This window comes from Lemur catta, chromosome 4, assembly GCF_020740605.2.
Source record: "Lemur catta isolate mLemCat1 chromosome 4, mLemCat1.pri, whole genome shotgun sequence".
Taxonomy (NCBI): Eukaryota; Metazoa; Chordata; class Mammalia; order Primates; family Lemuridae; genus Lemur; species Lemur catta.
The window spans coordinates 68,490,743-68,633,416 of record NC_059131.1 but is presented as its reverse complement, the minus strand read 5'-3'; the positions used below and the strand labels follow the sequence as shown (position 1 = coordinate 68,633,416).

General features: G+C 44.0%; 6 protein-coding genes, 1 long non-coding RNA gene and 1 pseudogene across 9 annotated transcripts; 7 read left to right on the top strand and 1 right to left on the bottom strand.

The window, feature by feature from the left end:
* The first annotated feature begins 16,058 nt into the window (after positions 1-16,058).
* IL37 (interleukin 37) lies at positions 16,059-21,849 on the top strand. Of its 3 annotated transcripts, none has more exons than XM_045548894.1 (4): positions 16,059-16,140; positions 20,091-20,210; positions 20,588-20,724; positions 21,510-21,849. In XM_045548894.1, exons 1-4 carry the CDS (start codon positions 16,059-16,061, stop codon positions 21,828-21,830), a joined length of 660 nt encoding a protein of 219 aa, XP_045404850.1. In that variant the 3' UTR covers positions 21,831-21,849. The 3 variants fall into 3 exon arrangements, with proteins under 3 accessions (XP_045404850.1, XP_045404851.1, XP_045404852.1); XM_045548895.1 differs by lacking the exon at positions 20,091-20,210 and adding an exon at positions 16,833-16,895; XM_045548896.1 differs by lacking the exon at positions 20,091-20,210.
* Positions 21,850-49,265: 27,416 nt separating this feature from the next.
* Positions 49,266-62,119, top strand: LOC123637455 (interleukin-36 gamma-like). Its single transcript, XM_045550632.1, has 5 exons — positions 49,266-49,342; positions 56,796-56,878; positions 57,370-57,477; positions 58,137-58,276; positions 61,910-62,119. The coding sequence occupies exons 1-5, from the start codon at positions 49,266-49,268 to the stop codon at positions 62,117-62,119; spliced, it is 618 nt and encodes a 205-aa protein (XP_045406588.1).
* A 10,741-nt stretch (positions 62,120-72,860) lies between these two features.
* LOC123636467 (interleukin-36 alpha-like) lies at positions 72,861-76,111 on the top strand. The gene is made up of 5 exons (XM_045548893.1): positions 72,861-73,150; positions 73,243-73,356; positions 73,854-73,993; positions 75,183-75,390; positions 75,901-76,111. The coding sequence occupies exons 1-4, from the start codon at positions 73,141-73,143 to the stop codon at positions 75,387-75,389; spliced, it is 471 nt and encodes a 156-aa protein (XP_045404849.1). The 5' UTR covers positions 72,861-73,140; the 3' UTR covers position 75,390; positions 75,901-76,111.
* A 16,753-nt stretch (positions 76,112-92,864) lies between these two features.
* Positions 92,865-97,443, bottom strand: IL36B (interleukin 36 beta). Its single transcript, XM_045550631.1, has 3 exons — positions 97,353-97,443; positions 93,900-94,039; positions 92,865-93,077 (listed from the first exon to the last, which is right to left on the bottom strand). Exons 1-3 carry the CDS (start codon positions 97,414-97,416, stop codon positions 92,865-92,867), a joined length of 417 nt encoding a protein of 138 aa, XP_045406587.1. The 5' UTR covers positions 97,417-97,443.
* LOC123636644 lies at positions 95,032-95,612 on the top strand (annotated as a pseudogene).
* Positions 97,444-110,097: 12,654 nt separating the features above from the next.
* Positions 110,098-115,956, top strand: LOC123636466. The gene is made up of 3 exons (XR_006734549.1): positions 110,098-110,314; positions 113,341-114,310; positions 115,834-115,956. It is a non-coding gene; the product is annotated as an uncharacterized LOC123636466 (long non-coding RNA).
* Positions 115,957-116,020: 64 nt separating this feature from the next.
* Positions 116,021-122,112, top strand: IL36RN (interleukin 36 receptor antagonist). Its single transcript, XM_045548892.1, has 5 exons — positions 116,021-116,190; positions 116,540-116,595; positions 117,973-118,058; positions 119,405-119,532; positions 119,741-122,112. The coding sequence occupies exons 2-5, from the start codon at positions 116,567-116,569 to the stop codon at positions 119,963-119,965; spliced, it is 468 nt and encodes a 155-aa protein (XP_045404848.1). The 5' UTR covers positions 116,021-116,190; positions 116,540-116,566; the 3' UTR covers positions 119,966-122,112.
* Positions 122,113-125,015: 2,903 nt separating this feature from the next.
* Positions 125,016-132,388, top strand: IL1F10 (interleukin 1 family member 10). Its single transcript, XM_045548891.1, has 5 exons — positions 125,016-125,047; positions 129,558-129,617; positions 131,205-131,290; positions 131,491-131,618; positions 131,919-132,388. The coding sequence occupies exons 2-5, from the start codon at positions 129,586-129,588 to the stop codon at positions 132,129-132,131; spliced, it is 459 nt and encodes a 152-aa protein (XP_045404847.1). The 5' UTR covers positions 125,016-125,047; positions 129,558-129,585; the 3' UTR covers positions 132,132-132,388.
* The last annotated feature ends 10,286 nt before the right edge of the window (positions 132,389-142,674 follow it).

Genomic DNA, 142,674 nt, shown 5'->3' with positions numbered 1-142,674 from the left:
ACTGAAACAGGATCCGCACATCTCACCTCTCACAAAAATCAACTCACGATGGATAATGGACTTAAACCTAAGGCATGAACCTGTAAGAATTCTAGAAGAAAATGTTGGAAAAATTCTTATGGACATCAGCCTAGGGATAGAATTTATGAAGAAGGCCCTAAGGCAATCAAGGAGCAATGACAGTACATACAATAGCATGAATGAACTACAAAAATGTTATGCTGAGAGAAAGAAGCCAGACACAGAATAAAGTTGCTTTAAGATTACATTCCATGGCTGGGTGCAGTGGCTCCCACCTGTAATCCTAGCACTCTGGGAGGCTGAGACAAGAGAATTGCTGGGGCCAGAAGTTCAAGACCAGCGTGAGTGAGAACAAGACCCCATTACTACTAAAAATAGAAAAATTAGTCGGCCATTGTGGTGAGCACCTGTAGTCCCTGCTACACAAGAGGCTGAAGCAGGAGGACCACTTTAGGCCAGGAGTTTGAGGTTACAGTGAGCTATGGGAGGGTGGTTCCAATGGAATATGTAACCCTGCTGCACTTTCCTGCTGGGCCTAGTGCAGGGGATACTTTACGTGTGAGTCAACTGCAAATGGCTACCATGCTGAGCCCTGTCTGGTGCTGAGTAGATGCAAAGATACTGAAGGTTTTCCCTCCCCCAGCACACACACAACACATACAACACACAAGAAATGCACAAAACCACACAAAACATATACCCACAACACACATAAATACAGAAAACATACCCATAAAAAACCGAAACACACCCCCCAAATATACACATACCACAAAAACATACACACAGATACATACACAAGAACTTAATAACCTGTCAAAGAGTCTGAAAGGTGATTGCCTCTATAATGAGTAGTCAGAAAAGTGAAAAAATTCTCTAATAAATTACAGCCCTTAAAGATCATGGGAAGATACAAAAATTTAAAAAGTATTTAAAATGAAATAGTTATGTCTGGTGACCTACAATTACATAGCTAGGAATTTATCCTAGAGAAATAATCAATGGTATGTGCAAAGATGGAAGTCTAAGCATATTAAGCACAGAATTTTATGTATATACATTACATATATATAAACCTACATCTAATAGTGTAAAAGTGAAAATACCCCATATGTTCAAAACTGAGGATTAGTTAAATCGTGATCTATCGCTATGTGACATACAAGTTAGCTATCTCTTGTCTCTTCTTCAACCTCCTACAAACAAATAGCATCCCTTGTGTATCAGTGTTGGTACAAAATATTAAACTTACTGAGGTCTTATATGGGGTAATAAAGGAGAGTTTATTATAAATTGAATACTCACCACACTACATAGCACCACCTATTGTAGACATATTTTTGTCTCTCATTTCCCTTCTTGTGGGAAACACTCGGCACAGTCTCTATAAGTCTATTTTGCACCCACCCCAACATGACACCCCCTACCAATCTCCATCTTCCCTGTCCTGATAGCAGTGAGGTTGCCCCCACACTCTCAGTCTCATTCATGCCAGAAGTCAGCATAGCAGAAGTGCCAGCAGTTACCCCAACCTGCCTTCTTAGAAGGCAAGTTAGTGGCTGTTTTGATTGGTTTTTATTTTTAATTCATCTTCTCCTTCACAATCTCATCTTATGCCAAGGGGTTTATCAAGAAGTTCTCCAAAGATATGTCTTTCCTTGTTAGAAGTTTAACAGACAAATTAGGAACTTTTATCCCAGCCATCAATGGAATAACATTTTTCCAGGTCTTTAGACAAATAATGAAATACCTTGCAGCAATTAAAAATAGTATTGTAGAAATGTATTGATGAAGTGGAATGATATTCAAGATGTGGTGCTGAGAAAAAATGGCAAGAGACATTAAGTATGAATGGCATACTATAAAATGACTTGTCGAACACATTCCTATTTAGTATGTTATATAAATGTGTGCATGGACAGGGCTAGATGAGACCACAGTCCTCAGTCATGTTTAAGAGATGGGGCTGCAACATGCTCAGGAAAGCCCAAGTTACAATCTTGTCCTTCCAGGATCTAGGAATATGATCTTGGGTCAATGGCTTTTCCTCGCTAAATGGCACTGCATTTGCCTGTAAAATAGGAAGGACCACTGTGGCTGTTGCTGCTGTTCCTTAGTCATTGCGGTGCTTGTAGCGGTAGTCCACAGCTATTACCTCAATCGGTTATGTGGCTTTTCCTCTGAATCGACCAGCCATGCTTGCCATTGGGAAACACAAGTGTACACAGTAACTGACAAAAGCAAATGCAATGCAAAATGCAAGAAAATGCATGCAAGTAAAGAGCCAATGGGCTGTGAGAGAAGCTTGTCCTTGGTGGGTTTGATCAGAGAAGGTCACTTGAGGGTGCTTTGCATGTTACCTTTTAAGAAGAGGGGACAGAGAAGAGTTGCAGGGCAGTGTCAGTGCATCCTGGAGGGTACCTGGAATGAGACACAAAAGGAGGACATTTTTCTCTGGGACGTGGGGACTCTACTTGCCTGAACTCTGGGATTGGGGCTAAGAACCACCATGTGAACAAGACCTTTCCTGAACCTCCCAGCTCAGTGGTTGACCCATATCTCTTTCCTTCACTCACATGTTTCCTACACCTTTGATGTCAGACTGGACTGGCAGCCACACTGTCCACCTCAAGTGCCTTGAAATGTGTTGAATGATGTGACACAGCCCTTGGCAGAGTGACACTGTCCTCCCCCACCCCTCCCCCCGGAATTTGTTTATACCCTTTTTGTGGAGGAAGTAGTATGCAACGAATGATGACCAATAACATAGAATGCTATTTATTATTGGCTAGAGGACTACTACATCGCATTGGCATGTCCACCCCCAAACTGATGAATCCTAATGAGTAACAGAGTTGGCTTCTTTAAATCAGAAGTATAAAGGCAGAAGACAAACAGAGCTCCAGGAGTCTAAGACAGAGCCACACACCACGGGGATCCCTGGCCCAGGTAGGTGGTCCTCACCCCTGGCTCTCAAGGCTAACTGACTTGGATGGGACGGTAGAGCATTGTCTAGCCACCTGCCTTGCCTTTCTTCCCCGCTAGAAGCGGATCCCTCTATGGATTTCCTGAATTTCTAACTATTATCTCTGAGACTTGCCCAGACCACCTTGCTCTCAGCCCCAACATTAGCCTGCTGTCTCCTAGAAGGGCTTCTGCCAACAATTAGGACATTGCTGGAGGCCCAAGCAGACACTGGTTTAGGAAACTGCCAAACTCATAATGCTAGCACATTCTCAGAAGGCTAACAAAACTGATTTTAGAGTCTAGAAAATTCTGGCTTCAGAATATTTTCAATGTTCTTAAGTAGAGAGAGATGAACTTTAAATGGCCAGATGCACTGCTTCTTTGGATGGTTCTGTGGAAGCCACATGTATTTGTCCTAATACAGGTGGGGGATTCCATAAGCAGCTCACAGATACATAATCAGGCCCTCTAGCCTGTGGACATCATTCCATCCAGCAGAACCACAGTATCTTCACATCTTTGGGTACCCAGATTTCTGCAGACATCTCCTGTTCCAATGTCCTGGCTGCCAAATTCTCTGTGTTTCTTGATTTAAAAAAAAATTTCCCTATCTGGGCTCTCAGTTCCATTCCATTGGTCTATGTTTCTGTTCTTGTGCCAATACCATGCTACTTTTGTTACTATAGCCTTATAGTACACCTTGAAGTCTGGTAAATTGATGCCTCCCAATTTGTTCTTTCTGCTTAAGATTGCTTTTGCTAAATCATGTCTCCTCTGATTCTATATGAAGCATAGAATTATTTTTACTAGATCTGCAAAAAATGATTTTGGTATTTTAATAGGGATTGCATTGAATCTGTACATCACTTTGCTTAGTAGAGACATTTTAACAATGTCGATTTTGCTGATCCATGAGCATGCTGTGGATCTGATCTTTGACAAATCAGGCAAAAACATACACTGGGGAAAAGAACCCTTATTCAATAAATGGTGCTGGAAAAGTTGGATAGCCACATGTAGAAGACTGAAACAGGATCCACGCATCTCACCTCTCACAAAAATCAACTCATGGTGGATCAACTTAAACTTAAGGCATGAACCTATAAGAATTCTAGAAGAAAATGTTGGAAAAATTCTTATGGACATTGGCCTAGGGAAAGAATTCATGAAGAAGGCCCCAAAGGCAATCACAGCAAGGACAAAAATAAATGAATGGGACCTGATCAAATTAAAAAGCTTTTGCATAGCCAAGGAAACTATCATGATAGCAAATAGACAACCTACAGAATAGGAGAAAATATTCACATGCTACACATCCCATAAAAACTACAATCTATAAAGAACTCAGGAAAATCAGCAAGAAAAAAATCAAACGACCCCGTTAAAAAGTGGGCAAAGTACATGCACAGAAATTTTGCAAAAGAAGACAGACTAATGGCTAACAAACATATGAGAAAATGCTCAACATCTCTAATCATCAAGGAAATGCAAATAAAAACCACAATGAGACAGCACCTAACTCCAGTGAGAATGGATCTTATCAAAAAGTCCCAAAGCAACAATGTTGGCATGGATGCAGAGAGATAGGAACACTCATAGACTGCTGGTGGGACTGCAAACTAGTACAATCTCTGTGGAAAGTAATATGGAGATACCTCAAAGAGCTACAAGTAGAATTACCATTTGATACAGCAATCCCATTACTGGGCATCTACCCAAAGGAAAAAAAGACATTCTATAAAAAAGACATGTACACAAAAAAGTTTATAGCAGCACAATTCACAATCACAGAGATGTAGAAAGAACCCAAGTGCCCATCAATATATATGTGGATTAATAAAATGTGGTATATGTATACCATGGAGTACTACTCAGTCACAAAAAACGACAGTGATCTAGCACCTCTTGCATTGTCCTGGATAGAGCTGGAGCCCATTCTAATAAGCGAAGTATCACAAAAAGGAAAAACAAGCAGCACATGTCCTCACCACCAAATTGGTATTAATTGATCAACACTTATGTGCACATATAGTAGTAATATTCACTGGGTGTCAGGGAGGTTGGAGGGGTGAAAGCAGATGGGTATATTCACACCTAATGGGTGTGGCACGCACCATCTGGGGGATCGACATGCTTGTAGCTCTGACTCGGGTGGGACAAAGGCAATGTAGGTAACCTAAATATTTGTGCTGCATAATATTCTGAAATAATTTTTTTTGTTTGTTTTGGTTAGAGACAGGGTCTCACTCTGTTGCCCAGGCTGGAGTGCAGTGGTATCTTCATAGCTCACTGTAAACTGGAACTCCTGGCCTCAAGTGATACTCCTGCCTAAGCCTCCTGAGTAGCTGAGACTATAGGTGCTCACCACCAGGCTCAGCTAATTTTTGTATTTTTAGTAGAGTTGGGGTCTTGTTCTCACTCAGGCTAGTCTCAAACTCCTGGCCTAAAGCAATCCTCTTGCCTTGGCCTCCCAGAGTGCTAGGATTACAGGTGTGAGTCAATGGGCCCAGCCATTTAAAACAACTATTTTGTGTCTGGCTTCTTTCTCTCAGCATAAGACTTTTGCAGTTCATTCATGCTATTGCATATACTGGTGCTTTATTCCTTTTCATTGCTGAGTTGCGTCCCATTGCATGGGTGTATGACATTTTGTTCATTCAGTTTTCAGACATTATGAATACATTTAATGTAATTGACAATGTGGTTGGATATAAGTTACCATTTTGCCATTTGCTTTCCTTTTGCCTCTTTCATTTTTTTTTTTATTCTTCTTTTGCTCTTATGTATCTTCTCTTAGGTGAATCAAATATTTTTTAGTGTTCTATTGTGTTTGCTGCATGGTCTTCTCTGCTATACTTCTTTTTATTATTTTTTAGCAGTTGCTCTGGGCTTATGCCCCTTTAAATTAAATGCTAATGCTCTTCTTGCTCTTGTATGAAAACACAGTCATATAACCTTACTGTTGCTCTTAGGAGATGCAAAATCTCACTCTACAAATCATGGTGTCTTTTCCCTCATCCTGCTTTGCCCCATACTCTTGCAGATGATGATGACAGGAGAGACAGAACAGCAGAAAATCCAACGGTGTTTAAGAGGTGGCCAAAACAAACAAACAAACAAACAAAAAACACTTCTAGCTCCTATTGGCCCAAATCCCAGAGAATTGTTTCTAACATAAAGAACAAACATGACAAATTTATAATTAAATGAAATGAAAGTAGAGTCATGGAACGTGCTAAACATAAGAATGGTACATACGTTGCAATTTTGCCTTAAATTTCCCTTTTTTCTCCATAAATAAAAAACTAGGAATTTCCTCCATGATTTCAAAGTTTCTGTGGATGACCTCTCTGTAACCAGCAAGTCATGTCACTTTTCTGAAATGCAATTTCTTTGTGTTTGGAACAGGAATAATGAAGGTATTTGTATCTCAGCATGGGTATGGGCATCATAAAAAGATAGTATGTGAAAAAATGTTGGAGCATAGTTAAATTGAAATTCAGAAGTGCCGCCCAGTTTGATGGGGCAGAGGCCCCCAGGCCACTGTTGGAGCAGCTCTGGCCATAGGCCCTCTGGGCCATGAGGCCTCAGGCTGAGACCCACATTCTTTGTCTCTGTCCTCTGGACATGACCCACATGCCCATCCACTCTCTCCCTCTCCTTACCCCGAGCCTGTGCTGCTCTGGAACTCTTGACAGACCCAGGACCTATCTCCATCTTCCCTCTGGGAAGGCCTGCACCCTCTTCTCCTCCCCTTCTGTCAATAAACCATAGCCGCAGAGGATGGGGAAACAGTGTGGGCTGCTGGCTCTTCCCCCCAAATCAACTCTGAGAAGCATGGATTCCAGAAACTTGCCTAGAGAGCAGAAACACTTTGCTTGGCAGCAGGAAAAATGCTATGGGCACAGGTGATGTATGGGCTCTGCGGTTTGGAGAGGGGGGCCAGAGGTGGAAGAGAGGGGATGGTAGATGGCAGGGGAGCTTTTGAGTTCTGGTCTTGCCATGATGCCACGTTGCTTTGGGATAATCACTGGCTGCCCCTTGACCCAGAAATGCCACCGAGACAGGAGGCATGGCTCAAACCACTGGAATAGGGTAATATTAGGGCAGCACAGAGTCCCTTGTACACATGAAGGCATTTAAAAATGGAATCCTAACCAGGAGAAGGAGGTGCTGTTGGGATTCCCAGGAAGAGAAATCCTGGCACATTCTCTTCAGTTTTCCCTCATCTCTGTTGAATACTCATATCCTACAGCAAAAATAATACACAACCCCCTCCCAAATAGGAATGAGTTCCTGAAACCAACTTGTGGATGAGGAAACAAGGCCTCCTAGAGCTGGGCAGAAGCTTAAGGTTGGTGGTCCCAAATGCCAAAGTGTCTGGTATCAGAAGGGATGGCCAGTGAACCACAGACACATGGCATCTTTCCTGTGTCACCTGAGGAGCAGCAGCCTCGGCCCCACACAGGGGCCGGGCACTGGCCTCTCAAAGCAGACAGGAGGTAGATGTATGATAAGGAGATTGCCCAGGGTGCATGCTGCCTGCTTACAGTTGTCGGGTTATGAGGGCATCACTGCCAAGTGGCCACTTGAATACCTTAAAGGTAGAATCATTCAGTGGGGTCTAATCTGTTCAGAAATATCAAAAGAATATCCATGAGAATGGCTGGAATTATAGTATGCCAGTAGCTGTACAGCAGGGGCATCTCGTAATTCTGTTAAATTGAGTCCTGGATGTTTCTCAGTTCATCTGCCATTCTGTACAGGGGAGGGTGGTTCCAATGGAGTATGTATCCGTGTTGCATTTTCCTACTAGGCATAAAGTAGGGGATACTTGAAGTATGAATCAACTGCAAATCGCTACCATGCTGAACCCTGTCTAGTGCTGGGCAGATGCAAAGAAACCAAAGGCTTTTCCCTCCCCCACCACTCACACAACACATACAACACGCAACAAATGCACAAAATCACAGAAAATATATACCAACAACACACATAATATACAGAGAACATACCCATAAAAACCCAAACAGAGCCCCCAAATATACACATAACACAAACACACAGACACAGGAAGTGAACAACCTGTCAAAAAGTCTGAAAGGTAATTGCCCCTATGGTGAACAGTCAGAAAAGTGAAAAAATTATCCAATAAATTAGAGCCCTTAAAGATCACTGTAAGACACAAAAATTTAAAAAGTATATAAAATAAAATGCCTATGTCCTTTGACCTATCAATTACATAGCTAGGAGTTTATTCTAGAGAAGTAATCAATGGTATATGCAAAGATCTAAGCCTAAGCATATTAAGCACAGAGTTTTATATTTATATATATAAACCTACATAGAATAGTATAAAAATGAAAATAACCCAAATGTTCAAAATTGAGGATTACTAAAATTATGATCTGTTGACGTGTGACAGACAAGTTAGCTGTCCCTTGTCCCTTCTTCAACCTCCTACAAACAAATAGCATCCCTTGTGTATCACTGTTGATATAGATTATCAAATTTACTGAGGTTTTATGTGGGGTAATAAAGGTGAGAGTTTATTATACATCGAATACTCACCACACTACATAGCACCGTCTATTGTAGACATATTTTTGTCTCTCATTTTCTTTCCTGTGGGAGCCACTCAGCACAATCTCTATAAGTCTATTTTGCACCCACCCCAACATGACACCCCCTACCAATCTCCATCTTCCCTGTCCTGATAGCAATGAGGTTGCCCCTGAACTCGAGGTCTCATTCATGCCAGAAGTCAGCACAGCAGAAGTGCCAGCAGTTACCCCAACCTGCCTTCTTAGAAGGCAAGTTAGTGGCTGTTTTGACTGTGTTTTATTTTTACTTCAGCTTTTCCTTTACAATCTCATCTTATGCCAAGGGGTTTATCAAGAAGTTCTCCAAAGATATGTCTTTCTTTTTTAGGAACTTAACAAACAAATTAGGAATTTTTATCCCAGTCATCAAGGGAATAGCATTTTTCCAGCTCTTTAGACAAATAATGCAATACTTGAAGCAATTAAAAACAATAGTGTAGAAATGTATTGATGAAGTGGAATGATATTCAAGATGTGGTGCTGAGTAAAAATGGCAAGAGACCTTATTAAGTAGGAAAGGCATATTACAAAATAATTTGTCAAACACATTCCTATTTAGTATGTTATATAAATGTGTGCATGGAGAAAGGCTAGAAGATGAGACCACAGTCTTCAGTCATGTTTAAGAGATGAGGCTGCAACATGCTCAGAGAAGCCCAAGTTACAATCCTGTCCTTCCAGGAACTAGGGATATGATCTTGGGTAAATGGCTTTTCCTCAATAAATGGCACTGCCTTTGTCTGTAGAATAGAAAGGACCACTGTGGCTGTTGCTGCTGTTCCTGTGTCGTTGTGGTGCTTGTAGCAGTAGTCCACAGTTATTACCTCAATTGGTTATGTGGCTTTTCCTCTGAATCGACCAGCCATGCTTGCCATTGGGAAACACAGCTGTATACAGTAACTGACAAAAGCAAATGCAATGCAAAATGCAAGAAAATGCACGCAAGGAAATAGCCAATGGAGTGAGAGAGAAGCTAATCCTTGGAGAGCTTGATCAGAGAAGGTCCCTTGAGGGTGCTTTGCATGTTACCTTTTAAGAAGAGGGGACAGAGAAGAGTTGCAGGGCAGTGTCAGTGCATCCTGGAGGGTACCTGGAAGGAGACACAAAAGGAGGACATTTTTCTCTGGGACGTGGGGACTCCACTTGCCTGAACTCTGGGATTGGGGCTAAGAACCACCACGCGAACAAGACCTTTCCTGAACCCTCCAGGCTCACTGGCTGACCCTGATCTCTTTCCTTCACTCACATGTTTCCTACACCTTTGATGTCAGACTGGACTGGCAGCCACACTGTCCACCTTGAAGTATGTTGAACGGATGGATATGACACAGCTGTTGTGACACAGCAGAGTGACACTACGCTGCCCCCCCTCGGAATTTGTTCATACCATTGATGTGGAAGAAGTCACAGGAACAAGTAATGACTGATAACATAGGATGCTATTTATTATTGGCTAGAGGAATACTACATTGAATTGGTATGTCCACTCCCAAACTGATGAATCCTAATGAGTAACAGAGTTGTCTTCTTTAAATCAGAAGTATAAAGGCAGAAGACAAACAGAGCTCCAGGAATCTAAGACAGAGCCACAGACCACGGGGATCCCTGGCCAGGTAGGTGGTCCTCACCCTTGGCTTTCAAGGTTAACTGACTTGGATAGGATGGTAGAGCATTGTCTAGCCGCCTGGCTTGCCTTTCTTCCCCACTAGTAGCAGATCTCTCTATGGATTTCCTGTATTTCTAACTATTATCTCCAAGACTGACCCAGACTACCTTGCTCTCAGCCCCAACAGTAGCCTGCTGTCTCCTAGAAGGGCTTCTGCCAATAAACAGGGCATTGCTGGAGGGCCAGGCAGACACTGGCTTAGGAAACTTGCCAACCTGATAATGCTGGCACCTTCTCAGAAAGCTAAGACTGATTTTATTGTTTTTTTAATTAATTAATTAATTAATTAATTTTATTTCAGCACCTTGTGGAGAGAACAAACAACAAATATTTAGGTTATATATATTGCCTTTGCCCAACTTGAGTCAGAGCTTCAAGCTTGTCCATTCCCCAGATTGTGCACACTATACCCATAGGTGTCAATATGCCCTTCCCCTCCTTCCCCCTCCTACCTGCCTGATACCCGATGAATGTTACTACTATGTGTGCACTTAAGTGTTGATCAGTTAATACCAATTTGATGGTGAATACTTGTGGTGGTTGTTTTTTAATTCCTGTGATACTTCACTTAATAGAATGGGCTCCAGGTCCATCTAAAATAATACAAGAGGTGCTCACTCTTTTCCAGTTCTTTGAGGCTATTCATTAGATTGTTGATTTGTGATCTTTCTGTCCTTTGGATGTAGGCATTTATGGATATAAATTTTCCTCTCAGGACTACTTTAGCTGTGTCCCATGGATTTTGATAACTTATGTCTCCTTTATCATATAGTTCGAGAGTCTTTTGATTTCCATATTAATTTTCTCCTTAACCCAATAATTGTTCAGCAGAAGGTTTAGTTTCCATGACTTTATATAGAGATGAGAATTTCTGTTGGAGTTGATTTATAATTTTATTCCACTGTGGTCTGAGAAGATGCATAGTATAATTTCTGTTTTTTAAAATTTGTTGAGACATGCTTTAAGACCTAGGATGTGGTCAATCCTAGAGAATGTTCCATGAGCTGATGAGAAAAATGTATATTCAGTGGTTTTTGGGTAGTATGTTCTGTAAATATCAGTCAGGCCCATTTCCTCTAGGGTTCTGTTTAAGTCCATTGCTTCTTTGTTTATTTTCTGTTTGGAGGATCTGTTCTGTTCTTTAAAAGGGGTGTTGAAGTCCCAGGCCATTATGATGCTGCAGTTTATCATTTTGTTTAGATCAAGTAGGATTTGCTTTTTGAATCTGGGTGCACCTGAGTTAGGTGCATAAATATTTAGAATTGTTATGTCGTCTTGTTGAATTGTACCCTTCATCATCATATAGTGATCATCTTTGTCTTTCATTACTTTTGTTGATTTGAAGACTAAGTTATCTGAAATCAGAACTGCTGTGCCAGCTTTCCTTTGGCTTTCATTTGCATGGAATATTGTTTTCCATCCCTTCACCTTGAGTGTGAATGTATCCTTGTGGGTTATATGTGTTTCCTGAAAATAGCAGATACTTGGCTTGTGTATATTTATCCATTCAGCCAGCCTATGTCTCTTTAGTGAGCAGTTCAAGCCATTCACATTTATTAAAAGAATGAATAAATCGGGCAGATTTCTGTTCATCTTGTTGAGTTGAACTTTGTTGCTTTGTTTTTTCTCTTGAGCCATTGTGGTATCCGGCCTTTGACCTTTAGCTTTTGGATAATTTTACACTGGTGAGTGTCGATTGTGCTGATCCATGTGTAATGCTGTTCTGAGCACTTTCTGGAGGGCAGGTTTTGTCTTGACCAATTCCCTCAGTCTTTTCTTGTCTGAGAAGGTTTTTATTTCTCCTTTGTATAAGAAACTTAGTTTTGCAGGATACAAGATTCTAGACTGGGTATTATTCTGTTTGAGAGGACTGAGAATGGGGCCCCAGTCTCTTCTAGCTTGTAAGGTCTCAGTTGAGACGTCTTCAGTTATTCTGATTGGTTTTCCCTTGTAGGTTACCTGCTTCTTTCACCTTACAGTTTGTAGGAGGGTCTCTTTTGTGTTTATTTTGGCCAGTCTGATGACTGTGTGTCGTGGTGTCTTCCTGTTTGCAATGAATCTCCCCGGAGTCCTTTGAGCTTCTTGTATCTGGATATCTAGATTTTTAGCAAGGCCAGGGAAATTTTCCTGTATTATATCCTCAAATAGTTTATCTAACCTTTGTGTATTTTATTCTTCACCCTCAGGGATGCCTATGATTCTCATGTTAGGTCTCATCACATAATCCCACATTACTTGTAGGCTTTGTCCTTTTCTCTTATTTTTCTGCTCTATCTCTGTGACTGACTTGTTTAATTAAAGGTATTATCTTCAATCCCTGAGATTCTTTCTTCTGTTTGATCTCCCCTATTCTTGAGGCTTTCCAAGAAGCCTTGTAATTCCTTGAATAAATTCTTCATTTCCTAAAGTTCTGTTTGATTTTTCTTTAATATTTCAATTTCTTTAGGGAATGTTTCTTCCAAGCCCTGGATTTTTTTGTGGTCCTTTGTGTTGGGCATCCATTTTCTCTTGCATATCATTGAGTTTTCTTACAATCCATGTTCAAAATGATTCTTCTGTCATTTTAGTGTTCTGAATTTGGTTGATATCCATTGCTAGAGAGCTGGTGTTCTCCTTTGGGGGTGTGCTTTCCATTTGATTCTTTGTACTTCCAGAGTTCTTTTGCTGATTCCTTCCCATCTGGATCAGCTGTTGCTTCTTACCTTTAGATTTTTGTTTGGATAATGACATGCCCAATTTAGTCTCTGAGCCAGTAGGTGGTGTTCATGGGTGAGATTCCCCCAGACTCTGTGTGATGAGGTCAGTAGATGCAGTAAAATGGTGTGCAAATTGACCTCCCTGTCAGTAGGTGGCGCTTCCTCGGAGGAGCAAGCTGCAGTGTTGTTTTGGGTCCTGTTGCCAGATCTTATTCCTCTGGAGAGGCACTCCAGGGCCTCAGGTGGGGGGTTGGGGCCCTGGGACTTTCAGGTGTGTCCTTATTCTCTACCTCAGCAGGGGTGGGATGTGGAATGAGTCTGGGCAGAGCTGGGTTGGGTGGGCCTACCCTCAAATTCCACAAATTCTCTTAGTGGGGTCAAAGATCTGTTATCTGCTTCTGGGCAAAGCTGCCAGGAAGCAGCTGAAGTGGCCCCACTCAGCTGAAAAGTCTGTGTCTAGGGGTGGGGCTGTCTGAGACCTGCAGTCTGGAGCAGGCCTCGCTCGTATACACCCTCCCCTATTCCATGGTTTCTCCCAGGCCTCTGCCAGCAGGCAGGACCTCAAGCCGGCAGAGCTCCCCTGACTGTGATGTGAGCCAGGGAGGTTCCCTGCCTAGGATCATGGCCTGAGCTAGGAGCACAGCCCTCCCATGGGAGGAGGGTTGACCTTCAAGCACATTACAGCTAGGACCCACTCTGCTCTGCCTCTGAAGGCACACACACCTCAGTAGACTAGATGCCCAGGCAATACAATCGAGACCCTGGTATATGGGATCTGGCCTGCAGGCCTGTTCCCCTGGGCCCCGGAGATCAATCCTCAACCCTGCCAGGGAAAAGAATGCTAGTCTCAAGTCACCCATGGGGTGCCCAAGCTGGATCAATGTCTCTGTGCCTCAGGGTTTGCCCTGGTTTGCTGGAGTCACCAGGCAAGCAGCTCCAGGTAGGGCTGGTGGGTAGGGAGCTCACAGTCCGAGAACCCCTCAGTCTGCTGCAGGGCCCCAAAAGGAAAGGTGCCGTTCCCTGTGGATGCCGCTGGGTGGTGGCTAAATTGTCTCTCTCCGCAGCTGTGGGTAGGGGAGAAGAAGGGGAGAATGAAGTAATATGGTGCCTGTCAATTGGCTCCAGTCTGTGGGGCGAGACATGTCCTGTGGGAGCTGGGAGCCCAGTGCCCTGTCTTCAAGAGGCTCTTTGCTCACTGGTGGCAGCTGTCTCTGGGCTGGTGTTAGCAGGTCTCTCCAGCAGCTCAGGAGCCCACCGGCAGTCCAAGATGCAATGGAGAGGAAATTTAACCACGCCACCTACCCTTGTCGCTGGTCTCCAAGCCCATTCTACTAGGTGAAATATCACAAGAATGGAAAAACAAGCACCACATGTACACATCATCAAATTGGTATTAACTGATCAACACTTATATGCACATATGGTAGTAACATTCACTGGGTGTCAGACAGGTGGGAATGGGGAGGAGAGGATGAGTATATTCACACCTAATGGGTGCGGTGCACACTGTATCGGGGATAGACACGCTTGTAGCTCTGACTGGGGCAGGGCAAAGGCAATATATATAACCTAAACATTTATACTCCCATAATATCCTGAAATAATTTTTCTTTCTTTTTTTTTGTTTAGAGACAGGGTCTCACTCTGTTGCCCAGGCTGCAGTGCAGTGGCATCATCATAGTTCACTGTAATCTCAAACTCCTGGCCTCAAGTGATCCTTCTGCTTCAGCCTCCTGAGTAGCTGGGAGTACAGGTCCATGCCACCAAGGCCAGATAATTTTTCTATGTTTTTGTAGAGATGGGCCTAGGCTGGTTTCAAACTCCTGGTCTTAGGTGATCCTCCCGCCTCAGCCTCCCAAAATGCTGGGATTATATCTGTGAGCCACCAGGCCCTGCCTTTGTTCCTTGATTTATCCTGAAACTACAAAGGTAGTTGTGCTTTGTAAATGCTCGGATACAGCCAAACAACAAACAATTTAAAACCAAAAAGTAGCTATCCCTGCCCTTAGAGACCTGCCCAGAGCCTCCTGGTGCAATCCTCTCCTCCTGCTCACTGTCTTCGCTGCTCAGCCCTGGAGCCCTTCCTTGTCATTTTGGTTTTTGCAAAAACAATTTAGTTTCCTTTGTCTCACTTCTAAGCCATTGTCAAAGGATTGGTTTTCCACACAAAATGTCCATCCTTGCAACCTTACAAGTGGTGTGACCCTAAAGAAGTCACTTACCTTCGGATTTTCCATCTGTAAAATGGGAATAATAATTCTTGCCCCACTTCCTTCACTGTGTTGACCTGGCCTCATGCTGGGAAAAGTTCTCTGTCTACTGAGCTTGGGTGTGCAAAGTTCATATATATATATAATTTAGATATTTAGATATAAAATATCTAAATAAATACCTCTTCTCCAGCCCCTCCTCATGAAGTAAATCATGTGAACAGCCTTACTCTAAGACATTAGAAATTGAGCCTCCTGGGACGTTTGGAGGCCCAGTTTTTCATGACAAGAGGTTGCAAAGAAACTCCTTTTTGTTAGGGAAAGACTAGGCTACTGCAGAGAGTCAGCAAACTTTTTACGGAAAGGTTCAGATGGTAGGTATTTTAGGCTTTGCTAGGCAGATGATCTCTTAACTATTCAACTCTGCTATTGTAGCCCCAAAGTAGATGTGGATAATATGTAAACAAGGGCATGGGTATGTTCCAATAAAATTTTATTAAAAAACAAAACAAAACAAAACAATAGGCAATGGGCCAGATTTGGCCGGGGAGCCATGGTTTGCCAGCTCCAGGACTAGAGCAATGCACTATGAACTTTTCTACCCTATTTCATTTTATAAAATGTCAAGATCCACAAAAATGATATGACCTGTGGGTTAGCTTGTGAGTCACAGCTTGGAAAACGCTGCTTTGGAGGAGTGACAGACAGAAGGGTCTGGCTCCACCAGGGGCCAATGGGCATTTCCAAGCAGAGAGCAAGGTTGGTGGCCTGTTCAGCATGAGGGACACCCAGCAAGGTGCCAGGGGTGAGAAGTTGCCCTAACTGGTCCCCTTTCTGTCCATGTAGGTCTTGCACTTCATCCTATCTCCTGTTGAGTAAAAACTCAACGTTGAAAATGTCCTTGTTGGAGGAGAACTCAGAAGTGAAAATGGACTCTGAAGACCGGGGAAAAGATGAACCCTGGTGCTGCTCAGAAGGTGACATTCTTGTAAAAATCCACAACAGGGCCAAAGTGTAATTCCTAAAGCAGGACCTTGCTAGGAGCTGTGCACAGACCAGCTCCTCCCTGCTGACCTGACGTGGCAAGTGAGCTTTAGAACTTCCCTGGGAAATGAATCAGACAAGAGAAATCTGGAAGGGCAAAGGAAGCTTTGCCACAGGTGCCAGAGGCATCAAGTGGCAGGTGAATGGGTCATCCCCACCTAAAGACAGGGGCTTTGAAGTCCTGCCCTTCAACTGGATGGTTCTATATCCTCCAAATGCATCTCTTCCCTCCCAACCTGCCCAGCCAGAAGAGAAGCCGCAGATGAGAAGGGACTCTCTGAGGCTGGGGTGGAAAATGCCCCACGTGCAGGGCTTCGGAGTGCTCCAGGGAGGAAGGCACTTGGGTGTTGTCGGCTCAAGGGGAACACTAAGAGCAGGTTTTTGACCCAAATGACTGTCTGTAACTGGGGAGACTTGTAACACACCGGAGGCCAAACCCCTGAGCTATTTCATCTCTATTTCCCAACATTTTTGACCAGGGAAGCTGAGTTTTAATGTCATTATTGTCTCTGCTCTAGTATTTCTCAGCACACAAACACACAAAAGAAGGAATTACATGATCCCTGACACCCTTAAATCCTTGGGAAATTGCAATCCCATGTGCTAACTCACTGTCTGACTGCAGGCCCGACCGGAAGCACCCTGGAGCCAGGCCTGAGTGACCCCTCCGTGAATTCTGCCCACTCGAGTAAGGCCTTGGTGAGGTGATGGGGGCTGAGGTAGGGGGTGGGAGAGGGTGCCATGGGGCCCTGGGAGAGGGCAGGAGGATTGTAGACTGGGGTCACCTCAGGGTGCTTGATGGGCTGAAGCTTTTCCTTTGTGGAAGCAAATCCTATCAGGAGAGAACACAAGAAAGATGAGCCCAGTGTGGGCCTCCCCAGGGGGGGTGGGTGTGTGGCAGGTAACACACCCGCTAAGAAGCACAGGAGAAGGAAGGTGGTGTGCCTGGGAACCTTCCAGGTGCTTCTTCTGACCACAGTCAAGAGGCTGGTGACTCTGACCTCCTCACAGCACTGACGACAAACAGGTGTGTGGCAGTGGGAGCCACCATCCCCCCTCCTCCCACCACAAGTGCTCAGGGCGGTTGCCCTGGGAGCCAGAACCTTCCTCACACACACCATGTGCACCTCACAACAACTTCAGGAGGAAATTGTTAACATCACCACTGTTCAGGTGTGGAGACTGAGGCAGAGAGGGGCAGTTGCCTGTCCCAGGTGACACAGGTAGCAAGCAGCAGATGCTGAAATTTAAAGGTCTGCCTTTAAATTTGGGCATCTGTCTGCCCAACTCAGGCTTAAGGTTGCCCATCACCTCCATCTGCACAGGACAGTCAGACTGAGTCCCAGCTCTGCCACAGGTTAATGTGTGAACTTTACTCACTTTCCTTACCAGTAAAATGGCAGTGAGGACCAAATAAGACCAGGTGTCTAAAGGTGTCCGGCAACTCCCTTGTCACAGTGAGGAGAGGCTGCCCCCACTGCTACTGCTGTTGCTGCTGCTGCTGCTGCTGAAATTGCTTTTGTGTCTCCAGGCTTGCTGTAGCTACAAGGCTGCTGGCTCCTGGTCTGCCCGGTGCCCCACCTAGGGGAACCAACCACATAAGCCCGTCCGGTGGGCCTATCCTGGCTTCTTTTCCGGGCTGTGATCTGAAATCTGGGAGAAGAAATTCTCAAAATGTGGACCTTGGATCAACAGCAGTCTCAGCTCCTAGAAATTTTTTAGGAATGCAAATTCTCATCCCGTCACAGACGTCTTGCAGCAGAAACTGTGGGTTGAGGCTCACGGGGCTGTATTTTAACACGGCTTCCAGGATATTGTGTGACACATGAAAGTTTGAGAACCATTCCTTACAGAAAGTACTTACCAGTGCCTTAGAACCACAGCAGCTCCACAGAGGCCTTGAGAAGTCTGAAGGTCAGATTAGGGGTCAGGGCTGATGAGTAAGAACCCCAGCCGAGAGGATACTGCACACACCTGAGTTTGAGATGATGTGGGCCCAAGTCAGGGTGAGAGAGGAGGGAAAGGGAAGTAAAAAAGGGAGAAGATTTAAGAAATATTTACTATTTAAGAAGTAAAAAAGTACAGTGCTGGTGCTAGAAGTACAACTTCTGAATTCTGATTCAGGACAACTGAGGCAGAATCTCCAGAGTGTGGGGCACAGGCATCCATGGTCTTAAGGTATCACCCAGCAGGTGATTCCCAGTATCCAACCACAGTTGAGAACCACCACCTTAGGCCATGCCACTCCAAGGGTGTCCTCAGACCAGGGGCATCAACAGCTCCTGGGGCTTATTAGATAGGCAGAGCCTTAGCACCACCCAGACCTCCTGAACCATACTCTGCACGTGGTTCATTGCACATCGAAGTGTGGGAAATTGAAAGACTTAATCTAGTTCAATGGCTCTAGATCAACCTGCACATGCACCTTGCACTCAGAATGTCTGGAGTAGGGCCCAGAAAAGCTCCTGACGAGATTCTGATATAAGCCAGAGTTGAAAACCACGCATCTCCTCTGTCCCTGTATCATTGTAGAGTTACTTAGGATCTCACCTGGGGCCATACACCCCTTCCATAGATACCAAATGTCCACAATGCTTGGGGCACTGTAGGGGTGGCTGTGGAGGGTCACAGGATTGTCAGGCAGGGAACCTGCTCCCGGGGAGCTCACAGTGTTGTAGGGTGATGAGACAAGGACTGCAGTAGCTGTGTGCAGGTGTGAGTGACAAGTAGAAAGTGCTGCGGCACCAGGGAGGAAGCCATCCTGCACAGAGGGCTGAGGAGGGTCTCGGGGAGGAGGTGGCAGGAGAGCTGGTGTTACAAGAGGAGCCCTCCCCCACTCTCTGGGCACAAGGAGGCCAGGAGGCCACTCCATGATGAGAAACCCAGCCTGAGGCCATGTGCTTATGGCATGGGAGGAGAATGACACTTTGGAATTACCCTTTACGTTATTATTGCCTATCACAGATGCCTATATTAGAACATACGCAGTGTTGTCATATTATCATATTTGCCATTTTACAGCCACCAGCCCTGACGGTCACTGGCCCAGCCTGGGGACTCCTGCCCTCCATCAAACAAATGTCTTGGTTCCTTGCTGAGTGCTGTGTGGCCTGCCCAATCAGAGGCCAGTAGGGAAGGTTTCCTATTAGGACCCCACTCTAGGCAGGCCTGGCCTGAATGAGTTCCTAGGCGCCCATGTCCTGGGAACCTCTGGCCACTGCCATGGCTGGTCCTGCCTGCTGGAAGAGCCTCTTCCAGGGCCAGGTGCAAGCCCTGTGGCCTTTTGAAGGAGCCCTGTAGTGCCAACTCAGCCTTGCACCGTGCTGAGCTCCTGGGGGCTTCCTGCCTCAACCCCTACCCTCTTCTATCATGTCTTCCTTGGCCCAGCCAGTGCAGGTGTCTGTCCCACCCCAGACATTGCTGATGGCATGATGCAGGAAGGAGGGTTAGAAGAATAATGACTTGCGTGTCCTGAATCTTTTCTACACCTTAGACACTTTGCTCAGGCTAATTGCTATTCACTGGAGTAAGCATTTTAATCCTCATAACTCCTCTGTCAGGTAGCTGCTATTATTTATTACTCCAGTTTCACGGATGAGGACACTGAGGTTCGGAGAGATTTAGTAACTTGTCCTAGGTCCTACAGCAGCGCTTGGATTGAAACCATCTGTCAAAATCTGGAACCCACTGCTTACACACAATGCTAAATTACTTGTCTCAGCAAGACAGGAAGCCTGGGAGCGTAAGAAATATTCAGTGGCTGTGATGTCTGAGCCCTGTGGTGGGATAGAGAGCTGGGGCTCAAACCTTCAGATGTGGGGTAGAAAGGGCTGAGTCTTTCATTCTCAATGTGAAGTGTTGATACCTGGTTATATTCACCTAGGTGCAAAACTGAATGCCAGAGCGCCAGAGAAATTCAGCATTCATGACCAGGATCACAAAGTGTTGGTCCTGTACCGTGAGACCCTCATGGCAGTTCCAAATAAAACGAACATAGTTCCAGGTGACTCTCAGTCTTGGCTGTGTTTCTGTCCTTCAGCCAGGGTAAGGCCTCCCTCTAAGTGGGCTCAGCTCTGTGCTATCCCATATCCTGCCCTCAGCAGATGGTGGCAGTGGGGAGAAGAAGCCCTAGGAACCCTTAGGAATTGGATGGAGGGTCTATAACGATGGCCAAATATGAGGGGAGTCTTTCTGAAAGAGCTGAAAGAAGGAGCCACATGCCAGGATGTGGAAAAAGAATAGCTTGGACCAGTGTGACGGAGGGGGACTCTGACTGCAGAGTCAAGGGGATAAGGGGTGTGTATCAGGCCTGAAACCCCAGTAGACAGGAGGGACTTTCTCCTTCTCTGAGAACCAACCCCTTTTCTGTCTTTTTTCCAGAGACCTTCTTTGTATTAGCCTCACATTTGAGCTCAAGCCATGAAGGAAGTCCAATTCTCTTGGCAGTCTCTAAAGGAGAGCTTTGTCTCTGCTGCAAAAAGGACAAAGGAAAAAGCAAGCCATCCCTTCAGCTGAAGGTGAGAGTTCCAGTCCAACTTCTGGTACCCATAGCTACTCCAGAGTAAAAGGCCAAGATCCTCAATGCCTCTCATTCTCCCTGCAAATTCTTATTGTGGCCAATATAACAGGAGCATCCACCTTTCAGGAAGCACCAGGCAGAAGAGTTTCCTGCCCTCTTCTCTGCTTCCTCGCCCCTTCTGGCAGAGGGGGAGGGATCCCCCACAGTGGGGGGACTTGGCAGAGGAGATGAGTACATGCAGGTGCCCCTGTCTCCACCCTGGTGCCTGCCCTGCATGGGCTGTGCTCCCTTCTGCCCCCGCTGTGGCAGGTGGTACACGTGGGTCAGGACCGTGATATGCCACTATAGGGTAGGAGGTTGTGAGGCAGCTGCTTGGAGGGCAGTGTGTCTGCTCTGAAAACTTCGTCTTAGATGGAGCATCCTTTCACTTGAGGGGAGAAACCTTAAGAAGCCCAATTTTGGATGCAGATATAAGCCATATTCTTTAATCTAACCTTTAAAATGATAGAGCTGATATTTTGATATCCATCTGACGCCTGCATCTCTCTCTCAATTTATTTGTAATTTGGGAGGAGAAGAGGGATGGGAGGGAAGTCATGATCACTTATCATTCCTTAAATAAGAGTACCAGTCCAGGGCTGACACCCCAAAGTCCCCAAGGCCCACCCTGCCTTCCATCTTTTCCTCCTGTCCTGTTTCCTCCTGTTCTGGAGCAAGAGCACACATGCTGGGTTTTTCTCCCTTCCAAAGCCTGTTATCTCATTAATCTCTTTTACCTCGTAGAAGAAGAAACTGACCAAACTTGCTACCCAGAAGGAAAAAGCACGTCGGCCCTTCATCTTTTATAGGGCTAAGGTGGGCTCCCGGTACACACTAGAGTCAGCTGCCCACCCTGGTTGGTTCGTCTACACTTCCTGCAATTCTGGTGAACCTGTTGAAGTGACAAATAGATGTGGAGAAGGGAAATTCATTGAGTTTTCATTTCACCAAGTTTCCAAAAGTGAAATGAGCCCTAGTGAAGTCAGTATTAGGAATGCCCCATTGGATGCCTTCTGTTTTCCCAATGTGAAGCAATCGCCTGAGGACATAAAACCTGCTCAATGAATAAAAGAACTATTGTTAGAGCCGGATTCCCTGGGCCCCTGGGAACAGAATGACAGAGTCACCGAGGCTGTAAAAGGCAAAAGAGTTTATTGACTAGTTCGAACTAGGGTCCAAGCCCTGAGCACCAACGCAGTGGTCTCTTTCCATGGGCAGGGACCCCCACAGCAGGGGCGCATGTCTTTTATATTTTTTAGCAGAGCACTGCCCCGGGACATGCCATCCCCCCTCCCTCCTTAATTCATTTGCTCCTTCAAAAGTGGCTGATTGTCTTGGTTCCACTTAAGCTAGGTCAGGAAACCATGTTTACAGAAGCAATTAGCATTTGTTAGAATCAAAGAGAGCACACTTTTTTTTTTTTTAAACAATTCCCGTTCTTCATTCCCCCCTTTTTCTTTTACCTACGAGCACTCTTGCTCGTACATGGGGGTCCTAATATAGTGGAAAGCAAAGTAGTCAGCCAAGGGGAACTATCGAACCATGACTCAAACCATCCTTCTCTTTGTTCACGCTCCCGCCAAAAATATATTCAAAACTGAAAATCCACACAGGTATTATATAGGGTAGATACAAGCTCCCGTTACATGCTAACAGGCAGTTTCCTTTAGGGTCAAAGTCTTCTAAAAGGCTACTACAGATCCTTTAACTAACTCTAACTAGGGGAACAATGAGTTATAAAATCTTCTTGGGGCAAACTTCTAAGTTTTCTGATAAGGCTATTACTTTAGAAAAAAAAAAACAGAGACATCTTGGCTCTGGTGATCGTGTTTTTGGAGACAGAGATGATTTCATAAGTCAACATGAGCTGTGCTTTGTGTTAATTACTTTAACCGCATGGCTCCTTTTGGGCCGGGCTTGGCCATTAGCATATCTCTCTGATCAGCTCTCATCTCCGGGGCCCTTATCAGCTCCCGGCAACCCATGGCTCTAGGAAGAGGCCTGTCTTGTCTTTCAAAACAGGTGAGAACCATAGGCCCAGTTTATAGCTGTCTCTTTGAAGTGCAGCTATTACTGACCAAGGAGACGCCCTCCTGAGACCAGGCAGCTTTTGAACTAACACATTTTTTGAGGATGGTTTGAGTCATGGTTCAATAGCTCCCCTTGGCTGACTACTTTGCTTTCCACTATATTAGGACCCCCATGTATGAGCAAGAGTGCTCGTAGGTAAAAGAAAAAGGGGGGAATGAAGAACGGGAATTGTTTAAAAAAAAAAAAGTGTGCTCTCTTTGATTCTAACAAATGCTAACTAACTATAAATATGCTAACTAACATAAGGCAAAGCGTTATGTGACTTTTGAAATCAAATCTTGTCTCCAGAAATCCAGGGGGCATATTTTTACTCTCTGTCATTGGTGGTCACACACTTCCAGGCTGCACAGTAGAGGGACTCGATCCCCCGACACGCGCGTCTTATTTTTCCTGTTCTAAATCCTGGACATGCATAAAACCCATACCTACTTAGCTCTATCCGGGCATTTATAGCCCAATCCCTGCTGTTTAGGGTCATAGTGCAGATTGTCCATGCCTGGCAATTGTTTTAAGTTAAAATACAGGTCCGGCCATCAAGTGTTTAGTGGGGCCATTCCTGAAGTCCTATTATAAACTTTATGGGTTATGAATATAGCAGTCACTACAAGCATTTTTAATCCATGTGTCTTTATCATTGTTTCTGTGGCGGTCTGGTTGTCACGCGAGTCAGTCTGGCCTTTAGTGGATTTTCTGGATCTGCCAAGGCTCTCCACTGAACTTGCTGCTGCTCTCGCTCGTCCTCGTTGGCAGGTCTCACGTGAGAGTGGTGTATCCAGGTCGCCACTCCATCAACCTTTAGGGCAGTGGGGGGTGACAAGAATAATCTGAAAAGGTCCCTTCCACCTGGGCTCTAGGGTTTTATTATTATGCCTTTTCACCCATACCCAATCGCCCGGCTGGTAGGGGTGCCCGGCAACCTCTTTTTCCTCCTGTCCGGCTGCCTGATAAAAGGCTTGGAGGGCAGGCCAGATCTGGCCCTGAACTCGTTGCAGGGCCTGTACAGCCTGCAGCATTCCTTTAGGGTTTTCAGGCAGAGCCCCAGAAGTCATTTTTGGTATTACAGGTGGAGGAGCGCCGTATACAATCTCAAAAGGAGTTAGGCCTAAATGATAGGGGGTGTTCCGGGCTCGGAACAGGGCGAAGGGAAGGAGGGTCACCCAGTCTCTGCCAGTCTCCAGGACCAATTTAGTCAAAGTCTCTTTTAGGGTTCTGTTCATTTTTTCTACCTGCCCCGAGCTCTGGGGATTATATGCACAATGTAATTTCCAATCTGTCCCTAGAGCCCGGGCTAGCCCCTGACTAACTTGACTTGTGAAGGCTGGCCCATTGTCAGACTCTATGCTCTCCGGCAGCCCATACCTGGGAACTATTTTCTCTAATATTTTCTTTGCCACTATTAAAGCAGTTTCTCCTTTAGTAGGAAAAGCCTCTACCCACCCTGAGAAGGTATTTACCATGACCAGTAAGTATTTGTACCCATATTTTCCTGGTCTTACCTCTGTAAAATCTATTTCCCAAGATAACCCTGGTTGCCTCCTCCATTCCCTGGTTACCTGTATGGGTCCCCCTGGTCCTCCCTGGCTGCATAACCTGGCAGACACGGCAGTTTTTGACAATGTTTTCTGCTGTCTTCTCTTGTGATTTGAATCTGAGTCGTGCCGTGGCCAACAGCTGTAACATCTTCTTCTTGCCAAGATGCATTGTCTGGTGCAAGTGCCCTAGTAGGTGATTCCCTAAGGTCTCAGGGACTATCAGGCAATGTCCTCCGTCTTGGAACCAGCCGTCCTTGTTCAGCGTCGTCTGCAGCTTCTCTGTAGCCCACCTTACGTTCGTGCTGGAATAGTCCGGTTGGGGGGGCATCTCCCCCATCCCAGGGGGCAGCAAGCTCGGATGTAGAACATCGGTTAGTACTGGCCCTTCCACAGCCCTTTTTGCCTCAATGTCCGCAGCCCTGTTGCCCCTGGCCTCACGGGAGTCCCCCCTCTGGTGCCCCGGGGTATGGACTACAGCCACTGCCTTGGGTAGCAGGATGGCTTCCAGTAATTGGAGTATCTCCGATTTGTGCTTAATCTCCTTGCCTTCAGCTGTTACGAAGCCCCTTTCTCTATAGAGGGCTCCGTGTATATGCACTGTCCCGAAGGCATAGCGGCTGTCAGTATACACCGTCAGCCTCTTCCCCTGGGCCCGGCGAAGGGCTTCTGTCAATGCGACCAGTTCAGCCTTCTGGGCCGAGGTCCCCTGTGGAAGGCGCGTGGCCCAGATAAGCCTGCCTTGCTCATCTACTATGGCCACCCCTGCATACCTGTGTCCGTCCCGGATGAAGCTGCTCTCATCCGTGAACTAGGTCAGGTCGCTGTTTGCGAGGGGGCGGTCTTGCAGGTCACTCCGGGCCATCTGGGTCTCGGCCAGGATCTCAAGGCAGCTATGTTCAGGCGTTGCTGGCACTGGATCTGGCAGAAGCGTGGCTGGGTTCAGGATGGCAGGAGTCTGGAACTCGATGCGAGGGGCGTCTAACAGAAGTCCCTGGTAGTGAGTCAGTCTTGCGTTTGTGATCCATCGTCCTGGCGGCTGCTTTAAGATCCCCTCTATGGCGTGAGGGGTGGTAATGTGCAAATGCTGACCCAGGGTGAGCTTGTCAGCGTCTTTGACCAGCAAAACGGTAGCTGCAATGATGCGCAGGCACGCCGGCCATCCTGCTGCTACCGGGTCTAGCTTTTTGGACAGGTATGCCACCGGCCACCTCCAAGGTCCTAGTGTCTGCATGAGCACCCCCTGTGTCTATCAGGAAATTGACTGGGCTCCCCTTTATTTCTAAGGTTATTCTGGGCTTGAGGAGGGGGTTTGAACCCCGTCTTCCCTATTCACTATCTTTTCCTTGCCCCGCTAGTAAGACTTTCTTAGGCGATGCTTTCCTCCTTGGGCCCCCCTTTTTCTTGGGACATTCTCTAGCCCAATGTCCATGCTCCTTGCAGTGGGCGCACTGATCCATGTCTAGTCTTTCCCTCCGGGGTCGTTCTCGGCCATTTGCCCTTAACTGACGCCCCCCCCATGGCTGCAGGTAGGATCTTTGCCATCTCCTTATTTGCCTTACGCACCTCGCCCGCCTGGAACTTTTTATCTTTTTGTTTTATTTTTTCTAACTTCTCCTCCTGCGTCTCCCTATTGTTGTAAACTTTTTCTGCCACTTTCAACAGGTCTTGCAGAGTTTTTTCACTTAACCTCTCTATTTTCTGCACCTTACGCCTAATGTCTGGGGCTGCCTGGTTAACAAAAGCCATCATTACTGCCGCCTTGCTCTCTTTTGCAGTAGGATCTATGGGAGTGTACTGTCTGAAAGCCTCCATAATCCTCTCTAGATATGCCGCCGGACTGTCCTCGGGCCCCTGCCGAACATCCCCTACCTTAGCCAAATTGGTCGGCTTTCATGCCGCTGCCTGGAGACCGGCCATTAGAGTCTGGTGGTAGACCCAGAAACGCTCCCTACCTTCAGCCTCATTGTAGTCCCAGGGCAGCCGTTCGAGTGGAAACGCTTGGTCTGTGATCCCTGGGTTAATGGTGGGTCTGCCATCATCTCCTGGAACCAGTTTTTGTGCTTCCCCCTCTATTCTTTTCCTCTCTTCAGTGGTGAAGAGAACTTTTAGTAGTTGCTGACAATCGTCCCAGGTGGGCTCTTTGGTAACTAGGGCTTTTGTCTTCTTCCTTGATGCTGGCAGGAGGGTCTTTAGCCAAAGTGGCGGACCCTGGACCAAGTCCTGCCAGACTATAATATAGGGGGCTTGGTCCGGATGGCCGTGATGACCAAAGACTATCCCTTTTATTTTTTCAATAAGCTCAGCATCAAATGTTCCTTCCTGTGGCCATCCTACCCCGAAGGTCGGCCAGTCTGCCTCACACAGGGTGATGAATTTTTTTTTTCTTTACTTTTAGGGAAAGACTGTGCACCCTTTCCCTAACATCCTTAAAATGGCCCACAAAAATGGACAGTGGAGTCAATGGTGTCTGTCCCATGTCCACACAGCACTCCTACAAGGAAACAGACACCGTTAGTTGGTCTGATTTGGTGCCACCAGCTGATCTGGCATCACCGGTGAGTTCCTGCTGCCCGCTCTTGTTGCCCACTGGTTTTTCTGGTTCCTTGCACAAAATGGGCAGCAGGTCTTGGCCTTGGTCAGACCCTGTTTTAGTTTTATTTCTTTCCACAGTGGGGCCTCAGAGGACGCCCCATCCTCCTGAGTCACGTGAGGAGAAAAAGGGTTATTAATCAAAAGGGGGCAATGAAAACGTTCAAAAGACACCGCATGACACAAAGCCACTAGAAAGGGAGGGGGCAGTTTGCAGCCACACAAGGAGTCCCACCAAGAGCCAGTAGAGAAGTGTGAAGGCAGCCCTCTTTAGAGGTCCCCAAGATTGAGGGGTCACAACATACAAGCCAATATCAAACAGTAGCGCCAACAGGGAAGGGAGCCCCCAAAGAACAATCTGTAACCAGGAGATTGTAAATCCAGAGATTGAGAGGGCCACAGAAAAAGGAGAAGCTGTTGGGCTCCACTCAGCAGCACCTCGGCTCAGCAGACTCACCCACAAATCTCATTTACCATTAGTTGCACTTACAGACACTCACACAGTAAGCATTAATTTCAATCACATGTCTGATCTAAGAGTCCGGACTTGTTTCTTGGTCTTTTTTTCACAAATTGGCCAATATCACTCAAGAGAAATCTACAAAGGCACAAATAGACAATACTAGACCGGTTCTGTGCTAACCATCTAAAACTCAAACAAATAGAAGCAGAATTTCCACCGAGCGGCCTCGGACTTAACCCCTTGGGGTGCCTCCCGCCCGTTGGAAAACAAAAGACAAACAAAGAAGCAACAAAAAACAGAGATTTTTGCCGGCTACCGCTTGGATTCCTCGTCAAACGGAAGCAACAAACAACAGAGACTTTAGCCGTCTACCGCTTGGATTCCTCGTCAAACGGATCTACTTGGTTTCGCTCTCCCAAATAAAATTTCCGCCGCGCAGGTTGTCTGAGTCTGTCCCATGCTCACAAAGGAAACGGGGAAGGGAGTTCTTTCAGGTGTCCGCCTGGCTGCGTCCCTCGAGGGAACTTAGGCGCGTCTTGGCTAAGGTGTACCCGTATAAAGCCCGGGCCGGTCACTCCTTTTTAGGGGAGTGAATCACCGTTATGCCGTACGACGCCGCCACAGAAACGCAGGTTAGGACCCACTCAGATTCCGTAGCCGCAGCCGTGGAACCTCATACAGTCACGCTTCACTCACTCAATCAGACAGACAGACTTTACCTCTCTCCTTTTTTTTTTTTTTTTACATCAGCTGCACCATTTCTGAATTTCCGCCCAGTGGCCCCCACTCGGGGTTGCGTCCCACTGCTTGGAAAAACCCTTTTCAGATGGACCTTACTGGCCCACACCAAAAACCTATCAGGGGGGCGAGGGATGTCTCCCTTCGCGGCTTTCCAAGAGCGCATCTGCCTAGGCCTTTTGCTGGTCACCGTACGGATTCCACGTTGTACGGAATTTCTTACTTCCTGAGACCCAGCTGGCTGCAGACTTCCGCCCAGCAGCCCCCTCTCGGGGTTGCATCCCGCTGGCTGGAACACAGAAGACAGACAAAGAAACAACAAACAACAGACAAGGGGGTGACGGACGTCTCCTGTCACTCCTGACCGGCAACCCACCAGTGCGTCCGCATCACTTCCCAGGGCCCAGTTACCTACACCGTACAGATTTTCAGCGTTTTAACTCCTCCTCAGATCCGGATTCTGTTCCGGGGGTTTTGGGGATCCCGGACGAGCCCCCAAAATGTTAGAGCCGGATTCCCTCGGCCCCAGGAACAGAATGACAGCGTCACTGAGGCTGTAAAAGGCAAAAGAGTTTATTGACTAGTTCGAACTAGGGTCCAAGCCCTGAGCACCAATGCAGTGGTCTCTTTCCATGGGCAGGGACCCCCCACAGCAGGGGCGCATGTCTTTTATATTTTTTAGCAGAGCACTGTCCCGGGGCATGCCATCCCCCCCTCCCTCCTTAATTCATTTGCTCCTTCAAAAGTGGCTGATTGTCTTGGCTCCACTTAAGCTAGGTCAGCAAACCATGTTTACAGAAGCAATTAGCATTTGTTAGAATCAAAGAGAGCACACTTTTTTTTTTTTTAAACAATTCCCATTCTTCACTATACAGAAGGTCAAAAAAACCAAAAGTTGTTTTTTTGGAAAGGTAAACAAAATTGATAGCCCTCTTGCTAGATGGACAAGAACTAGAAAGGAAAGGACTTTAATAAAATCAATCAGAAATGAAAAGGAGAGATCACTGCTGGGAGTTCCCCAGCCGACAGGGCCGCAGACAGGATGTTGAGCAGGAATAAGAAAAGAGACAAATTCATGAATGGATTAGTAAAATGTGGTATATGTATACCATGGAGTATTACTCAGCTATAAGAAATAACGGTGATATGGAATCCCTTTTGTTCTCCTGGAGAGAGCTGGAACCCATTCTATTAAGTGAAGTATCTCAAGAATGGAAAAATAAGCACCACATGTACTCACCAGCAAACTAGTTTCCCTGATCATCACCTAAGTGCACATTTGAGAATAACACCAATTGTGTTTCAGACTGAGGTGGGGGGTGGGGGATGGGTGTATACCTACGTGATGAGTGCGTTGCGCACCGTCTGGGGAATGGTCATGCTTGAATGTTCTGACTCGGGGGGATGGGGGTGGGGGGAGGGGATGGGGGGCATACCTACATGATGAGTGCGTTGTGCACTGTCTGGGGAATGGACACTCTTGAAGCTCTGACTTGGGGGGATGAGCAGGACATGGGCAATATATATAATCTGAACTTTTGTACCCCCATAATAAGCTGAAATAAAAATATAAAAATAAAATAAAAAAGAAATAAAAAAGACAATAGAAGAGAAAGAGTGGCGTCAGGGGACTCAAGGCTTTCCAGACCAAGAGCCCTGAGAAAAATTCCTCACTCCTGTTTATTCATCCCAAGAACAAAGGATCATCATAAATCATACAAACGAACATGTTCTAAAGACATCCCACAGGCAAACAATATTCTATACATTTCTCTTACATATCAAAGCTATTTGTAGCCTAAAGCTAAACAAGAACATCAGTCTGGGACTGGGGCCAGGCCAGTTTTCCAGCAGGTTGGGTGATCCTGATAGCAGTCCTGGAGCAGTTTTCCGCCCCAGGAGAGAAATTGTTTTTAGTTCCTCCTGCCCTTGGCATGTCCTTACCATTTGGAAAACAGGCACACCTATGCAGACTGTCACATCTGCAGAGGTTCTTATGCCAGCAACATCCCTAGGTCACCCTAACATTTCTAAACTACCCGAACAGTCACTACAGACATCACGGAAATACAAGACATCTTTGAATACTATTATTCAGTCCAGAGCCAAGAGAGAGGGACACACAAAGCCTCATGTGTAGCAAAATGTTCTTTATTTTGAGCATCTGGGTCCACACCGAGTGATGGGAAAGCCTTGGGTTTTATAAAGGGTTTCTCAGAGGGGAGGCAGTACTTGGGCCAGAACAGCTTTGGCAACAAAAAATTTTTTTTAAACAACCAATTTTTGGGATGCCTGTATCAGTCTCATCCTGTAGAGATAAGGGGGAGGGGGGTCCTTATCAGAGGAGACAGGGCTGCTGGCTGCAGTTGTCTGTTAGATTTCACAGTTTCCAGGGACTCTCCAGACACCTGTGGCTATTGTTTCACAAACCTGTTTTCCATTAACCAAATTCCATTCTATACATACTTTTCGGGTTCCCACTTGGAACAAACCCAACAACTATAAAAGTCTGTATGCCCCAAAACTACAAAATGTGGAGGAAATGGACAAATTCTTGGAAACATACAAACTCCCTGAGCTCAATCAGGAGGAAATAGAATTCCTGAACAGACCAATATCAAGCACAGAAATCAGAGCAGCAATTAAAAATTTTCCAAAAAACAAAAAAAGTGTCCCAGACCAGAAGGGTTCACACCTAAATTTTACCAAACCTACAAAGAAGAACTCATACCTACACTGCAGAAATTATTCCACAACATTGAGAAGGATGGTATCCTCCCCAACTCATTCTATGAAGCCAATATGACCTTCATACTGTGAACTAAAAATTTTAAGGCTCACCACCCATCCCCATGGGCTGACTAAATGGAACCCCTTGTGGCCAAAGAAATATCCTAAAACTAAATTGCCTGCTAGGAGGAAGGAGGTCAGATATGCCTTATCATGCCCCACTCCCTTCTTGGAGACATCTTTTGTAACCCATTAACAGGCCTGAGGGTATGCAAGACAAACCTGTAGGTCCTCAATTTACACAACAAATATATATCTGGTGGCCAGATGCAGTGGCTCATGCCTGTAATCCTAGCACTCTGGGAGGCCCAGGCAGGAGGATAGCTCAAAGTCAGGAGTTTGAGACCAGCCTGAGCAAGAGCGAGACCCTGTCTCTACTAAAAAATAGAAATAAATTAACTGGGCAACTGAAAATATATAGAAAAAAATTAGCTGGGCATGGTGGTGCATGCATGTAGTCCCAGCTACTTGGGAGGCTGAGGCAAGAGGATCACTTGAGCCCAAGAGTCTGAGGTTGCTGTGAGCTAGGCTGATGCCACGGCACTCTAGCCCCAGCAACAGAGTGAGACTTTGTCTCAGAAACAAAACAAAAAACATTCCAAGCCTTTAGACAAAGCTTCATGTCTTTAACCAATTACAAGCCAAAGAATCTTTAAACTCACCTATGACCTACAAGCCCCTGCTTTGAGACAGCCCACCTTTTTGAGCCAAACCAATGTATGCCTCCCACATGTTGATTTATGACTTTACCTGTAACCCTTGTCTCCCTAAGATGTATAAAACCAAACTATAACCCAATCAGAGCAAGTCCACTTGCTCAAGGCTCCAGGTCATGGTCCTCAAATTTGGCCCAGAGTAAATCTCTTTAAAATTATTTTACAGAGTTTGGCTTTTTTTTTTTTTCTATTGACAAGACCAAAGCCAGGAAAGGACACAACAAAAAAAGAAAACTACAGACCAATATCCCTCATAAATATAGATGCAAAAATACTCAACAAAATCTTAGCAGATCGAATCCAACAGTATATAAAAAAAAAAAAAAAAAAAAACTTCATCATGACCAGGTGGGCTTTATCCCAGAGATGAAAGGCTGGTTCAACACACGCAAATCTATAAATGCAATTCACCACATAAATAAAAGCAAGAACAAAGACCATATGATTCTCTCAATAGATGCAGAAAAAGCATTTGACAAAATCCTGCACATTTTTATGTTAAAAACTCTTAATAAAATAGGCATAGATGGGACATTCCTTAAAATTATTAAGGCCTTATATGATAAACCCACAGCCAATATCATACTGAATGGGGAAAAATTGAAAGCATTCCCACTTAGAACAGGAACCAGATAAGGTCACCCAATATCTCCACTTCTATTCAACATAGTGCTAGAAGTCCTTGCCAGAGCAATCAGAAAAGAGAGGGGAATTCAGTGTGTCCAGATGGGGGCAGAAGAGGTCAAATTCTCACTCTTTGCTGACAATATGCTATTATATCTAGAAAATTCCAAGGATTCAACCAAGAGACTCCTGGAATTGATAAATGAATTTAGTAAAGTCTCAGGATACAAAATTAATGCACATAAATCAGTGGCATTCATATATGCCAGTAACAGTCAAGCTGAAAATCAAATCAAAGATGCAACACCTTTCACAATAGCATCAAAGAAAATTAAATACTTAGGAATATATTTAATGAGGAAGTGAGAGACATATATAAGGAGAACTACGAAACACTGAGAAAAGACATTGTAGAAGATGTAAACAGGTGGAAATCCCTACCGTGCACGTGGATTGGTATAATCAATATTGTTAAAATGTCCATACTACCTAAAGTGATCTACAGAATTAATGCAATCCCTATAAAAATACCACCATCATTCTTTACAGATTTAGAAAAAATAATTTTACGCTTCATCTGGAACTAGGGAACACCTCGTAAAGACAAAACAATCTTAAGCAAAAAGAAAAAATTGAGAGGCATCAGTCTGCCAGACTTCAAACTTTACTACAAGTCTCTAGTAACCAAAACATCATAGTACTGGCACAAGAACAGAGATATAGACCTTAGGAATAGGATGGAGATCCCAGATATAAAACCGTCCTCATATTGTCATCTAATCTTAAACAAATCAGACAAAAATATACATTGGGGAAAAGATTCTCTATTCAATAAGTGGTGCCGGGAAAAGTGGATATTCACATGCAGAAGATTGAAACTGGATCCTCACCTCTCACCTCTCACAAAAATCAACTCACAATGGATAACAGACTTAAACCTAAGGCATGAAACCTTAGGAATTCTGGAAGAAAATGTTGGGAAGACTCTTTTAGACATCAGCCTAGGCAAAAAATTTATGAAGTAGACCCCCAAAGCAATCATAGCAGCAACAAAAATAAACATATAAGACCTGATAAAATTAAAAAGCTTCTGCACCGCCAAGGAAACTATCATTAGAGTGAACAGATGACCTACAGAATGGGAGAAAGTATTTGCTTTCCACACATCCAATAAAAGGCTGGTAACAAGAATCTATATAGAACTTAAAAAAATCAAGAACCCCATCAATAAATAGGCAAAGCACATGAACAGAAACTCTCCCAAAGAAGACAGACTAGTGGCCAGCAAACATATAAAAAAGTGCTCAACATCTCTAATCATTAGGGAAATGCAAATCAAAACCACAATGAGATATTACTTAATTCCCATGAGAATGGCCTTTATCAAAAAGTCCCAAAACAACAAATGCTGGCATGGATGTGGAGAGATTGGAACACTTTTACACTACTGGTGGGACTGCCAATTAGTACAGCCCTTGTGGAAAGTAATTTGGAGATAGCTCAAAGAGCTAAAAATAGAAATACCATTTGATTCAGCAATCTCACTACTAGGCATCTATCCAAAGGGGAAAAAAAAACATTCTTATAATAAAGATGTCTGCATTCGAATGTTTATAGCAGCACAATTCACAATTGCAAAGATGTGGAAACAACCCAAGTGCCCATTAACACATGAGTGGATTAATAAAATGTGGTATATGTATACCATGGAATACACTCAACTACAAAAAACAATGGTGAACTAGCACCTCTTATATTATCCTGGATAGAAATTGAGCTCATCCTTTGAAGTGAGGTATCACAAGGATGGAAAAACATGCACTGCGTGTTTTTGCCATCAAATTGGTACTAAGTGATCAACACTAAGGTGCTCACATGGTAGTAATACTCATTGGATGCCGGTCAGGTGGGCAGGTGAGGGGGGCGGTAAATGCACAACTAATAGAAGCCGAATGCACTGTATGGGGGGAAGGGCATACTTGTGGCCCTGGCTTGGGTGAGGCAAATGCATTACAGGTCACCAAAATATTTGTACCTCCATAATATTCTGAATTAAAACAAAACAAAACAAAACAAAACAACACCAAAAGACTGCTCATTAACCTTTATGTCTATGAGTGTCATTTCTTTTTTTTTTTTAATTGGGCTTTATAGGTTGGTTTATCTGTGGAATGATTTTTAAAATAGCTTTATTCTACTCAGCTATAAGAAATAACGGTGATACGACATCTCTTTGGTTCTCCTGGAGAGAGCTGGAACCCATTATACTAAGTGAAGTATCCAAAGAATGGAAAAACAAGCATCACATGTACTCACCAGAAAACTGGTTTCCCTGATCATCACCTAAATGTACATCGGGGAAGGATACCAATTGGATATCAGACTGGGATGGGGGGTGGGGGGAGGGGATGGGTGTATGCCTACATGACGAGTGCGTTGCGCACCCTCTGGGGAATGGTCATGCTTGAAGGTGCAGACCCGGGGAGGTGGGGGGGGGGGAGGGGATGGAGGTATGACTACATGATGAGTGCCAGGCGCACTGTCTGGAGAATGAGAACGGACGCGCTTGGGACTCTGACTCGGGGGGATGGGCAGGACATGGACAATGTATATGACCTGAACTTATGTACCCCCATGATGAGCTGAAATAAAAAAAAAATAAATAAATAAAATAGCTTTATTAAATATAATTCACATAGCATTAAATTCTCCCACTTCAAGTGTACAATTCTTTGTTTTAAAAAATATATCCAGAGTTTTGCAACTATCACCAAAGTCTGATTTTAGAGTATTTTCATCACCACAAAAAGGAATTGTGTACCCATTAGCAGGCACACCGCATTTCTCCCAGTTCTTCTCCCTAGCCCTAGGCAACCAATAATCTACTTTCCTGTCTATACATTTGCCATTCTGGATATCTCATATAAATGGAATCATGCAATATGTGGTCTTTGTGACTGGTTTCTCTCACTTAGCATAATGCTTTCAAGAGCCATCTATGTTATATAACAGATCAGTACTTCATTCCTAAACAATATTTCATTGTATGGATATGCTCTACTTATTAGTTGATGGACATTTGGGTTATTTCCACTTTTTGGCTGTTTTGTGCTGCTACAAATATCCATGTACAAGGTTTTTTATTTATTTATTTATTTTATTTATTTATTTTTGAGACAGTCTCGCTCTGTTCCCCTGGCTAGAGTGCCGTGGCGTCAGCCTAGCTCACAGCAACCTCAAACTCCTGGGCTCAGGTGATCCTTCTGCCTCAGCCTCCCGAATAGCTGGGACTACAGGCATACACCACCATGCCCGGCTAATTTTTTTGTATATATTTTAGTTGTTTGGCTAATTTCTTTCTATGTTTTTAGTAGAGACGGGGTCTCGCTCTTGCTCAGGCTGGTCTCGAACTCCTGAGCTCAAATGATCCGCCCGTCTCGGCCTCCCAGAGTGTGAGGATTATAGGCGTGAGCCACCGCACCTGGCCCATATACAAGTTTTTGTATGGACTAGGTTTTCTTTTCTCTTGGGTATATATCTAGACTGGAATTGCTAGGTCACATGGTAACTATGTTTCACCTTTTGAGGAATTGCCAGAGTATTTTTCAAAGCTGCTGCACTATTTTTACATTCTCACTAGCAGCATATGAGGGTTATGATTTCTTCACATCCTCATCAACTCTTATTATTGTCTGTTATTTTTATAAATTTTATTTCAAAATATTAGGGGTATAGTGTTCTTGTTAACATTGATTATATAATGCTGAAGTCAGAGCTTTTATAGTATGCCTATCACCAGAATAGTATACATCATACCCAATAAGTAAGTTTTTATCCTTCACCCCCTTCTTAGTTCCCAGTGTCCTTTACACCACTTTATGATCATGCATGCACATTGTTTAGATTCCACTGATTAGTAAGAACACGTGGTGTTTGGTTTTCTATTCCTAAGATACTTCATTTAGGATAATGTTCTCCAGTGCCATCCAAGTTGCTGCAAATGGAATTTCATTCCTTTTTATGGCTGAGTAGTACTCCATGGTATACATTATATCATATTTTCTTTATCCACTCATCAACTGACAGACACTTAGGTTGATTCCATTTCTTTGCAATCATGAATTGTGCTGTGATAAAGATTCTGGTACAGATGTCTTTTTGATATAGTGACTTCTTTTCCTATGGGGAGGTACCAGTAGTGGGATTGCTGGATTGAATGGTAGGTCTATTTTTATTACAGTTCTTTAAGGAATCTCCATACTGTTTTACATGCAGATTATACTAATTTACATTCTCACAAAATATGTGTGTTCCTTTTTCACTGCATCCACCCCAACATCCCACCACTCAGATAAGAGCAAATCATGTTTTTGTCACTTAACAAAAGATTCAGATTCTAAGGGTAGCATGTTACTGCCCTAGTTTGGGTCATGTGTCCACTCCTTGGTCAGTGAAGGGCAGTAAACTTTGATCAGCACCCCTTCTAAGACTGCGTCCAACAAGGCCAGTGAGATTCCTCAAAGTAGAACTGGAGTGCTAATCCCAGGAGAAAGTGTATGGACGGTGGGCAAGAAGACAAGCCTCAGTGTAAACTAGGAATAATGACAGCATCCTAGTCCAAGAGCCTCAAGTGAGGTGATACCCATGGAAGGGCTCTGACAAAGGAGCTGCTTCTGTTTCTGATTCTGATGATGATGGTGATCAACACCAGTCTAGTAGTAAAAAATTATATAGTATTTTTAGCAAATGTTACCAACACATAGAAATGATAAATACTCAAGATGATGGATACCTCAAATACCCTGACTTCATCATTACATATTATATGCATGTAAAAAATACTCACGTGTGCCCCATAAATATGTAAAATATATATGTATCAATAAAACAAAAAAATGTGCCCAGGTGATACTGACAATTTGGAGAGGAGGTTGTGTCTTCTTCATAACATCACAAACTAAGACACAACTATTTAGTCTCTAAGCCAAGACTGTCCCATAGTAGTGAGGACTCTGGCTCCCATACAGAGCAGCAGAGAAGAGATAGGCCTTGCTGACCATGGCCTTGATGAAGTCAACCACGTAGGCCAAATGGAGACATGGACAGCCTGGGCTTGGCTCCATCTCCTTCTGACCTGGTGACATATAGCAAGTCATTCTGGCGTTGGTCACAAAGTCTTCCTGTGAGGCTTTACTGAGAGCAAATGTACCAGCATCTTGCAGAAGCACAAGGCCCCCGTGCACTGCTGACTTCATTGTTGGAAGGTTCAGGATGCCATGGAAGGCATGATGTGCCTCTCCATTTATTGCTACAACCTGATTTCAACCCCAGCACTACTGATTCCCCTTTAAGTCTTATTTTATGTCCTTCTAACGTGCTATATAATTTGCTCCAAGGCCATGTTCCTGACTAATCTACTATGCTGTTTCTTAATCTCTGTGAACATTTAATGTCTATCCTTCTTTTTTTCCTTTAAAAATATAGAGCCATGCATGAAAAATTGACTTATAACCTATTTTTGGTCACTAACAGCATATCTGTAATGCCCTTGTATGTCACAAGGTAGACTTCTATAAGATCATTTTTAATTGCTGCACGATGTTCCATTGATTGTGTAAAGATATGCAGAAAACCTCATTATCTCTTTTTAGACATTACAGGAGTGTTTTTAGTAAGGGGAGATCCATCTTTATAGAGAGGATTCCTTATTAGTTCTTCCTTGGGGGATAGGACCTCTTAAATCATACCAAAATGTTAATAGCGAAATATGATCATTAAATGATATTTGAAGGAAAGTCTGTCCTGTTTACTATCCTAAGCTTTGTTTTGGTGAACTCTGAAATAGATAAAGAATGAAGATTTGGCAGGAGTAGTGGAGGGTTGAGCAAATGGTTTTCAGTAAGAAAAGACCCAACTGGAGCCAGTGAAGTTTTGGTTGGAGGAAGGGAGGGAGGATGGAGGAGGACAGAAGGGAGGGTGGGAGGAGGAGATAAGAGTGGGGATAGTGGGGGGAGGGTGGGGGGAAGGGTGGGAGGGAGCCACCCAGGGGCTTCATGGCTAGAATGGGCATGGATAGCAGGGGCAAGTGGATGATGGGGTGATTAGATGGTTTTCTGTGGGTCCACACTGTAAACCTTTCCCACGTTTCCAGCAAGTCCCCAGCATCTTCTCTATTACTAACACATACATATTAGGGCCCACGTGGACCCTCTTTTGGTATGAGAGGTTCAAAGTTGAGGAAATGGGACAGCTTCCATTTGGGTTATATATGCACATTGCATAATTCATTGAAGTGATTTTACATTGTTGGACATTTAGGTATACCCTATAAACTCAGCAGTGGGTGAATATTTCTTTAGAATATAGCTTTAGAAGAGGAATTTCTAGGTAAAAGTGTAGGCACAGCATAAGTTGTTTAATATATTTGAAAACTTTAAAAAATTACTTGGTAACATGCAGAAATTGAAACTTTTTTGGGGGGGCTTATTGTCTTAATATTTCATTTCTCTAGGCTCCTGTGACATCATGCTGAAAGAAGCAATTCTGACCTTTGCGAAAGATCATGAGCTTCTATAAGTGTGTGGGCCTGTACATCCCTTCCTTCTTACCTGCACAGCCCCAGGCGGGCAGCACAGAGGACCATTTCAGAATGACTGCCAAGGGCTGTGTCTTTAACCCTTGGTCTTTCCTGCCATTGTTGTGGATTTGATCAATACACACATGAATGTCGATGTTGGCAGTGGAGGCTGAGGACCAATCAATGGGTGTTTTACTGGAAACACAAGATAACTCCCCATAACAGTGATGACTCCAGAGAATTCTAGCCACTTTCATTCTCAGACTCTTCATTTCTGAAAAGGTTCCATTCCACTGAATGATTCCATCTTTCCCAGGTCAAAATGTCCTTGTGGCTCCTTAGCAGGGCAGTCCCAACCTGTAGGTAGAACAGATGACTGTCTTCAAGTCAAGAAAGACATGGGAGGCCTCCTGATAGAATGGCACTACTCTGTGGTGTGACGCATTTTGCGGTATGGTAACTCCAGGTATTGTGCTAGGAGCAATGCCGGGCACTGAGCCAGCTAAGCCACAGCATGGGTTATGTGAGCATTTATGGGCTCCGAACAATGGACTTAGATCTTCAGGACACAGTCTGTTCCTAACTCTGGGACTGCGTGTGCCTTTTGACCATGTTCAACGAGCAGCTGTGGCTCTAGGTCAGGACCCACAGGGCCATGAGGCACAGAGGTGGGCAGGGAGCAGGCTGTCCTTGCGAGTGATCAGGATGATGCACTTACACAGCACGTTTCCCTCCAAAGTCTTTACACTTTAATTCATCAGACCCTTATAACAACAATAGAGGTAAAAAGGGCAGGACTCATCTCCCCATTTGACCTATGAAGCACAGGTGAAGTACAAGCGTGGTTAGGCAAAGGACGGTTGTGAAGGGCTCCTCTCTCCTAGTCCTCAAGCTCAGCTCTCTCCACGGGTCCTGCAGGAGGTGAGAAGACCTCCGTGTTCTCCAGAGCCAACTGCCAATTATTTGTGTTTTCTCCCAGCTCAGATTCTAGGACAGTGCTTTACCAACTATAGGGTGTGACCCATCGTAAGTCGTAAAAATCAATTGAAACACAAAGAGAAATAGAACATAAAATAAAAGATGGGAATTTGTTAAACATAGTAAGGGTGAGCATTGTATCATGAAACATCAATTCTGCTTTAGCTCACAAAGTCTTGGTAAAGCTCTCCTCTCTCTTCAGCAACGGAATTCTTCTCCACATCTTCATAAGGAGCTGAAAACAGATTAGATGGAAGCAGTTGGGTTTTATAACCAATGTTTTCATATAATTTGGTGTGGGATTTAGATATCCAGGCAAGATTTTTTTTTTTTTTTTTTTGAGACAGAGTCTCGCTTTGTTGCCCAGGCTAGAATGAGTGCCGTGGCATCAGCCTAGCTCACAGCAACCTCAGACTCCTTGGCTTAAGCGATCCTACTGCCTCAGCCTTCCCAGTAGCTGGGACTACAGGCATGCGCCACTATGCCCGGCTAATTTTTCCTATATAGATTTTTAGTTGGCCATATAATTTCTTTCTATTTTTAGTAGAGACAGGGTCTCGCTCTTGCTCAGGCTGGTCTCGAACTCCTGACCTCGAGCAATCCACCCGCCTCGGCCTCCCAGAGTGCTAAGATTACAGGAGTGAGCCACCACGCCCAGCCTCCAGGAAAGATTTTAAACCCAGATCTGTAAATTCAATAATCTCACAAAGCACCTAAATCTCAGTGCTTTCAGAAAAAATTTGGTATGAAGCCATCACATCTTTTTTCTGTTACAACAGCTTCACATCCAAGACACATACTTCTGCAGTGCTTCTTGAATCTCTTATTTGTTTCAAAGCATGGATTTACTCATTGAATGTTTCACCTCTACTAGCTCGTCTTGTAGTATTTTTATTCAGGGATCTCAACCATTGCTATTAACTGTGCACAGTTACATATTTTTATCAATCTGTAATGAAAACTTTAACTGAATTATCTATTAGTAGCTATTGTTTGAAAGTGGAATCTTTTCTTTTTGCTTTGTTGGTCTTACACATAGTGTAGACAGTTTCCTCATGGGCAGGCAAAGGGAATGTTTCTGTCCTTGCTTGCACCATTTTGTGACTGTGTCCTTGAGCTCCATGTGACACTGTTGTAACCAATCTCATAACATGTATTGTTTCTTCTTTTGCACTTCTAGACACTTAGAGAGAAGTTTCCATTTTGTTTCCTGCTTTCGTTCCCAGTGATAACTTTTTAATGTAGACAAAGGAAACAAGAGGAGTACCTGCACCATGAATCCAAATATGAGATAATTATGTTAGAGAGTTTATGACGAAGTTTGGGTTTTCTTTTACAACTATGTATGACTTGTGAATCTGATAACTTTCCAGTTTTAATTAAAATGTTACTCACTTGGATGCCTATGAAATAGGAAAATAAAATAATTTATTAATTGACTTCTAAAAAAAGTAAATAACTCACAAAAACTAAGTCTATTAATTTTAAGGAGACTATAGGCTTTATAAAATCAAAGTTTCATAAACCTTATACTACCCATATTTTGAAGAATGTTTCAAAATAAGCTGCATTGAAAAATTAAAAAAAAATAAGCATGCAGTAAGAAAAATAAGCCCTGGAATGATAAATTTCATGTACTTAATGACTAAAAATATGAATATTTCACAAAACAAATGCTTTAGTCATATAAAAACAAAACTATTTTAAAAACTGATTTGCAATGAGCAACGGCCCAAGTTAATTAACCAAATTTAATTTTGTTTTTTTTTTGTTTTTTTTTTATTTTTTATTTTTTTCCTTTTTATTTCAGCTCATCATGGGGGTACATAAGTTTAGGTTATATACATTTTCCATGTCCCACCCATCCCCCCAAGTCAGAGTCCCAAGCGCGTCTGTTCTCATTCTCCAGACAGTGCGCCTGGCACTCATCATGTAGTCATACCTCCATCCCCTTCCCCCCCACCCTCCCCGGGTCTGCACCTTCAAGCATGACCATTCCCCAGAGGGTGTGCAACGCACTCGTCATGTAGGCATACACTCACCCCCCTCCCCCCACCCCCCATCCCAGTCTGATATCCGATTGGTGTCCTTCCCTGATGTACATTTAGGTGATGATCAGGGAAACCAGTTTTCTGGTGAGTACATGTGATGCTTGTTTTTCCATTCTTTGGATACTTCACTTAGTATAATGGGTTCCAGCTCTCTCCAGGAGAACCAAAGAGATGTCGTATCATCGTTATTTCTTATAGCTGAGTTGTACTCCATGGTATACATATACCACAGTTTACTAATCCATTCGTGGATTGATGGGCACTTGGGTTGTTTCCACATCTTTGCGATTGTAAATTGTGCTGCTATGAACATTCGGGTACAGGTGTCTTTGTTAAAGAATGACTTTTGTTCTTCTGGGTATATGCCCAATAATGGGATTGCTGGATCAAATGGTAGGTCTACTTGAATCTGTTGAAGGTATCTCCATATTGCTTTCCACAGGGGTTGCACTAGTTTGCATTCCCACCAGCAGTGTATGAGTGTTCCTGTCTCTCCGCATCCACGCCAACATGTGTTGTTTTGGGATTTTTTGATAAAGGCCATTCTCACCGGAGTTAAGTGGTATCTCATTGTGGTTTTGATTTGCATTTCCCTGATGATTAGGGATGTTGAGCATTTTTTGATACGTTTTTTGGCCATTCTTATGTCTTCTTTTGAAAAATTTCTATTCATGTCCTTTGCCCATTTTTTGATAGGATTGTTTGATTTTTTCTTGCTGATTTTCCTGAGTTCTAAATAGAATTTTGTTAAACTATTTTTTACTTTTGGAAAATTTCATTATGAAATTCCATTGACAGACTTTGGCAGATTAATATTAAAATTGATAATCAATATACATATTAGTGTGAACTGGGCTGTGAGGTTAAAATGTACTTCAAACAGTGGATTTCAGTAAGAAGAAAAAAAGGTTGAAAAGTGCAGTGCTATGTTTATGACAAAGGTCCTACCAGCAGGTGCCAGGCTGAGCTCAGAGCTCCTGCAGCCACACACCTACGGTGTGGCCTACAGTGTGTGGCCATTTGATGTCATAGCTCCCTCTGCTGGTCCTGGAGGCACACCTCCCATAGGGCACAGCTGAAGTCCTGAAGGTGTTCTACAGGTGACCAAAGGGCAGTCTCTGGACTCCCTGGCAGCCAGGCCCTCTCTGTTCAAGGACCCAGGACAGGGTAGGGGCTGAGGATGGCTCTTTAAAAGGTTTTGAATGAACCAAACGTTTGCATTTGTGAAGCTTCTGTGAGCGAGTAGGTGAACAGAGTCAGGTCATAAAAGGCCTTCAGGTGTCCCTGAGGAGCCTGGACTTGCTGTCTAGACAGTGCAGAGCCACTGAAGGGTTTCACTCAGGAGAGTGGTGTAATTGGGTTTGAATTTTAAGAGGAATTCTTTTTTATCTTTAATTTTGTATTTGTTTTTTATTGTATATACTTGTGCGATACAAGTGCAATTTTGCTGCTACATTGATATATTGCATTGGGATGAAGTCAGGGCTGGATTTCTTGGCCAGAGTGAGATGGGCAGCCCAGAACTGGACGCAGCTTGAGGTCGGTGGGCAGTCATGGACTGAATCAAGAATCCAGGTGATAAATGATGTTCCTGAGCCTCAGGTGGGTATGCCCTGTGTCTCTGCCTGCGATGCTGAACTTGTGGGCTGCTCCAGTGGTCTCTTGTCCTCTGTCTCCTGGTTGGGCTCAGGCAATGGGAGATCAAAGGAAGGGAGGAGAGTTTGCTTGGAGGGCGCCCTCCCCCTCCACTTTGGCAGTGGCTGCATTGCCCTGTAGAACGTCACAGCTCTCATCAGGTGGCCCTCAGACAGCTCCAGCACTCTGCATATACCAGTCACCTCTGCATTCCCTTGCTCATCTCCTGGGTTATAGTCCTCTGGGCTAGAGCCATAATCACCCTATATCCAGACTAAACCAGAGCTACTGCACCCCCCAGACTGCCCCTTCTGCATGGCATGACCCATACCATCAAATGACCCCATTTCATACTTTAGAGAGAAAATTAAAGCCACTAGGTGGGCACATCCACACAATATACCACCAAACCTACCACTTGAACCATCTTGGCATCTGTGCCTCCTCCTTCCCTTCGGTTACACTGGGGGAGGCCCCTTCTCTATCCATGAGCAGTTTCTCCTCCAGGGTTCTGGATCCCAACTCTTTCAGCCTTCCCAGAACTTTTGCTCTGTGGTCCTTCTCTTCTGAATGTTGGCTGCTCCTGTCTGAACTGGATCCTGCCTGTAAAAATGTAAAGAAGCTTGACACTTTCCTATAGTTAAAAACAATACAACAATGCCTCTTTACCCTGTTCCCCCCCTGAGCTGCGGCCCCAGCTCCCTACCCCTTTCAACCAAGGTTGTGAACAGTGGTTGCTGTTCTCAGCTCCTTACCACCCTCACTACTGGCCTGCCCAGGCTGTCCTGTGTCCTGTCGTTTCACCTGACCAGCCTTGGCGAGGAGCACCTGTCACCCTCTGTGGATACACATGGTGGTTGTTTTTACTTCTGACATGACTTGACCTCCCAGCAGCACTTACAGTGGTTTTCCTTCCCTCCTGTTGAGACTTCTGCCCTGGGCATCTGTGATGGCCACCTCCTGGTTTCCTTCTGACATTGGCAGCCCTTTCTCCATTTTCCTTGTCAGGCCATGGGTTGAGCCACTAGATGATACAGCTCCTCCAGCTCTGTCCTAGGCATCTATCCACTCTGTCATCTGTTCCTAAGTAATGACATTCATTCCCTGGCTTAAAGGATCATTTGTAGGCTGTTGGCTCTCCTACTTCTACACCTGCCAGCTCACCTCTGAGCTTCACAGAGCCATATAATCTTAATAAAGCTCATTATGGGAGAAGATGTTATTATTATAGCCATTTTAAGTTGAGAATTTATGTGACTTGCCCATGATCATACAGCTGGTAGCACAGACTGCTGGCCAGGCTCTGTCCCTATCAAGGTATTATGGAGTCTGCAAAAACCCTGAGGGATTCAGCATCAGGGTTCTATCTTCTTCTCTCTGTTGTTCTTCACATGTTGGGCAGGACCCTGATGAGAGACTGAGACAGATACGAGGACTGACGTGTAGGCAGTGAAGTCGGAATGGCTGGTAACTGGCTGGTAACCAGTGAGGAAGGGTAAAAACAGGCTAAGAGAAAGATCAGTTATTAAAAACTTGGAAATCATTATATGTATAATATCATTGCATTTATTTGCAAAAAAAGACATAGGACATGTTAAAATAAGGAAGAATAAAGCAGAATATTTTCAGCTTTGGGATCTTGGGAGCTGGATTTTAATTCTTTAAAGTTGCTAAGCCTTCCTGCAAATTCTTTTTTGGAGAAAATAAGCCTCATTTTAAATCTATTTTTGACAATATAACATTTATTTAAGTTTATTTTTTATTTTCTCCCATTTTGATTTATTTTGTGAAATTTTGGAAGTATATGTATTTACATATATATATATATATATAGAAACTTACTGTCTCCTCCCAGCCAGAACTGTCAATTTTATTTTTAATAAAAGAAAAGAAACATCACTAGGGTCACTTTTGGCTCTCATCCTCTTCTGCATTTCTGTTTCTCTACATCCTTCCCAGAAGCAGCCACTATCATGAATTTAATGAGTCTTTTTTTCTCATTAAAATATATAAATACATATTCAGGTGTAACTATATGAAATTTTGAAAGCTTCTGCATGGCAAAGGAAATAATCAACAGAGTGATGAGACAACCTATTGAATGAGAAAAAATATTTGCATTCATTTGCCAAGGGACTAATATCCAGAATATACAATGAACTCAAACAATTCAACAGCAAAATAAACCAAACAATCCCATTAAAAAGTGGGCAAAGCATCTAAATAGACATCTTTCAAAAGAAGACATACAAATAGCCAACAGGCATATGAAAAAATGCTCACCATCACCAATTATCAGGGAAATGCAAAATCAAAATCACAATGAGATATCATGTTACCCCTGTTAAAAGCCCTGAGGCAATTGCCTTGGCAGGACCTGAAAGAGAACCCCTGCTGCCTGGTGGCCCAGCCCTGCAGCCCTACTGCTGGGGCTCCCGTGGTGCCACCTGGTGGGACCTGCCCCCATGGTCCAATGTTCCATTACACACCCACTAGCCACATGCGGCCATTGGACTTGGACCTAGGTGGAGTAAAAGCCCACAGCCCTGATACCTGTGTCCGCCTAGATAGCCTCACCCCAGCTGGCACTACCACTATTGCAGGGACACCTGGCCAGAGCAATTTCCCAAAATGCCAGCCTCTGTGGAGAGGGACTCATGCAGCCCCATACTTGAACTTCCAACAGCAGCCTGGAGAATAACCCACCACTCTGCACAAAGATTCCCCCAGCACCGGCTTGGACTGTGACAATCACAGGGGAATGGGATAGCACAGAGCAGCTGTATTACAGGCTCTCAGTGCATCTGCCCTCTCCTGTTGGATCCATCCTCTGGAGTAGGACACAAAAGTGCCATCTAGGAACCTGTCTTCCTTCTCACTAAGGAGAACAGGTGCACTGCAAACCTATCTACCCTGAGCTGAGAGAAGAGATTTCAGATGAGAAGAAACCAGCAAAAAGAATTCTGGTAACATGAAGAAACAAGCTAGTCTGACACCCCCAAAGTTTCAAAATATATCTACAGCAATGGACCACAAGCAAAAGGAAATTGTTGAAATGTCAGAAGTGGAATTCAGAATATGGATGGCAAATAAGATTAATGGGATTGATGAGAAAATTGAAAACAAACATGAAGAAACCCAAACAATTTTAGGACATGAATGCAAAAAATGAAAAAGTTAATGAAGAGACAGACAAGAAAGGATACAACAGAAGTTAAAGAAATGAAAGTCATTTAAGGAATTTCAAAATATAGCAGAAAGTTTCAACAACAGACTAGATTAAGCAGAAGAAAGAATCTCAGAGCTTGAAGGTAAGGCTTTCAAACTAACCCAGTCAATCAAAGATGCAGAAAAACAGAATGAAGAAGAATGAACAATGACTCAGAGAAATATGGGACTATATAAAGTGAGCCAATATACAAATTATAGGTATCCCTGAGGGAGAAGAAAAAGCAAAAAGCATATAAAACCTATTTGAAGGAATTACCAGGGAAAATTTCCCTGGTATAGCCAGAGATTCAGATATCCAGTTACAAGATTGTCATTGAACATTGGGAAAATTCATAGGAAATAGGACTTCTCCAAGATACATAGTCTACAACCTGGCCAAAGTCAAAATGAAGGAGAAAATTCTACAAGCTGCAAGATGAAAGCAACAACTACCCTATGAAGGAAAACCCATTAGGATAACAGCAGGCTTCTCAGCAAAGACCATATAAGCCAGAAGGTATTGGGGCCCCATTTTTAGCCTTCTTAAACAGGACAACTGCCAGCCAAGATTTTTGTATCCTGCAAAACTAAGTTGCATACAAGAATGAAAAATAAAGACTTTTACAGACAAGCAAACACTGAGGGAATTTATCACTACTAGAACTGCCCTAGAGGAAATGCTCAAAAGTGCACTATACATGGAATAGCACAATAGATACCTACCAATATAAAAACACCTGAAAGTTAAAGCTCAAAGCTCTTATAAAACAATAGCACAAGACAGAAAAGAAAACAAGGTATCATCTAACATGATGAACAGAATAGTATTCCACATATCAATACTAACACCAAATCAGAACAGTCTTAATGCCTGATTTAAAAGAGATAGACTGGCTGAATGGAAAAACAAAAACAAAAAACACACAACCCAAATATATGCTGTCTCCAAGAAACCCATCTAACCCACAAGGCTTGAATAGACTCAAGGTAAAGGGGTGGAAAAAATATTCCTTGCAAATGGAAATCAAAAGCGAGCAGGTATAGCCATTTTCATATCAGATATAATAGACTTTAAAACAATAATGATAAAAAAAGACAAAGATAGTCATTATATAATGATAAAGGAAGCAAATTCAACAAGAAGATATAGCAATCTTCAGAATATTTAAAAGTTCCAACAGCTTAGATTTTGACTTTCCTATTTTCATAGGTCAATGCTTTTTTGTTTTTTCAGGGATAGATATGCATTCTGTGTACTGATTTGCTTTCTCAATCCAAGGTATTTCTGCTAGCAACACCATTTGTGCATAAATGTGCATCTGTGGTGTACCACACAACTTCACCACTGCAGGAAATACATTTTTCAGCAAAGTAATTGTGGCAACAAGTTCACACTCATAGAATTCATTGTCTTCACCATGTGCCCATCACCCTGGTGCAGCTGTCTTGATAGAACAGTGGAATAATCTATTGAAGATTCTTGTGTGCCAGCAAGGACAAAACACCCTGAGAAGGTGCTGTCTTACTGGATGCAGTATATTCCCTAAACCATTGGTTGATACATGCCGCCAAATCCCCTGTGACTGGAATTCACACGTTCAGGAATCAAAATATGGAGGGAGGAGTAGTCCTTCTCACTTTTAAATCAAATAACCTACTATAGGTTTCTTTTCTTCTTGTTCTGTGACTTTAGGTGATTTGGAGGTTCTAATGCCCAAAGGCAAAGTACTTCCACCCAGGAATGCAGTCTAGGATTCTATTCTGAGGAGTTGAAAGCTGAGATTTCCCCCTGGCCATTTTGGCTCCTCAGGGAACTGAATAAACAGGGGAAAAGGGATCACCTTCCTGGCTGGGGTGATTGATCCTAATTACTCAGGGGAAACTGGATTGCCACCTCTTGGTAGGGATAAATACGACTGCATCTTGAACCCAGGGGATTCCCTGGAACATCTTATTACTCCCTTGTCCAGTAGTTTTAGTCAATGGAAAACTGAAGCCCCCTAATAAAAAAAGAGCAAGCACCAAGGACTCAGATTTCACAGAAATGAAAGCTGATTCACCCTTAAGGTGAAGAAAAGCATCTAGTAGAAGTACTGGCAGAGGGTAAGGAGAACATGGAATGGGTGATGGAGGAAGGCAGCTATAATTACAAAACTAGGCTTTGATAAGTAGTTATAGCATCGAGGAGTATGTCAATTTATTATTTAACTGTTCCCTTGGCACCCCTTTCCTCTAACCACCTTACACGAATAACACTGGGAGTGGCTTTAGAAAGTTTCAGAAGGCAGTATTACCACATTGACCTCATTTGTGATAATTCAGAAGCTGATGTCTTTTAATATTTCACCTGTGGTAGGGAGCACACATTTCTTACCCATGGAAGAAGACTATGGACCTGAGCAGCGAAAGGCATGGGCTATGCTAGATAAGTTTTATTAACAATCGCCTTTCAAAATCTCTCAGCTTCTCCACTGGCTCTCTGCCCCAGGAGGCTAACCTTGCATCCATGGGCTTCTTTGTCCCCTTGCTTCTGGTTTTGGCCAATGAGGAGCACTGGAAGGCGATTGGAGAGAGGGAAGAAAGGTGAGGTCAGGGTATTTACAGTTATGTGCCACCTAATAACTGAAAGGGTGGCCTTGCTGAAATAACGGGAATATAGCTAATCCCACAATGTCCTAACATCATCTAAAGATCAATCATGAGCTCTCCCTACTCCCTGCTTTTTCTCTCCCTAGCTGGCAGGCAGCTGAAGGGACTCTGTTTTCACAAACATCTGAAAGGAGATCAAAAGACAGAAAGGATTATGTAAATCTTTCTCTTTACTTTTGCCAGAAACTGCTTTTAGAACTTATTTTATAGCTTCAAGGTGTTCCTGAGGAGCTCCTGGATGGACAGGAGAGGGGCAAACTCCAGGCCTTAGTTTCCTGCCCAAAACCATATCTCAGAGCAAAATCACATCCCCTGCCATAAGCCTGACTACATCTCGGAGATAACCAAGTCTCCAGGAACAGAGAAAACAAGAAAGACGACAACCTGATGTCTCACAGCTGCCTGCTAATTACTCCACAGCTGCTTCTGTTTCAACTGACAACAATCATTTTTTTCCCCTCTCTCTCTGTCCCCATAAAGTCAGCAAGACACTTGGCCTCGCTGCTGGCACCCCCTTCTCTTTCTTTGGGATGCCACACCCTCTCCCTGCTCTCTTTCTTCCCCTTTCTTTCCCCTCTCTTTTTCACTCTATCTCTCTCACTCTCACTGTCCTCTAAGAAGGATAAAATAAACTTTTTTTACTTTTATATCTTAATCTCTGTGTGAGAAATCTTTCTCCACTCACGCTGTGAGCACCTACCAGGCTTTCCACCCTAACAATGCCCTTTCGTCTACATATACAATAGTGGTCCCATAAGATTATGACACCATATTTTTGCTGTAAGTTTTCTATGTTTATATATGTTTAGGTACACAAATCTCTACCCCTGTGCTACAATTGCCTACTGGAAGGGGCCAAAAACAACAGGAAAATACCTAATCCCACAATTTCCCCAGTAACAGTTAAAGATCAGTCCTGTGAGTTCTCTCACTAACAGACACTCTGCAGTTCTGTTTTGCACAACTTCTGAAAAGAGCTGAATGGATGGAAAAGAGATGTAAATCTCTCTCTTTCAAAACTGTGTTTTGAGAATCTGCTTTTTTACAGTCTAAAGCATTCCTGAGTCCTAAAGCATTCCTGGGTGCAAGCTCCAGGCCTCAGCCATATCTCCAGGACAGAGTCACATCTCCTGATAACCCCTTTCCCAAGGAAAGGCAGGAGAGCCAACTCTTGGACTTTGACGTCCTCTAAGTCAGCAGTTTCTCCACTGTACCCTGCCATTTTTACAACCTCTTTAAAATGCCTCAATAGCTGGTTTTCGAGGCCTGCACATTCTTCCTTTTCCACCTCCCCAGGGAAAAGTAAATAAGCTTCTGCTTTCTATCCTGGTCTCTGTATGAGAAATCTTTCTCCATCCACACTGTGGCATGTACTAGGCTTTCCACCTTAACATCTACTGTATTCAGAACAGTCACATGCTGTACAGGTTGGTAGCCTAGGAGCAATAGGTCATACCATATAGCCTAGGTATGTAGTAGGCTATGCCATCTAGAATTGTGTAAGCGCACTCTACGATGTGTGCACTACAAAACATCACTGAGCCACGCATGACTGCATTCCCTCTTTACTTCTCTATGGGGTCACAGCAGGCCGATATTTTCTTGATGAAGGTCACAGCTCCTATTAAGTGGCCCTCTCCACAAAGTTCTCTCTCTGGGTTCTGGTAACCATTTCCTCCTCTTGTCTCTTTAGACCTAGGGGTGGTAAGTCGTATACTCCACTTTTAGTAGCCTGATGTTCTGCACTATGCCTTGGGATTTCCCTCCTTATACTCTACCCACATCTTTGTAAATAACTCCTTCCTTACATTTACCTCCAATTTCCAAATTTCAATTGTCATCTGTTTCTTGTTAGGACACTGATTGACATAGCATGGCTCCCAAACAGACTGGAAAGACTTTGATAGTTGTGGGAGAGGCATCATTTTTTTTTTTTTAATACAAGATGTAAAATGGCTGACCATGCAGTTCTGATTGTCACAGATAGCCATCTCTTACAGCCTTGGAGGAACCTGGCTTTGAGTTATAAATTAAACTTAAGGCCAGAGAGAATTTTTTAAAAATGCTGGTCCTTGCTGACATAGAATTACCAGATCACCAACTCTGATCATGCCCTACTTCTAGACCCAGTAAATATTTTTATTGTTTTATTTTGCCACTTTGAGTAGGATTTTTTCAGATTTTGAAGCTTAAAGTAACGTGATAGGTTCTGATAAATGGAATTTTGGGTCAAGGGTACTCATATTTAAATTTTTAATATTATAGCCTCTGCAAAATTGCTTTCCAGAAAGGATGTACTGATTCACACATCCATCCACATGGTGAATGCATGTTTCCTCACATTATTACCTACTATCTTTTTAATTTGTGCCTTCCTGATGGGTGGAAATTGAATCTCATTATTGCTTTGATTTGCATCTTGCTAAATACTGGCGTAGTTAACTATAATTACTCATGTTTGTTGGGCATTTATATTTTCTACTTGGTGAAATGCTTTTTACATCACTTGTTCATTTTTCTATAGGATTATGTGCACTTTTCCTATTGATTAGTGAGAACTATTTTAAAAGTTTGGTTATTATTTGTTTGTTAGATGTGTTGTGAATGTTTTCCTCTTAGGCAGTCTGTCCTTTTAACTTTATTTCATGATGTGTTTTGTCCAAGTTTTGGCTAACATCTAAAGTTTGGTGGCATTCAATTTATCATTTTTTCTTTCACAGCTTTTGCATTTTGTTTGAGGTGGACCATTCGGAAAAGAAAGCTAAGCGTTTTCTGTAATTTCAATCTTTATCCAGAAATTCCAAATTTTGGGCATTTAACCTAGAACACTTCCTTAAGTGTTGTACTATGGGCTGTCCAATTGGGGCTTTTTATTGCTTTAGCTTTTATTATTGTTATTGTACATAAGAGTACAGTTTGATCAATTGCTATTTTAAATTTAGGGAAATATGCCTTTACAATGGTCCAAAACAATGGTTTTGGTTCTTTTGTCCTAATTCTTTTAGTGCTTCTATTTATTTTTGCCGTTTTGGTGAGTAGCTTTGGAGTTATTTTTGTCACTTTGTCCTTCATTTTCACTCGAGGGAGAGGAAGCTGTTAAATAGCATGCCAGCCCATGTGCTAAGTCTGGGGTTTCATGGAGACCAGCTTCAGGAAGATGTGATAGATCAGCCCACAGGAAGCAAGTCTTAGATGATGGGCCTGGGCTGCATGGAGGCTTTTGGCACGTCCAACCACATCATTCCATCCACATCGAGTAAAGGCTATAACATAGAAACTGCCCCAGGAATTTCCTTGACATTTCCCTAAGCCCACTAGTGTACAAATAGCCCTTCACTGGTCCCTGTGGTTCATGGTACAAACCAAGTTGCTTCATCAGTTCAAATGGGGTGAGTGCCAATTCTTTTCCAAAGGCCAATCCCCAGGCCATGCTGCCAGCCCTGCTTGTGGGTAGCCCTTGATAGGACCTAAGCTGCAGTGGCTTTGGTCCTCTTTGTAGCCCCAAGGGAGCTGGTGAACATCCCAGCAGAGAGCCCTGGATTTAGAGTTGAGAGTTAGAGATTCTAAGCCTAGTTCTACTTTCTATGACTAACTTGATTCTACGTAGTTGGCAAGGGTGGGGGGCAGATAACATTTACCAATCCATGGTTCCTTTTTTTTTCATGGTTCCTTTTGCTTCATTATTTATAATTGTCATACTGGTTACATGAATAAGGTATTATAGAGATTGGGCATCTACAAACAGATTCTAGAGATTGTAGTGGTGGTAAATGATCAAATTGTCTCACCCTATTGATATTCCCTCAACTCAGGGAAGCTATCAGGACCAAGCTATCAGGACTTATTACCAAAAAATGTAGATAACAGTATTTTAGAGTTTGAAAATTGAAATCTGGGCTAAGTGTTCTCTTAAAATCATTTCCATATCTAGGAAATTTGGCCTTGTGAATATTTACTGGAATTCAATTCAAGTCACACTTAATGATGTGCATCGTCATTTCTCTACATGATAATAAAACCTTAATAGAAAGAATCTGGCAACAGGACTATATTAACTTAACAAAACTATATTCTTTGCTTCTTATAACCAGCATCAATATTGATGGTCTCCTCAAGTACAGCTAGGGTATCATGTAAACCTAATAGTCATCCCTTCTACTTTAAGATAAATGTCTTAGGCCATTTCTTCAGAGATGGGCTCTCTCCTGCTCAATTATCACCCCCTATCACCACTCCTATTCCCTCTAACTTCTCTGACACTCATTCACACTAAAGTTTCAAATGGGGACTTCAGGATGGGCATGGAGTGCTGGGAATCCTAGGAAGGGCTGAGTGCTGGGAAGCTATTGAAAAATTGGGACCAAGTGGAATTAGATCCTGAGACTAAAGAGGACACATGTCACCATACTACACAGGCTTTCGTAACCTTCATCTAGGCATGGAACATTCAAGCTATACCCACAAGCTTTTGAATCAATTAAATTGCAGCTCTCTGGGTTGTGTCCCTTGGGCCCTCTGAGCTTCTCCTTGTTGACCCCTCTCCTCCCCCTTCATGGCCCATGCAGCCACCAGATTGTGTTCTCTTTTCAGACGCCTGAGCATCAGTTTGGCAGAGAACCCCTCCCGGACTCAACTCCGTGATTTGGGCCTCAGTCCTACAAAATCCCTCCTTTGAGCTCCTAGGTTCTTTTGTTTCCCTTTGTTTCCTTTGGTATTACTATGTGGGATATCACAGCAATTCCTTTTTGCTGTCTGGCCCTCCAACATAGATATACCTGATGGCTTGTATTCAGTTCCCTTTGTTTGCAATTCCTAGTGTGGGCACTGTTTTCAGACCAGATCCTGGCTGAAACAAAGGCCTAAGGGATTTGGGGGTCAGAGGCTGGAAACTTCTAGATGCTATCTTGTGGTGAGCATCTGTTGCAGTGGTCGAGAACAGCTGAGACCACCACCGAATATAGCTAGCATAAGAAAGCATAGATCAGAACCTGAACACAAGACCAGCTGCCTTTCTAAACGTCAGGACATACTGTGAGGCAAGAGATGTTGAAAGCAACAGTTCTCACTCTAGGGCAGAAAGCCACCCTGGGACTGCTTAATGAAGTGTCCGGCTGGATGAAAGGCAGGCGTGGCTTGTGGCTCACAGTTAATGAGTTTGTTTAGTAGAAGGCTAGAAACAGCTTAGCCTAGATCAATAGCTTTGTTAAGAAGAATGTGTAACTGGAAAATATAAATCTTTACTGTATTCTCTTAAGATCACATTCCTGATGTATGTCTTTCTTTATGGTTTAATGATTCCTTGCTTTTAATTGCTATCAGAATGGAAACTTACAGCACCTGATTTTACATAAAAAATTTCTTAAACTTTAGCTTGATTGATGAAATTGTTTTGTTAAGAGAAATAAATACAAGTGAGGAACTCAGCTCGAGGCTCTTGGTCTGGAGAAGCCTTGAGTCCCCTGACCCCACTCTTTCAATTACTGACTGTCTGTCCTTATTCCTCCATGACGCCCTGTCTCCAACCCTGGTTGCTGGGGCCTGACAAGCATCCCAAGAAAGGGTATGTTGACCGATGCGTAATGGAGGGGTCTTCAACTGTGCAGAGGGGATTGGAGAGGGGACGCTGGCTAAGTGTATCTGAATTTGAACGAAGTGTATCTGAATTCATGATCATACTGTCCTAGGGTAACAGATCAACTGGAAGCCAAAAGTGACAGAGTTGGGGCCTCAGTAGGAAGGATCATGTTCCTCCAATGCCAGAAAGGAGATGGGGGTGGAGAGTAGGAGGAGTTGAGCAAGGAGATGCTTTCCAGGGCTGGTAAGAGGGGCTCATAGAGGAGCTTATCTAGAAGCCTTGGTTTCATTCTTTGTACTTACCCCCCTTACAGACAGGTGAATATGAAGCTGTAGGTACTTCAAGTCACCTCAGTCAACTAAAATTCATCTCACTCAATGTTACTTGTGCCTCAGCAAAATTTTTTGCTTGACTGTAGTAGATGGGATGAGGTATATAAACATGATATAAAAAATAGCCATTGCCACTTATCAGGAACCTATAAATGTCCTGCATAACTGGGGCAGGGGGTAGGGGATAAGCTGGGGTCTGGGGCTCAGTTTCTAGAGAAATCACTGCCTACTTCTTTAGTTCTTAGGTGGTTCTGAAGTCCACTATATTTTGGGGGTACCTGGAACCAGGCTTGCCTCAGTGAAAGAACCAGTCTGCTTAGTCCCTGTGGCTCCCCAAATGGATGGAGATGTGTCTCTGAGGGGCTGAAAGGGTGTTAGATAGAGGACCTCTTCCGCCTGGCTCTCCATTCAGCTGTGGCCTTAGGTAGGACAGGCAGGTGGCAGACACACAGCCATAGGATAGGCATCCTGTCTGAAGCACACGGCTAACTTTGCTCTCCCTGGATGCCCTTGGCCTGACTGTACAGGGCAAGGCTCCCAATCCCAGGAGATGCAGTCCCTGACATGAGGGTGCCATGTCCAGTCTCGACCACAGAGTGACACGGCAGGAGAACTGAGCTCTGGGGCAGTCCCTTAGTCTCCCCTTTCTAAGGAGCATAAGATCTGTCATCATCCCTTTTTCCTGTGGCTGACTTCGTGGGGCTTGGCGTGGCACTTACTGCTCAGAGAGCCCGGACAGGCCAGACTTGTGCCAATTCTGGGATTTCTTCACCTGAGCCTCACAGGATCTCCTGGCAGGAGGAACCGGTTTTCTTTCAGGTCGCATTTGTCACACCCCACCTAGGAAGGCGGGGCTTCCTCTTTTAAATGGCACAGGCTCTGTCAGAGCCCATCACTAATCTTGGGACTGCTGGAGCCGTAATTTAGTCTCCTGGACTTTTGATAAAGGCCTTCCTTGCCAGGTGCAGCTGACAGCTGGAAAGCCCTCCCACTCAGGAGTCTTCCCTCTTTTCTGTGCTTTGGGGCTCAACAAAGGGAGGGGCCATGCCAGGTTCACCCTGTGCCTTGTCCTGTGGGGGGCTGCTTCTCACTGGGGAGTTGCTGGGGTCCTGGCGGAGCTGCCCTGGCATGGGACCCTTCCCTGTGCCTAGGGAGAAACAATGCCCATGAGAGGAGGGGGCTTTGGGGAGGAGGGGATCCTGGCATTAGGGGCCTTGAGGGTATTTGAGGTCAAAAGTCATGGCTGGCCTTGGAATTCCTGGAGAGATGCTGTCATTAGCTGGATCTCTGGGTGGAAGAAAATTTCTCTCCCTGAGGCTGCTTTGAAGTTTTGTCCCAGATGCGGCTCAGATCTTTTGACCAGAGCTTCATGTCAGGCTGGGTTTCTCAGCTCCCTGTCTAGCATGAGGGCTGAGGGACTGGTGTCCTGGAAGGCCTTGAAAACATCTCCTGTAGCTCATCTCTACCTCTGTCCTCACAGGTGCAGGGACAACCTCACTATGATAGGCAAAAAACTCCGAAACCTTACCCATGGACCACCAAACACTCAACATATAAGTGCTGGTGAGTGGGGCTCTGGAGGCGGTGGGGGTGGGGAGGATGATGGGAGGGAGGCCCTACCCTCACAGCTGTATCCTCTGCCCCTCCTGTGGATGACCCCTCCTACCTGGTGCTCTCTACCTGTCACTGGACTGCGGGCTTCTGGAGGGTGGGGACTCTTGCTTAGGCACTACTCTGGCGCCATTCCCCAGCATCAGGCCAAGCACAGAGTAGGCACAGAATAGAATAGCTGGGCCTCGACACACATGTACCATGAGATTGCTTATTATCTGCCGTCTTGATGGTTTGCCCTCCTAAACCACTCACCACCCTTGCCCTCCTCGCCAGAGCCCACAACTTTACTAGAAAGAAAGGCTGGGCCAATAGGTCATGTGAGTGCTGCCAGTTTTGGTGTGTCAAGCCCAGACTTTCCTCGCTGAAGGGCCTGGATTAGATGACCTTTCCTCTAGTGCAGATGTCTTGATTATCATGTTTCTTAATTCCTTTTTTTTAAGAAGCCAGGAGCCCTAAGACTGGGAAGGTCAACGATTTGAATCAGCAAGTGTGGGCCCTTCAGGGTCAGACCCTTGTGGCAGTTCCGCAGAGAGCCCACGTGGCTCCAGGTGAGTGGTCATCCTGTGGCTGCCTCGCCCCTTGCAGTTGTGCGTCTGGGACGCTGGCACCGGCCTTCTGTGAAAGTGTGGCTTTGCAGTGGGACCCACCTGGAGGGGGAAATTTCACACCTGCCTGGGAGGAGAGGTCAGGGAGAAGTTTGTCTTAGACTAGGGTAAAGAAATTAAAGATGGGCAAGAAGGCTCCCATGGAATAGGAGAGCTGCTTTCAGGGACCTGAAGGCCTGTCTTATGGAAGAGGAGTAGCTTGTTCTGCATGACCTCAAGGTGTCCTAAAAGGACTAAATGGATGACTACCTCAGGAAAGCAGCTTTTAACATCACATTAGACAAAACTTGCTAATGGACAAAGCTGTCCACAGATCAGAAGGACTGCTTGGTGTAGGTGCTTCCCGTTTCCAGGTATTCAAGCAGAAGTGTGAAAAGGACAAGGCCAGGATGTGCAATCTGTTTTCCCATTTATTAGGGCAGTGAATGGCACATGGTGTGAATGGATGAATGAATGGATATGGTAGCTGGCCATGTGGGGGTCCTAGCAGGGATTACACTCTTCAGGTCTCTTCCAGACCCACTTGGAGGAGGCTTCCCTGCTCAGTCAGAGTCTTTTCTGACTTCAAAAGGAAATTGATACGATTTCCCATATCTTTATAGTCACTGTCACTGTTATCACATGCAAGTATCCAGAGGCTCTTGAACAAGGCAAAGGGGATCCTATTTATTTGGGAATCCAGAATCCAGAAATGTGTCTATTTTGTAAGGATGTTGGAGGACAACCCACACTGCAGCTGAAGGTGAGTGACTAAGAAAAATAATATGGGGAAAAGAGCACCAATTTTTCTTTTAGAAGAAGTATTAGGCAGAAGATCTAATTTTAGAATTAAAAAAGAAGTATTCTTTTTAAAAAAATTTTTCTTTTCTTTTTTCTTTTTTTGTTAGAGACGTGGTTTCACTCTGTCATTCAGGCTGGGGTGCAGTGGCATGATCATAGCCCACTGCAGCCTTGAACTCCTAGGCTCAACAAATCCTCCTGCCTTAGCTTCTTTGAGTAGCTGGGACTTAGGTGTATACCACCACACCTGGATAACTTTTCTTGCATTTTTAGAAACAAGGTCTCACCATGTTGCCCAGGCTGGTCTCGAATGCTTGGCCTCAAGTGATCCTTCCGCCTCAGCCTCCCAAGTTGCTGGGATTACAGGCATGAGCCACCAGGTCTGGCTCTCTCATCTTCATAAGCATATTTATTTCCAGCTCCTTTTGAGTTGTTTTCTTTGGTTTATCCTGCCCCTCAATAGTTGACGGCACCCCTGTCTTTCCTAAATTTTGAAACATGCTCAGCCATTGTTACTTCAAGTGTATTCTCTGCCTTATTGTCCCTTTGGCATCCCCATTCATCCTTCATTGGAACTCCTGCATCTCACTTCAGTATCTCACATCTCATCTAATTTTCCATACTTTCTTTTTTAAAATTTTGTTTCAGCATTTTATAGGGGTATGCATATTTTGGTTACATAATTTGCTTTTTTACAGTTTGAGTCAAAGTTACAAGTGTGCCCTTCACCCAGTTAGTGTGCATTGTACCCATTAGGTGTGGATTTACCCATCCCCTTCCCACCTGCTTGATTTCCTTTGACTTCCATATGTGCATGTAAGTGTTGATCGACTAGTTCCAATTTAGTATTGAGTACATGTGGTGTTTGTTTTTCCATTCCTGCAAGATTTCACTTAGAATAATGCTCTCCAGTTCCATCCAGGTTGTTACAAAAGAAACTAGATCACCATTTTTTTTTATGGTTGAGTAGTGCTCCATGGTATGCATATACCACATTTTATTGTTTGCTGCCACTGGACAGAATTTTCCATATTTTCTATCCTTTCATTTTATTTTTTTATTTTGGTGCTGCATTCTAGGGGAATTTCTTGGTTTGCTCTCTCTCCCAGCTCATGATTACATTTTCAATGTTGTCCCATCTGCTAAATAATCCTTCTGTAGAATTTCCTCAAATTTGAATCTTTACTATTTTGATCCACAAGCTTTTGGTTGGTTCTTCTTTTATTTTTTCATGACTGTTCTTATTCTGTAAACTTCTGTTTAATTCAATTCAACTCAACTCTATCCAATTCAATTCAGCAAACATCCGGGTACTTCCTGGCCTCCATCACTCTGTGGGGACCCGAGATACATCCATGCACGGAATGGCAAAGGGCCCTCATTGCATGGGGCTTGGATTCGAGTGGGAGGAGAGAAACTGCAAACAGTAAATGTATTAGTAGGTAAATTTGTGCTATGTTAAAGGGTACCATGACTCTGAGAAAAGACCAGTTAGAGCAGGATAAAGTGACCACAGTGCCAGGAACAGAGATGGAACAGAGATGGATCAGGGATGGGTAGTGCAGTAGGTGTCACTGCAATGGTGAGATAGTTACAAGGAACAGAGGGAGGCAGGGACGTTCGCCAGCAGGGTATCCAGTGCAGACAGGTGCACAGGAGTGAATTGAGGAAGGAGGAGTCCAGAGAGATAAAGGAAGACCATGACGGGCCTTGCTATCCTCTGTAAGGATGTAACCTTGCAATCTGAGTGAAATGGGAAACTTAGACTATTTTGAACAGAAGAGTGACGTGAGTGGACCTAGGTCTAAAAGGATCACTCTAGCTCCTAATTGATCGTAGACTGTGAGGGCAAGGGTGAAAGTCTTTCAGGAGGCTGTAAGGTGATTTAGATGTGACTTTAAGAGCCCTGGAATACCAGTGGAGATAGGGAAAAGTGGGTCAGATTCTGGGAGTATTTTAAGTGGAGGCAATAGGATTTCTTGACAGAGTGAGTGTGATCCATAAGATGAGGAGAATGACATTTTCCACTATGTCCTATTGGCCGAATTGCCTTCTGTAGTGCCTTTGTCCTCACATGGGGGCTAAGACTTCACCATTGCATTTGGCATGTGGGTCATTGGGGACCTTGGTGAGGGCAGTGTCAGTACAGTGGTGGGTGCAAAAGCAAGGATGGAGTGAGTTAAAAGAGAGGAATTACAAGAGAGAAATTAGAGACAGGAAATATAGACAGCTATTGCAAGGAGTTTTGCAAAGTGGAACTGGCAGTGATGGTGGGTAGTCAAAGCAGTTATTTTTTTTAAGGTGGTAGAAATGACAGCAAATATGCTGATGGGAGTGATTGAGTAGAGCAAGCAAAACTGATGGAGCACGAGAGAGCAGGGAGAGAAGAACACCCTTAAGTCAGCAAGCGCAGATGGGACCGGCCATCCAGACCTCCTCGGGCAGGAAGGCGTGGGTGTGGGTATGATGTGCTGGGTGCCCATGTTATGGGGTGGTTTGTGGAAGTTCTCTCCTCATTGTTTCAGTTTTCTCAGTGAGTAGGAAGTTGAAGTTGAGGATGGAGGAGGAGGTACGGGAGTGTGAAATAATGGTTAGTAGGGTGTAGAGTAGGTTCAAGAACAGTTAGAAGGTCACCCTAATTGTCCAGGTGAGAGATGCCTATGGCTTGGCTTGGGGTTAGCAGTGTATGTGTGGGCGTGCAAGAAGTGGCTCGGTTCAGGAAATATTTTGAAAAGAGGGTCCACAGGCCTTGTTGCTGAGTTAGATATTAGGGAATCAAAGAAAGAAGTATTGAGGATGACTCGGGTTTCTGACCATCCAAAGAATCAGATAAATTAACTGGAAGCCATTAATTGAGTAAAGGAACCCTATGGGAGAAGAATTCTCCCACTCAGTGTGGAATGTGGCTGAATTAAAGACCATTTCTGTGCCTCTCTTGAGATCTGGCACAAGTGTAATTTACTTAGAAATTTCTATTTTACCTAAATATACAATATATGCATATCCAGATATACACACACATACACAATATACTTCTGTATACAATATTGAAGGCATTTTCTGATTGCTCTATTTACTTTATTCCTTTGGTGCAAATCATTTGATTTGTGAGAGCCTCTTGTGTCTTTGTCATGGTATTGATTTTTCTCATATGTTTGGCAATTGGTCAGAGACTCATACCCCAACCTGGCCGTCCTTTGCCATAGCAGTGGTTCTTGCAGGGTAGGGGCTCTCACTGTTGTGGCATTAGTAAGGGAGATCCTTGGCTTATTGCTGCCAATTTGCATCCTATTCCCTTTCCTGGAACATCCCGCAGCCTCTTGTGTGAGGATAGTCCCACTTCATCTTTCAAGTGTGGCCACTTGTTCATTAAACTGTCCCTTGTGTCCTTCCCATGCCATCTCTGGATTTGAGGGTGGCAGCTTGGAAGGTGAAATTTTGTGTGTGTGTTCACACTGTTGCTCCTTTGAAATGTGTTTTTCTAGGCCTGCTCTAGTAGAGGGATAAGGCTTTCTGGAACTTTGGAACATTTGCTGGTTGTGTGCAAATAACTTTGAATGTCTCAAACAGCTACTATTTCTCTCTCACATTTTAGGAGGAGAATATCATGGAACTGTACTACCAAGACAAACCCATGAAGCCCTTCCTTTTCTACCGTGCCAAGACTGGCAGGACCTCCACCCTCGAGTCCGTGGCATTCCCTGGCTGGTTCATCGCCTCCTCCCAGGAAGGCCAGCCCATCTTCCTCACTTCAGACCTGGGGACACTGTACAACACTGCCTTCAATTTAAATATAAATGACTGAACTCAGCCTAGAAGTGGCAGCTTGGTCAGAGGACTTTGTGTTAAAGTTTCTGGTTCCCAATGTTTTTTCACCTATATTTTCCCAGTGTCGTTTTGACTCCAGTGCTGAGAGGTGAGCAGGGCCTCTGTTCTCACTTCATTTTATGGATAAAGAGGAAGCATTGACTTCATAGCAACTGAAAAACAGGATGTGGGCTCAGAAGCAGGGGAGATGGAGTGGTGTAAGGCTCTCCTCTCAAGCTGACACTGTCCAGCCCACAAGGCGTCTGCACAAGTGATGTCAAGACCCAAACACTAGATCACAGGGCCTTCTCCTGGGTGTGGATATGAAGAGGCCTCAGAGCTCATGAGTCTCACCCAAGATTGCATGACTAGCATCAACATGAAGCTGATCTTTGTTTCTGTTTTCTTTGTTTTCTTTCCTTTTTGGATGGCATCATCCATAGTCTTTATATATTGCCCATATACCTCAGTATGTATAATAGATCCTTTTTAAGGTTAGGACCTTTTAAAGAAAAGGTTTTGCATTAAATTAAATTATTTTTGTCCTAATTGTAATGTATGAACATATAGCTAAATATAAACTTCATATATTAATATTTATACAATAATAAAGCTAAAACAGATGTAAAATGAAATAAAGAAAAGAAAGTGTAAACTGAAATTAGCAAAAGTAGTTGAGTGAAGCCATCACAATCGGTGGGCCAGGGACTGGTGCTTAGCTGGGGATGGAAGGTCCTTGGTCCATGGTAATGGTGGGAAATTCAGTATGTAAAAGGGCACCACTCTTTGACTACTTTTTTTGACAGTCTCACAGCTTTGTTGAATTCGGTTTGCTAGTCGTTTGTTGAAGATTTTTGCATCTTACATTCATCATCCTATGTTCATCTTATGATACTGGCCTGTAGTTTTCTTTTTTTGCTGTGTCTTTGTCTGCTTTTGGTATCAGGGTGATGCTGGCCTCATGGAATGGGATTGGAAGAATTCCATCCTCTTCAGATTTGTAGAATAATTTGGAAAGAATTGGTGTTAGTTCTTCCTTAAATGTTTGGTAGAATTCAGCAGTGAAGCCATCAGGTCCCAGGCTTTTCTTTGATGGGAGACTTTTTATTACTAATTCAACATCCTTACTCATTATTGGTGTTTAGATTTTCTGTTTCTTCATAGTTCAGTATTGGTAGGTTGTATATATCAAGAAATGTATCTATTTCTTCTAGATTTTGCAATTTGTTGGCATGTAATATTTCATAGTAATCTGTCATAATTCTTTGTATTTCTGTGTAATAAGTTGTAATATCTTCCTTTTCACCTCTAATTGTATTTGGATCCTTTTTTTTCTTAGTCTAGCTAAGGGTTTGTCAATTTCATCTTTCAAAAAAACCAACTCTCTGTTTTACTGATCTTTTGTATTATTAATCTCTATTTTGATTATTTCTGCTCTGATCTTTATTATTTTTGTCTTTCTACTAATTTTGGGTTAAATTTTTTCCTGTTATTCTGGTTCCTTAAGGTAGGATGTTAGGTTGTTTATTTGAAATCTTCCTTCTATTTTGTTGTTGGTGTTTATTGCTATAAATTTCCTGCTTAGAACTGGGCTTTGGTATATTGTGTTTCCATTCTCATTTTTCTCAAGAAATGTAAAAATTGTCTTTTTAATTTCTGTGTTGATTCATTGGTTGTTAAGGAGCATGTTGTCTAATTTCCTTGTATTTGTAAAGTTTCTGAGGTTTCTCCTTTTAATGATTTCTAGTTTTATACCATTGAGGTCAAAGAAGATACTTGATATGATTTTGATCTTATTAAATTTGTTAAGACTTGTTTTGTGGCCTAACATATAACCTATCCTGAGGAATGTTCCATGTGCAGTTGAGAAGAATGTGTATTCTGTAGCTGTTGGATGGAATGTTCTTTAAATATCTGTTAGGTCCATTTGGTCTATAGTGCAATTTGATGTTTCTTTGTTGATTTTCTGTCTGTATAATCTATCTATTGCTGAAAGTGAGATGTTGAAATCCCATACTATTGTTGAATTGCCGTCTATCTATCTCTCCCTATAGATCTATTAATATTTGCTTTAGGTGCTCTAATGTTGGGTGGATACATATTTACAATCGTTATATTCTCTGGCTAAATTGACTCTTTTGCTATATAATGACCACCTTTGTCTCTTTTTACTTAAGTAAAAAACTTTCAGTTTTTAGTTAAGTTTTTATTTAACTTTTTAATGCTTACTTAAGATTTTATTTAAGTAAAAACTTTCAGTTTTTTAATTAAAGTCTATTTTATCTAAGTATAGCTACTTCTGCTTTCTTTTGGTTTCCATTTGCATGGAACATCTTTTTCCATTCTTTCACTGTCAGTCTATGTGTGTCCTTGCAGGTGAAATGATGTAGGTAGCACATAGTTGGATCTTGTTTTTCTTTTTCTTTTCTTTTCTTTTCTTTTCTTTTCTTTCCTTTTTTTTTTTTTTTTATCTATTCAGCCACTCTCTTTTAGTTGGAGAATTTAATTTGTTTACATTCCAGGTAATTATTCATGATAAAGACTTTCTCCTGTCATTTTGTCCTTGCTTTCTAGTTGTTTTGTACATCCTTTCTTCCTCTCTTACTGTTTTCCCATAAGATTAAGTGATTTTCTCTAGTAATATGTTTTGTTTCACTGATTTTTGTATTTAGTGCATCTATTATAGATCTTTGCTTTGTGGTTACCATGAGGCTTGAAAAATGCATTGTATAGTTTTAACAGTTTATTTTAAACTGATAACAATTTAACTTTTTTTGTAAAAGAAAGAGAAAAAAATTCTACTCTTTAACTTCATTCCTCCCCAGCATTTTGAATTTTGATGTCACAATTTAAATCTTTTTATATTGCATATTCCTTAACAAATTATTATAGTTATCATTATTTTTAATGGTTTTGTCTTTTAAGATTCTTACTAAAGATAAGAATGACTTACACACCACCATTATATTATCAGAGTATTCAGAATTTGACTATGTGCTTACTTTTACCAATGAGTTATATACTTTCAGATGTTTTTGTGCCACTCATTAGCATCTTTTTCTTCATCTTGAAGAATTCCTTTTAGCACTTCGTGTAAGACAGGTCTGATGGTGATAAATTTCCTCAGCTTATGTTTGTTTGAAAAAATCTTTCTTTCTCCGTTATTTCTGAAGGATAACTTTGCTGACTATAGTGTTCTTGGTTGGAAGGTCTTTTTTTTTTTTTTTTTTTTTTTTTCATTCAGCTTCTTGAATATATCATTCCACTCTCTCTTGGGCTGTAAGATTTCTGCTGAGAAGTCTACTTTTAGGTTTATTGGGACTCCCTTATGTCATTGGCTTCTTTTTTCTTGCTGCTTTCAGGATCCTCTATCTTTCATCTTTGACATTTTGATGATACTATGTAGTGGGGTAGTCTTATTTAGGTTGAATCTGATTAGAGACCTTTGACCTTTGTGTACCCAGATATTTGTGTTTTTCTCCAGGTTTGGAAAGTTTTCTGTTACTATTTTTAAAATAAGCTTTCTACCTCTTTCTCTCTCTCTACTCTTTCCTAAGCACCAAAACCCCATAGATTTGCTCTTTTGATGTTATCCTATAAACCCAATAAGCTTTTTTTATTTCTTTTCATTCTTTTTTCTTTTTTCCCTCTGAGTATGTATTTTGAATTACCCTGTCTTTGAGTTCACAGATTCTTTTCCTCTGCTTGGTCAATTCTGTTGTTGATGCTCTCTATTGTATTTTTCAGCTCCAAAATTTCTGTTTTATTTTTAAAAAATTATTTAATCTCTTTGTTGAATTTCTTTGATAAAATTTTGAATTATTTCTCTGTATTTTATTGAAGTTTGCTAAGTTTTTAAAAACAGGTATTTTGATTATTTGCTATTCAGTTCTTTCATCTCCATTTCCTTAGGGTCAGTCACTGGCATTTTATTTTGTCTATTTGGTGATATCATGTTTCCCTGATTGATCTTGATCCCTGTGGCCGTGCATTGATGTGTGTACATTCATGTACATATTTTATCCAGTCTTCACAGTCTGGCCTTGTTTGGGAGCTCCCTTCAGCAGAAAACCTGTCCAGAGATTTAGGTCAGGTTGATTGCTGTGATCTCTAAGCCCATGATGAATTCAGCCATTGTAGCACTAGGAGGTACCCTAAGCCCAAGATTGCCATGGCCATAATCCCTTGGCAGCCAAGGCTGAGGCAGCACTGGAAAAGGCCCATGGCCCCTTAAACCACTGCAGCACTAGGGCGTGTTCAAGGCCCACAGCTGTTACAGCCTCCTAAACATTGAAATTTATTCAGGTCCCAGTGCCTCTGTAGTTGGCCAGCTGTGATGTGGGCCAAAACTCAAGTCCGTCTCACTGATGTCACAGGTTCTTGTCTGGTGCTAGGGCAGATCTAGAGGCTCCATCAGTGGGTATTAGCCTGGTATCAGGGGTTGAGGGGTTATGCCCAGTGGTGGGTTTTACTGTGGTGGGCCCAGTACTGGGTTCCAAGGTGAAGTCCTATGCTTACTTCCCTCTCCTTATCCCAAGCGGTGGTGTCTCTCTCTTTGTATTGCCTGAGGTTGGGGGAGATATGATGTGGGTAAGGTAAAACTGTCCTTCCTACTCTCTTCAATGCATCCCTTATTATTATTATTATGCTAAAATCATATACTGTGATCTCTCATCAGGCTTCTTTACCTCTTGTGAAGATTTTTCATGCATGGATAGTTGTTAAAATTGATGTTTCTGGTGGGGGATGATCACTGGAGAGTACTACTCCACCTTCTTCCTCTACTTCTCTCCTCTAAAGTTTTCTTCCTCAATTGAATGTAATGTTAGCATTGCAGTTTTATAAAAATCAATGTTAAAATGAGCATTGAAGCTAATTAATTCAGGAATGTCAAATAGAGGAATTAGGTACTGGATATTTACTAATATACTCACTGCTAAAAAAGGGTGGCAGGTTGTTACATCTGCCAATTTACACTGTTAACTGAAAGCTGATGACACATTTACTTGTGACATGATTATGGTTCTGAGTGCTATAGCATCTCCATCCTACTGTAGGCTGTATGATGATTTGGTGTTCCCATCTCTTTTCTCTACTGTGAAAAACTTTGTTTATGTAAACACCATGGATTATCACTTGGCACAAATATGAGCTCAAACAAAAGTCCAAATATGAGTTATGAACATGTGTGCATAATGTGGCTGGGATCAGGTGGTCATCCTGATGATACAGAAGAGGCTCAAGGACATTTAGAGTGTAATAAAAATGAAAACACCAATTTACAATAATCTTATAGAAAGCATGTGTAAACTGGAGAACATAAACTTCCATGAGCCCCTAGTTTACCCCTCACATGTGAAAAATAGCACATGCCGGCCGGGAGTGGTGGCTCACACCTGTAATCCTAGCACTCTGGGAGGCCAAGGTGGGCAGATTATTTGAGCTCAGGAGTTCAAGACCAGCCTGAGCAAGAGCGAGACCCCACCTCTACTAAAAATAGAAAGAAATTATATGGACAACTAAAAAATATATATATAAAAATTAGCCAGGCACAGTGGCACATGCCTGTAGTCCCAGCTACTTGGGAGGCTGAGGCAGGAGGATTGCTTGAGCCCAGGAGTTTGAGGTTGCTGTGAGCTAGGCTGATGCCATGGCACTCTAGCCCAGGCAACAGAGTGAGACTCTGTCTCAAAAAAAAAAAAAAAAAAAGAAAAAGAAAAGAAAAATAGCACATGTTGCAATGATGTATGAAATCATGGAAGGCCCCTGTGAGTAGCAACACTTTCAGGTGATTGACCTGGTCCACACCTGGTATGCACACATGTTCTACAGCAAATACTCTTGGATTTGAGAAGCCCAAGCTCCAGGGAAACATTCATTGAAGAACTTGGTTCCTTTGGACCTCTAGCAATTTGTGCTATAGAGGGCCTGATGCACTGAGAGAGGAGATTTTGGATTCCAGGGGGGAAATAATAGTCTTAGAACTATGCCACCAAAGATCACAACTGCTGCTAAAACAGTGGGGTGGGATGTTTCTCTGTTGAGTTGCTTTGGGGCTGATATCTTCTGACCCAGGAAATGCTGAAGGGCAGTGGCTGCTTCCTGAAAGTATACCTGAAGACACTGTCCCCTAATGCATGAATAACTGGGTATGGGTACTGAAGATGCCATCCCCAGAGTGCTGAGAACAATGGTTGTAATTAGTTCATGTCAATAAAATATTGTCTTGCTTCTTAGACTCTTGGAAAAGTTTCAAAAAATAGATTCTTACTAGAATAATGTATGTCTATGGTTAAAAACAATATTCTTTTGCACTACTCTTATTCCCATGAAGCAACTTCTCTTTTTCTGCTGTCTTTCTCCATGTGTCTAAGTATATACTGTATATGCTTTTACTTCTATTTCTTGAATTATCAATTTTAGACATTATCTTTTCAACCAGACAGTTGCCATTTGCATTTCTACTCAGAAAAAAATCTATGTTCTTTATATATTATATTTCCTACAAGTCAATAGTAAGTCAAGCAAAGTTGTATTGATAGGCAGTCAGAGTACACTTAGATGGACCTGTTAGACAATGCTGTAGGATGACATTGAAAAGGCACACAATATTCTTTTTGCCTTTTTCCCCAATATTTAAATAACTTTTCTTAATGAAATCATATCCTTCAGCAGTTTCACTTTATGAGTAAGGAAAGGGAGGTACAGGAAGTGGGCGTGACTTGGTGAGAGTGGCACTGACATTTAGTAGCCGAACTGGAAATTATGATACTCTTGATTTTCAGTCTTTCATTTTCTGTCTCCTGAAGTTGGGACATTATGAAACACTGTAAGAAATCAACCACAACTGCCCTCAGCAAGATGGCAGAGCAAAGTCTGCATCATGTCACTTCCATTATCAAGGCTATCCCTATCTAGCAGGGTGTTGGCAGATGACCCAATCCCAGGTGGAGCTCCTGTGGCCACCAAACATTGTCATGAAATGACGGAAGTGCTGAGATGTTTTTTACACCTCTGTTTCCCAAACTTGAACATTAGAGTCACCTGGGTGTGCACTGAAAACCTAGGTGCTTGTGATTACCCCACATCTAGTAAATTAGAACCCCTTTCCCCAAAATTACAATTTACTAAGTTTGGGGTGATTAAGAATCAATATTTTGCCAAGAACCCTAGGGAATACTGATTATTAACCAAACCTGGGAAATACTCTTCTGGACCATGCCAGTGGAGTTTTGTGTGTGAAAAGACTTAAATTAATCATGCTTGGAATGACCTGTGTGCTTCTACAGAAATAAAAAATTCATAAAAATGTATACTTCTTGTTTTTTTTCCAGTTTTATTTATTTATTTTTTATTTCAGCATATTATGGGGGTACAAATGTTATGTTACATATATTGCCTTTGCCCACCCCAGTCAGAGCTTCAAGCGTGTCCATCCACCAGACAGTGAGCACCTCACCCATTAGGTGAGAATATACCCATCCCCTCCTCCCCTGTACCACCTGCCTGACACCTAATGAATGTTACTATTATATGTGCACATAAGTGTTGATCAGTTAATACCAATTTGATGGAGAGTACATGTGGTGTTTGCTTTTCCATTCTTGGATACTTCACTTAGTAGAATGGGCTCCAGCTCTATCCAGGATAATACAAGAGGTGCTAGATCACCATTGCTTTTTATGGCTGAGTAGAACTCCATGGTATACATATACCACATTTTATTAATACACTCATGTATTTATGGACAGTTGGGTTGTTTCCACATCTTTGCAATCGTGAATTGTGTTGCTAAAAACATTCTAGTGCAAATGTCATTTTTACAGAATGTCTTTTTTCCCTTTGGGTAGATGCCCAGCAATGGGATTGCTGGATCAAATGGTAGTTGTACTTGTAGCTCTTTGAGGTATCTCCATATTGCTTTCCATAGAGGTTGTATTAGTTTGCAGTTCCACCAGCAGTGTATGAGTGTTCCTATCTCTCCACATCGAAGCCAACATTTATTGTATTGCGACTTTTTGATAAAAGCTATTCTCACTGGAGTTAAGTGATATCTCATTGTGGTTTTGATTTGCATTTCCCTGATGATTAGAGATGTTGAGTATTTTTTCATATGTTTCTTGGCCATTAGTCTATCTTCTTTGGAAAAGTTTCTGTTCATGTCCTTTACCCATTTTTAATGGGGTTGTTTGACTTTTTCTTGATGATTTTCCTGAGCTTTATATAGATTCTAGCTATCAACCCTTTATCAGATGTGTAGCATGTGAATATTTTCTCCCATTCTGTATGTTGTCTGTTTACTCTTGTAGTAGATTCCTTGGCTGTTTAGAAGCTTTTTAATTTGATCAGGTCCCATTTATTTATTTTTGTTGTTGCTGTGATTGTCCTTGGGGTCTTTTTCATAAATTCTTTGCCTAGCCCAATGTCTGCCAGAGTTTTTACAACATTTTCTTTTAGAATTCTTATAGTTTCATGCCTCAGGTTTAAGTCTGTTATCCACTGTGAGATGATTTTTGTGAGAGGTGAGATGTGCAGATCCTGTTTCAGTCTTCTCCATGTGGCTATCCAATTTTTCCAGCACCATTTACTGAATAAGGGTTCTTTTCCCCAGTGTATATTTTTGTCTGCTTTGTCAAAGATCAGATAGCTATATGAGGATGGTTTTATAACTGGATTCTGTTCCATTGGTCTATGTCTCTGTTCCTGTGCCAATATCACGCTGTTTTAGTTACTATAGCCTTATAGTATAGCTTGAAGTCTGGTAAATTGATGCCTCCCAATTTGTTCTTTTTGCTTAAGATTGCTTTTGCTATATGGGGTCTTCTCTGGTTCCATATGAAGCATAGAGTTATTTTTTCTATATCTGTGAAGAATGATGCTGGTATTTTAATAGGGATTGCTTTGAATCTGTAGATCCCTTTGGGTAGTATAGACATTTTAACAATGTTGATTCTGTCGATCCATGAGGATGGTATGGTTTTCCACCTGTTTTCATCCTCTGCTATTACCTTCTTCAATGTTTTGTAGTTCTCCCTGTAGAGGTGTTTCACTTCCTTAGTTAAATATATTCCTAGGTATTTTATTCTCTTTGTTGCTATTTTGAAGGGTATTGAGTCTTTGATTTGGTTCTCAGTTTGACTGTTGTTGGCATATGGGAATGCTACTGATTTTTGTACATTGATTTTGTAACCTGAGACTTTGCTGAGTTTGTTTATAAATTCCATCCTTGGTAAGTAGCAGCGCATTCTATAAGACCCATGTGTAGCTCCTATCTCTGCTACCATAGCCACTCCATTCATGTGCCCATCATGACATTTCTGGGGTGGCTGAAGGCAAAGGCTGGCTAACAACTGGCAGCCATTTTTGTCTGCTTGGTTTTTCAGAGGCTCTTCTGTGGTTTTTGCTTTCTGGTGGGCATTAACATATGACACAAACATCTTTACACTCTGTATCCACAGTCATATACCCACCCACATGCCTGTACTCCACGTCTCCTTATCTTTCATGCTTCTGACCAGTCAGCCAGGATGGTGGCGAATGACCAGAAATCTGCATGTATTCTCCCCTTGGAGGATTTTTATTTCCATACAGAGTGAACGACCAATGGCACTACCCCTAGCTCTGCCTATTGAAGATTTTTCCTCTTGACTGTCTTTCAAGGCCACCCCAAGTGGCCCAAATGTGGCTATAATGCACATTTCCATCAATTTTTGGCTTATATGAAGTGGGGAACCTGGGACCAGCTTAGCCCCTCAGGAGAAGCACTCAAATGCCCCCAGGTGGCGGCCAGGCCCTGGAACTTCCAGGTGAGTCCTTATTCTCCACCACAGTATAGGTGGGTGGAAGAATTAGACTGGGCATGGAAGGGTTGGTTGTGTCTGCCTTAAGGCTCCACAAAGGCCAGTCAAGGAGCTATCTCAGCATCTCCCAAGATTAGTTCACAAATCTCCCCTCTGTGCCTCTGAGCAACACGATCCAGTCCTGGGAGTATGGGATCTTGCCTGTGGGCCTGTCCCAGGTCCCCCAAATTCGATTCCTGACTGTGCCAGGGAGAAGTGTGGTGGTCCTGAGTTGCCCGTGAAGTGTCCTAGCAGGTTTGATGTCCCTCCACTTCTGGGAGCCAGCCTTGCTGTGGCAAGACTCCTTCGGTGGAGTGGAGCTTGCACAGTGGCTCTGAGAAGCTGGAGGAGGGTCCACTGGGGTCAGTGTGCTTCTGGCCTGAGATCGGCAGAAAATATCGTGACTGTGGACCAGGAGTGGATAGAAGCTACATAGGTCTTAAGAGCCCCATCCCTCCTCATTCTGCCTTGTATTAATACCTACTGGGGCCTCCCACTCTTAGGAATAACTTTTCAGTGTGTCATTTTGTGGCATCAGAGACTAGTCATTGGTGCTGGGGAAGTCCCATAATCTTTCTCAATTCAGTGTCTGTGACTATATTTCCTGGTTGTTGCTCTTACAAGCTTAGCATACTCTCTTTGTTCAGGTTGCTTGGGTAAGTCACAACTGTGATATTTACACAAAGACTCAGCAGGATCAGCGAATGCCCAGAGTGCCAGGCAGTCCCAGCCCCAGAGAGGTGGAACATCCTTCTTTGTTCATAAAAGGCCTGGGTCCTGTTAAAGCCTGTCAGAAGACCTGAGTGTGGTAGAAGCCATAGTTCGTGATGACAGGGATACGGGGTCTTCTGTAACAGGTTATAGGTGTGGCCAATAGCCAGGAAGTCTGGTGGCCTCTGATCTTCTCTTGCTCCTGGGTCTCTGGCCCTGGCAGTCTCTGTTACATTAGGACTCCAGGTCTAGGCCAGAACAGGATTCATAGGCACGGCTGCTTCTGCTGTGAGTAGACTGCATCCAAAAAGCTAAGGGAGCTGGGTGAGTTCTGGGAGTTTAGATTCTCACTGAAGTCACTGTTGGGGTGATTCCCAGCCCTTCTTGTGACCAAACTGTGGCTTAGGACTGACTCAGTTTGCACATAAACGACTCCACTCCGTGGCAGCTCTGAAACAACACCGCCATAATGGAAAAAGGTAAAGATCCTCATGGAAGAGCCAAAAATTGGCAAGGGGAGAATAATCTGCGCCCTCATCCTCACATATTTGCATTCTGACTCTCTCTACAGAGTTACTCATTGTACACCCTCAGCCGATGAACATCCAGGATATCAATCATCGTGTGTGGGTCCTTCAGGGCCAGACCCTTATAGCAGTCCCGAGGAAGCACCACACGGTTCCTGGTGAGTGGCTAAGGTCTGCGGAAGGCAGCCAAGTGCTGCCGTGTGCCTGTGCTCAGCCTTTTATTTCATGGTCGGCTTATTAACTGGGCCTATCTGGAGAGAATAGCATCTCATGGGCAATGACCAATAGAGAAGATGCAGAGGGTTGTTCTGTGACTGTGGAGTCAGAGGAGAGAGAGAAGATTCAAGAGAGACTGAAGGGTTGGCCTGTGGAAAATGGTGGAAGATGTTTCCTGCGAAACTTCAAGGAGTAAGACTAGGACAAAAGACTGGGGCCTATGGGAATACCAGTTTCTGAATCCAGGAAAGGCTAACTTTTCTAATGGAAAGAATTCCCAAAGATGGGATGAGTGTCTGGGTTAGGTGGTAGGTGGAGGGGTGGCCACTGTGTGAGCACTGGTGAGCAGAGCCCAGCCTCTATCACCCTTAAGACTCTGGTTCAGAGATACTGCCTTGGAAATGGCACCTGAACACCATTTTCCACATCATGTTCCCAGTCACTGTTTCCTTAGTCACATGCCAACATCTGGAGACCCTTGAGGAAGACAGAGGGAACCCCATCTACCTGGGGCTGAAAGAGCCGGAGCTCTGCCTTTTTTGTACAAAGGATGGGGAGTGGCCCACACTGCAACTTAAGGTGAGTGTGGAAGACAGGTCCCATCAGTATCTGACTAGCAGAGGGGCCCATTGGTTTTACAAAGTGCTCATTTGGTGGAAACTCAGATTTTAGAATCTTTCAAAAGACGATTTATTTATTGTCCTGAGGTATATTTACTTTTGGTTTCTTTGGAGTTGTATGTATTGTGAAAGAATAAGAAAAAATTGTAGGGGTATTTAAAAACTAAGCTGCTAAAATCACTTATTATTCTATTTTACAAAAATAGTTTGGCAGGGAAGAAGTCTAACCCCAAGAGGCTACACACACTCATACATTGTGTAAAATCAGCAAGGACATTCTTAGCAGTTAATTAATTATCACAAAGTGGATGAGCATATTAAAACACATTTTAGGGAAAAAGTAGTTTGCAATTTTAAGAGAAAAAACAATTGTCTGTAACCAACATTTTAATAGTTGTGATTTTCCAGTATTAAAATATACTATAAGTTACAGGAAGATAATTAAACAAGACTTTATATTATAGGAACTCTGACCTTTCTGGTGGGGAAGCTTGGGCAGATACTCCACTCGATGACAAGATATAAAATGGAGGTTTTCAACCAGGGCTGATTTTGCTCCCTGGAGATTTGTCAACTTCTGGATATATCTTTGATTGTCACAACTGGAGATGGGGGAATGTAATACCTGCGTCTAGTGGGTAAATTCCAGGGATTCTGCTAAACATCCTATAATGCACAGGACAGCCCCTGAGAACAAAGAATTATCTTGCCCAAAATGTCAATAGTGCTGAGGGTGGAGAAAAGTAACATAAAACAACTGCTTTAATTTGAAATTCATGGACATTTTTGTGTAATTTTCATGTAACATCTTTATGTAATTCTTTGGGTTTCTCCATTTCTAATCAATAGGTAATGGCTAAACCTGCACTTTGTGTTTTCAGAAACCTTTATGTCAACTACATCTTCTTTCAGAGCCTCACATTAAGAACCATGGAAACTTGTGGCCTAAGGTTTCCATCATAATCTTAACATCTGTAGAAGTATTTGAGATGTACAATTTTTTTAATCCTGTAATATGAAGTGGAAGTTTCTAGGCCTGCTTTAATTAGTGGGGAATGCTGTCTTGGACGCGAAATATCAATATATACAGAATGTGAAACAATTCAAGCAGTGACGCTTCTCCCTGTGGTTTCCTTCCCAACCTTCAGGAACAGAACATAATGGATTTGTACAACGAACCCAAGCCTGTAAAGCCCTTTCTCTTCTACCACAGCCAGAGTGGCAGGAACTGTACCTTTGAGTCCGTGGCCTTCCCCGGCTGGTTCATTGCTGTCAGCTCTGAAGGAGGCTATCCTCTCATTCTTACCCAAGAACTGGGGAAAGCCCATGTCACTGACTTTGCTTTAGTGACTTAAGGTCAGTCTGGAGTTACAGGTTGCTCTTCAGGCAGAGAATCTTGCCTATGTTCCCTCTGTTGCCTTTGTTCGCTCTGTTCTAACTCTCAAAGTGCTTCTGAGATGAGCACTCTCACACTGGCCCATTCAACAAGGGAGGAAGAGTTGCCACAATCACATCCAATTTTCAGAAGTAGAAGCCACGTTAAATGGGGAACACACACTTAAATTTTATCCTGGAATAGGAAGGGAGAATCTGTTGTTGGGCTTTGCACCCAAGGGTATCACACTGCCTCCCAATATATCCATGCGTGATCTCAGTGCTGGACTGGGCTTTGTGCCCTCTCCTAGATTCCATGTAGAAAATAGTCCAGGAAAATTGAGGGCCCTTGCCATGGCCACATAGCTAAAATATTGTACCATTACAAAAATAATAAAGAAAGCTTTACTTTACAAACTTGCCAGTAATGCTCTAGCTAAGAAATGAGGATGATGACTCTGTAATTTTAAGTCCAGGTGTCTGGATTTTCAGATACGTTTCTCTGTGGTGTTGTATCAAGACCTTCTGAAACCTGATAAGAAGAAGCAGACATAGAAGTTCCATCAAAAAGAAGAGACCAGAAAGAAAGCTGAGCCTCTCCTGGGCTTGGCTTATGTCTTAGTGAAGTTACATATTTTGGTGCTGGTTTGGAGGAAGAACTGCTGTAGTTTATGAAGCTTTCACCTAAAGCCTTATCACTGGATCTCAGGAAGAGTTAAATTTTTGAAATAAAAATTTTGTCATCTCAGTTGCTTTGTTATGAATGGAATGATTTTAATGGAATATCATGGCATAATATTGATTCGTTGCACTTATAAGGAATTTTATAGTTTTATAAAGCAGGCTCGCACAAACTCTCATTTCAATCTCCAGTAAGATTGTGGGGGAGGGTGGGATCTTCCTAAACCCACGTTCTCCCAGGCCTCACTACTTGGCTGGGCGGAACATACAGTGCTTCATTACTAGAGATTATACTCTACAGTTCAGTGTGCAGCTAACTGCAAAACTCCCCCTGCCCTGTCCTGGCGAGGGTTTCTGAGAGTTCAGCGTAGTTTTCCCCCATGAACTCACAAACCGTAAACTGACACAGTTCTCACTCCTCCAGAGTGTATTTGTTTTGAAGGCTTGCCCTTTCCTCTTTCTTTCTTTTTTCTTTTTTTTTAAACAAGCGGTCCTCTTACAGAACATTAGTTGAAACTTGATTTTTTGCAATATGGTGATTCCCAAGATACTTAATCCGGGTTGTCCTATTGTGATTTTTTACTTCCCGTCATACGTCATATTTTTACTTGTCCCCAAGCTTTGGAGAAAGAGATGGGGATTCTGTTTTCCTGAGCACATTTGTGGCCTGCAGGCAATGTCCCCGCCTCCTCATCCCATCTGGATACCTTCTGCCCTTCAGCATTTGAGAGACCACGTTACTGTCAGAAATTACATTTATTTTTCCTGGAAACAGCACAGCATTCCCTGAGTTTTTCATTTCTAACAGTTCCTGCAAAAAGGGAGAACTGTTTCTCCTCTGCCTTTCCCCGTGTGGGTAATTTCTCTAGAACTGTGAGATGACCAGGACACTTAGGAGAGGGAAAGAGCTCTGTTAATAATTACACCGGGTTGACGGGCATTAACTGGGATGCTCTTGGACCGACTCAGGTACATGGTCTTCTAAATGCAGGGCTGGGGAGGAATCTGGCCACTTTGACATTGCCTGAACCTTTTCTGGGAGAAGTTGAACTTCTTTGGGAATTTGCGTCTACTTCTTTTTATTCTTTTTTTTCCTGATAATTGTATACAACCTATAACATTTTCTCTTAGTATTTCTTGGGATACAGCCTATATGTTTTTTATTATGGTAAGAACACTTAATATGAAATATACTTGCTTAATACATTTTTTTTTTTGAGACAGAGTCTTGCTCTGTTGCCTGGCCTACAGTACTGTGGCGTCAGCCTAGCTCACAGCAAACTCAAACTCCTGGGCTCAAGCAATCCTCCTGCCTCAGACTCCCGAGTAGCTGGGACTACAGGCATGCACCACCATGCCCAGCTAATTTTTTTCTATTTTTAGTTGTTTGGGTAATTTCTTTCTATTTTTTTAGTAGAGACTGGGTCTTACTCTTGCTCAGGCTGGTCTCAAACTGCTGATCTCGAGGGATCCTCCCACCTCGGCCTCCCAGAGTGCTAGGATTACAGGTGTGAGCCACCGTGCCCAGCCTGCTTAATACATTTTTAAATGTACAATACAATATTGTTAACTATAGTCACACTGTCATACAACAGATCTCTAGAACTCATTCATCCTGCTTAACTGGAATTTCACCCCCATAAAAGAACATCTTTCCAGTTCTCCTTTCCCTCATCCCTAACAACTACCACCCTGCTCTCTGTTCTTGTGAATTTGACTATTTTCGATATCTTACCTGGAAGTGGAAGCCTGAAGTATTTGTCTTTCTGTGACTGGCTTATTTCACTTAGCAAATGCCCTGCAGATTCATCCATGTTGTCCCAAATAGCAGGATTTTCTTTTTTTAAAGGCTGAGTAATATTCCACTGTATATATAGACCACATTTTCTTTATTCATTTATTCATCAATGGGCATTAGGTTGTTTTTATAATTGGGCTATTGTGCACAATGCTGCAATGAACATGGGAGTGCAGAATGAATTAAAGATTTTAATGTAAGACCAGAAACTGCAAAACTCCTAGAAGAAAACATAGGGAAAAAGTTTCATGACATTGGCATGACATGACATTGGTCTAGGCAAGGTTTCTTGGATGACACCAAAGCACAAGGAACAAAAGCAAAACCAGACAAGTGAGACTCTATCAAAGTGAAAAGCTTATGCACAGAAAAGGAAACAATTAACAGAATGAAATGCCAAACTATGGAATGGGTGGAATTATTTGCAAACCATATATCTGATAGAGGGTGAATATCTAAAATATGTATGGAAGTCACACAACTCAACAGCAAAAAACCAAAACAAAAAACAAACAAATCTGATTAAAAAATGGGTGAAGAACTGGAATGAACATTTCTCCAAAGAAGATATACAAATGGCTAATAGGTATATGAAAAGATGCTCAACATTTACTAATAATCAGAAAAATGCAAATCAAAACCACATGAGGTATCACCTCACATCTGTTAGAATGGCTACTGTGATTAAAAAAAGATAAGTATGGGCGAGAATGTGGAGAAATTGGAAGATTTGTACACTTTTATAGAAATGTAAAATGGTACAGCCACTATAGAAAACAGTATAGAGGTTCCTCAAAAAATTAAAAATAGAACTACCATACAACCCAGAAATCCCACTCTGGGTGTATACTCACAAGAATTGAAATCAGAATCTCAAAAAGATTGTCAGAACACATCCTCTAATTCTGATACACAATGTTTTTATTGTCATTCATTTCAATATTAATCTGTTTTCAGTTACTATTTTCTCTTTGAAATGTGGGTTATATATATTATTTCTAAATTTCTAAGTGGTTAGATTATTTGTGGATTATTTTTAAATCATTTATATCTTTTACTGCCTAAGGTCAGACAGAATAGCTTGTATGATGTCAATTTTGGGCAATTTATTAATATTTCCTTTATGACTTTGTGCACTATAAATTTATAACTTTTCCATGAAAACCTAAAAAAATGAGTACTGTAATTTTCAGGTATGAAATCAGGCATATATTAATATATAATTTTATTTATATATAATAATAATATACTATTTTAATTATATAAGCATATTACATAATATATATAATTATATATTGGTATATTACATATTTTGATATATTAATATTTTAATATTAAAAGATATAATATATTATGTATTATATTATGTATAGAATATATTTATATATAAATTGAATTCTGTTAACTATTTATTTTTTATATTTTAAATTCTTACTTTTTATTTTATTTGCTTGATCAGTTGTGAGAGGAGTATTAAATTATTAAACTTATTAAATTAAATTTAATTAGTATTAAATTTCTACTGTGTTTTTAATCAAATTATCCTATTATTTTATACTGTTTGCTTAAATTACTTTGATTCTAAGTTTTTTGGTACCTAATGATTCATGTCTGTCATAACTTCTCATTGGCCCATATCTTTTATTCCAATAAAATATTCACCTTTTGAACCATTAATGATATCTTTCTTAAATCCTTTGTTGGCTGTGCATACCAGTATTTCACCATTTAAAAGACATACTTGTTTTTTACATTTTAACATCTCTGAAACCAGGATGCATCTTGCTACAGTAAATGGCATCTCACAATACTGTTAGCAAGGTGACAGTCATGACATGGTGGCCATTGTCTATGCACATGCAAATGCAGTTGGTTTTCCTGATGCCACAGTTGGACAAATGTTTCCCATTTGATATTTTATTCAATAAGTCATAAAAAGACCCATTTGTTGAAGGAATATGATTCCGGCTGTTGTTGACAAATCTTCTATTGACTCATCCTGTAAGTCAATAAAAGCATCATCATCAAATTTACGGAATGGGGGCAGCTGCTTGGAACAACATCTGGAGACTATGGTAGAAAGTCATTAAGAAATACTGTATCACCACTAATCTTGTTGGCACAGAAGTATTCTGTGGGGAGAAAACTTTGATAACACTGAGTCAAAGAGTGATTAAGCAGAATCAGATTCAAAATGTAAAATAAGCTTTAGGAATACCTTAATCACCTAATCTCATTTATATTTATCTTTTTATGAATGAAAAGGATACTAGATTTTATAATATGTGTCTTTAAAAGAACCTTGTTTATGTGTACAATTCTAAGAAAGTATTGTATCATAGTTTGATTTGTAATTTTTTTCTTTTTTAGTAGTACATAAAATAAATGTATGTCTTACAATTGATGATATTTTAGAGTCAATGTAACACAATATTGTCAATTGCTTTTTTTGTGTTAACACTTGCCCGATTTATATCTTCATCAATCCATACATTTTCAACCTTTTTAAATTATTTTCCCTTACACTTATCTTTCATTAACAACATACAGCTAGACTTGTGTGTGCCTGTGTGTGTGTGTGTGTGTGTGTGTGTGTGTGTGTGTGTGTGGTTTAACAAGTCATCTGATAGTCTTTTTTGTTAGGATTTAGCCTATTCACCTTTATTTTGATCATTGGTATATAGAACTAAACATGGCATCTTTTGTGTGTTTTTCAGTTCGTTCTTTTTTTATTTTGCTTTTTCTTTTTACTTTTCCTGATATTTGTATATGACATATTAGAGAGTATTGTTGTATTTTACATGCATCTATACCTGCTAATCAGATTATTGCTTGTTAAATAATTAAGTAATTGATGTTTTAATACAGAAATCATGGTGTATTACACGACATGTCATTATGTGATAGGAGAGTTTTGGTAATATCTGGTATATTAATTGGAATTTGGGGGGACTAGGAATGTGTTATTATTTTTTCCATTTAATATAATAAAATATATGCTTTACTATCTGAAAATTTGCTATCCAACATGGTTTCTGGAACAGATTAGCCATTTGAGTTTCTGCTTTGTGAATTGCCTGTTCATTGCATTTGTCCACTGTCTTTTCCTGTTACTATTGTGTCTCTTATACTTTTCTCACTGATGTGCAGAAGTTTCTTATATATTTTTAAATCATAATACATTATTGGTTTTAGTTGTTGCAACTATCTTCTTTCAACTTATCATCTGCTTTTTTCAATAAGAAGAGAAATTCTCATTGTTTTCAGGCATCAAATTCATCACTTTTTAACCTTATGGTTTGAGCAATTGGATCTTTTTTGTCATTTTTAAAACATTAAACTTTACTAAATTACATGCTCTGCCTTACATATTTCACCTTCCAAATCATTATCCTGGATTTATTTCTCTTCATTTGGAGTAGTTCCTTCAAGTGGGTCTTCAGAGGCCTTTGTGGGACAAATCTTCTGAGAATAGGCGGCTTCCTGAGAAGGGCTTTTACATCCTTCTATATGCTGATAATGCCTGGAAGGTGACTTTTAGGGACCCAGTAGGCTGAAGACGGAGTAGGCTTCTCAAGAATTAAGGAAGCCTATAACAAAAGTGCAGTTTGGGGGAAAACAATATTGGAGAAAAGCCAGGGTGAGTCAGGAGCTAGTAGATATCATCATTTTATTTATCTGCCTTTGTCTTTCTTTACTTCCTTCATCACATTATAAAGTCCTTGACTGCAGGGAAGTAGTGTTTGTCCATTATATCCCAGACCCCTAGCGTGGCGTCTATGCTTAATAAATCTTTATTGAATGAGTTAATTAGTTATTAATAAATTAATAAATGAAATGAGAAACTGACCTCCTCCCAGGCAGCCCACCTTCTTTAACAAGACCAACTGTATTCACAATAAAATCTGGGCATCCAAGGGAAAAAGCAGGAGACATAAATGGATTCCAAGACAGGTGAGATGACACTAATGTAGCTGGTCCACAAGCTTTTTTTCTGCTGTGTGAATAATGTGCTGAACATACTATCCTCCTTAACCACACTATCCACTTGGAAAATTATTCCTATTTTATAAAAGGGTAGCCTGAGACACAGAGCCATGAAGAGACTTGACCGAATCCACATAGCTAGAAGGTGGCAGTGCCAAATTTTGGACTCATAGCTGTTGAATATAAATGCCTCACTTTGCAACCAATAGTAATAATTGCAACTATCTTCCACTCAACCCCTCTTTATTTCCAGGCACTGGGAAGTGGGAAAAGAGCACTGGGAAAAGCTGGGAGCCAGAGCTTCAGCCTTGAAAAAGGAGTCTGCTCTTCCACACTCCCGAAGGAGGGATTTTGAGTCCATCTTCAAGGACCAGGATGCCTGCCCTGGGCTCTGAGGCGCTGTGGCTTGTTAGGTGGTGTCACCTTTGCTCAGCCCTAGGAAGTGTTTTCCCTCACCCCAGGGACTCTCACGTGCAGATGGAACAGCATCCAGGCAGCAGTCCCTGACTTGGGAGAATCCCACAAAATGTTGAAGTCATCTCATCTCATCTCATTTCTTTTTTTTTTTTTTAAAGAAAAGAGACAGAGTCTCACTCTGTTGCCCGGGCTAGAGTGAGTGCCGTGGCGTCAGCCTAGCTCACAGCAACCTCAGACTCCTGGGCTCAAGCGATCCTACTGCCTCAGCCTCCCGAGTAGCTGGGACTACAGGCATGTGCCACCATGCCCGGCTAATTTTTTCTATATATATTTTTAGCTGTCCAGATAATTTCTTTCTATTTTTAGTAGAGACGGGGTCTCGCTCTTGCTCAGGCTGGTCTCAAACTCCTGACCTCGAGCGATCCACCCGCCTCGGCCTCCCAGAGTGCTAGGATTACAGGCGTGAGCCACCGCGGCTGGCCTCATTTGTGTATTTTTACTATTATGGGGTTTTCCCTCACCTTCTTTCCTTGAGTAGCTCTGAGCAGTCTGACCTGTACTGCTGCAGTCATTTCCCCACCCCAGGCTTCACCAGGAAGCAGCTTTCTAGAGAGAGGAGCTGCCTTCACGCAATCCTTTGGCTGGAGACCAGGAACCCTGCCTGAGCCAGTCGGAGGCACAGGGTTACACAGTGCCTGGCCGCAGGAACACTCAAACCTGGATGCACAGTGGCGTTTGGGACCCTGACCCCAAGCTCACTGCTGTGGCCTTGGCCTGGCCAAGGGTCTTTGCCTGTGCTGGAATCAAAGGAACAGCTGCTTCTCTTTGAGCAATAAGTTGATGAGACTGTGCTCAGTGCTCCTCACAGCTGGGCTAGGGCTGAGGCAGGGCTGGAGACACTGTGCTTGGTGAGGAAGTAAAAACTGTCTAGGCCATTCAGGAGGCTGGAATAACGAGGCACAGGCACAGATAAAGCCAGCTGCAAGTTAACAAGAAACAATATTTCTCCCAAGGATATGACACAGCTATAAAGTGTCATAACATCCCCCTTCTTTGAACGGCTACTATTTCTTCATTCACTAAAGAATTCTTACTTTATTCCTCAAAAGCATGAACAATTGGCAATTTGGCTGTTTGAAGTATAACAACAAGAATAAAACATCCCAATTTTGCCTGGAGGGTATAAATCACTGTGACACAGAAACAGCCTTGATTTCCAGCCTGGGTACGGAGCTTCAGATAAGGGGGTTCTGGATACAACATTTTATGTCTGTCTTAACTTTGTCCTTTTGGAGGACACAGATCCTGGATCCACTAATGCCAGGCCCAAGTGCACGTCATGATATTTTAGATGAGTGGCTAAAATCTGTGTTGCTGCCCCAATGAGTGGTCTACCCTCTTTCATCAGTACTGCTGTGCCTCTTGAGCCCAGCTGTCATTTCAGACTGAACGCTGATATTAGGCCCTCTGGAGAGGGACACATCCATTGATACCAATGACCTTGGTGGTGGATTGAGAATTGGTCTTCGTCACTGTAATTGTTAGAGCTTGAGGGGAGGGGTGATAGATAACATCCCTCTCTCTCACTTGAGTTATAAACCAATTGAGAATTATGACAAAGGATAATTTTTTTGTTTATTGATAAATTTATTACTGATAAAGCTGATATTGAGTGTGGGTTCTTCCTGTAAACAAATGAAGTACAGACTAAGACCAGTCGCTGGCAGCTCTGCAGCGCCACAGCCTCATCATGGGAGATGATCCTCATGGAAGTGTAAATCAACGAAGGATGCTTTCCACCATCCCACTGGCTCTCAGTGCAAAGCAGGTAGATGGCAGCTGGGCCACACAACCCTACTTTCTCATGAATACTGTCACCACATAATGTACGATATGATGTGTCACTTTTGAGAGTGGAAGGGTGTGTACCAGGGTGTACAGGCTTCCCTGTACTTTGGCGGAGTGAGCGAGGGGAAGAAGAAAGCCCGGAGTTTAACAAAAGGAAACTTGAGGACTAAAGAAAGCACTGTTGTGTCCCTTTGGCGCTTTATGTCAGAGGGGAAGGGAAGATTAAGGGGCTGCAACAGCTGCCCTCACAAAGTGGAAGGACTTGTGTGGACATGAGAACTCGTTTATTCTTCATGGTGTCAAGGCTTAAGAATAGGAAGCCAGATTTTACTGTGAGCATGATTAGTCTTGTTAAAGAAGGTGGGCTGCCTGGGAGGAGGTCGTTTCTCATTTCACTTATTAATTTATTAATAACTAATTAACTCATTCAATAAAGATTTATTAAGCACAGACACTGTACTAGGGGCTGGGGATATAATGGACAAACACTACTTCCCTGCAGTCAAGGACTTTGTAATGTGATGAGGGAAGTAAAGAAAGACAAAAGCAAATAAATAAAGTGATGACAAACCATGGGAAGGAAACAATCAATAACTGAAGACAGAGAATACAAGAGGTAGAGGAAGGAGCTTACTTCAGATATGGTGACCAGAAGGTGAATTGAAGGAGTCAGAAAGGCAAAGTATGAGAATAAACCAACACAGGTACAGGGATGTATATGAACATAGCATATGCAAAGGTCCTGGGGCTGTGAAACACTTGGCATGCTCAAAGAACTGAAATATTGGAATAACCGAAGATAGTGTTAGAGAAAAAATTAATCGGGAAGAGGGGTTGGAGGCAGGGGCCAGAGCATCCAGGTAAGCCTATAAATCATGGTAAGGACTTTGCATTTCCTTCTTGGGGCAAATGGAAACACTGAAGGGGCCTAAACATCGGAATGATGTGGCTTCCTTTTGTGGAGGTAACCCTGGCTGCCACATGGAGATTTACTAGGTACAGGAGTAGATGGAGGGAACCAGTCAGGAGGCTGATCCACAGTCCATGGGAGCTGTGGTGTTTGCCTGGCACATGGTGGCAGGGAGGTTGAAGAGAGATGGGTGAATCTGAGATATATTTTGGAGGTAGTCTGCTTTGGACACAGACTTATTGATGGACTGGATGTAGAGTTTCAGAAAAAATGGGAATCAAGAATGACTGCTAGGTTTCTGTGTTGAGTAGCTGAGATGAAGAAGACTGGTGTGGGGATCACAGGCTGGGGGAGTATCAAGAGTTAGTGCCCGGGCTAGACATGGTGGCTCATGCCTGTAATCCTAGCACTCTGGGAGGCCAAGGCAGGAAGATTGCTTGAGCTCAAGAGTTCGAGACCAGCCTGAGCAAGAGCAAGACCCTATCTCTACTAAAACGAGAAAAAATTAGCCAGGTGTGGTGGCACACACCTGTAGTCCCAGCTACTTGGGAGGCTAAAGCAGCAGGATTGCTGCTGAGGTTGCTGAGCAAGGCTGATGCCATGGCACTCTAGCCTGGGCAACATAGCAAGACTCTGTCTAAAAAAAAAAAAAAAGAGTTAGAGCCCGAATAGCCAAAGCTATCTTAAGCAAGAAGAATAAAACTGGAGGCATCACATTACCTGACTTCAAACTGTGCTACAAGGCTAGAGTAACCAAAAACAGCATGATATTGGCACAACAATAGAGACATAGACCAATGGAACAGAACAGAGCCCAGATATAAAACCATGCACATACAGCCAAGTGATTTTTGACAAAGCAGACATAATATACACTAGGGAAAAGAAGCCCTATTCAATAAATGGTGCTGGGAAAACTGGATAGCCACATGCAAAACAATGAAATGGGACCTGTATCTCTCACGACTCACAAAAATTATTTCTAGATGGATAAAAGACTTAAATGTAAGGTAGGAAACCATAAGAATTCTAGAAGAAAATGTAGGAAAAACTCTTCTATATATTGGCCTAGGCAAACAACTTACGACTAAGACCTCAAAGGCAATTACAGCAACAACAAAAATAAATCAATGGGACTTTATTAAATTAAAAAGCTTCTGCATAGCTAAAGAAATCATCAACAGGGCAAATAGACAACCTACAGAATAGGAGAAAATATTCACAAACTATACATCTGATAAAGGGCTAAATATCCAGAATCTATAAAGAACTCAAGCAAATCAGCAAGAATAAAACAAACCCATTAAAAAGTGGACAAAAGACATGAACAGAAGCTTTTCAAAAGAAGACAGACAAATGGACAAGGAACATGAAGAAATGCTCAACATTATTACTCACCAGGGAAATGCAAATTAAAACCACAATGAGATATCGCCTTACCTCTGTTAGAATGGCTTTTATTAAAAAGTCCCAAAACAGTAGATGCTGACATGGATGCAGAGAGAAAGGAATGCTTATACACTGTTGGTGGGACTGCAAACTAGTACAACCTTTATGGAAAACAGTATGGAGATTCCTCAAGGAACTAAAAGTAGACCTACTGTTTGACCCAGAAATCCCACTACTGGGTATCTACCCAAAGGAAAAGAAGTCATTTTATCAAAAAGACATCTGCACTTGAATGTTTATTGCAGCACAATTCACAATTGCAAGGATGTGGAATCAACCCAAGTGCCCATCAATTCATGAGTGGATTAACAAAATGTGGTCTCTGTATACCATGGAGTACTATTCAGTCATAGAAAAGGATGAATTAATGCCTTTTGTAACAATTTGGATGGCACTAGAGACCATTCTCCTAAGTGAAGTATCTCAAGAATGGAAAAACAAACACCACATGTACTCTCTATTAAATTGGAACTAACCAAGGAGCACACATATGCACAGAGGGAAGTAAAACTCAGTGGAAATCAAACAGGGGAAAAAGGGGAGGAGGGGATGGACGAAAACCTACCTAACTAGTATAGTGAACACAATTTGGGTGATGAGCACACTTATAGCCATAACTGAAGCATTACAAAAGCTATCCATGTAACCAAAAACATTTGTACTCCGTTAATATTTTGAAATAAAAAAAATAAAAATACTGAGAGAAAGAAAAAAGAGTTCTACTCAGGAAATATTCCATTTGCAAGCTCTGGTACAGTCCAGACTGGTAGCTGCAAATGCAAATCTGGAGTTTAGGGGAGAGTTCTGACCCAGAGATTAAATTGTCAGCACCTGAAATTTATATTCATGAGAACAAGTAGTATCACCAGTGAGACAGTGTAGAGGAGAAGAGGACTCAAGGATGAGTCCTGAGGAACGGCAGCCCCTGGAAGTCACATGAGGAAGAGCCAGTAAATCGGAGTAAGAAGGAAAATCCAGGGAGACTGGGGAAAACCCAGACGTGACTTTTGCAGGATCCCTAGCACATGAGATGAGCATGAAGATGCAGGGAGCAGCAGGGTGTGTCCAGTGCTGATTAAAACAAAGACAGCAGAGTGTCTGTAGGATTAGGCAACAGGCGGGGATGGGACATCACTGATGATGCTCCAAAGCAGGTTTGGGTGACGTTGAATGTCACAGGTCAGACTGGAACAGGCTGAATAGTGAATGGCTTACCAGTAATCAGGAATGTACAAATTAAAATAATGATGAGTTATCCCTTTATATACTGAATCAGCGAAACTTTTTCTTTTTATTTAAAAATAAGTGTTGGGCAGGGAGGAATGAAAACACCATTAGTAGTATAAACTGGAAAAGCCAGATCCAAGGGCAGATAGTATCTATTAAAAATAAAAACTGCACTTACTCTATGGTCAAGCAATGCACTTCTCTATTCCAAAGAAGGAATTGCATGTGTACACAGTAGGTATATACTAGAATGTTCATTGCCACATTGCTTGTTAAAAAAACAGCAAAAAGTGGAAACTAACTGTCCATCCATGAATGGATAAATAAACAACTGACAGTAAAACCATTCTGTTGAGTATTTTGCAGCAGTTGTAAGAGAATGAGATACAGCCATTCATACCAATGTAGACAGCTATTGGGACATAGCATTGAGTAAAAAAGTGAGTCGGAGAAAAATATATATTGTATCATACCAATTAGGGAAACATACGTGCACAAGCATACACACACACAGAGGCACCCACAAAACAATCTTACATATTTCCAATAGGTGCCTATGAGTATGTAAATGCATAAGAAATGGACCAGAATGATACCAACACATAACAGTGGTTACCATTGGGGTGGAGAAAGATGAGCCAGGACTTGGGGGAAAGGCATTTGGATTTATGTAGTATGTTTTAACATTTTTTTTTACAAGGCAAATGTATCAATGTACTAAAAACAATGAAATATTAACATTTTTTAAAGTGAAAAGAGTGAATGGAATGTGAAGAAAGTAGTTTTATCAGAGGCTGTTTCTCAAAGGCTGGGGCTCCCATCATGTTTCCTGGCACAATAACTAGGTGTGGTGCTGAGCAAATCAATGGACAAAAGAGTGGATGTGCAGGGTGGTCATTCGGTGCTACAGTAAGAGGCCTAGAAAATTACTGTTCCTTTCTGCTTTGATTGGGGGATCCTGCCTTGGAAGAAAAAACTGGCTGCATTTTCTATGGCTATGTTCCCTAACTTTTTGTTACTCAATTTATTGCTGACAACTGGCATTTTGGGGGGTGGGTATGGAAAGAAGACTCAGTGGGATCCAACTTATCTAAGAATAGAAAGGCAGGGCTCCACCCATCCTTCCAGGTGATTGAAGAGCAGCCCACATGGGCATTGAACACAAATGGCTGGAGAAAAATAATATCACATAACTTAGCTAGATAGGAAAAACTAGTTTATTTCACCAATGTAAGATTACAGAATTTTTAAGAAGAAATGTCTGTGAATCACTATTGAGCATATGTGTCTTTCAATTTACATATACTTAACAGAAGGTGTTAGGCCTTTATTAATGAGTAATTGTACATTATGTAAAGAACTTTGAATTTCTGGCGCCATTTCCACAGGACTTGTTCCCTAACTGTCAAGAAAAGAAATAGTAGATTGAGCTCTAGTCACTTGTTGCTCTGTGGGAATTCGGGAGCAGTGTTGCCAGATCTTCCAATTTTTCTTGAGAATCTTTACTTCTCAATTTTTAAAACACTGTAAGGACAGGTCAAAACACCTCTAGAGACTAGGACATTCAAATCAAACCGTATAAAGATCCCTAATGTTATCTGGCTTTACAGGCATGATTTATTGAATCTTTTAAGAAACAGACAATGTCCTTGTTTTACAAACTGCCCAGAACCCAAGAAGAGAGAAAAAGTTCTACAACTCATTCCATTTGAGCATTTCCTTGATCCTAAAGACACTCCAAGATTGTAGAGGTGAGAATATTCCTCTTCTTGTTTTCACATTCCTTGCTGGCATTCCTACCTTGGTTCACATGGATGAGAAACTCTGTCCTTCTCCCTGAGATGGTGATGTTGAAGGGAACTCTCCCACTTCTTTCCACCTCCAGAAGAAATAATTCTCTGATTAGCAAGACCCTGATATTTGTGAACTAGCAATCGGGGAGTAGTTAAGAAGGCAGATTCCACACTGAAGTTGCCTAAAACAGCCTGGAGATTACCTTCTCCTCTGCCTTACTCTGTTGGTTCTGCTAGGGAGGGCTGGATCATCATAGTGGCTTGAGACTATGAAATTAGAGTGGTGGGCACGTCTTTGATTTCAAAGATCTAGATTGAGGTGAGGATTAAAAGGCACCTCTCATTTCCCTAATCCAGCTACAACAATAATAAAGGGGCCTTCTCCTGTGCCCCATGCAGTTGTGCATAAACATAAATGCATGTGGGGGTGGGCTTGGACAAAGTGCAAACCCAGGCTGTGCATAGAGCCCTTCATGAGGGATTCTGGCATGAGGGATTCTGGCTGGAGGGATTCTGGCTGGAGGCCTTTTACTCTGGGTTGTGCTTCAATTCTGCAGTCAACTCCTCCTGAAAGGATGTTCTAACATCATCACAGTTCCCTGGAGTCACATGCGCACATGGAGAAAAGGAGAAGGAATTGAGACAGGGAAGCTCACGAGCAGCCTTTCTATGTTTTCCTTCTCCATATTCTTTGAGGAGCTTTGCAGCTTTGCAGTTCCTTGGACCCTTCTTGAAGTTGAGGGCTGCTCCTGCCATCACAATGCAAGGTTCTCCCTGACATATTTTGGTATCAACAGGAAGATGCTAACATATACAATAAAAACTAATTTGTTTCAACAATATTTTGTTGAGAAACTATTCTGTAGGAGGCAAGATTTAGCACCTAAATGAAGCACATGAATGTAAGAGACAAAATTTCTGCCCTCTATGTACCTAGAATTTGGTTGGGGAGAAGAGAGAAAATAAGTTAAGACAAGGAGAAAAAGCTATAGCACAAAGGCTAACAAAAGAAATATCCAATAAGAAGGCAAAATGCTATGGACCTCAAAGAAGATAAGGTGTTGGCTTTGGTTGGGAAGATGAAGAGTCATCTAAATACCTCAAAAGGATTTAAGACGTTAGTAAGACATAGGCAGGTGAGATATACAATGATGGAAGTGTTTGAAATGTGTGCAAGGGCATGAGCAGAGACACAGATGGAAGAATCCAAAACATTGGGGTGGCAAGCCCAGAAGTTTGCTTTGATAGAATCTGTCTTACCTTAGATCTACACCGGAAAACAGACCCTGAGACAAGAATCTGCATGCAGGATGATGAAAAGTGACCGCAGGGAACAGGAGAGGTGGCTAAGGAAATTGAAATGGGGAAATGAGAGAAGTCAATGCAGGAATGTATTCTTGAGCTCAGCCCTGCCTTGGGCAATTATGGCTCAATACTGCTGGGACCCTCTGAGGAACCATGCAGAATGTATCTAGAATTGTCCACCTGTGGGATGGAAGAAAGTAGCCATTCCCCATCCACTCCCATCCTCCATTGTTCAAGAGTTCCCATGGACCAGCTCCCTCTCACTTTCAGGTTTGTGTATATGTGAATACCAAGTAGGTTCCTGCAAGTGCCTATCCCCAGGTGTCCTGGGATCCCTGGAGTAAGGAAAGAAAGATGCTCAGTGCAGCTGAGATAACATGTTGACAAATTGCACCTTCTCAGAGCTGGATGCACAACAATGACTGGAGTAAAAAGTAGGCTAACAGGTGGGGTTCAAGGAATATCCCAAACAGAATCATGGGCAGTGGAGCAATAGGAGATAATGCCAGTTTTGGGACAGATTATGCCTGGCTGAGAAATTTGAACTTAGCCATGAATACCCATTGCAAGACCCAATACCCCTGCTTGTCGTGTGCAAAGAAGGGCAAGATGTCTTGAGGGAAGAGAGCCTGAGCTGTTTATATTCATGTTCAGAGTATTACAGCATATTGCAATCTACATGTTCTTGGTTAGTGAATTTGCAGATTATATTACAGGCTTTAACTAAAGTAACCCTCACAAAATGGACAACCGGCTTAAAAGTATCCCTTTAAAGAAACTGTAGATTGAATATATACTACTAAATTCCAGAAAACGTGAATAATAACAAGAAAATATAGCTGGTGCTTCTTCTTCCAGTCACTTTATAAAGTAAAAACAAAGGCAGTACACTCAGTCTGAGAACTTGTCTGAAAGAAATTCAAACTGATCTGAAGGAGTCTTTGAAATATGGGTTGATTTACATTCACAACAGTTAACAATTAATCTTAACTAAAGTATAGCTGACCCTTGAACAATGCAAGGGTTATGGGTGCCAATCTCTGTCTAGTCAAAAATCCACATATAACTTTTGACTCCCCCAAAACTCAACCACTAATAGCCTAATGTTGACAAGAAGCCTTACCGATAACACAAATAGTTGATTAACACATATTTTGTATGTTGTTTGTATTATATACTGCATTCTTAAAGTAAGGTAAGCTAGAGAAAAGAAAATATTATTAAAAATGACAAGGAAGAAAAAATATATTTAGTGTTCATTAAGCAGAAGTGGATCATCATAAAAGTCTTCATCCTTGTCATCTTCACTTTGAGCAGGCTGAGGAGGAGGAGGAAGTAGAGGGGTTGGTCTTGCTGACGCAGGGGTGGCAGAGGCGGAAGAGGTGGAGGAGGTGGAAGGAGAGGCAAGAGAGGCAGGCACACTTGGTATAACTTTTATTGAAAAAAATCTGCATATGAGTTGGACCAGTGCAGTTCAAACCTGTCAACAGTATATGCCATGTCTCAAATTATTAACCAATGATATTATGAATCCGTCATGATTATCAAGACAAGTAGAATTTATATTTCACATGTATCACATTCATTAGCTTTATCATTTGGGGTACATATTATAATGTTTGTAGTAAACATGCATAGAATTAATAAATGACATTCTTTCATCAATAGGGTCATATAAATAAAAATGTTTGGAATTCACATCTCTAGAACATGGGTTGGCAGAAGGAATAGGAAGGGTAGTTGTGTGCAAGAAGCATTTGGAGGGTGACAGCTGAGTGGATCAAGAAAGAATGAAAAGTGATTCTTAGGTTTCATACTGGGAGGATGCCATCCAAGTAGGGGACATGGTGCAGAAGTGGATGTCTGGAGGAGGAGGTGGTTTGGGGGTGGCAAGAATGAGGTGAGCTGGCGGTGGGCTAAACTGTTGATGAACTCGGTGCCTGGTGGTTCCTCAAGATGACTTACTGTGTTTTCAAACACAAACTTCTTTGACAGCTTGATCCTCTGTCCTGGAATCTGCCACCCACAGCCCAGGCTGGATTTAATTTTTAGGATCTAAGTAGAAGTTAGTGTTGGTAGTTATGTCCCGCTTCTGGGTGAGAGTGACGGGCTGTCCTGCCGTGGGGGAGGTGGCTATGAACCAGCCAGGGTAGGAGACTGACTCAAAGACAGAGGTGGAGCCCTCTTTACTGTGGAAAAAGAAAAAAGGCTTCGGTGCTTTCTTCTCCTGGTACAGGTTCATGATCGTTTTCTCCTGGGGGAGGGAAAGAGGCTTATTAGGAGGCTTAGGAGGAGAGAGCTAAACTATCTCAGCCCTGAGTGCACAGCAGGGGAGTGACTGCTGCTCCCAAAGGCAGGGACAGAGGCTAGGGATGCAGGCAGATGAAAGGGGGCACCAGGCTGTCCAAACAGGGAAACCACTGGTTTCCAGTAGCCTGGCTCCACCCCAAGATCCCCTGACACAAGGACTTTCTGATTCTTTGAGGCATCATCTTCCCTAGAACAGAGGGAGGTTTAAATCCCTTTCTTAGTGCTTCTGGTTTGCAGTCACCTACAGGTTCAGGCCATTCTCACTGCATCCCCAACTCCTGTGGGGGTTTATACATTACAGCTTCCATTATTAGCAGAAATATTAGTTTCATAACTAAAAATCTTGCTTTTAGTACATAGATCATAAACATGAAATCTACAAATTCCACATTGACAATATCCTTCCATTTGTCTCCTCTGCAGTGCAGTGGCCTTTGCTTATGTGGGAGCAACCCCTCATCTCAGAGCATTTCCAGGAGGCAATTAATCAGGACTGAGAATGGAGAAACCACCATTCCTTGGCTGTTCTGAAACATTCCCATGGGTGTATTCTCTGTCTTTCAGAGGATCCATGTTCTGATGTTAAAATAAGTGTTCTACCCATTCAAAGGCAGCATTTACTGATTTGGGAATCATTCAGGTCACGTTTCCTTCTTTACATTGAATAATCCAGGATTGTAAGAATATTATTTTTATTCAATAACATATAAATGAAATTAAAAGTCCATTTGACAGTACTTCTCTCTTTAGCTGTACAACCACTCACCTTAAGCTGCAAAGTAGGGTTGCCTTGAACTTCTGCACAGAAGATACAGAGATCTTTGCCCTGGATTGCCAGGTAAACCAGATTACCTTTTTCTTCATTGTGGAATTCTGTGTCCCTACATGCTACTAACGCAAGAAAGACTGGAAACATAAGGGAAAGTGGAGACAATGTTAGGCCCCAGGCAGGGGGATGACCAGTCCTTCTGGCCTGACATCCAGTTACTCTTCCCAGCCAGGGGACACTGAGTGTCCAGGACTCCCCCAGACAGGCTCCTCTCATTAGCCATTTGTCACCATCCTGAAACCCATTTCACTTTTCTTCCTTAATAGCAGAACCCCAGTTATTACCAGGGGACATTGCTTCCCAAGAAATAAAAATAGAATTTCCCACCACACTCACAGCTAAATGTGGTCCAATGCTTAACTTGTGGCCCATGAGATATAAGTGGAAATGTTGTATGGGATTTTTAAGAATATTCCTTAAAAGGCATTGACTCAGCTGGGAGGAGTTTGTTTCTTATACCCTGTGTTGTCTTACTGGTTGCCTCAAACACTTGGGCATTGATGGCCTTGAGGTTGGTGAAGAAGAAGGCTAGAATCCTTGACCTCTAGTGGCATTATAGAGCCACCACACCAGCCTGGGCTGACCTACTCATGCTTATTTTACATGAGAAAGAAAGAAACTTCTATCTCATTTAAGACTTGGTTATGTGGGGTTTGTGTCACTACCAACTGAACTAAATTCCTGAATGATTCAGCAGGTAATTCCCAGGATCTTGGGCATATGGCATCTATACTTCTGGGCAGGGGAGATGGAATGAATTCATTCAACAGCTATTTATTGAATGTTCACTTAGAACAAGGCACTATGTGGGCACTGGAGATTTAGTTGAGGACAAGAGGGACATTGTCATTGCCCCCATGGAACTTATAATCCTTCCAAGAGAGACGAAAAGACATAAACAGGGAAATGACCAAAACTACAACACATTGCAATATCTGCTTTGCAAGAAGTGACCAAAATTTGGGACAGTCTCAGAGAGACCATAGTTAGAGGTGAAATTCAACTCAGGACCTTAGAGCTAAGAGAAAGCTCTTATATGAAGAAATGGGAGCTCTTTGCTGCACATACTATGAGAAAGAAGACCATTCTCAGTGATCAGACTGTTGGCATTCCAGAAAATGTCAACATCACTCTTAAAGGATGCACAGTTATTGTGAAGGGTCCCAGAGGAACCCTGTAGAGTGACTTCAATCACATCAATGTAGAACGCAGTCTCCTTGGAAAGAAAAAGAAGAGACTCCAGGTTGACAAATGGTGGGGAAATAGAAAGGAACCAGCTACTGTTTGCACTATTTGTAGTCACAGACAGAACATGATCAAGGGTGTTACATCTTCTGTTGCAAGATGAGATCTGTGTATGCTAACTTCCCCATCAACATCGTTATCCAGGGGAATGGGTCTCTTGTTGAAATACTAAAATTTTTAGGTGAAAAATACATCTGCAGGATTCAGATGAGGCCAGGTGTTGCTTGTTCAATATATCAAGCCAATAAAGATGAGTTAATCCTTGAAGGAAACGACATTGAGCTTGTTTCAAATTTAGCTGCTTTGATTCAGCCAACCACCAGAGTTAAAAATAGGGATATCAGAAAATTTTTGGATGGTCTCTATGTTTCTGAAAAAGGAACTGTTCAGCAGGCTGATGTATAAGATCTAGGAGTTGTCCAGTTGCATCAAGATGCCAGGTGATTCCTAAGACCTATTTGCAATTTTAATGATGCAACAAAAGACCTATTGATTTGACGGGTGGGGGAAGAAATGGGAATAAGGTGGTGGAGGGGGTTTGATGGGAGAGTATTCCAGTGAAAGGAAAAGTTTAAGTAAAGCCCCTATAGGGAAAAGAGCTTGCAAATTCAAGGCCCCAGAAGAAAACTGGTACACCTGAGGTCTCCCCAACTTACCCCCACCCACAAGCACAAACACACAGGCATGATATTGTTCAATTAATGTATTAAGAAGGTCACTCCTGATTCTCTGTGGAGAAAGGATGGGAGACTACAGGAATAAAGTGGGAGGGAGGGCAGTGAGAAAGTGATGGCAGTGGTCTAGGCAAGAGAGGATGTGATCTTAGAAATCAGGTATATTTTGCACATAGACTCATCAATCTTTGCTGATGGGTTGCATGGAGGGTGAGGAAAAGAAAGGAAGGTGAGGAGTCCAGATGTCTCCTGCATTTCTGGCTCAAGGAAATGGAGAAGATGGTAGCGCCAGTCATGGAGCAGTTTTGAGGAGGCAGATCCACAGTTCCACTTGGGATATATGAAGTTAGAGATGTTTGGGAGGACACCAAGGTGACACAGGTCAACTGTTCAGAGGGGAGATCTGTGTTGGAGGCATGAGCGGCAGTCATGAGCATAGATGTGGTACATCAATCCAAGAACCCAGCTCATTCCATGGGGCATGTGAATGAATGCAGACTGAATGCTGAGGGACCCCATTATTTGGAAATTTCAGGGAGAAAGTGGAGTCGTAAAGAAAATGCAAAAGAGGAGGCAGTGAACCATACGAGAATGAACGTTCTTACAGAAGGAGAAGATGGAGAGAGATCAAGAAGGAAATTGCCAATTATACTAACGCAGCTGAGGGGCCAAATAACATGAGGATGGAGAAGGGTCCTTTGGGTCTGAGTATTTGAAGGTCGATGGTGACCTTTGGAATAGGAGCTCAAGGGGAGCAGCTTCTGAGGAGCCGTCCAGAAGTCAGAATGTCTTGACATAAGGGCAAGTAGCAGGTGAAGTGGAGACAAGTTGTGTAGTCAACTCTCCAGTGAGGTTTGGCTACAATTGGCCCAGGAAAATGAATTGGTAGGAGCAGAACGTGGAGATCAAGAGAAGGTTTTTAGTATTAAGATTGCAGATGCTAGATTACAGCATGTCATTCAGCAATAGAAAGAAGCCAGGACACAGACAAGAGTGGAATGTGCATGGAAGCAAAGAATTAAATCAAACATTGAAGTCCTAGACAAAGGGAAAGAAGCTGAGATGGACTGATGTGATGGGAAGAAGGAATATTGCTTTTCATTAGAAGAGAGGATGCCAACTTAGAAAGGTGTGTAGGTTTGCTACTGGAAAGATGAAGGTGTTTGAATCTGAGGACATAGGTAGTGATGGTTAGAATCTAAAGGACAGAAAGTTTAAGAGGAAGGTTAAACTCTCCATTGCCTGAATGAATAAGCCCTTCTAAGCTGAAGATATTTTCTTTTGATGAGGGGAGCCACCAACCCTCATTTCTAGGTACGGATTTTCCTTTGTGGAAGGGAACCATCCTGCCCTTTGTCGCCCTTCCTGTGGACATGGGCAGGTGCCCAGGAGTTGGCGAGGTCAGGGACCAGGTTCAGGCAGGCTCAGCCCAAGCCCCAGCAGAGCAACAGAGGCTTAGATTGTCACTCACCAGGCTTGACACTGTTGCTAAGAGGAGCTGCTATTAAAGAATTTCCATCCAGGACCCACACCATCTGTAGAGAATCACGAATACCATAGATTCTGGGCTTTTCCTCCACTGCCAGATGACAGAAAAGCACAAAACATACATGAAGTTGTTGTCAACATCAGGATTTTAGTTGCATCCTGCCATTAATGGCTTTGGAATTCCTGGGTATAGGCTCACTGCTCTGAGGAGTGGCTACTTCTCAGAGCAAGGGAGGGGAAATAGGCAGGGGCTGGTTTATGAATGAAAATATCTGGAAGGATCTATGTATTCAGGGTCCCAAGAGATTTTCAAGATTCGTCTTTGTCTCCCTAGCACTATTAGTGACTTGTTTTTTCCTGACTGATAAAATCTCTGGGTAGTAATATTAATAAAATGGCAAAATATTTAAATTGGTCATCAGTATGTTTTTTTTTTCTTTATGTTCTTTATCAGGATAAACAAGCAATTCTAAATATAGACAATAACAAAAGAGCTAGATGTCTTGAGATTTTCAAATGCAGGCTTACGATCTGTGTTTTATCAAGAGCAAACATATATATAGCTGAGCAAACAATGGGGATCCTTATATCCTATTCTCTGGTGAGGAGAATGGATGATACTTACAAGCTGGTTTTCAATTCACTACTTACATAATGGGGTGGGCATGACGGCTTCAGCGCCTTCTGTGAAGGTAGATCAGATGGTAGAGAGGAGGTTGCCACCAGCTGGCCACAGGAGGGAAGGAGAGAAGGAAAATATGTCATCCATTTCTCCCCTCTCCCCCTGAAATTTTATTATAAAAATTCTTTAGAGAAAGCCACCCTGAGACCTTGTCCCAGATGCATATTTGAGAATAAGGCTAGGAAGAACATATTTCAAGGCCAGCAAACCCCAAATGGAAGCTCCCACTACCGCCGTGGCTGGTGTAGTCCTGGTTCTCAGGATGTGATGGTCTTTTCATGTCTTCTATCCATCACATCTAGGATTATTAGCAGGTTCCAGACCACCATCCCAGGCACCTTCTAGTGCTCTGAGTCTCTGGGTTTAGAATAAGGAAGGGAGCGTGTTTCTGTCTCCACTCTAGCCCTCCACACAGCTGGTGAGCTACCACTTTTCCCAACTTCAAGCCAAACACTCCTAAATAACTGGAAGCAAACCTGACTCTCTGACCCCATCTTCCTCCACGCCCCATCCAAAGAGGCATCTCTAAGGATCCTGCACATGGCCATCCATGGGCCCCATGAGGTGGTTTTACTATTAGGGGATATCAGCCTCTGATTTTCTGGTTAAGGTGCCAGGACTATTCCCCAAGAAGATCAAAGACTCCACAATGAGAACAGTTGTTCACAAGCCTCCCTGCCTCAGGACCCTTGCTGCCTGACTCGCTAGTTGTCCCTAAACCGAGAGACAGCAATCACCAGCTTGCACTCTTTAAGCAGCCCCAGCTCTTCCAAAACCTGTACCTTGGACCAAGGCTCCCAGAGGTACCTCAAGTCTAGACACAGAGAAGTGAAAGACAGTTCCCCACACACAGCTTTTGAGCAGCAGAAGTTACCTTTTCCCAGAGATGTTCTTGTCCCTGGATTCAAAGTTAAGGCTCCAGCTGCATCCAAGTGCTCTGGAAAGCTGGTCCAGGACTCCCAGCCCTTAAATGAGCAAGGGAGGAGCATCATCTGGCCCTGGGTACACCCACTCTGGCAAGAAAGCTGGTCTGGCACGGAGGTCTCATGAAACTTTGGATAAAGAACAGGGAGCAATGTGACCTGATGGGGCTGGGCTCTCTAAGCTACTGGAGCAGAGCCAACACTGGGAAATAGCACGAGGAAATGCAGACTAGGCCAGCCACTGGGTAAGGAGGAGAAGCCTTTTCTGGGCTGCCTTGGAGGCAGAGGTGTGGCTATCTTGACTCTCTGAACTGTAAGAAACTATAGCTCCGCTTGCATCTGATCTTGGGCAAATCACAGTATCCTTTTAGGAGTTTAACACACCCACCGTGCCATGTTCATACTGTACAGATATTGAGAGTTTGTTTTTATTTCTGATAAAGTTGTAACAGCTTTACCTAAATAATCTTTTAATCCTCACACCAATCCTTTAAGGGTCATTAATCTTTATTTTTCATGTAAGAAAACAGAGGCCCTGGAGGATGACAAAACTGATCCAAAGTCACACAGCTACTAAGAGATCTGTACTTAGAAGCCAAGTCTCTCTGTTCTTAACCACTATGTGACATGCTCCTTCTGGGGCATGGTTTCCTGCACACTGCACTAGCCAAACCAAAAAGGGGTCTTGTGTTTAGTTGTGGATACTGAAAACCTACAATAGGTCCAGGAGAGGAGATTCACATAGGAGGAGAGACCTTGGTGGTCTGTGGCTTCCTAACCTCTGAATTAGGGATTGGACTCAGCCTCAACATTGGCAGTGAAAGAGAATTGTTACTCCTGAAACCTAATATTGTTGGTTTGTCTTAACTGCTAAAAGAATCCCACTCATTCTGTGCCAAATTTTCTTTAACATAACTCCCAAACACTGGCCCTGGTTCTGCCCTGTGAAATCCACCATTGACTCTCTGCTCTGGAGTAGCACAGTAGCCCCTATCTGGTCTCCCTGCTTTCATTCTTACTTCTCTAGGGGCAAATGTCCACCCAGCAGTGACCAGGATTAAAGATGTCCCTTCTGTCATCTTACCCTCCTGCTCAGCATCCTCTGATGGCTCTGCTTCACACCCAGAATAACAAACAAACTTCTCACTGTGGCCCACCCAAGCTCACACAATCTGTTCCCGCTTTTCTTCCCACCTACCCTCTATTCCTGCCCATTCAGCTCTTCTGCTCTAGCCACACAGGGGTCCTGCTGAGCCTCCCATTCTGTAAGCTGGCCCTTGCCAGATGGAAGCCTTTCCTGTTCTCTGCAGGCATGGGCTTCCGCAGGTCCCCATGTGGTTTCCTCCCTCACTTCTTCGAAGCATGTGCAAAAAAGCCAACCTCTGAGATCTTCCTCAGCTGCCCTGTCTACAAGAGCCCATTAGTCCTGCCTTAGCTCCTTCTTCTGCTCGATTATTTTCTTCATAGAATGTGTGTCTCCATGGCTATGGGCAATGTATTTATTTATTGTCTTTACCAACTAGATGCCAGCTTTGTGGGGCCAGGAAACTCTTCTATCATAAGGCCAGGGAACTATGCCTTCATGTCTGAAACACTGCCCGACCTATTATGGGAATTAACAAATATTTGAAAAAACAAATAAATGAATGTCATAGTCCATGAATCAAAGGAAGATAGGGGAGAGACAAAGGGAATGGGCTGCCTCATAGTGGGGGTATGACTTGTGCTGAGAGGCCAGCTCCTGCCCTCCCCATGGAGATGGACCAGGGGATGCTCTCCCATCCCACATCCAGGGAGGAGCATCTCAAGAGAATGACTCACACAGGCAGGGAACCCCCAGTGGATGACTTACACACTCGCCTGGCTCCTGCTCACCTGACTCCTTAGCTAGGGCAGGGTGTGGCGAGGTGGTCCAGGGGTAGCCTGACCTGGGTCCACCAAAGTATGGGGTATTCTGAGATTTATGAAGAGAGAAGACTCTATAGCCTTCCCTGCATCCACAGAGCCTAAAAGGAGTGTGGGTTAGCATTCCTGGGAAGAAGTTGGCAGAAACTCCCACCCCAACTCAAAACTTTGAGACATTGGGGCATAGAAGCCCTAAGGCTTTCATGCATCCACGTGAAGAAGCTGGTGGTTGGCAGAAGAGTTGGAACCATGGGATTTTCTCCAAGGGATGGATGTGTGAAGGGATGGGATGTCCAACCCCAAAAAGAACTTCTAACGACAGGGAAAGGCAGGGTGACATTGATAGTCACACTCTCCAAACAACTACACACACCACCTACTGAAATCGATGAAAATAGACTGTACCAGAGCATAAGGGCACCCCTCCCTCTGCAAACCCAAAGCCAGTGCCATAAGAAGAACCTGCCTTTCCTGCCCTTTCTCTGGGCCCCCAACATCTTGGCACTAGGCCTGGTAAAAAGTAGGGGAACCGGATCCCACCCACCCTTCCTCCTACTTCTGAGCAGATCTTATCCTTAAAAATGACAGGACAGTTATGACACCTGGACTGGGATGTTGTTAGGGGCCCTGGTATCCAGTGGGAAAAGGCATGTGAATACAACAAAATCTAAAGTAGCGATTGCAGAAGAGGAAAAGGAAAAAAAATTTTTTTGATGTTTGTACCTAGATGATTTGATGGTCCTTTACAAATGGGTGAGAAGGAGAACAGACCAAGAAGAGGGAAATCCCAGGAATCATGGAGGCCTGAGGGTTCCCAGGATGATGCGGTGTCTCTGGCATAGAGAATGTCTCTCCTGACCAGATCTCAGCATTGGGCTAAAAGAAGAAAAGTGATCTCCCCAGGGGAGTGGAGTTTGGGGGGAAAGATGTGGGCAGGGTTGTGTTGTTTCCAGTCTTGCACTTTTTGTTTCTATCTGACGTTTTAAGGCAATGTGCATGTATTATTATGAAAAAATTAAAATTAATTAAAATAGTACTATTCTGTGCCCTCATTTTACTCATCTGAAAACATCTTGCTTTTTTTCCACTTCTGTGGGTGCTGAGTTCCCTTGAAACTGAAATATAGGAAATCCAGGAGAATTTATTCAAACCACAAACCATAGCATCTTTCCTCTTTCAGAAAGAAAAACCAAGCATTTGATGAATGCAGTTGAGGGCATCTAACCCTTGACATCAAGCTTATTTTTCATTCCCAGGTTGGAGATTCTGCCTCAGTCTCTGTCCTTCCTGGTGACAAAGTCAATGACAAACAGGAACTTCCTCCTCTTGCACTCAGCAAAGGCATATTTCTATAGGTGCCCATATAGCTCCGTTCCTGGACAGGCCACACTCAGGTTTCCAGAGGCCTTTGAGCCACAGAAGGAGGAAACACTTAATCTTGCCAAGAATGCCTCAAAGCTGAGAACCTCAGAGTGAGGAGGATGATGTCAGCCTTGGTGATTCCGCAGTCAGAAGAGACTACAATGTGGGCCAGGCAAAATCTAGGGCTGCTCTGCCCTATGTAGATTGCCACCCTACTTGCATTCCACCTGTGGGGAATTTGCCCTTCCTTGTTTCTGCAGTCTGGGAAGTGCTGATTCAGCTGACAAGATAGAGTTGGGGAACCCTGGCTCTGGATTCCTGCCTCTGACTCTCGGGTGCATTTAGATGTGATTGAGAACAAGGAAGAACTTCCCTCCGTCCCTCCACATAATGAGCATGTGTTTGTGTGGCTCTACAACCACAGGTGGAAGTACCTATGGCTCTCAGCATCCATGAGGCTCTGTTCCCACCAACTGTGTCCTTCCCCGTCATGGGCCCCATGGATGTTTCCAGCATCAAGCCACCTTGCTGTTCCTCGGAGTTCCCTTGACACTCCCTTGTGGATTCTCTGCGACAGAGCAGAGTGTGGCCCTTGCAGCCTGATGTCCTTTAGAAGACCCAGTTGGCTGATCCTTTCTGTTCATGTACATTCTTCATATCATTATATGAATGATAGCCTTCCTCTATATCCTAGAGGCTATCTTTTTACGTTGTGTCTAGTTTTTTTAAATTTCAGAATATTATGGGTATACAAATGATTTTATTACATGAATTGCTTTGGTACAGCTTGAGTCAAAGTTATAAGTGTGCCCATCACCCAGATAGTGTAATTGTAGCCATTAGGTATGATTTCACCCATCCCCTTCCCCTCCCTCCTACCTGTTTGATTTCTGTTGAGTTTTACTTCCATGTGTACTCATGAGTGCTGATCTGTTAGTTCCAATTTAATAGTGAGTACATGTGGTGTTTGTTTTTACATTCTTGTGATACTTCACTTAGGAGAGTGGTCTCCAGTTCCATCCAGGTTGTTACAAAAGGCATTAATTCATCATTTTTTATGGCTGAGTAGTGCTCCATGGCATACAAAGACCACATTTTATTAATCCACTCATGAATTGATGGGCACTTGGGTTGATTCCACATCTTTGCGATTGTGAATTGTGCTGCTATAAACATTTAAGTACAAGTGTCTTTTTGGTAAAATGGCTTTTTTCTCCTTTGGGTAAATACCCGGTAGTGGGATTGCTGGATTAAATGGTAGGTCTACTTTTAGTTCTTTGAAGAATCTCCATACTGTTTTCCATAGAGGCTGTACTAGTTTGCAGTCCCACCAACAGTGTATAAGTATTCCTTTCTCCCTGCATCCACACCAGCATCTGTTGTTTTGGGATTTTTTGATAAAAGCCATTCTCACTGGAGTTAGGTGATATCTCATTGTGGTTTTGATTTGCATTTCCCTGATAACTAGAGACGTTGAGCATTTTTTCATAGGTTTATTGGCCATTAGTCTATGATCTTTTGAAAAGCTTCTCCTCATGTCTCTTGTCCATTTTTAATGGAGTTGTTTGATTTTTCTTCTTGCTGATTTGGTTGAGTTCTTTGTAGATTCTGCTTATTAGCCCTTCATCAGATGGATGTAGCATGCAAATATTTTCTCCCATACTATAGGTTGTCTATTTGCTTTGTTGATTGTTCCCTTGACTGTGCAGAAGCTTTTTCATTTAATTAAGTCCCATTTATTAATTTTTGTTGTTGCTGTGATTGCTATTGGGGTCTTCTTCATAGATTCTTTGCCTAGGCCAATATCTAGAAGAGTTTTTCCAACATTTTCTTCTAGAATTCTTATCATGCCTTACATTTAAGTCTTTTATCCATCTTGAATTAATTTTTGTGAGTGGTGAGAGATAGGGGTCTTGTTTCATTCTTCTGCATGAGGCTATCCAATTTTGTTGTCTAGTTTTGAACACAATTAAGCATCTCTTTAGGCAATTGTCTTTAACAACTGTTAAATTTTATGCTTTAGAGGTAAATTTTTATCAAAATTATAAATTAAATTTTATGTGCTGATTTGACCTTAGGTCAGATCAGTTAAAGGAGTGGCTGGTTGGTACTACTAAATTTGCATGGATAATTTGTATTTCCTAGTCTAGTTTAATTTGTGCCTCACAATTAGGGTAGATCTGCAATGGGAGGACTTCCCTGGGCATTTCCTTCCTCCAGAGAATGACTAACAAGAGTGTTTGGTGAGCTTTTGATGCTGACGTCTGAAGTCTGATAATACTGCTCCTGCTTACGTTAAGTTATAGCTTCAGAGGCCCCACCCTGGAAATTACAAAGCTTTAAGTGGGACTGAGATATTCCCAAAAAAAAAGACTATATTGATAACTTTGGCCAGGTGACAGCTTGGAATCTGGGCTTTCACTTCCCAGACAGGGAAGATGCTTTCCTTCTTGCTACAAGTTGTTAGAGAGGAGGCCTTCTGAGAATAGGGCCTTATACCCAGCTCAGAATCCGAGGTCTGGAATACCCCTTACTGATGCTGGGTTCAGGGATCTGCCCAGTGTCCACTATGGTCATTCTGGACCAGACTCTGTCCCGTGGCACTTCTATTTTATTGAAGATAGAGGACCCTTTGTGCTAGGAAGTCTGACATAATTCTGGGCATGCCCATTTTCCTTCAGTCAGTCTCTGCTCCATGCTTCTTCTCTAGAAGGTCCAATTCCTATAAGAATGGCAGTTTCCTGGTAGGATACCTCAATCCCAGCTGTGACCTCTAGTTGCTCTATTGTGGAAGTTCATGAAGAGTGAGATGTGTGGACCTGGGCGACATCCCTGAGTCTCAGTTCAATTTGGCCACACATTGCAGATGATGATTAATGTGGGGGCAGATATAGAATAGTGGTGACTTCAAGCCTAAGCCTCAGATAGGAGCCTGTGGGGTTGTTCATTTGGGGAGGGCACGTCTTAGAACACTGAGAAAAGATGCAAGCTTCATGGCTTCAAGCACTATTGGTAGGAGAGGGAGACAAAGAGACAGAGATGAGGACAAAAGATTGAGCAGCAGAGAGTTTATGAATTAAAAGACAGGCTGGAGGGGCCCACCCTTTCAACTGCTTAAATTCCATCTATGCTGTGTTTCAGGTGAATTACTCAATAGTGAGAATGACTCAGTGGGAGACTGTTTCAGACCCAATGAACCACATCCTCTTGTGATCCACTCCTCTTCCCACCAGATTGAAAGCATGTAGTCATGGGTCCTGTCCTTTAAGTTCAGGGATGAGGAGGAAGGCATGGTAGGGTGGCCCTGGATTTCTGCTTCTAGCCTCTTCTCTCTAGGTTGGGATAGCAGCATAGTCCAGATTGGTCCCTGCATGCCAGACTCATTCCAGTCATCTGTGGAGTTCAAGGATGTAGTTAGTGTCTGCTAGGAGGGATGAGACAGGCACCAATGTTGAACCTTGCTCTTGCTTGCCCCCTCACTAAGGCTATTACAAGCCAAAGGGTGGAGACTTCCACACTGCTTTTGTCACAAAACTCAGGGAACACCCAGAGAGGGGAAAACCAGACACTCCAGGAAGTGGGCACCATCCTACCTCTATAGCCACTTTCACCATGGCACAGCTCTCCAGCTTAAAGTACTGATTATATTTAGTTAGATCAAGAAAGATTGTTAAAGTAGAGTGACTACCAAATCCATAGAGAATATATAACTTCAAAACTATAGGGGAAGATTATCAAAGAAAAATTGACAAAGTAAAACCACCTCGTTCAATTTAATTGAAGGCACAAAAGGAAGAAAAAAAAAAGAAACATTAGAAAGAAAGCAAAGAAAAATGGAAACATGACAGAAATAAATCTACATATTTCAGAAACCACAGTCAACTTAAATGAACTTAATTCTTCAGTTAAAAGAGGTTTGACAAACTAGAGGGGAAAAAACAATACTGCAATGTGCTCATTACAAGAGACATTCTTAAAACAGAAAAGCACTCATTTCTTTTGGTGTCACTGAGTGGTCTCCTATTGGACCAAGACTCACAAAAACAGCTATAAGGCTGGGTGGAGTGTGGGGAGCAGGGAAACTGTTGATGCTGGTGAGTGAGCACAAGACAACATGTGCAGGCAGACCCTGGCAGGCGGTAGCCACTTGGAAGAAATGATCTGAATGGGTCAACTTCCCCTTCTTACAAATTTTAGACTGAAAGCAGGCTGAAGTTGCACAGTGTGAAACAGCTAAAACTCTGATAGAAAATCCTATAGTCTTTCTTGAGAATGAGGGGACAGATGTGACCCTGCATCAAGAATACAATTAATAAAGACCAACCCTGAAATTGCCCAGATGTTAAAATCAGAAGGTAAGAAATGTAAAGCAGAGCTATTAACAGAATAAAGGAGAAATACCGCATGATTCTTTCAATAGATAAAAAGTATAAGGCCAAAGTTAACACCTACTCAGGACATAAACTCTCAGCAAACTAGGAATAGAAGAAAACGTCAATATGTTAAAAGATCAGCTACTAAGGAAAAATAATCTACAGCTCATATACTTAATGGTGAAAGACTGAATATTTTCCCCTGAGATTCATAACAAGTTAAGAATGTTTGTTCTCTCCATTTCCGTTTAACATTGTACTGGAAGTCCTAGCCATTTCAAGAAATCAACTAAAAATCTGCGGGGAATAAAAATCAGAAAATAAGTAAAACTGTCTCTTAAATGATATGTTGTTTATGTAGAAAATCCTAAGGAATCTATATAACAACTACTAGAGCTAAAAATTCAAGGCTGTAGGATACACTGTTTTTTGTAGAAAAGTTAATTGTATTTTTATATACTAACAGCAAGCTATCAGAAAATGAAAGCAAAGAACAATTTCATTTGCCTACCATCAAAAACTTAAAATACTTATGAATAAATTTAACAAAGGATATAAAAGACCTGTGCACTGAAAACTATAAAACATTATTGAGAGATTAAAGAATATCTAAATAATTGAAGGTATATACCATGTTTATGGATTGGAAGATTCAACATTTTTAAGATGTCAGTTCTTCCCAAATTGATCTATAGATTCCATGAAATCTCTGCTATTTTACCAGTAGCCTTTTTTGGGTAGAAATTGCCAAGCTGATTCTAAAGTTTATATAGAAATGGAAATAACCTAAAGTATTTAAATTAAGCTTGACTAAAACCATCCAAGACATTAATATCAGTACTGTAAAGTGACAAAAATGAAGACAGTGTCTTACTGGCATGAAGACTGACAAATGACACAGTCAAATTGAATAGAGAGCCTACATACAGACCCATACTTTCTACAGAGGTGCCACAGTGATCTAATTAGAGAAAGAAATATCTCTTTAACTAACAGTGACAGAACAATTAGATATCCACATGGAAAAATGAATCTCAAACCCTGCCTCATGCAATAGTAAAAATCTAATCTGAAATGTATCACAGACCCAAATACGAAAGCTAAAACCATAGTACTTTTAGAGAAAAATATAGGCTATCTTTGTAACTTGAGGATGAGCAAAGGCTTCTTAGATCACAGAAAGCAATAACCACCAAAGAAAATAAATGACAAACTAGACCTTGTTAAAATAAAAGCTTACACCAGGCATAGTGGTGCATGCCTATAGTTCTAGCTACTCGGGAGGCTGAGGTGGGAGGATTGCTTGATCCTAGGTGTTCAAGGTTGTAGTAAGCTATGAGCATGCCATTGCACTCCAGCCTGGGTGAAAGAGCGAGACTCTGTCTCTAAAAAATAAAAATAAAAAACAAACAAAAAACTTAGGTTCATCAATGACACTGTTAAGAAAATGAGAAGCATGTCACGGACATACATCTGTCAAAGAACTGGAATTCAGCATATAAAAAGAACTTGTATAACTGACCAATAAAAAGTTACACCATCTATTTTATTTTTTTAAGGAAATGAGGTCTCATTATGTTGCCCAGGCTGAAGTGCAGCGGCTATTCACAGGCACGAAGATAGCACATTGCAGTCTTGTATTCCTGGGCTCAGCTGATCCTTCTGCCTCAGCCTCTGGAGTAACAATCTAATTTTTTTTTTTTTTTTTTTTTTTGAGACAGAGGCTCGGTCTGTTGCCCAGGCTAGAGTGAGTGCCGCGGCGTCAGCCCAGCTCACAGCAACCTCAAACTCCTGGGCTTAAGGGATCCTACTGCCTCAGCCTCCTGAGTAGCTGGGACTACAGGCATGCGCCACCATGCCCGGCTAATTTTTTCTATATATATTTTTTAGTTGGCCAGATAATTTCTTTCTATTTTTAGTAGAGACGGGGTCTCACTCTTGCTCAGGCTGGTCTCGAACTTCTGACCTCGAGCAATCCACCCGCCTGGGCCTCCCAGAGTGCTAGGATTACAGGCGTGAGCCACCGCGCCCGGCCAACAATCTAATTTTTAAAATGGGCTGGCTCCCTGGGACTGTGGTGAAGAAGGCTGAGTCCCTGGAAGAGGAGTGGCTTTGTCCCAAGGATGCTGGGAGGCTTTTCTCAGGGAGCTGAAAGCAGTGACAAGGAACATCCGATGTGAAGTAGAGCTTCACCCTGTAATGGCAACCACTAGGAGGCATCTGATGCCAGATATGAGTTTCAGCATCTAAAGTGTCTTGAGGGATGTTTCCGAGGCACTTGTTCACTCACCTGGAACTCTATGTAGTTGTATTCAGAATGCAGCCTCTGTTAGGGCAGGGGTCCTTTTGCCTCTCCAGGACTTCTCAATACACAGGGACACATAAAAGGTTATCCCCAGAAAGTCTTGGACTTCCTAACCTTGCTAGATCCCCTAATTCCGCACTCAGTGTTTTAAAAAGTCAACTTTTTTGAGAAATAATGAGTACACAATGAATTGCACATACTTAAAATATGCATTTTGATAAGTTTTGACATATGTATATGCTTATGAAACCATCACCACAGTTAAGATCATAAACATATTCATCAACCCCCAAGAGTTTCTTCATGTCTCCTGCAATTTTTTCCTCCATCTCCTCCCCCCACCTTCCTCACCAGGAATCTACTGATCTTTCTGACACTACAGGTTAGTTTTCATTTTTTGTAATTTTATAGAAACAGGATCATACAGTATATAATCTATTTTGTCTGGCTTCTTTAACAGAGCATAATGTTCTTGAGATCCATTCAAGTTGTTGTTTCAACAGTCATTCCTTTTAAATGCTGTCCATTCAGCTTTTAATAGACATTTGGTTTGTTTCCATTTTGGGGCTATTGCAAACAGAGCTACTATGAATATTTGTGTACAAGTCTTAGTACAGATATATGGTTTCCATTCCCTTGAGTTAATACCTAGAAGGGGAATGGCTGGATCATATGACTGGTGTATGTTTAATAAAAATTGCCTTTTTTTTCCGTTTTACATTCCCATCACCATTGTATGAGAGTTCCAGTTCTCTCATATTCTCACCAAGACTTTGTATAGCCAATCTTTTAAATTTTAGCCATACTAATAGGTGAGCAGTAATAGCTCATTGTTATTTTATTTACATTTTCCTAATGACTAATTATATTGTACATCTTCCTAATGACTAATTATATTGCACATCTTTCCATAGACCTTTTTCTCATCTGTATCTGTTATTTGATAAAGTGTCTTTTGACCATTTTTTGACCATCTTTGACCATTTTAAATTTAGACCATTTTTAAAATTGCCTTTTAAACTTTCTTATTATTGAGTTTTGAGAGTTCTTTACATTAATATATTCTGGATACAAGTTCTTTCTCAGATATACACATTGCTGTTCTGTGCGTGGCCGGCGCAGCCTGGCCGCGAGCGCCCCCTCTGGCGAGGTCGTAGCCGCACACTGCGCGCCATTCTCGCGCGGCCGGCGGGGCGCGCAGGCCCAGGGAGAGCGGAGCTAGCTCCCTTCCTGTCCTTTGGGCCTGTTGGCGCTTCCCTTTCACGTTCGGCTCATTTCAGATTTCGTGCTCAGCTCCTCCAGCAGGGGTCAAACGACACAGTCCGTGGGAGGTGAGTCCTCAGCCTCTGGAGGTTCTGAGGTTCAGACAGGGAAGTGTCTGAGCCTGGATCTGAGGTAAGGAGGTTGCCGGCGGCTCTGGCCCGGCCCTTGATGACTCAGTCAGGAGAAACTGCCTGTGGGTGTGACACGCATCAGAGCTCACCCGCCTTTTGTTGCCCACAGCTATTCCTGATCCCAGTCTATGGATCTGGCCCCTCCCTGGTCCCCGCACCCCAGGGGATGCCGCGGGACCAAGCAAGGGCACAGAGCCGCAGGCCTCTGGCTCAGCACCCAGCTGCGGCGGTGGACCCTGGCCCAGCCTCCCTCTGGCTTCACGGGCATCCAGCGTTTCTCCAGTGTGACAGGAGCCAAGTGTCTCCTTCCCCTCTGATGTGGCAGGGTGGGGGAGGGATTCCGGGGCCACAGTTGGAGGTCCCCGTCTGCTCACCGCTCCCTGGAGGCTTGGCTTTGCATTGCACCATCTCTCCCGTGCCAGGTAGGGCCTTCACGGATGTCCCAAGGTACCAAAAGTCACCCGAGGGAATGAGGAATCCGCTTCATCCCAACGTGTGCCACACTCTGCTGTGGTGTGTTCGTTGACCAACTCTGTTGGTTTTTATTGTCTTCTCAAAACCCTCCTTGGTCCATTGTGCAACTCCTGCCAGGGAGATCCCCCTGCCTCCAGTTCTGCCTTTGTCCCAATATTGCTGGAAGCTGTCAGCACTACACAGTTTATTTTTTCTCATTGGGGAGTAGGGGTGAGTTAGTATGGAATCAGACTGCCAGAGTACCAATACCAGAACCATCTCTTACTAGTTTTGTGACTTTGAGGGACTTAACCTCTCTAAGCCTCATTCTGTCTTACCAGTCAAATGGAAGTAAGATTAGCACTTACCTTATAGGACTGATATGACAATGAGATGGGACAATAGCTATACTGCTCTTGGCACATTGCCCAGCACAGCGAACAGGTGGCAGATGTTAACCTTTCTTGCCAGCGATTTGAAAACCCCACAGCACATTCTGCAGTCAATCAGCCAGGCTGTTGGGGCTGAGTCCAGGCCCTTCCCATCTCTGGGCTGGAGAAGCTGAGCTAGCACACATAAGGAGGTACTTGGTCTTGAACCAGCCTCAGATGTAGGTCAGTCTAAGTTTGGCCTCTGCTGTCTTCTCAATGTCCTCCTTACGTAACCAGGAAAGGAGCAGGAGAGGAGGAAAGACAGAGGGGGCAGGAACAGGTGATTGTGGGTTTGTGCTTGTTGCTGACACAGCTCCTCACAGCCCGTCTCATCCAGTCGTCACAACACCCCAGTGACAAGGGTGTTACTTTCCTCTTTAAAGAGAAACAAAATGAGCTGGGATGAAACGTCAAATCAGAGAGATGAAGCAAATTTACCAAGGCCACAAAGATGATGATGGTGGTGGTGATGATGATGAAGCTAACATTGAAGCACCTACTATGTGTCAGATACTGTTCTAAATGCTACACATATATTAACTCATTTAATCCTAACAACAATAGTAAGTACTATTTTTATCCCCATTTTGTTGGTGAAAGCTCCAAAACACAGAAAAGTTAAATAACTTGACCAGAGATACATGCTAGTAAGTAGCATGCTTAGGACTTGAACCAAGACAGTCTTGACCAGAGTTCAGCAACTTTTTTCTATAAATGGTCATATAGTAAATATTTTAGGATTTGCAGACTGTATAGTCTCTGTCACAAATATCAACTCTGCCATTGTAGTGCAAAAGCAGCCATAGAAAATATGTAAACAAATGAGCATGGCTGTGTTCCAATAAAACTTTATTTAGAAAAGCAGTGGGCCAGTCTTGATCCATAGGCCACTTGGCCAGCCCACGGTCTTAACTTCTACATCAAGAGAATGAGGACCCCAAATCAAAGCTCTCTGAGAAATAAAATATTAATCATGAACAAAATGTTAGACAATTCCCTGAACTTTTCTTATATGATTATAGTATACAATTCATTCAGTGTTATTGCAACATCTATTTATTGAAGACATACTATATACAAGGTTCCACCCTAAGTGTTTGGGATACACCAATCAACAAACTAGACAGGAAACACCTCCCCTTGTGTGAACATATCTTCCAGCAGCACTGGGCAGAGGAATCCAATAAATAAAAAAAGTAGTACATGGATGAATTATACAGTGTGCTCAAACGTGGTGAGTGCCATGGAGACAGATGGAGCATGGTAAGGGAAATGTGAGAGCAGGAGAGGGAAGCGTGGATTGGTGTATGTGGGCCTCATGGAGAAGAGGGCATTGCAGCAAAGCCCTAAGGGAGGAAAGGGAGTGAGTCATGTTGACATCTTGGTGAAGAGTTATCCGGGCAAGGAGAACGACTGGTATAGAGGCCCCAAGGCATGAGTGAGGCATGAGCATGCTGGGTGAGTTGAACACGCTGGAGGAACAGGAGGAGGCCAAGGTGGCTCTAGGGGTGAGCAGGCATCTCAGAGACTCTTCTTGAAGGAGGCAGTGGTGGGGCTCAGCCTGTTGACCAGAGGCATTGGGAAAGTCAGGGGTGTCCCAGCAGGAGCATGCCTGACTTGTCCAAGGAGGAGCAAGAGGTCCGCGTGGCTTGAGTATACTCCATGGGGCAGTGAAAGGAGGAGGCCGGGAGTTAACGGGAGCCCACTTGTATGGGGCCTTGGAGGCATGGGAAGGTCTTGCCATCTACTCTCAGAGATCTGGGGACCTGAGGAGTGACATGATCTGACTCCAGTAGTAAAAGGATCACTTGACTGCCATGATGTATCTTGGGGTCAATAGCTTTGAACTCAGATTTTCTGGATTTGATCTTGATTCTAATACTAATTATTAATCCACTATCTGGCAATATAATTAATCTTCCTATGCCTGATTTCTACATTCATAGAACAGAGATAATAATAGTAGTTATCACATAGGGCAGTTAAGAGCCTAAAATGAAAAAATTCAGGTAAACCACAAACATAATTCCAGAGACGTAGTGAGCACCAAATGAATATCAGTTATTTTCATTATTATTCATCTCTGCAGCGAGAATCTATTGTTTTACTATAATAAACTGTTCATTTTTATACACTCATACAGGTGAATTTACCTGCACTGTTAAGTCCTCATCCCTAAAGCAAGAACAGGGGTCACATGTACCTCTGGGGTACTGCCATTCTCACAAAGGTGCTGATAAGTCACCATGGAGAACATTGCCTCTCTGCAGGCTGTGACACTTTCTGGGGTATATAAAGTCCACAAGGAATTGAGATGTTTTCTGAGAAGGGAGGGTACCCACTGAAGATGATGAAGAATGAAAAAACAACAGGACCAGAAACTGCTAACAGTGATGACAAGGTATATTCATTACCTATTGCTATGTAATCAACTATCGGCAAACCTAACAGCTGAAAATAAGAAACATTTACTGTTTCACAAAGGCTCTGATAATCAGGAATCAGAAAACTGGCTTTGCTGGGTGGTCTGGCTGAGGGTTTCTCATTGGGTTGCAGGTGAGGTGTCAAACGGGACGGCAGCCATCTGAAGGCTCGACTGGGGCTGGAGGATCTGCTTCCAAGATGGCTTATTCTTGGGCAATTGGCAGGAAACTGCGGTTCCTCACCATGTGGGCCTCTCCACAGAGCTGCTTGAGTGTTCTTATCACATGGCGGCTGGCTTCCTCCATGGGAGTGATCCAAGAAAGAGCAAGGAGAATACTGCAATGCCTTTTATGACCTGGCCTCAGAAGTGACACACTGCCACTCCCACCATGTCACACCTTCACTGGAAACAAGTCACTAAGTCCAGTCCCTACTCAGCGAAGGGCAATTAAGCTCCACCTCTTAAAGGATGAAGTATCCAAGAACTTGTGGACATATTTTAAAACCACCACATATGGTGTGTGAATTTGATGCATTGTCCTTACGAAGTGCCAGAGTTTACTTTTCAAAAGTCCAAAACTTGACTGTAATACAAACATACAGTGAGCATTGTCAAAGATTTACTGTTACTAATAAGCAAGGGACTCAGCAAGATGATCAAGATAATTCAGGGAGTGGAAGTCTACAGGGTAAGTCAAGAAAGAAATGCTGGAATTGATTGCGTTACATTTTTAAAAACTGCTTTATGACTTGCATGGCAATAAAACTACACCCTTTCCAGTTATCTTTTGCAATTTATCAATCTTCTCTTAGTTCACGTCTAACTTCACAGAGTCTGGGGCCTAATTGGTTAAGTCAAACGAAGGGGTATGCTCCCTAGGGAACTTATTGTTGGTGGGGGCCTTTTCGCGTTGAAAGCACTCATGGTCATAGTTTTGTCTTATTTGAAGTCTGGAGAATTTTTCTTAACAAAAGTTTGCTTTATTTTTCTCACTCTCACCTGCTTAGCTCATTCATAGTTCCATCCATTCATTCATCCTGTGTTGAGCCACCTCCCTGTACCTTCAGCAAGCTTACCGCATCTCTGGGGGGCCAGCCACAGGCAGGCATCATTCCCTATTAGGCAGAACGTGAAAAGAGCCTTATTAGCCCCACGGAAGTGTCCTGTGGGCCCACGGCTGCAATTCACTGGGGTCGGGGGATCAAGGAAGGCAGCCTGGGTAGGTGACATTTGGCTTTTTTAGGTGAAACAATATCCACTTCTCCTACAATCACTTTGCAAATCAAAGTCTGTTTGCTTAAAACCATTTTTCCTATAGGCCAACTCCTTCTGGAGTTTTGTTTTGTTTTTTGCAACTGTTTCAGTGTCATTTCTATTTGGTCAATTTATAGTCAATTTAATAATTTTGCATAAGGCAGCATCTACATTAATTTTATTTTTCTGAAAGGTGTTTGTCATATTAGTGGCATGTAAATCATGGGTTATTTTCTTTCTTTTCACCAACTTGATATCTTATTTATTCTTGAACACTTGAAAGGCTTTTTGGCCCATATGTCTGAATGCTATTTATTTAAAATCTATGTTTTAACAATAAATATTTATCAATGGTACTTGAGACATATTTAAGTTGTTTGATATGCACTGACCTTTCTTTTAATTCAAATCCATGACAAAGAGTGTATAGAGATATTAAAACTGCCTTAATTGTTTTGCCATCACATATTGTTTTATCAATTAGATATTTAAGAAAGGTCAAGTATGGAATCATAGACAGCATAAACTAGATTTTATTTCCCAAGGAAATAATCACACACATGAGCAAAGATGTTGATACAAAGATGTTTATCACAACATGGTTATCAAAAGCAAAAAGAAAAAGAAATAAAGAAAGAGAAGAAAACAATAAAAAGGACCAATAATAATAGATTGGTATAAATGATGTTATAGTTATACAGTGAAATACTATATAGCTATTCAAACTTATGATGTCAATATTCATATGTGGTATGGAAAGATATCCTGCTATTTTGCTACATTAAAAAAAAGCAGGTTGGAAAGCATGTAGGTTCTATGAAGCAGCTGTATGAGAAGCTGTCTATTGTCACATGTATATATGCATGTGCAGGAAAATCTGTTGTCATTGGCTTTCTGGTGATGCACTCACAGAAAACAGGTGCTCATGTTTTTCCTTTTGTCCATCTGGATTTTCAGGTTTTTCTACAATCAACATGTAGCCTAAACATTGCCTAAGCAGGAGAGCCCCACCTCCAACGTCTTCCACAGGCCTGGCAAGGGCAGAAGAAAGGAGGGACAGAAACAAGGAAGGAAGAGGGAGGGACAGAGGAAAGGAGGGAAGGAAAGTGGGAGGAAAGGAAAGAAGGGAGGGAGGGAGGAAGGTTATTCTGAAATCTGCTTTCCTTGAGCTGCTATCTGCACTGACTGCCTTGGGTCTGGAAGCCTCTGGGGTGTAGGAGCTGAGTGCTCATAAATAGCTAGAAAGCCCCAAAGGAAGTTCTTCAGGATTGCTGGAAGGAAACCATCTCCAGAAGCTTCCCTCTCCCTAGAGAGGTAATGAGCAGCAGGTGTTTCTGGAGGCTTGGGGTGGTGTGAAATCACCCCGGGGAAACCCGCTCCTCCCCGGGCTGTGGCAGTTTCAGGGTGCCTCCCTAAGTGCCTTACTTAAAAGGCTGAGGCATCCTTGGAGGAGTCAGCAGACTCCGCAGGTTCCACCCAGGAGAAAGCAGCATTCCGAGGTATCCTTTCGGGCACTGGCAGGACTGGCGCTCTCTCCTGGCCCCACGTCCAGAATCTCCTGCTCTGTGGAGGCTCTTCACATGCCGGAAGCTCAGGAAGGCTGCTCAGGTGGGGCTCGACCTCTGTCCCCACCTTAAATTTTCTGTTACTTGTTTCAAAATAGGGGCATCTACACACTGTGGAGCTCAAGATGGTCCTGAGTGGGGCTCTGTGCTTCCGGTGAGTATATGAGGCTCTGGTTTGGCGGAGACCCAAACCATAGGGGAAGTGAGTTCTGGGTAGACCTGTTGTCCTGCTTTTTGAGGGAGGGAGGGAGGGGCTGCAATTGCAGCTGGGGAGTTGTGACCAGCCCCTCACTGCCCATAGAGAGGTTCTTTCAGCCTTCTTCAGATTGGGCAGGACTGGGGCAGGCCACCTCAGGAGGGGTCCCTGATGCTAAGGGGGGCATGTGAACCACCCCGTCTAGAGCTGCAGCCTGGTCTGTCTGTACTGAGCGAGGGAGTCAGGGGACCTGCTCAGACCTCCGCTGTTGCCACCCTGCACGGTGAATTGATGTCAGCCCACCCACTCTGGGCCCCTACCTCCTCGCTGCTCATTGGGGGAAAAAAATAAAACAAAAACCACTATTCAGTCAGTCTGTCCATCCACTGGCATGTCCTAAGCAGACACTCTGCATCGCTCTGGACTTTACAGCAGCGCATGAGAACGGCCCTTTCTCTGAGTCTAGGATAACATTTTTCCCAAAGTGTATTCCAAGGGACTCCAATCCTAGGAGATGCTTTAGCTGTGGAGCTTTCTGATCAAGTAAATGCGGGGAACGCTGCTTTCTCTGTCCTCTTGTGAGAGAACCACTGCGCAACTCAGCATGTTTGTGACTCTGAGGCTTTCTGAAGTCATGCAATTTGTTCAGTCTTGTTTGGCCACACATAAAACAAATTTTTACACTGCATACTTTTCTCCCGTATAATACCTGCAGAAACCCACTGTAGGATACATCTTCCACCTCACAGGATGTCAGAAAATCAACCGAGATCATAGATGAGAAATAACTTTGAAAAGTAAAATAAAAGAATTTTAAATTTACAGAAATTCCTCACTTGGTAGGGAACATAGGGCCAAGTGGGAGCACATGTACCTTGAAGTCTTCAATAATAAAGACCTGAAGAATCAGATTTTAATCTGGAAGAGGCCTGGGTATTACCTCTCCCATCGTCTGAGTCCAGCCGTGGGGAGACTCAGGCCCAGAGAGGGTGAGGGGGTGTCTGCTGTGACTCAGCAGCCACGGAGGCAGAGCCACGATGGGAACCAGGGCTCTGACTCCCAGTCCAGATTTCTTCCAGCAGCACACGGAAGAGATTGGTTGGGGTAGAAAAGGTTGAATAGGTGAAGGAGTAAACCCCAGACTTTGATGGGAGGGAATTTGAGAGAGGCTGGGAGAGTTTGAGCAGAGCTGGGAGAGAAGGTTGTGCTATTACTTCCGGCACAGTGGGAAGAGAGGGGGACAACGTGCCCGAGATGAGGGGATTCTCTGGAGCCAGGGCACATTGGGGTGCCCACTCCTCCCCTAATGGAGTCTCACCCTTCCCTATGTTTCAGAATGAAGGATTCAGCATTGAAGGTGCTTTATCTGCATGATAACCAGCTCCTAGCTGGAGGGCTGCATGCAGGGAAGGTCATTAAAGGTTGGTGGCAAAATGCGACCCGACTTTCCTGGGTCTCTACACACTCTGAGGGGAGGGCGCCTGAAGAGGGCTTGGAACAGTCATGGGAACGCCCACAGACCTATGGCCCCGTCCCTGAGGCGTTAGATAGGACGTTGTAATCCAGGCTCCCAGCAAGGACAGATAAACTACTACACCTCCCAGCGAAGTGGAGATACAGCCTGGTGCCACCTAAAGCTTCTGTGCAGAGGTGGGAATGTTTTCTACGGGGAATGGCTTGTCATTCCCTCCCAGGTAGACTTGGGTCAAACGTTCCACTTTCCTGGGAGCTGGTGCTGAGGAGAGAGCTAGAGCAGGTTCTCTACTTTTATTCCCATATGGGGGCGGGTTTCTGTCTCCACTCTGGGTCCCTTCTGCTCTCTGAGAGTCTCCAGTCACTCAGAGTAACAGAGAACAGGCGACACTATCGGGCCTCTTGCTTACTCACTCTGCCCCAACACTACAGCAAGCCCTTTGCTCTGAAGCAGGGCTCCCCTGTCCACCAGGGGCACCCTTACTGAGCACAGAGGCCAGGCAGGCCCCTCTGCTAGGCCATGTGTGTGCATGTGTGTACATGCAGGCATGTATGTGTGAGCATGTGCACATGTGTGCACCTATGTGTGCGTGTGCGCACGCACAGGTATGAGTGTGTGTATGTGTGTATATTTGGGTGTGCATGCAGGCAGGTATATATAAGCATGTGTATCTGTGTATGTATATATGTGCATATGTATCTATGTGTATAAGCATGCATGTGCATGAGCAAGTATGCATGTGTGAGCATGTGAACACATGTGCATATGTGTGTGGATGTGTGTGTATGGTGTGTGCATGTGTGTATCTGTGTGTGTAGTTCCATGTGCATGTGTGCATGTATGTGTATGAATGTATGTGGGGGGGATGTCCAGAGAGGAGTGAGGTCCGCTTCTGCTCTCAGGAATCCCTCAGGGGTAGAAGGATGTCCAAACAACTCTAATGGGAGGCTTATCGAGACAAGTTGCAGAAAAGAGGCCTGAAGACAGGAACATTGAAGGAGGGGGCTGAATCCACCTTGGGGTTTAGAGAAGACTTGAAGGTTTGACCCTGAACAAGGGGTTGGGATGGGAGGTAGTACAATGGGCACAATGTGGTACAATGTGACTCAATGTCCACTCTGGGCCGGCTGGCAGGAGACCACCCTTCCTTCCCCTTATGACAACCACCAAGAGGCATTCCTTCTGCACGGCTGGGGGCAGGACAGCTCCCACTGGTTCTGCACCCTAGGGTCCAGGATGGGGGGAAGGGGAGAGAGGTAGCTAAGGTCCCTGCATCTGGCCTCCTTTCTGTAGGTGAGGAGATCAGCGTTGTCCCCAATCGATGGCTGGATGCCAGGCTATCCCCAGTCATCCTGGGCGTCCAGGGAGGGAGCCAGTGCCTGTCGTGTGGGACGGGGCAGGAACCGACCCTGACATTACAGGTGAGTCCAGTTGGGGCATTCTTGCCTTCTGGCAGCTAAGCCAACAGACGAGGAATGTACTGGGGCTGGGCATCCTGCACCTCTTGGGGACGCCCTGGCAGGCTTCTCTTGATGGCAGCTCTGTCTCCCCTGATGGCCCTGCCCTGGCCTAGCCCACCCCTCCCGCTGCCCCTCCTGCCCCTCACCTGCCCTGCCCCTCTGCTGGCAGCCAGTGAACATTATGGAGCTCTACCTCGGTGCCAAGGAATCCAAGAGCTTCACCTTCTACCGGCGGGACAGGGGGCTCACCTCCAGCTTCGAGTCGGCCACCTACCCAGGCTGGTTCCTCTGCACGGCGCCTGAAGCCGACCAGCCTGTCAGCCTCACCCAGCTTCCTGAGAATGCCGGCTGGGATGCTCCCATCACAGACTTCTACTTCCAGCAGTGTGACTAGGGCTTCGTGCCCCCCAGAATCTCCTAGGCAGAGCCAGCTTGGGCAGGAGGTTGGTGGAGGAGGAGACACGTGGGCAACCACCCTTCTGCTCTCAGGGCCCCTACCTCAGGCTTACTGGGTACCGGCCACTCTCTCTTCTCCTGGTTCCTAGTTTGGGTAAATTCTGAGATTTGAGCCTCAGTCCACAGTTACCTCCCCCATCGGGTGGTACTACTGGTGTGGAAACTTGTAAAAACAGCATGGGATAAACTGGGAGAAACATAAAAAGATTTCAAGGGGTTGGGGTGTGGGAGTGGTGGGAATTATTCATGCCCAGTGGCAACTAACCCAGTGCCCCCAAACCCCACAGGCCAGCCCAGCCCCGGTTGAGCCTCACAGGACCACCAGCCCCCCTGACGAGGTCCTGTCATTCATTGCTGTGCAGGAGAGGGAGGTGGTCACAGAGTTAGGGACCCAGGGTCCTAAGCCCAGCCCCTCCCCCATCCGTCCCTTAAGTCCTGCTGCCATCACCATCATACGCTACCTTTTCCACCTCCACCTTCCTCCTCTCCCCGTGGGCATGAGAGGGTGCTGGTGTCAGAGGAAGTGGCTCCAGCTCAGAAGACAGAAGAGGGCAGGACATGCCATCCCTTATTAAAACCTAAGGTGCAATAAAAATCCCAGAGGCTTGTCCCTGTTGATGTGAAAAGGTGCTCATGACATATTAAGTGAGAAGAGCAAGTTATAAAGTAGCATATCTTGTAATTTCATTTTCATTTAAAAAATACCTATCCCTATTTTTCTACATAGGAAAAAGTCTAGAAGGGTTTACTTCAGTTGTGGCATTGTCAGGGTGGTGGCAGTATAGATGATTTTTTTGCTTTGGTCTTTTTATTTATCTGCATTTCCCAATTTTCCTACAATGAAGATGGATTACTTGTGCAGCAATAAGAAAAGAAATTAACCTTGGGGTAAGCAGAGCAGACATGGTTTCTGGTTGTCCTTGGCCTCCACTTCCCCAGAGTGAAATGCAAATTGAATCGCGCTCTGCTGCTCTGGTTGGTAGCAGCAGGGATCAGGAAACAGATCTCAGCAGAGCCACTGAGAAGAAGGATGTGATGGGCTTGTGTGGCTGGAATCTCCTAGGTAAGGAATTTACAGAAAAAAAAATCAATCTGTGATTCTTTCCTGGGATGGAAAGCCCTTTAAGACGGCTGCTGTACTGGTTGAATAGTGTCCCCCCAAATTTACGTGCTTCCTGAAACCTCAGACAGTGACCTTATTCGGAGACAGGGTTTTGCAGGTGCAATTAGTTAAAACAGGGTCATGCTGGATTAGAGTGGACCTAAATCCAATATGTGGAGAGGACACAGAGACGCAGGGGAGACACAGAGAAGAAGCCTACATAACGACGAAGGCAGAGATTGGAGTTACGCTGCCCCAAGCCAAGGAGCACCGAGAACTGTGGCAACACCAGAAGCTGGGGAGAGGAAGGATTCTTCCGTAGAGTTTTCAGGGAGATCGTGGCCCTACTGACACCTTGGTTTCTGACTTCTAGCCTCCTAAACCAAAGGAGAATAAATGCCTGTTGTTTTAAGGCACCAAGTGTCTGGCAAATGGTTACAGAAGCTCTAGGAACTTAATACAGCTGCCAACAGTCCCCTCCTCCTGGTGTTAACATCCTGTGCATCTCTCCCACATTGTACCAGAGTTGTCTCTGTGACCAGCAGAATATGCAGCTTCCGAGATTAGGTTATAAAAGACACTGTGGCTTCTACTCTCTCTCTCTCATATTCTCCCTCCCCCTCAGTTTCTTGGCTCACTCGCTCTGGGGGAAACCACCTGCCATGCTGTGAGCACCCCATAGAGAAACCCATGCAGTGAGAAATGAAGCCCCCTGCCCACAGCCACATGGGTGAGCCTAGGAGTGGATCCTCCAGCCGCATCAGGCCTTCTGCCGCGAGCTGCAGCCCAGCTCACAGCTGGACTATACCCTCATGAGAGACTGAAGCAGAACCTCCCAGCTGAGCTGTGCCAGGTTCCTGCCTCTCAGATTCTGTGAGATAATGACTGTTTGTTGTTTTAAGTTGCTCAGTTTTGAGCTACCTTGTTACATAGCAATGGATAACTAATATGCAAGGAAACAGAAATAAACACATTTGTTTTATTATGATTGCAATTGTCTCCAATATTTTTATTTTCCCTCTTCATGTGAACAGTGCTTTTATTTACCCAAATGTTCTATTTAAAAGCTGATCATACTTACTGGCTCTGTGAACTTTGGCAAAAAAGAGAGAAAGATAAAAAAAAAGCTGATCATACGAAATTTGTTGAATATTCTCTGTTTCGCAAGGTTTAGATCTTCCTTGGCTGCCTTTGCACCTCTAGTCCTACGTGCCAGGGACTGGCTCCAGTATCCCCACCTAAACCCTGGGGGATGAGAGCAGAAGCCAGAGGAGGGGCCTATATCTGAGCCTTGGATATCCTACCTGCACCTCACCTGTCGGACCAGCCTGGCAGGTTCAGAGTCTGCTGAGGGACTGCAAAGGAGGTGGCCAGACATAAGGGGCTGCCTCCATGGGCCTCAGCAGCTCCAGCCCAGATGCAGTTGAAGTCCTTGGGCAGCAGGCAGCATAGCTCCTATGCCAGGCCTCTCAGGGCTGCCAAGAGCATGGGCTCTAGGTGCCAGGCTGTGTTTCAGACCCTGTTCATACTCATTATCTCCGTCCATGGGCCCAAACACAGTCTCATGTTGCTCTATCTAATTTTGCACTCTCCACCCATCCTCTCTGCCTAGAGAAATCCTTCGTCTTTCAATACCCTGCTAAGATGTCACCTCTGCCAAGAAGCCTTTGCTGAGTTAAGATCCCCAGTCACCTGCTCTGGCAATGCTTCGTGCACACTTCCCTGCATTGTAGTAACTTGACCTGGAGTCTGTGGTCCCTGGGATGACCTTAAGGTTAGGGCTGCATCAGTTTGTTTCTGAGCACTTAGTATGAGGCTTAGCACATAACTGGAGCCCAGTGAGTATAGAATGTGGAAATTATTCCTCCACCCTGGAATATTCTCTCCCTCTCCTCCACCCATCTAAACAGGCCCACCCTTAAGGGAACAGCTTAAATTCCACCTCATCCTTGAAGGTTTCTCCAGCCTGAAGTGATTATTTCCTCATTTGTAGAATGACAGAATTCAAAAGTGCTTATCTAGGATGAGTTGATACAAGTCGATAGTAAAGGGAGGAATATAAAATGCTGCCTTTAGGAACACACAAGCTGGACCCTGGCATCATGACTGTTCAAGAGAAAAAGATCTAGTGGTTTTAGATTTCTGCAACTTTGGTATAAACCAGGGGCCGGGGCCTGTATTCACAGAGGTGCAATACCCACATCATGTGCAGGTTGTACCAGTTGCAGACATTGAGGCGCAGAGAATGTCCCAAGACCAGGTCATAAGGGAAGAGGCTGAGGCGCTGAGGGTCTTTATCCCAAAGGAGCAATATGCAGGGAGCCCCCTTCAAGCACTCGAAGGCCTACCAAATGGAAGAATAGGCTTGCTCTGTGTAATTCCAGAAAGCTCACGCAGGACCAATGGGTAGAAATTATGTGGAAGTTCTTTTTCCTATAGGACCCTGAAATTTTAATCACAAGGACCACAAACACTATTAGTGCTTCTTCAAGAAGTTGTAAAGTCCCTGATGCTGGGAGTGTTGAGGTAGAGCCTAATCAACCTATTTCTCAGGGATTCTATAGCATGGATATCTCCCTTTGGAGGAAGACTAGGTTGTCATGTATACAGTCCTTTCAATTCTAAGGATTTTTTTTTGCCAGAGAAGTTTCTCTAGCACTATTGTCCCCAACATACCCTTGGCCCACAGCTTAGAGAGTCTGGTCTTCTTAATTACCATTTCAAGTGTGTGTGACTTCGCTCCCTAGCTGGACTGTAAAGCCACTTAACAGCAGGGGCTGTGTATTCAATGTCTTTGTCACACAGCAGTGTGGATGCTTGGTAAACACTCATTGATTATCTGATATAATAACCCACGCTTTGGCCCTTCCCACAGAGGGGAGAGAGACTGGGAGAGGGGTGAGGAATGATCACTGGTCTTAGAAAGCAAAAATCTTGTCCCATTTCTGCCTGGCCTTTCTCATTTCTCATTCTGTAGGCATCTGGGTCTTATCCTGACCCCTCCCACTTCCTCAGCAGGTACTTTGTGAAACTTCACAAATGACCTGAGAGGGAGAATTACTATAAGGCTGCTGGTCTCCAGAGAACATTACACCCAAGCTTCTCTGCCTCTTGTAATAGGTGGATAGATGGATGGATGGATGGATGGATGGGCAGATGGGTGGATGGATAAATGGATGGACTGAGTTAAGTAATGTCAATTAGAGAGCTGAGTGTTCTGTACCCCTGCCCTATTCACACTGTCATATTTCCTAGTAGTCAACGGGACATGATGCTTGCCTAGTCCCAGGATGAGTCTAAGGTCAGTGTCTTCTGCAGCTGGAATTCCTTAGATGTTCTGTGTTATCAGGCTGGTACCAACTAAATAAACCTATTGAAAAACAGAGATTCCCTTTCCATCTTTCCAAACAGGGCATACTCACAATGCTATCAGCCCCTGCTCTCACTGTGGCTCTCTGGCCACAGCCTGGCTTCAGCCATCAGAGGTTGCTCTGTCCCTGGGGCCACCAGACATACTCTCTCTTGCATTCACCACCTCTCCAAGTCTAGGATAGAGTCCCGTGGGGCACCGGAGATGTCTGACCCAGGACTGTTTATTGGCTGTGAAACCACGAATAACATAGGCAATGACAGTAGCCACAGAAGAGGGGCCGGTGTCTGGCCTCTGCCAAGGCTTTATGGGTGACTCTCTCCCCCTTCAACAAACACTCATTAATGTCCCCACCTTCTCATTATCCATACTGCACCAAAGACATTGTGAAATCTCTAGGCTCTTCTTCCTCCTGTCCTGGAGCCAATTATAGAGATTGCTGCAAGCGTGACCCACTCTGACCAGACAGTATAAACACAGCGCAGGTGCCCCGGAGAGACCAGTCAGAGGCTCCAGGCATCAGGGTCCCGGGCACCCAGGATCTACAGGTCAGTGGTGGACAAGTAGTATTCTCGCTCTCTTTCTCTTTTCTTCTCCCTTCTGTCAATATCTCTGATTCACCCCCTGCCCCTTGACCCCTCTTGTCAAGCTCTCCAGGTAACAGGGTATCCCCCCACAGAACAGGGTGGGATGCTAAACAAGTCCAGGAGCCCAGAGAGAGATTTGAGAAGGAATAGATTCAGTCAAATCAAGATTTTTAAATATTTAGAACCATGGGTTTTAGAAAGTAATCTCAGAAGAAATCATCTAGGCCAGTGGTATTCAAACCACGTTTGGTGAAACTTGGGTGTTCCTTAGTTCCTCGTGAGCTCCCCGGTGCCTGCTTCATAGGCAAGAGGAATGCTAGCATGGTTTTAGTGTCGCCATTGCTTTCTATGTCAAAAAAAGCATGGGTCCCCTTTATCCTTTTTACATGCATTAGGTTTCTGTGTAAACTCCCATTGTGAAATTTAAAACAGTTTTGAAAGATACTGACCTTGCCCAACCTCTTACTCCAGTGATGATAAATTGGAGGCCCAGGGACAACAGGTGGCAGGACAAATTGCCAGCAGAGTTGAGTCTGGAACCCAGCCTCGCAATTCAAAGTCTGCTGTGTGTGTTTCTAGGTCCTGCTTGAGAGCACCCAGCTGTGTCAGTTAGGGTGACTGGGGAGAGCTTCCAGTGAGCTGTAAGCCGTGCTCCATGACTTCAAGATCATATTAACTTTTATAAGGGAAACAAATGTCTTTATGTACAACAATAAACGATATAGTAAAATTTAATAGGAGTTCAGAATAGGGTTACAACAGTAAGGGAAAGATTCATTCAATTCTGAGTCATGGAATTGTCTACAGTTTGACCTAAAAAGAACCTTAATAACCACATAATCTAATCCCATGCATTGATAGATGCTGAAACTGAGGATTGGAGGTGAAGTGGCAAAGCCCTGTATGTCTGAGCTGTGACCCTGAGCTGATCACTGATTTGGCAGAACTAGATACTGACCCCGTGTATACTGATGCCATGTCCAGTGATCTTCATACCCAAAGATCTGAATGGGCAGTGATGGGGATGGATGACTTTTGAGGCAGGGAAGTCAGAGACAACTGTGAAGGTGCCCACTGAGAAGATAAGAAAGAAGTCATGTTGCCTGGAGGGGCTGGTTAGTGTCCACGCAGAAGTGAGACACTATCAGACAAACGAATCAGGGCCAGATGGGGGCAAAACAGGCAGTCACTGCAGACTCCAGAACTGTCCTCAGAATGTGGGTCCAGGGACCTCACATAGGTTGGGCTGGGTTGAAGATAGATAACCCAGGAATACAAGCACAGTTGTAATGGTGATTAAGAACACAGTTATATTTTAAAGGAACAATGTATCAGAACTTGTTAATAAATCAAGCAAGTCAGGAGAAGTGGGAGATATTGTCAATGATTCTCAGTTTTTGAACATCACTGATGAGAGGAATATTATGGCAGTGAGAGAAATGAAATTGGAAGGAATAAGAGGGTTGGGAGGAAGAGAAGACAATTAACTTGACCTTAGATATATTTGGTTGGCTCTGAGCAGATATCCAAGGTGGGGTGGTGTCCTATAGACTGCTGGGGTAAAGTAGGGTGTTCAGTCTGGGTTTGGGGGGCACTAGACCATTGCAGCCGTAGAAATCGCTGAGTCGCCACTAGATGGGGTATGAAATAGGATTGCTTATGACTTTCTCTTGTGACTCTCAGCATTAGGAACAGCCCCAGAAGGAGGCAATATCCACGACAGGCCTGAGAAGCAGAGGAAGAGAGGTGTGAGGGTGTCAACCAATGTCAAGGGTTCCAAAGGGGCAGCAAGCAAACATCAAAGGAACCAAAAAAGAGACTTTGGATTTGGCTCCACAGAAGTTAACATTTGGTCTTGGAGAGAACACCCCACATAGACACGTGCAGGAGAATGAAGAGAGGAGAGGACAGGTGGGATGTGCAAAAGGACATGGAGAAAGCCCAGGGCTATTCGGTGGTGGTATGTGATCCAGGACAGGTGAATTGAGGAGGTCTGAGACAGCCAGAGGCCATGTCCAGGGAGAAGTGAGAGGAAGGAAAGTGGGATACAGGCCAAAGTCCAGTGAAAATTCATCTGGGCACAATAGGGAAGGGAAAGCTTTGGGGATGGAGTGCGTGGCGCATTGGGAGGGCCAGGGCAGAGGGCTGGAAGCCAGCTTCCCACTCCTACTCACCCCATCACGATGCAGCCAGAGCCCAGGCAGGGGGCGCTGATATGGGAGCCTTCAGGAGAGACACTGGAGTTTTTGGCTATGCCAGGATGGGAGGTTTCTAGGGCCCAGGGGATCCAGCTGGTTGGGACCAGCACTGAATTCCTGCCAGCTCTTTGAGCTGACACTGACCAAGAGTGCAGGTTATCAGCCCGCTTCCCACAAGGCCCTCCACGTGGTCTGCCCCACCTAACCCCGGCACAGCTACCAGGCTGTCCTCCATCCTGCTGCCACCACCAGAGGAGCCCCAGTGGTTTGGCCGAGAGAGCATGTCATCAAGTGGGCGCACGGAGGCCGTGCTGCTGTTGGGTGCTCTTGGGGGGGGGGGGGCTCCAACTGCCGTCCCGTTAGCGTCACCTGGCTGCATGTTTGGAATGTAAGTCTCAGGCCCCACTCCAGAACCTAGGGACCAGAATCTGTATTTTAATAAGGCTGCAGGTGATTAGTATGTTTATTAAAGAGTGAGAAGAACTGAGCTAGTCTACCCGTTCCCCAGCCCACTGGTCTCTGGAACCACTCGAAGCCCTACCAAATCAGAACCTCAGCCCAGACAGCAGTACTTATTAAGAGTCCCCCATGTGATTCAATGAGCAGGCATGTATGAATACTTTATTTAAAAAATATTTAAACTTATTTTATACTACAAAGGAAATTCATGTTCAGTGTAGGAAAAAACGTTGAGATATTTTTTAAAAAATTGCTTATAATCCTGTTAGCCATGGGTAAGTGCTATAACAACACCACAGTCTTTGTTTCTATGTATGTGTGTCTCTATATGTGTGTGCATTTAAATGGATTTATAATGCACATGTGATTTATAACCTGCATTTTCACTTAATATATTTTGAAAGTTTCATTTCATAAAACAGACTTCTACAATACCATCTTTAACAAACACTTTCTTCTTTATTTAATTGGCCATAATTTTTTAGCCAATCGCCTATTATTGAACATTTAGATTATTTCCAACTTCTCACTATTGTAAAAAATATTACAGTGAACATCTTTGTAACTAAACATTAGGGGAACCCATTATTTTTCCTTAGAGTAAGGGTAACACATGCAATCACAAATGCTTGAAGACTTTAATTCACAGAATCAACATCTCTCCAGAATTGCACACTATCAGTCCTTATTATTCTTCACTCTCACTAACTCTTAAGTCCCACCCCAAGACCCAGGGACAGAAAATGACTTGTTCACAGTGACAGAGTGGCAGATCCAGTACTAAAAGCCACCTCACTTCTGCCCCATTTCTTCTAAAGTCAGGCCACGGAACTCAGGTGCTCAGGTGGTCAGAAGCCCGGCCCCCAGCACACACCTTCCCTCCCTGTCGCCTTACCTGCCTCCCCAGATGTCCCTCAGCATCACTCTGTCCCTCTCTGAGCCCCACTCCTTTCCCCCAACCTTCCTTCTTTCTCAGCGTTTCTTATTTTCTGCTTTCTTATATATTTTTCTTCTGTTTTTTCTTCTTACTTGGTGAGAATCGGATCTCCTTGGTAAACCTCAGCCCTAGTCATCCTTGCTAGGTCAGGATAATCCACAGGGAAGGAGCAGAGTTCACAGGACGCCGTGTGGCCTGGCGTTTATACAGGGGCACTATCCTCACTTTAGATTTTTCATCCTCAAAAACACCAGTGCTGTTTTCCATCTGGAACAGAATGGAGCAGGGGAGTTGGACGGACTGTCTTTGACAGTCTTGGCCAAGCAATTCCAGTCGCTAGGAAGGATGCTTTCCTACTCTCTGGGGAGGCCCCACCTGCTCCGCTGGGCTGGAGACGACTCCTCGCTGTGCCCTCCTCCTCCGCTCTGGGCTCTGGGTACTAACCCCTTGCTGGGTAGCAGGTGGAAGTGTGGTGACCCTAGGGCTGGCTGGGCAGTGGGACTGGGTTTGAGCCGGGCTCATGCACCAACTGTGAGGCTAGAGTACATCCCGCCCGATTCTCAGGCCTGGGAAGTATCCCAGCTCAGCTATTTGGAGGAACCTGTCATCGGGTTTTCCAGAACCAGCACCTGGGCTCACAGGTCCCAGGCTCACACCCCTGCCGGCTGGACCCGCTCCCAGATGACCCCAGGGAGGGAGGCAGAGCTGCCTGGAGCTTGCTGGGCTGGCAGGACCTTGGTGCATTCCTGCAGGCCAGCTGTTGACAGCAGCCTGGGGGACCTTTGCAGCCTGTGGCTGGGTGGCTCTGAGCCTCAGCATGTCTGCCCCCAGCTCTACCCATCTCCTTCTCTAACAGCCCTTCTCTCCTCCTTTTCAGTGGGGACCAAACACCCCTGATTGCAGGGATGTGCTCCCTCCCCATGGCAAGATACTACACGTAAGTCGTCCAGGCGCCATCCCACTTTCCCACCCAAGGGCTCTGGGGATCATGTGGGAAGAGGGAAGGAAGGCTGAGTCAGAGGATGAGGGTCTTTCTCACCTTAGAACTCTCAGGTGCCCCATAGTTAAGCATCATCCTCACCAAGGTGGCAACAGGCTCTTTCTGAATGTCTGCAGGACGCCAACCATTCTACTGCCTCAACTGTGCTAAGAAGTCTATAAGGGGAGTCTATACTAACCCCATTTTACAGATATGTAAACTGAAGCTCAGATAAGTTAAATAACATCCCCTGTGTCACCCAGCTACCAAAAGGCAGAGCCAGGGATCAGTTGCCACATCGTCTGTGCTACTCCACCTACCTCTCTGAAAGCTCAGAGAAAATTTGGAATCTCAATGACAGCATCTTTATGGTGGCCTCTGTGGCTTTTATTCCCAATCTGGGCTCCAGCTCTTATTTTCATTTTACCTCCTTCAAGATTTGCACCCTTTCTTATAGTTTACTACTTTGTTGTTTGTGATTTTGTCAAGTCCTTTGGGGAAGAGACAGGGCATAATAGAAAGAAAATAGGATTGACCTCTGGCAGGCATATCATCTCTGGAGGACCTCAGCTCCTCCCCTGGGTCCTGTACCATCCTGGACAAGGTGTGGGGGCGGGGAAGGGGAGGAGTGCTGGGATCCAGGAGGTGACAGTCGGGCTTGGAAGGCAAGATGCATATGCAGGAAATAAGCAAATGACAAAATATAAGTCAACACTTCAGTGCATCTAGCTTGAGTCCTTGTCTCCAAATAGCATGTTGCTGGCAGGTGAGTTGCCAGGTGCCCTTATCAAGGTTGGAGGGGGAATGGGTACTGATAAACCTAGGGTCTTTCCAGACCTTTATTTTTATTGTACGAATAAACCTACTTCAAACATGTAGTCATTTGCTAAGGATATTATAATATAATCAGCTGTTATAGAGAGAGAAAAATCTGGAGGTGGTGGCATTGGCCCAGAGGTTCCGCCCTGACAGGTGATGCAAGAGAGCTCCCCAGGCCCTGAGAGCAGCTGACAGGCATCTTTGAAACCAGCCAGGCAACTGAGCTAATAACCTGCCTGACTTTAAAGTCTTTAAAACATGTGAAAAGCAAATCACACTTCAGTATACCCTCAATCAGTTCTTTTATTAAAGAGAATAAACATTTAATGAAAGACTGGGGCAGGCCCAGAAAATCTGGGATAAGGCTCCCCACAACCCAAGGACATCTGAGCCTCCCTAGGAAGTTTCTCAGGAAGCCGGGGAAAGCTTCACGCCTCCTTGAGAAGGCACTGGCCCCCCACACTGCCCCGAGGGCCTCGAGGTTGCCCAAGCTGGGTGAAGGCAGGAAGTGCAGCTTCTAAAAGCACCAGCCCAAGAGGCCTTCCTTGCTTTAAGACTGACCTGGGCTTTACCTGCTCTTGGGAGGAGTAGTGCCCATTTCACACCTGCGGAGGAGAGAAATCCCCCCAATGCCCAGGGTGGTGATTCAGAGCATGGGGATGGAAGGGTGTGGGCACGAGTGGTGTCTCAAGGGAGTGGGCCACTGGCACTGTCACACTGTTCCAGAATGAAAGATGCAGATCAGAAGGCTCTGTACATGAGAGACGGCCAGCTCCTGGTGGGAGATCCTGTTGCAGACAGCTGCTGTGCAGGTGAGCTTCTGGGGCCTCCACCAGCAGGTGACAGTGAGGGGGCATGACCCCTGCAGGAATCCCCGCTCACCCTGCAGCCTGCAGGCAGAGCCAGGCCAACTGTGTCCACGCCCAGTCCCTTCCCGCCCTAGCCTTTGCCTGCCAAGGGTCTGCAAGCTGGGGTCCCCCATCCCTTGACTTTCTTCTCTCTTCCCTACCAGAGAAGATCTGTGTACTTCCCAACAGAGACCTGGACCGCACCAAGGTCCCCATCTTCCTGGGGATCCAGGGCGGGAGTCGCTGCCTGGCATGTGTGGAGACGAGAGAGGGGCCTTCCCTGCAGCTGGAGGTGAGAGACCCCTCCCCATTGTGGGGGATGCTGCAGACCTGGTCTGGCCTCCAGGATGCTCTGGCATCTCTGTGTCCCTCTCTGGATTCCCTGCTAGGTCCACACGTCCCCCTCCCTCAGGTTTCCCCCATCTCCCTCTGCACCCAGCACCAAGACCCTAGCCCTCTGGGACCTGCAGAAGGCAGTTCCCTGGGTAAAGGCCCACCCTGTCAGGTCCCTCTTTGGCCAAGCCTTGGGAGCCTCTAGGGCTACTACCTTGCTTGGCACCCTCATCCTGCAGCAGCCACTTTGCCCCCACAGGATGTGAACATTGAGGACCTCTACAAGGGTGGCGAAGAGACCAAGCGCTTCACTTTCTTCCAGAGCAGCTCGGGCTCCGCCTTCAGGCTTGAGGCAGCTGCCTGGCCTGGCTGGTTCCTCTGTGGCCCAGCTCAGCCCCAGCAGCCAGTACGGCTTGCCAAGGAGAGTGAGCCCTCGGCCTGCACCGAGTTCTACTTTGAACAGAGCCGGTAGGGAGGTGGGAGGCTGAGTTCCAGCCTGGTGCCTCCAGACCGAGCTCATCCTGCTCAGGGTCTGTGGTAGGCAGAATAATGGCCCCAAACAGCCAAATCCCCAGAACCTATGCATATGTTACCTCATGGGCAAAAGAGGCTTTGCAAATGTGAACATGTTAGGGATCTTGGGATGGGGAGACCATCTGGGCACATGCTGAGTTTAAGGTGGGCCCAATGTAATCACAAGGGTCTAGTCAGAGGGGGGGCAGGAGGGGACAGTCAGAGAGGGGTTTGAAGATGCTAAACCAGGGGCCCTGAGCCAACAAATGCAGGTGGTTCCTAGAAGCTGGAAAGGCAAGGACATTGCTATTCCTCTAGAGGTTCCGGAAGGAGCACAGCCCTGCTAATACCTGGATTTTAGTCCACTGACACCCATTTCAGACTTCTGACCTCCAGAACTGTAAAATAATAAACTTGGGTTGTTGTAAGCCACTCAGTTTGTGGTAATTTGTCACAGCAGCCATAGGAAACTACTCCAGGGCCTCAGTCTACCTGTGTGCAGTGCTGGATGCAGGGGGCTTGGTAGCTTGGTGAGTTCTTCTTGGAAGGCTGCCCACGGTCTCTCCTCCAGTCCATGCTCCAGAGCCTCTAGAAACAACCAAGAAGCCCCAAGCAGAACCCAGTCTCCTCCTCTGTGCATTGGCCTGCTTTGGAATTTGAGCTCTCATTCAACTGCTGTGATTTTTCTACCAGACATTTCACAGTGAATCAGTTATTCAACCGACTGATCTGTACTGTCAGCTGCCTGCTGGTTTTGGTGTGTGAGGAGCCAGTAGTACTAGTGAGGGGCAGGCAACAAGTGTTCCTGGACACGCTGAGTTTAAGGTTGCAATGGGACCCCTAAGATGAGGTGACTTGGCATGGCCGGGAATACAGGAACTCGGCCGAGAGTTTGCAACTGGAACTCACATGCATCCTCAGAGCCTGAATGGGTCTCCATTTCATAGAGTATCTGTGGTCAGCTCAGGCTCAAGCAGAGAGCCTGTGGTCTCAGTCTCAGGGCTCAGAGAAGGTGTGGGCTGCTGGCGCTCTCCCTCTGTGTGTGAACTACTCCGCATCCACCTAGCACGCTCTGAGTTCCAACCAGGGGTCAGGAAAAAAAGGCTGTCATTGTCCTCAGAATGACCCTGCAAGGCAAGCATTCCCCCCTCCATTTGACAAATGAGGAAACTGAACTAAGAGAAGTGAAATAACTTGCTGAAGGTCTCAGGGGCTATACGTGTCAGAGCTCAAGAGAAAACCTGGTCCATTTGACCCCAATGTCACTCCACAAATTTTTATTCCACTCCAGGAACCGGGGATAGAACTGTGAATAAAACCAAACTTCCTTGGAGCTGATAACTGAGTGGGAGAAACACTAAACAAGCAAATTAACAAACAGGAAAACAAATAAGGGCACTTTGCATGATTAGAAGGTGAAGGTAGCAGGTATTCAATGAAAACATTGGATAGGGTGGTCAGGGGAGGTGACTTTTTGAAGAAGTGACATTTGCGCTGAGGCTGAAGGACAGGAAGGAGCTGGAACTGGGAATGATCCAGGCAGAGGAATAGCAAATGCATCAGCCCTGCGACAGAAAGGAGTAGTATGTTCCAATGACAGCAGCAGGCGGCGGGGTGGGAGTGGGGCCAGAGCCCGGAGAGGAGGGAGGGGTAGGGGGTGAGCAAGACCCAAAGGTGAGCTCACAGGATTACGTGCAAAAGGAAACTACAGTGGCGCATGCCTGTAGTCCCAGCTACTCGGGAAGCTGAGGCAGGAGGATCGCTTGAGCCCAGGAGTTTGAGGTTGCTGTGAGCTAGGCTGATGCCACGGCACTCACTCTAGCCAGGGCAACAAAGTGACACTCTGTCTCAAAAAAAAAAAAAAAAAAAGGAAACTACAGAAGACTTTGAGCAGAGACTAGATGTGATGGGCTCCACAGCTCCCGTACACTTAGGTTCTTTCCCTGGGCTGCTTCTCCGTAACCTGTGTGTGCCCCAGTTACTTTATCACCTGGCTACCCCATTGTGACCATGTGTTTACCTGCTGGGACTCTGTGCTGTCTGAGCACATGCTCTGTATAATTTTGTGTCACCTGTGGCCAGAAGAGCTGCTAGTACATAGAAGGCACCGAATAGGTGCAAAATCTTGAATGAGTTGGTGGGTGATCCCTTGGTTCTTGCTGGATATTCATGATACCATGTGAGGACAGCTGTGATGCAAGGGACAGATGCCTCTGAGCTGGCAGGGAGGGTTGGGCAGGGCTTAACAGAGGAAAGAGCATTTAATCTGGGCCTCAAAAAAAAAAAAAAAAAAGTAGGAGTTTTCCAGGCAGAGAACTTGGGGATGGGCATCCTAGGCAGGAAAAACAGCTCAGGAAGCTGCAATGGAGGAGAGCTCTAAGCACGTCCAGGGTGCGGTGAGTCGGCGAAGTGGCTGGGACCCAGGGCCTGTGGCTGAGGAGTTGCTGAAAATTCAGATTGCAAGATGGGTGGGGCCTGATTGCAAATGCCTTGCAAAGGAGTTTTATCTGGGAGGGCCCGAGAAATCATCCAAGTGTTACACGCAAGACCCAGATTTTAATCCTGGGCACGTGAGGTCTATATCAGACTGACCCAGAAACTACTAGGGCCTCAAAGAGGGCCTCGGCTCTTCTCAGCTTCCTCCTCCCTCTTGTCTGCCCACCTGCCTGCTGTTTGGCACTGCCCTGGGGTCAGCTCTGGTACTCTAGTCCACGTTCAGCCTGACATCTGCTTCATTTTTGCTTGGTCAGCTGGTCTCTTTCATGCGTGTGTTGAAAGGTAAATTTAGCTACATTGAAATTTTAAAGAGTTTACTTGAGCAGAGAGCAATTCGTGAATCGGACAGCACCAAACTGCCAGCAGTTCAGGGCTCGCCAAGGGAGCATGGGGAAAACTTTTATAAGGTGTTTGGGAAGCAAGAGTAAGAAAAAATGTGATTGGTTAAAGTGGACAGTTCCTACTTAGAGGGTTACTTGGCAGTTCATGATTGGTTAAGTTAAGTTTCATTTTCTTAGGCTATGAGCATACACCCTGGGTCAGATTTCAGTTTGCTTAGTAGGAACCCAGGGTGCTGGAGCCACCTCAGCCTAATAGCCTCCCAAATAATTATGTTAACACATGGTAACCCACTTCTGCGGGCCCTTCCCTTGCAAACTGTGCCCACAACGGGCCACCCAGGCAAACCCAAGCCTCCTCTTACTAGTGAACCCTGCCCCAAGTTGGATGATGTTCTCTATATAAGCAAAAAATATTTCAAGCATCTAATAATATATGCCAATTCTGCATCAGTGCTTAGAAGAGGAAGAGGACACAAAGACTTAGAAGACATGGTCCCTACTCTTCAAGGACACACAGTACAGGCAGAAAGACCAGACTTTATGAATAAAAGCTAATGTTTGTTGACTGCTTTTTATGAATGACTAGAAGACACTCCAAACAGCACTCAGGGGGCCTCAGATTCAAATTCTGTAAGACTCTGGTAGAAATAGTGATGGGATGTTCTTGCACTGGGGATTTAAAACTAAGAAATGGACGCAGCTTCTGACAGGCGCAGTTCAGGGATGCCAAGAATATTCTTCCCCCACACCCCAAGGCTTGTCCCTTAAATTCCTTCTTCCTGGAGGCCACAACAAAGTCTTCACAACCAGGCTATGAGAGTTATGTGAATGCGAGGGAGAGGCACGCCCGTAGGTCTTAACCAATATTTACATCTCAGGGTGAACTGGTAGGTCCGGAGACAGATAGCGAGGCGATTGGAGGATTCTACCAAAACAGAGTCTAGCTTCTATCTATCCCACAGCAAATTCCAGTCTCCGCTCTAAAAGGCACAGACCTCAAGCAGCCGGAGGGGGCGGGATCTCCGAGCGCATTGCTGAAGCCGGAAGCCTGCAGTGTGGCCTTTGGGCTGCAGATGGCGACAGAGATCGATCTTGGCACCGCCTTTTGAGGGCTCGGAGCTGTGCTGAGCCCTTAAATTTAAGTCAAGTACTCAGTAGCTACTGCGTGTCAACCCCAGTGCCTCAGATCTCTGCCTCACTTACCGTGGGTGCATCCTTCTCAAACAACGTGCGAGTGCAGACCTGGGCCACGTGAAGACTTCGCAGAGCCCTGCGTGCTCCTTCCTTCTGATAACAACAGATTTTTAGCCCCTCCTTGACAAGAGGGGACACGGCCCCTGCCCTCTAGGTGCTTAGAGCCTGGGAGGCAAGATAGATATCAAACATACACTCACTTTTACAGTTTTTGCACGTATGTGAAGGAGCACAGATGTAGGCTTAATCCCTTTTCCCTACGACAGAGATGCTGCCGTGAATCGTTCTCCTGTACACACATTCCCTCCAACTCCCTTGGGTCGCCCTTGCCCAGGGCCTGCTCACAGAATCAGAGTGACAAAGGAGGCTGGGACCCTTGAGTTCTAGCAGAGGCTCCCTGCACTGGAACATTTCTCACAGACATGTTCTGAGTGTCTGTGGCCGTAGGACCCAAGGTATAAAAAATAGCACTGGTCATGTAAGCTTGTCTACCTACATAAAGGACCACAGGCTCAGGCACCTCCGAGCTAAGCATCGTTCAGACTGGTTCCAGGGAATATTGTTCCAGTGAACGCTCATAGGTTTCTGGGGAAAGTGGGTTACCTCTGCCTCTCCCATGCTCTCTGCTTCAGTCACACTGGTCTCCTCACTGTTCTCCAAAGACAAACACTCCAGGCCCTATGCCACCCCAGGGCCTTTGCACTGGGCTTCTGTTGGGAAGGCTCATTCCCTAATTATCTGCATGGCTCACTTCCTCAGTGAGGCCTAGCCTGGTGACCCCATTTAAAATTACAATACGCACTCTTTCAAATCTCAGCACTCCTAGACCACCCGTGGTACTATCACATGATAGGCTCTATAATTTATTTTCTATTTATTTTAGTTTTTTCCCTCACTCTCTCTGCTAGAATGCAAGATTCACAGGGCACAGGTTTTAGTCTGTTTTGTTCGTTTATATATCATGCACGAGCATCTGTGGCATGTGTCAGGCACTCAGTGACAATTCCTGAATGCATAAAAGAATAATGCACAGGGAGTTGGGAGAAACGTGGTTAGTCAGGTCTCCAAGGGCATCCATCTTAGGAAGCCCAAGCAGGGTTTCCAAAAGAGTCCAACTTAGAGGCCAGGCTCTATGGAGAATAGCGCCAGGACCCCTGTCCAGATTTGTCAGGAAGAACTGTGGCAGAGGGCAGGTGGGAGGAGTGGAGAAAGGGTCTAGTCCCTAGAAGGAGGGCTAGTGAGGGGTGGTTGGGGCCTCAGGGCTCCCAGCCAATGTCTGAAGTGCTTGGCACGGTGTCTCAGTTCTCTATTACAGTGTAACAAACCAACCCAAAACGTAGCCACTATTTCTCCTGATTCTGTGGGTGGGCTGGCTGTGTCCTCTGCTGGTCCTGCCTAGGCTCCCACACCTTCAGCTGGGGGTGCGGCTGGGCTGGAAAGTACAGGGTGGTCCCAACCACGTCTGGTTGTTGGTGCTGGCTGTCGGTGGGGGGCCTTGGCTCTCCTCCCATCCTCCAGCAGACAAGAGGGAACCTTCTTAGGTGGCAATTTTAGTGCCTCTTTTCAAAAAGGGAAAGGTGGAAGCTACCAATCCTCTGGAGGCCTGGGCTCCAGAACTCACACAGTCACTCACTCCTGCCGTATCCCGTTGGTCAAAACAAGTCACTCAAGGGATTGCAGGTAGACAAACAGACTCTACCTCTTGAAGGAAGTACTGTAAAGAATTTGTGCCCAAAGTCACTGTGACCGAATGGAAGAGGAGAGGGTTAAGCACAGGCTAACTGGTTCCTGAATGTCCACTCCTGCCCATCATGTTAGCTGCCTCCACAAGGAACTCTGATGTGGCCTATGCAGGCAGGTAAGCTCTTCATTCATTCCTTCCCTCATGCGTCAAACGTTCCTGAGCACCCACGATGTTCAAGTACAGTACTGGGCATGAGGGAGGCGGAGCTGAGTGGGGCCCGGTACTTGGTGCTCCCAAGGAAGATGGGAAAGCCAGGCCCACCCAAGCTCTCGTGTGTGTTCTTCATCTTGCTCCGTGGTCTGAATGCTAACTGGGAAGCCAAGGGAGAGGGTCGGCCCTTGGAAGGACTTCCAGAGGGACGTGAAGCCCAGCTGGAACCCGAGTGCTTGGGAGGTAGACTGGAGAAACAGGGGCAAGTCGCTAAGATGTGGGGCACAGACACAAGCAAAAGGATTTATGCCCTTTTGCATAAATGGTGGAGGAGGAACACCAGAAAGCAGAGGATCTGTGGAGGAGAAATGGGTTCTGAAGTGGAAAAATCCCTTCTGCCTCGGAGCAACTAACCTCTGGTGCCCCTGGCAGTATCATCATGATAAAGGGACTTGTGCTATTTTTCCAAAGCCTCCTTCCTTTGGTTTCTTTCTTTCCTTCCCTCCCTCCCATGTGTATTTACTGGATCCTACTTTAGCTTCTGTGCCAGGAGCTCCGTGCGAGGTCTGACTTCCCAGCCTTCTCTAGTTCACACACTGCCCCGTGCTCTTCCTTGCACTCCCGAGCCCTGAGTTCAATGCTGAGCACAAAGTGAGAGCTTCGTCAGTGGCTGTGAGTGATTCTGAGCCACAGATGCGACTTGTGAGGAAGATCAAAGACTGTTTCCACAGATGTTCCCAAAAGTAGCCTGACCCTTATCCAAGGCTGTCTCCATGGCTTGCCCCTTTACATCAACTCTGAGGAAGCCCTTGACATTGTATAATGTTTCCTACGTTAAATAATAATTTGCCCTAAGGGCACCAGAGGGTCTCAAATTCTCTTGACCAGCATCCAAATTCTCAGGATCAGCTGAAATGCTGGTTACAAATGAAGATTTCTAGGCCCCCACCTCTAACTGGCTGATACAAAGTTGTAGGGCTGAACCCAGCAACCTGAATTTCCAGAAAGCCTCCCTCCAGAATGAGAATGATGATTCTTGTGAAAAGTCTGAGGATCCCCAATGCCTACTGAATGTCACCTCTTCCATGACCATTTCTGCCACTGATGCCTAATAGACAGAATTTCTCCTTCCCACCACCAGCTTTTTTTTTTCTTTTCTTTCTTTCTTTTCTTTTTGAGACAGTCTTGCTCTGTCGCCTGGGCCAGAGTGCAGTGGTGTCATCATAGCTCACTGCAACCTCAAACTCCTGGGCTCTAGTGATCCTCCTGCCTCTGCCTACCTAGTAGCTGGGACTACAGCACTTGCTACTGCGCCCGGCTGTTTTTCTGGTTTTAGTAGAGACAGGGATCTGCTCTTGCTCAGGCTGGTCTTGAACTCCTGACCTCAGGCCATCCTCCCGCCTCAGCCTCCCAGAGTGCTAGGATTACAGGCGTGAACCACCACTCCTGGCCTACCCACCAGCTTTAAGATGTCACATGAGTTAAAAATAAAGCCACCTGTCATAGATCACAAGTCGGCCCCACAGAAGTTAGATCCCAGTCAGGGTTCATGACGCTCGGTGTGCGGATGTTGCCATGACAAAAAGGGAATAATTAAAACAGGAAGTTGAAAATCAAAACAGAACTCTCCTATATAGAAGCATGTGCCACAGTTGTGACCCAACATGTCACCCAATGCTCACGCTCTTTAGTCATAGAAGATAATGGAAAATCATTCTCATTATGACAGGCTGCTCCTCAGTCATTACTCCCCACACACCCAGCCAGAGAGGCAGAGTAGATGACCCGGTATGGAAACTCAGGGAAGTTTGGTTCTGAGAATTCACATCCCTTCCCAACATAAGAGACAGGAACACTGAAGGTTTGGACTCCTCTAGGGGCGGGAGGTGCTTTGCCCAGGGCTGGCTGGTGTGGAGCCAAGAGTATGGTTTTTTGGATAAGTGCTCAAGGTTGATGCTGCCTCTGTCCCCGTTCTAGAGGCTGGGTCTCTCTCCTTACTGTGTTGTCACTGGGTACAGCTTTGTTTTACCTTATAGACAGCACTCCCTGGGCCTGGCCAATCGCTTGACCAAAAGGATGCGTGCTCTTGCGCTGAAGAGATCCTGACAAGAGAACATGGGTGGGGAAGAGGCCATTCCCACTTCCCACATAACCCTGATGGCAGTGGGTGGGCATAAATCCTTTTATCAATGTTCTTATTATATGGCACCAGACGGTGAGCTCCTAAGGGACAGGGGCTTTGACATTTTTATTTCTGTATACAGTCACGTGTCTTTTAATGACAGGGAAAAATTCTGACAAATGCATTGTTAGGCAATTTCGTCTTTGTATGAACATCGGAGTGTACTTACCCAAATCTAGATGGCATAGCCTACTGCACACCTGGGCTACACAGTAAGGCCTGTTGCTCCTAGGCTGCAAACCTGTACAGCCTGTTACTGTACTGAACACTACAGGCAACTGTAACACAATGGTAAGGATTTGTGTGTCTAAATATGTCTAAGCACAGAAAAGGTACATTAAAAATATGGTATTATAATCTCACGGAACCACCATTTTACATGTGGTTCCTTATTGACCAAAGCATCGTTATGTGGCGCATGACTGTACTCACATGAACATGAAGCTGTTGGGCCACTTCATATAGATGTTCAGGTTTTACACCGTGTAACTCTAGAGGGCACCACCCCTATTCTGATATCATAGACTTGAATATTTATTATGACAATGTAATAACGTTGGCTATAAACTACCTTGTACTAAAAAAGCCAGCATTTCTAATGACTTTCTAGCTGGGGAATAAAATGAGAAAAGGAAGCCTTTTGCTAATTCACTCCAAGGAGCTAAAAGTAGTTTGAGCAAAGCGTACAATCAGATCATGAAATTCATTGAGGTTTGCTAAATGCCGGGTCTTTTTCAGGAGGGCATTATGGAGTCACCACAGATGATTTTGAGCAGGGGAATGACATGATCAGATTCCCCTCCTAAAATAATTGCTCCTGGCTGCTGACTGGGAAGTGGGTTGTTGGCACAGCCTCCCAAGTGTTTCCCTGCCCCAGTGTTGCTCCCCTCTACTCCAGCTGAAAGATGATGAGTGTCTAACAATTGTTGCAGGAGGCTGGGGAGAAGTGAATGGATTGAAGGCCCGATCAGGAGGTAGAGTTGATAGACTTTGGTGATTTATTTTATGCAAAGTGAAGGACTCATTGCCAAGGTTTCTAGTTTTGGTGTCTATTAGTAGATGTTTGACTAATGGGTGGTGATTCTATTGATGAGGGTGATTCTATTTACTGAATGGGAATGATGGGGAAGAAAGTGGCAGTTTGCAGGGAAAGATGGTAAGCTCTGCTTTGGACTATGTTGAGTTGTGAGGTGTATGTAAACCTCCAGGTAGAGGCATTCAGTGGACAGTTATGTGTGCAGATCTGGAGTCCACAAGAGAAATTTTGGAGTTTTCGTCATAAAAAAGATAATTCAACTTATGGGGTAAGTTAATGAGAAGAGAGATCAGTTTAAGAGAGGAGATGGCCCAGGAGAGAGAGATATTTGAGAGGCAGGCAAAAGATGAAGAAATTTCAGAGGCAGAAGGAAAACCAGGAGATGTAGAGTTATGGAACCTAGATAAGAGAAGGTTACACTCAGAGCAAGGGTCTACAGAGTCAAACATGAACAGTGGATCAAATCTGGTAAAGTCTGAAAAGTGTTCATTGACTCTAGGAGGTAAGAGACCGTAGAGCACTTTCGGGAGAGTGGTTCAGTGAAAGCTAAGATGAAAGGTCTTCAAGAGTGAGTGGAAAGTGAGAACATAGTGACAGTTCTCATAGAGATAATCCTTTTAATAAATTCAACTGTGAAGAGGAGGAGAGAGAGAAGGGTGTAGCTAGAGGGAGACATAGGGCTAAGGGTAGAAATTGCCAAGATATGACAGATTTAAACAAGCGTAAAAGCTGATAAGAAGGACCGAGTGGAGAACAAGAAGTTGGGGAAAACAGGGTGGGGTGCCAGATGGGATGGGTTAGGGGGTGAGTGCATGGGCTCTGGAGTAAACCTGTCTGGATTCAAATTTCTACTCTGCTACGGCTCATTGGGGAAAATGGCATGAAATCGATGTACTCAAGTTTCTTTTAGAATTATAAATGCAGTAGAGGCACATGCTTTTATCTTTTCCTGATGCATATGGGAGAAAAGAAAAATGCCAATGACCATTTTTAGACTTAGCAAGAATTCTTTTCGGTATTTACACCATTTAAAGATATGGAAATGCTTTTTCAGTGTTATTTCCATTTGTCAATTTACCTATGTTTCATGTATCTATTGCCGTGTAATAAACCACCCCAAAAACTTAGTGGCTTAAAAAAAAAAGACAGTATTTATTCTGCTTGTGAATCTGTAACTGGGCTGGGTTCAGTGGGGACCTCTTGTCTCTGCTTTATCTATTTATAGCTGAGGGGCTCCAAGGATGAGGACTGCAGTGATCAGAGGGCCCCCTTACTCACAGGCCTGGAGGTCACTGGTGGCTGTCTGCTGGGACCTCAGTGGGACTGGTGGCTAAAACACCTTCACACAGCCTCTTCATG

Excerpts from the sequence above, each read along its gene's own strand:
- IL37 (XM_045548894.1), top strand. The coding sequence starts at position 16,059 with ATGTCCTTGTTGGAGGAGAACTCAGAAGTGAAAATGGACTCTGAAGAC. Across the intron at positions 20,211-20,587 it reads TAAAACGAACATAGTTCCAG|AGACCTTCTTTGTATTAGCC; the intron begins GTGACTCTCAGT and ends TCTTTTTTCCAG. Across the intron at positions 20,725-21,509 it reads AGCCATCCCTTCAGCTGAAG|AAGAAGAAACTGACCAAACT; the intron begins GTGAGAGTTCCA and ends TTTACCTCGTAG.
- LOC123637455 (XM_045550632.1), top strand. The coding sequence starts at position 49,266 with ATGGGCTTCTTTGTCCCCTTGCTTCTGGTTTTGGCCAATGAGGAGCAC. Across the intron at positions 56,879-57,369 it reads CACTCAACATATAAGTGCTG|AAGCCAGGAGCCCTAAGACT; the intron begins GTGAGTGGGGCT and ends CTTTTTTTTAAG. Across the intron at positions 58,277-61,909 it reads AACCCACACTGCAGCTGAAG|GAGGAGAATATCATGGAACT; the intron begins GTGAGTGACTAA and ends CTCACATTTTAG.
- LOC123636467 (XM_045548893.1), top strand. Across the intron at positions 73,357-73,853 it reads GAAGCACCACACGGTTCCTG|TCACTGTTTCCTTAGTCACA; the intron begins GTGAGTGGCTAA and ends TCATGTTCCCAG. Across the intron at positions 73,994-75,182 it reads GGCCCACACTGCAACTTAAG|GAACAGAACATAATGGATTT; the intron begins GTGAGTGTGGAA and ends CCCAACCTTCAG.
- IL36B (XM_045550631.1), bottom strand. The coding sequence starts at position 97,416 with ATGGTGTGGGTCCTGGATGGAAATTCTTTAATAGCAGCTCCTCTTAGC. Across the intron at positions 94,040-97,352 it reads TAGCAACAGTGTCAAGCCTG|TCTTTCTTGCGTTAGTAGCA; the intron begins GTGAGTGACAAT and ends TTATGTTTCCAG. Across the intron at positions 93,078-93,899 it reads ACCCTACTTTGCAGCTTAAG|GAGAAAACGATCATGAACCT; the intron begins GTGAGTGGTTGT and ends TCCCTCCCCCAG.
- IL36RN (XM_045548892.1), top strand. The coding sequence starts at position 116,567 with ATGGTCCTGAGTGGGGCTCTGTGCTTCCG. Across the intron at positions 116,596-117,972 it reads AGTGGGGCTCTGTGCTTCCG|AATGAAGGATTCAGCATTGA; the intron begins GTGAGTATATGA and ends CCTATGTTTCAG. Across the intron at positions 119,533-119,740 it reads AACCGACCCTGACATTACAG|CCAGTGAACATTATGGAGCT; the intron begins GTGAGTCCAGTT and ends CTCTGCTGGCAG.
- IL1F10 (XM_045548891.1), top strand. The coding sequence starts at position 129,586 with ATGTGCTCCCTCCCCATGGCAAGATACTACAC. Across the intron at positions 131,291-131,490 it reads TGCAGACAGCTGCTGTGCAG|AGAAGATCTGTGTACTTCCC; the intron begins GTGAGCTTCTGG and ends CTTCCCTACCAG. Across the intron at positions 131,619-131,918 it reads GGCCTTCCCTGCAGCTGGAG|GATGTGAACATTGAGGACCT; the intron begins GTGAGAGACCCC and ends TTGCCCCCACAG.